Source organism: Nesoenas mayeri (genome assembly GCF_963082525.1).
Source record: "Nesoenas mayeri genome assembly, chromosome: 17".
In the NCBI taxonomy this organism is placed as follows: domain Eukaryota; kingdom Metazoa; phylum Chordata; class Aves; order Columbiformes; family Columbidae; genus Nesoenas; species Nesoenas mayeri.
In genome coordinates, this window is record NC_137565.1 from 8031258 (window position 1) to 8175436 (window position 144179).

At 41.8% G+C, this 144179-nt stretch overlaps 3 protein-coding genes and 1 long non-coding RNA gene across 5 annotated transcripts; all 4 read right to left on the bottom strand.

Moving 5' to 3' along the window:
* Window positions 1–3755: 3755 nt before the first annotated feature.
* Window positions 3756–37993, bottom strand: MAPK1 (mitogen-activated protein kinase 1; the record flags this gene model as incomplete). The annotated part of the gene is made up of 9 exons (XM_080355246.1): window positions 3756–5608; window positions 7213–7340; window positions 8061–8170; window positions 10223–10354; window positions 10840–10954; window positions 12696–12812; window positions 18641–18830; window positions 20514–20696; window positions 37851–37993. 8 exons carry the CDS (start codon window positions 37991–37993, stop codon window positions 7224–7226), a joined length of 1107 nt encoding a protein of 368 aa, XP_080211372.1. The 3' UTR covers window positions 3756–5608; window positions 7213–7223.
* A 2828-nt stretch (window positions 37994–40821) lies between these two features.
* LOC308047072 lies at window positions 40822–42346 on the bottom strand. The gene is made up of 3 exons (XR_013922973.1): window positions 42134–42346; window positions 41440–41567; window positions 40822–40933 (listed from the first exon to the last, which is right to left on the bottom strand). It is a non-coding gene; the product is annotated as an uncharacterized lncRNA (long non-coding RNA).
* A 19446-nt stretch (window positions 42347–61792) lies between these two features.
* Window positions 61793–82409, bottom strand: PPM1F (protein phosphatase, Mg2+/Mn2+ dependent 1F). The gene is made up of 7 exons (XM_080355160.1): window positions 82155–82409; window positions 71675–71805; window positions 69081–69280; window positions 68275–68463; window positions 66977–67120; window positions 66417–66510; window positions 61793–65307 (listed from the first exon to the last, which is right to left on the bottom strand). The coding sequence occupies exons 1-7, from the start codon at window positions 82328–82330 to the stop codon at window positions 64934–64936; spliced, it is 1308 nt and encodes a 435-aa protein (XP_080211286.1). The 5' UTR covers window positions 82331–82409; the 3' UTR covers window positions 61793–64933.
* A 2738-nt stretch (window positions 82410–85147) lies between these two features.
* TOP3B (DNA topoisomerase III beta) lies at window positions 85148–98267 on the bottom strand. Of its 2 annotated transcripts, none has more exons than XM_080355197.1 (17): window positions 97787–98267; window positions 96404–96535; window positions 95282–95388; window positions 94839–94913; window positions 93770–93966; window positions 93175–93331; window positions 91985–92098; window positions 91014–91104; window positions 90547–90701; window positions 90202–90307; window positions 89445–89591; window positions 88847–89020; window positions 87937–88065; window positions 87541–87690; window positions 86980–87080; window positions 86533–86734; window positions 85148–85647 (listed from the first exon to the last, which is right to left on the bottom strand). In XM_080355197.1, exons 1-17 carry the CDS (start codon window positions 97854–97856, stop codon window positions 85166–85168), a joined length of 2589 nt encoding a protein of 862 aa, XP_080211323.1. In that variant the 5' UTR covers window positions 97857–98267; the 3' UTR covers window positions 85148–85165. The 2 variants fall into 2 exon arrangements, with proteins under 2 accessions (XP_080211323.1, XP_080211324.1); XM_080355198.1 differs by lacking the exon at window positions 97787–98267 and adding an exon at window positions 97515–97561.
* Between the last annotated feature and the right edge of the window lie 45912 nt (window positions 98268–144179).

Below are 144179 nucleotides of genomic sequence, written 5' to 3' on the forward strand. Positions count from 1 at the left end.
AAAACAAAACAAAACAAAACAAACTGAAAATGAAACATACAGAACCCAGAACCTGCCATCTTCTATCTGCAGAGAAAGTCCAGGGATCAGTTCTACAAAGCTTGATGCCACCAGACCTACACTAATCTCTTGAAATAAACATGTACTCAGTAGCTCCTCACAAGCCTTCATGAGTATCTGAGTGCAACCACCTCACCGGGCTCAGCTTCCAGAGCACCCTGGGGGCTCCTGCTGAACCAGGCCAGCCCATGCTGGCCACAAGCCCACACCCAGCCCTAGTCTTTGACTCCAACAGTTTGAGTGCCTGTTATACTTGAAGTTCACAAATAGAGAGAATCAGTGTCCAATTGTGGTGAAATATGGGAACTATTAATATTTCGCACTAACTGTACTTAAACAAGGGTTACCAGAGTGTTGAGCCAATCAGTAGCTTGTCAAAACCCCCACTGAGACAAGCTGCAGTGGAGTCATACCTTGAAGTAACTTGTGGAAGCAGATGCCATTGCAAACACAGCGCTCTGCTAGAGGGAACAAAGACAGTGAGAGGCAGCTACAGTCAGCTAAGAAGAAAGAACATGCATAAACCTATTTATGGCAAAAATGAAATTCTGTATTACTCCGGAAAAAAAACCTTACATACTCTGCTGTGAAAGCCAAAAAGGGAATGGAGAGATGAATTTTGACAAGCTAATTCTCAGAATTGTTACAGAACTGTCAGTTATAGCTAAACTCTCTTCAGTTTCAGGTCACATTTTCTGTTTTCATATTGATTAGAGAAGTTTCTAGCTGCCATTATCCAACTACATCTTTTAAGAGTTCAGTTCTTTGGCACAGTCTGATTTTAGGCTACAAAAAAAATCATTAAACGCCCATTACAGTGATGTAAGCTCGCTCGCATTGCTCCCAGAAATCACACATTTAAAACCCTTGGCCTGAGAAAAAACCTTTTTGTAGTAAAATGAAAACATTTGCTCTCTAAGGATTGCTCAAGTAATTATTTTCAAGATTTCATGGGAACGAGGCAATAGCTATAGGAATATCAGTATAAAGAGTGTCAAAAAAGCCTGTGAATCATCAGATACGCTGGGATCTGTTTGCATTACTCTGTGCTCAACAGTTCAAAATACTGATGATTTCATAACTTCGTTGCACCAAAGATAAAACATTTCTGCATGTGTATGAAAAAACTTCACCTGGGTTTTTTTGGAAGGTTTCCCTAATTTAATTTCAAGCTGGTATAATCATACAGTGGAGCAAGCAAACTTGAATATTTACAAATATGAAATGTAGGCTACTCACCACTGCGGTGTTCAAGCGACAGTAACTTTTTAGATAAGCTAAAGTAATACACATCATGTAGCTATGGTTTACAGAACAGCAATTCATTGTAAAGCAAAATTCCAGTCATTCTATATATGCACAGTACTATGCTGATTTGGTAATACAGGGACACAATTTAATGATTTTCTTCGCATTTGTTTTTACAAGATTCAGATGCCAAAAACAAAACAGAACATTAAGTTACCTGATTCAAAAAAGAAAACCACATACGTTTACAACATCAAAAGAATAAGACGAAATATAAACTTTTGCTACTTACAATTGATCTATACAGATTAACCAAATCACAAATCTGTCACAATATAAACGTTTAATTGTTACAATGAATAAGAACATACAGAAAATGAATTTTTTTTTTTTTATAAAATCTTCCTTTGCTTTTTTATTTTAAACTTACCATTAACTAAAGTAGCTATGCAGGACCTTGGGGTACATGACTAAGAAGGCACCAACAGTACAAAGCAAAGACGAAGCAGTTTGAGTATTTTAAGAGTGCTCTACACTGGTACAACACAAGAAAAGGCAACAATAGTAAGTAAACCAGCTGCAACCTTTAGAAATTTGTTCTAAATTTACAAAGGTAGTCCAAGCTTTACATTTCCTCCAATGTTTGACTTAGTTTGATCACAGTACACGCTACAAAAACCATTGTAAGCTTCACTTTACTAATGTGCACTTTTCACTAATTTAGTGTCTTGATTTCAATTGTTAACTAAACCATTTTGAACCACAAATGTATTTAAAACTTAGTAAAAGGATTGTTTGGACTTTTTGTTTAAACCACTGCATTTACAAAAATATTTCCCCTAAAATCTGGGATTGCTTGAAGACATAGCTGTACAAATATAAAAGTACTATGCAAGGGACCAAATTCATGAGTACATGGTGTGTATGCATAGACCTATATTTATACCATATCACTGTGCTGTAACAACACAATAAATTTATCAATAACCAAGGACTATATAAACTACACTAACATAAGCAAATATATATTAAAGTTTAAATCTATAGTACAGTTGCTCAGCAAACAACTTCGACATGGTATAAATATATTGTAGCATATTACAGTGGGCAGCAACAACAGGTTTTTCTTTTTCTCCTTCTGTGAGGAAAACCACGCTCAGCTCCTCGGGTCTCATTCGGCCACTGCTGAGCAACGTCAGGACTGCAGCCCGACAGCTCCCGGTGCAGCGCAGCGCTCAGCCCAGCGCGGGTTGGACACTTCAGCCTGGATAGAACGTGCGATATTGATGAGGAAGAGTCTGGTGACAGTCAGGACAGCAGAGTAAGATGCTTGTTTGCCAGAGCATCCGTGAGAAATTTATGTTTGCATATTTTTCTTCAGCTGTAAGGTTGGAATGTTTTTGACAGTGAACTGTTTACATTCCTTATTCTCAAAACACCTTTACCATGAAACATGCATGTTAATTTGATTAGGAGTTGCTGTTCTCCACTCTAAAATATAAAAACTACATAAAGAAAAAAAAAAAAATCAATGTAAAAGGATGAAATAACTGACCTAACACAGTGTTGTTATAGGCACCTTCTTTTAAACTATTTTCAAAATCTGACCAAAAAAAAAAAAAAAACCAAAACAAAACATGCTTCTGCATTTGTCACATCAACAAATTCAACCCACCAATGTTTACTGGATTCGGTAAAGGATTGGTGAATGTGGTTACTGATACTGATGGATGCCAATTGGATTCAGCAAGAATAGCTAAGGAAGAAAGCCCCAAAGCACCAGATGTTGGGTAAAGCAAACCCTCGGCTTCTCATTCTGAGGGACACGATGCATGGGTGAGTCTACACCTCTCCAAAAATCCAAAATTAAAGCAAGTATTAAAAAAAACAAAAAAAAAAAAATGGAAAGAGAAAGATGAAGTAAACTGACAAAAGTTCTTTCTTAATAAATTAAGATGGAGGTGTTGCAAACGTATTTCAGTAACAGTCATCTTTCCAACCATGCCAAAAATTATTCCTGTAGTAATGATGATCATACAAGTAGCAGAGATTCTAGAAATATTTCAGCTTTTCAAAACTCAGTGAGAAAAGCATTTTGGTAAAGATGTGTAGAAATGTTGAGAAATTTCTACACTAGTATCAACAGTCAAGTGCATATTTCCATAGAAATGTTTTTAGCATAGGTTCCATACCACAATTCAATGGTCACTTGCGCAGTGTCCTGACAATGCTCCTAATATGTTCCCCGCAACAGAGATTTATGTACCACAGGAACTTCCTAATAGAAAATGCCCTTTAATGATGAACCCTTGCTTAATAAAAATTAGTTTTGGCAGACTAACACTTAAAAATATAGGAAAAAGAAAATTTTGAAATGGAATCTTGTAAGCACCCTTATCTATTGAAGTCTAAGTTAATGGCTTTCTAGATTTTGTTGAAGAGCAGACTAAATGGTATGAGGAGCCTGAAGTTATTAACCAGCAAGCGTCCTTATATACTACAGTAGCAATTGAACCTGATTTCCATTCAAACACGTTACCCAAGAGGAAACCAAAAACTAATTCTTAATGTTAATGTGAAGATATAAGATTTAAATTTATTTCCAGGAATTACAAGTGCATTTTGTTCATATTAGCAAGCAGTCTTTATACAATCCATTCTTCACTGCTGCCAAAATAAAATGAGAAAAAGACAGCAGAGATATGAAAAGCTAAAAATAGAACTATTTTTCCTAAGTTATTTGTTGAATAGCATTTCAGTTGAACACAACTCAGAGGTAACAATAGATTATTTTTTTCTCAATCATAGGCATGTGGCACTTAGACAATCATCTTTGCACAGAAAGCTTTAACAGTCATGCGAGGGCACAGTAATTATTTTAAACAAGGCAAATTTCTCACCACAGAGAGCAGTGGGGAAAGAAAAGGAGGCACTGCACTGGAACATAACACCTAGTAAACTCCACATTATACAATTTCAGTAACAAATACTTGAAAAGATCATTAAAAGGTATACAATTTTAAACATTATTTAGTGCTAGCTTTGTTTGGTTGTCCTAACTCAGCATTATCAGAAAAGTTTGATAGTACTTGACAACAGAACAGTACTTCATGTCACGAGCTCATGGAGGCTGGATTACAAATCACCATAGTGTAGGTTGCAAGAAATGAACTTGAGATGCTGACATGCTGTAGGAGCAAAAGTAAAATCAGACTTTCTCATTTAAAGATGCAGTGTTCCTCTCTGCAAGAATTCTGAATGTCAGTGATTAGATTCAAAGGTAAAAACTATCACCCTCATCTGAAGCATTTCATTGGTATGCAGTATGTAGATTGAGTTTATTAACATCGTATTTTGGTTTCTCGCTTGCCACCGCACATGGATGCCTTCCACAGAGAAAAGCATTCGCCATTAGGTCATCGTGCCATTATGTTCTTTGTTAATCTTCCACCACACGGTGAGTAAACATAAGTTGGCGAGCTGCCACTCATTCTCTTTGCACAAGTCTTATAAACACCACTACATGGTATGAACTTTGGAAGTACCATGCCTCCAACATGGTTAAACTTTAAATGATCTTTTAGAAAAGGCAGGGGAAAAAAGGTACAAATTTTGTCTCTACATGGAAAAAAAAAAATGTTTCTTAGATGAATTCAATTAAGTTGGGTTCCTATGTGGCTCTTACGCTGTATAGAATACCTGTATGTACAGCACAGGACACCCAAACAAGTGCATAAGCAAGATTAACATGAACACAACTTATGCTGTAATCCATTGCATAATGGTATAAACTCTGCCGGATGCTACCCATTTCTATTTAAAAAGGAAGTGCAAAAAAAAAATCTGGGATGTCACTGACTTAAAGTGCCCTGAATAGTAGCTTTTCTAAAAAAAATGCCAGCGACTTCAGTAAAGTCAGAAAAAACATAGTTCATGGTGTAAACTTCTTACAGGTTAATGAATTATCTTCTTGGATATTGATCCAGGAGTGAAAGGAACCACTGCATCTTTCAAACCAGAAAGCAAGCAGTTAAAATACGGCCAGCAGTAGGTGCACTTACAGTACAGTACTGCAACAGGTCAACAATGGGCATTACGCATAGGAGTGTCAATTACAATTCTTCAGCCTTAAAAGATTCATTGAAAGCATGAGAAGCCAAAACTACCAGGAACTGCCCTCCTGAATGGCTCAAAGGAGTTAGTGGATAAGCTGAGAGAGGCCACAAGACATGACCAACAATAAAGAACTGGGAAGAGGAACAGCAACGTTTGAGCATGCCCAGTCCTTTTAGTCCTTGTCCTACAAAAAAGAGCAGAGACACATTTCAGTGAAGAAGGTTTTAACATCCCCTTTTACAACAAGCATACCTTCCTACTTCTATGCTTTATCTATACTGTGTGCCAATATACGTTAAAAACAGGCGCCAGAGACTGTGAATATTAGTAAATTACATTTTAAATTGAAAATTTAAATCTTCCAAATATTAGGAAAATTAATCAGAACTAATTAATGAAGTACATTATTTGTTTATCTGAATTATCTGTTATTTTCACATTGCTTCTCACTTCCAAAACAACAGCCAAGGAGGAAGTTTGGAATCTCAAGAAATAAACACACTGAGATAGTTTTAAAAGTCCTGGGGTGTGTGTAGGGGGAGCAGAAAGGCACAGAAAGAGACCGTTACTGTCCGGTTTAGGCCACCTCCTGGGGACTGGCCTTCACTGAGATGTCAGCTATGTATGTTTAACCTGTTGTGATGTGGAATAGCTAATAATTCTAACCACAAATGACTAGGACAAAATATCAGCATATCATTATCAAGCTGAGTACAATAGTTAAATTTCAGCATCACATAAACCACATCAACTCTTCGTAGTCACATTTAAAGTAACAGTTTTAGCAAACCAGGAATTTCCATTAGCACCGGATCACTGATATCTTTATCCCCAATCCCTTTATCCCTTAATCCCTAACACAACCCAGGTAAGTATGCACTGGGTAAAGAGGCAAGCAGGAGACATCATGAACTATGACTTACCAATGTCAGGTATTTGCTCTCCCTTCATACTACAGCCTATTAGTAACAGGATTCATCTTACTCCTAAAAATTTAGGTCATTTTCTTCCAGAATGTGTACATGTACAGCTACTGCCTCTTGTACAGAATTAGCTTTAGAAAACACAGATGGGAAATAACCACCACGCATGTCGTTGTGTCCCGGGTCTAATTCTATTGGCAATGCACAGCTAACGATACGGGCCAGATGTGTTAACCTTAGATTTACCTTTTAATTATTAAAATGTTTTCAAATGTTAGCTAGTAAGCTTAAATAAACAAAATATAGTATTTTGAATGTTCAAGCTAGTGGCCACAGAAGTTACTCTATTTAAGTAAAAACTCTATTTTCAAAAGTTTCTTCAGCAACAGACAGAACTGAGGTCAAACGACTAAGCATAAACTCTCCTTTGACACCTGTGAGCATATCAACAGAAACAAGGTAAGTTCTACATTTCACAGAACCACAGAATGTCAGGGGTTGGAAGGGACCTCGAAAGCTCATCCAGCCCAATCCCCCCATGGAGCAGGAGCACCCAGATGAGGTTACACAGGAAGGTGTCCAGGCGGGTTGGAATGTCTGCAGAGAAGGAGACTCCACAACCCCCCTGGGCAGCCTGGGCCAGTGTCTGTTATCCTGACTGAGAAGTTCCTTCTCAAATTTAAGTGGAACCTCTTGTGTTCCAGTTTGAACCCATTACCCCTTGTCTTAACACCTGGCTCCATCTCCTGACACTCACCCTTTATTTATTTATAAACATTAATGAGATCACCCCTCAGTTTTTAGTGGTAACAAAGTTCCAAATTCTTCCTCCTGCCCCCATGGGTTCGTATTGCTGTGACTTTACCTATGCACAATTTAAGATCGATATCCTGGCTGGAATCTAGCAGTTTCCTCAAAAATCAGTTCTTTCAGCTTTTCCTTCGGCAAGTCATCCAACTCCATATCAAACTTGAAGGGCGCTTCAGCTACAGGCTGAATAATACAAAGAAACATTACTTTTTGTTAATATTACTGTTCTGTGGAATTTCATGTAGTCCTTGTATGGGGGGAAAAAAAATCTGAAAATGCACTTCACAAAAATATCTAGTACTGTGCAGTCGTCAAGGAAGAACTCATTTTATTTGTCCTTTGTGTGCTTTATATAGCAGCTTATCAAATTTTAAGTCAAACCATAGTAAGTAGATACTCAAATCTAAACCACAAGTTAAAATATTTGTTAAAGGCTCATAACTTCGTATCTACCTGAAGAAAAATACCTGAAACATTTGAATTTCTCAGAATAAGCATACCCATCCCTTAAGAAAAACTAGCTCATTTCCTTCACCCCTACTTCTGCTCCAAAAGTAACCTGACATCTCAGAATTTGATACTAAACTACAGCAGGTCCAGATTGAGGGGTTGTAACTGCGTAATCTGATGGCAAACTCAGTTATTCTCCACCTTTATCTCAGACATTATGAAACAAGAACATAGTGAGCCGAGAAGTTCCATTCTCAGCTGAGTACACCTTAGCATCTATTTATTGTGTTGCATCTCCAAAAGGTTGTAGACCAAGAAATAAAAAATTTTGGTAAATTGATGCAATTAATTCTTCAACTCAATTAGAGCAGCAGAAACACAGTCCTTAAACTAATGAAGAAAATAACCCATTACATCGTTTAATCAACATTGACATTTTAACAATGTCTTTACCTCATCACTTGGATCATAATACTGTTCCAGATATGGATGGGCTAAAGCTTGCTCCACTTCAATCCGCTTGTGAGGATTAAAGGTCAACATTTTATCCAACAAATCAAGTGCTAAGAGGAAAAAAAAAAGTGAGCAAGAGTTTAATACACACCCTAAAGCACAAAAGCGTTGTAAACACCAATATTACACAGAAAATACACTCTGCCCTAAGTTTTGCACTAATTTCAATTTACAGCTGGAATTCCCTAGCTGTAGTAGCAGCAACAGAAGCAGCTGATTCCTCCCGGTAACTTGGGCAGAGTCTCCTCGCTCACCCATCTCATCAGCTCCTTGGCTACAGCTGCCTCTGGCACCATCTGCTGTAACGGAGGTAAAACCCTTCTAGTGTCAGAATGGATGTCAAGTGAAGAAATGCATAAAACCCCACAGTAGAATCTGGTTTTAGCTACAGTAGAAATGGAAGAGATCAGGATTTTTCTTCACTCAAATAGATGCTTTGGATTTTTTGTGCCAAAAATCCAAACCAAGATAGAGCTTTTCCGAGATGAGTAAGTAATCACAAATATGTTCTTATTCTGAAAAGAAAACTTGGCTGTTTACTGACAAAAATATCATCCCGAAGTCATTAGGAGTTCCAGATCATCACAATGAACTGTTCCAGCAAAACTGGCTGCCCAGAAGATACTCTCCAGCTAAGATACAAATATGTTCATATTCATGAAATTCAGGCAAAATTTGTTGAAGACAAGTCATAAAGTATCCATAGAGAACTTGAAGATCCAGTAAGACAGAGAGTGAGGTCTGATGAAATTCTGTACAAATGTTACAGGTCAGAGTTACCGCAATTGTTCAACTACTTCAATTGTAACCCATTTTCCTTTCTCAAGAAAAAACCCAGACCGATTATAGCAAGAAGCCCAAAGATACCTGCAGTATATCCTGAATTCCATTCCATTTCTTTTCCTCACCACATAATTTATGACACAGAACTTAACTACAGGCTTCTTATTGCAACAAAGTAGCTGTAGCTTTGCATCAGGAGGAGATGCATACCCAGCACTGCAGAAGAGACAGGCCCTATCACTGCATCCAATGGCAGCTTGAAAAGCTGCAAACTTGCACAGCAATTAACATCAAATATTTTGATGCAGTTTTCTCAACACTGGGAACTCACATGCTCAGTCCATGCTAAAGCGTGTCCCGGACAATGCTTTCACTGAAATGATTGACAAACAGCTTTTTGAAAAACTGCTGTCAAAGCTACTCGAGATGAGAAGGCGTTGCAGAAACTGTGCAAACTGCACGTTCCCCTGGCAGCTCAGCACAGCAGCGCGGCTACAGCTGCAGCCATCAGAAGCCCACGGTAAAAATTCTCACATTTATTCTGCTTTTATAATAGTGCTTATCAATCACTGCTGTTTCTCCCAATGGTAAGGATAATCAGCTCTACGCAGTTCCATCTGCAGAAATCAGCTCTTACATGGCAGTTCAGTACCTGATCATTTTCACTAAAAGTAAATTATCATATCAGTTTAAAAAAATAAGTGACTTATGGTTGTGTCAGAGCAGGGAAAAGAGCACTGGGCTGTGAACACACCCACCCCTGAATTGCATGAAGCAGAATGTAAAAGGCAAAACAAAGTCATATTTACCCTTTACTAAAGCCTTGTTAAGAAAGGCAGCAATTATATTCCTTGTTTGTATAACTTTTGCTCCACTTATCATAACTGAATTTTTTAACCCATTAAATGTTAACCTGTCATACCACCTAAGGCCCCACACTTGGATTGAAATTATCCTGTTTGACCTGCACAGACTATACTGAGTTTGGCAATAAGCAGCTTTCTCATATCCCATTTTAGAAATGAAGTTTGAGATTTGTTTGATGCCTGTGTCAAAATCCAATGCCTGTGTCCAGTACCTGAGTAGTGGATCATGCTTTCAAAGACAGTAACAAGAGTTAGGATGTACGTTTTACATGTAAATTAAAGACCAAACACCACAACATGTAATCTTAAGAGTAACTAAAAATTGCTTTAAAAAGATAAGCTAGTATGAGGGTTTCACGCTGGTTTCTGATTTTATATTAGATTTATACAGCCGTTTTAGCAGATCATTTCCATTTCTGAAGATGTGATACAATGCGATAAAGTATAAAATACCTTTGGGGTCAGCGTTTGGAAACAGCCTGTTCCATGGTACCTTATTTTTGTGTGGTAGAGAAAGCAAGTAGTTTCTGGCCTTTAAATTTATTATACAATTCAAATCTTCTTGGGAAGGGGATCCAAGTATACCTAAAAAAAATTACAAACAGTACTGCATTCTATGAAAGGCACATTAAAACAGTTATATCACATTTGCTAAAACTCTAACTTAGAGCTGCTGGGAAGATTTTGGACAAATGCTTTAAGAGTATAGAACATCTTGGAATTTTTTTAGAAACCTTTACTAAAAAGGTTTAAGTTGGTTTTTTTCTTGTAAAGAAACAGGTGCATTTGAGTTTTCTAACGATCAGTAATCTGGTTAAAAGATAAAATTAAGTGGTCCATCTACAGATATTTTTTTTAAAATTGGCCTGGACCTAAGAGTACATTTGGTTTGGTTTTTTTAAATAAATTGGTAAATATCCTCTAGTTGGCCCCCAAATCAACAATTTGTTGTAGAAATCACTGCACCAAGACTGACAGTGAACAGATGTTACTCCTGCAGATCCCTACATTATTTGTTGACCAAGAAGAGAAAGACAGACGTGGAAACGCCCCTTTTCTACAAAGCTCACCGAGGATGTGGTTAAGTTGGTCAAGGTAGTGTTTTCCTGGAAAGATGGGTCTGTTGGAGAGCATCTCTGCCAGAATACAGCCTACTGACCAGATGTCAATAGACTTGGTGTAACCCTGCAAGGAAAACAAAACCACATTCTTGCCAAATGAATTTTTGCATCACTGCAGCAACATGTTACTTCAGTAAATTTTGAAAGTTCATGCACATCTTTTTTTTTAAATGAGTCACGCTTGTTCATGCTGTTTGATTTTTCTGTACAGAATGAAATAATTAAGAACTGTATATCAAAACCGCTACTTTGAAGAGGTAACAAGAGCTGAAGTATGCAAGTGACACTTTCTGAGAGGATTCTCTAAGTCTAGCTCAATGTATTACCAACTGCAAAGTTTTGAGACTCCCTAATTTTACAGCAAATTTACACTAACAAATGTTGGAAACAAGCTTTTATTAATTCTGTAGCTCCTAACAGCATGCTAAACACATGCGAAAAGTGCCATCCTTCTTCCTAACAGGATCTAAATACCACACCAGCAAGCAGCCTTCAGCATCCAAGGGGTCAAAGGGCAAACCAGCTTGTTTTTTAGCTGGTATGTAAAACACAACAGTAAGTAAGTAGTAAAGATGATACGAGAAGGCCAACAATAGTGCATGTGATATATGAAGAATGGAAGCAATGGCCATATTGTCATGTGTCCAGAAAACCTGTATTAGCCACAAGAAAAGTGTTACCAGTGCCTGGGTAAGGCAGGGCCGGTTCAGCTCAGGAGTCCCCGTTCTCGCCCAGCAGGGAGCTGCCAACAACTGCTCCTACAGTAATGCTGAATCCACAGCACCTCAGCACCGGCTTCTCAGGACCCCTTCACTTGACTGTTTGTTTTCAAGGCACTGTCATTCTAAAAAATTCACACTACAGGCCAGGAAAATTCTAAGTTGGCCACCTCTTAAGAAACACACACAAATATTTTCTTGTAAAAGCTGCTGATAAATGTAAATGGATATCCAGAAGTAAGGTTAAGTTGCACTGTGTTTATGGCCTCAACATGAGTTTAAAACACAAGAAGCAGGAAAAACAACCTCCATTGGTCAGATGACTATTTTCTAGAAGCACATTTGACACACTGTTGCCACAACAAATAAAACACAACCACCAGTGAAGCCATAATCCTACAGAAAGAGTCTTTGAGGAATTTAAAAACAGACACAGATGTCACATAGGCATTTTGCAAGTAAGTGTAAGGCTGTAGAAACTAATGCAAAGGCTATGAAAGATATCCATTGCTCACACCATACAGGGACCAGATACACCTTAAAACAGCCACAGAAGAACGTAAGAATAATTCCAAGTGTAAAAAAACCCAAATCAAACAAAACCAGAACAAAACCACGAAGAGATGATTTCATTAACACTATGGGAATGCAATTAAGATTGGCACATAATCATCACATGCCTTCAGAATTAGATTCATTCTCATTATACATTCTAAACCTAAATCAAGATGTCAAGATAATATTAAGGCAACATTTGAAGCCTTGATGAAGACGGTAGTAAAATGCTCTCACTGTCAGTACTTCTGTCCTGTTCTGTGGAGGAGCATGCGATGTAAAGACGTCTCGTGACTGGCAAAAAACTTGACACATGGGAACTCACACACAATTACCCAGCTGTAGCAGCCAATAATTGTATCTGGAATCTCAAAGTTATTGCGAGCCAGTAGCTACACTGCAAATCCTTTGCTGCATTTTCTCAAGGCTCTGCGTGAGTGAGCCTAAAACCATGGCGGGGTAGAAGCAAACCTGCTACTCACAGGTGAATGACCAGCAACAGAAGCACCAGAGCAACGCTGTGGTTCTCACCTTAGAATTCAGCATGATTTCAGGAGCCCTGTACCAACGCGTGGCCACGTATTCTGTCAAGAATCCTGTGTGATCATGATCTGGATCTGCAACACGAGCCAGTCCAAAGTCACAAATCTGGTTTTAAAGACATTAAAAAAAAAGGCATGTTAGACATTAGACATACAGTTTCCAATACTACAACATTACTAATTCACTGCTCCTCAACACATGATGTAACAGCTACAAATGTGGGGATGGTAACCTCTATTTATAGAAAGAAATTATTGTGCAAACCTTAAGAAACATGTTTTGGACATAAACACAAAGAATATCGGATTAGACCATGCAGGGGCCAGGAAAAATAAGCCGTTTGGGAGAAAAAGTTGTTCCTGGTGCACAACTGATGTTGCACTTAACACCTTCTCTGCCAGATAACTGGCAAAATATATTGCTCCAACCTGTTATTGGGAATTCACCAGAAAACGAAAAGAGATTAAGATTTCCAAAAAACAAAATCACTAACACATTTGTAGCGAAGTTCAATACCCTTTTTTACAAAAGCTACCATCATAAATGCATCTCTGCAGGAGATCCCATCCAATCATGAGATAATGGTAGAGTGGAAAGATTATAGGTGCTGAATAAAGCATGAGTTCAAAAAAAAACAAACCGAAAGCAAACAAACCAACAGCAACAACAAACCCAAATGCTATGCAAGAAAATATTTTTCAGCCTTGTATCAGGAAAATAGTTTTATCTAACCGTGGAAAGAAAAATAAACTCTGATCTAGACTAGTGAGTTCCTTATTCTGGGAAGGAGGTTACAGGGCTTTCAGAGCTATTTAGTGCCCTCTCTCCAGAGAGAAACTAATACTCAAAATGTGAAGAAAGTGTTCTAGAGAACAGCAGCTGTTCCTTTCTTACCTTCCAGAAGGTACATGGCAGGAGACACATTCATATGCTTTTGCTACCACTAAGCAAATACCAGTTTATGATAATGATCAACTTCCACTCAAAGTGTATTTGCATGAAAGAATATGTACTCTCAGAAAAACAAGGCATCACATGTAGGAGTAGCAAACAGGAGGTTCCGCTGATGCATACATCTTATAATAGTTTACTCTTTGATAGTTGCGTACACTGATTATATTAAAAATGCGAAGTAATAATAAAATGTAGTCAATCAGAACGGTAATGGATAATCCTGCCAAAGATGCAGAAGCCTCACAGTGCCTTGCCAGCCTACTCCTTTATTTTCCTGGAAGGACATGCCTGTGAAACAATTGATAGATCAGTTCAGAGTGATTCAGCCCACTAAAAGCTGCATCTGAAAGACAAGATTCAGCAGCTGACTGTTAAACAGAGGGACTGAAGAAAAGGCCGTTATGAAATGCATAAGCCAAGCTGCATGAGATGACTCCTCTGATTTTAGCTACATATTAACAAAAATCAAAAAAACACCAAACACAACACACCAAAACCAAAACACAAACAACAACAAAACCCCACAACCTAAATCCTTAGAAAACAAAACCAAAAAGAACCCTTTTAAGCACGTCAAGGTTCTCCCTGGCTATAGAAACAGAACAGCTGCCTTGCGTGCAATTAGCAGCTTACATAAAGAGAATCAGTGCAAATAATCAGAAGAGACTCCTGTGAAGACAGAGGCAAAGAAACTGTAGAGGAAAGCTTCATGCACTTCAGAAAATAACTATGCAGGCAGACAAAACTGTTGCAACCTCTTCTTCCTCACCTCAGAAAAAAGCTGGATAAGGCTATAGGCAAGGGACTTGTGCAGAATTATACTATTACACATAAGCAAAGTGCTACGATTTGTTATTACTAAGAAAAAATACAGACACTCACTCTCTGGTCCACAGTGAGGAGAAAGAACCGAATTAAAGAAGGTGCCTGTGAATCTTTCAATTCAAGTAGAAAAATGCACATGGAATGGAAAGGAAGATTAATGACCAAGAGAGCTCATTAAAATGACAAAAAGCCCCTGCTGACTAGAGCAGAAACAGGTTAAGCAGAAAAGAAGAAACACCATTAGTGAGAAAGACATCAAGGCTGAAGCTGCAAGAAAGAGGCTTCTGGCCGTTGGCAGCTCTCTCAGCAGCTGCAGCGCTGCCCAGGAGCACCAGCAGGACAAAGGAGGAGCTGGAGAGGTCACAGTTCTGCCTCAGGTCCTGGGTGCGAGGGACAAAGCACAGAGAGTGACCGTACCCTGCTGAGGGCAGACACTGCTTGTCCTGTGGCAACAGAGCACGTTTAACAGAACAGCCACCCTGTTCAGGGAAAACAAATAAATCCAAGTCCACTATGCCTGTTCAAAAAATAATTGATAGAAGTCAAAGCATGAGAAGAAGGTAGGCTTTCAATCAGAACTGAAACAGACAAAGAATCTGTGAAAGCAACATAATGACAGGCAACATGTTCTTGGCATTTTGACATAACAGAGAATAAAAATCTGCATAATGAAAGACCCAGGTATGTCAGTCAGTGCTTCATGCCTTGGAGAGACAGAAGAGATGCTAGTAAGAGAGAAGGAATTACTTCCCCACTATATAAGTAAATAAATAAAATGCCAGCATCTTATTTATACATTTAGCTTCCCCTTCTCAAAAACAATGTCAGCATCAGGTATGCTTTTATTTTTTTAAGCAGATATATCTTAAAAATGGATGAAGCTACCAAGCAGGTGGGAACACTTAGGAGGATCCCATACATACTACCATTTACTAAGCAAATTACTTGCCACCCAACAGTGCAACTAATACACTGAAATATTTGAAGTTGTATCATTAAGTAGTCTGTGCATGTATATATGTGTATAAAAGGAAAAGGAGAGGCTTCCATTAAGTGTAGTTGTTAATGATAAGATGCCAGTTGAAACAGCTGCATCTCTAAAGTAATTGGTAAAATCCTTAAACAAACAACTTGTAGTTTTTCCTCAAAAAAATGCCTCTCTCATCACCTTCCTTTCAAGCCTATCAAGGTATTAATATCTAACAATTCTTGCATGTTTAATACTTGGAAGTATTCACTATGTAGATAGAAAATCACAACTTATTGATACAGTGTATTAATGGTTTAGACAAATCAAAGAAACAGATTCTCAGCTAGAGTGGTACACTGAAAACATTGCAATATACTAGCTGAGAATCTGTTTAAAATAACTTTGACCTCATTTTCTGAAATATTAATGCCACTAGACTAGGAAAATTACACAGTCATGATAGTTTATGTAACTTATTCCATTTACAAAACTGCAAAATGGGCCCAATTGTATGAAAGCATGTGAAAGTATTTCTAAAAATGTTAGATACTATTTTAGAGTATATTCCAGCCTGTGGTATGTACATTAATCTCATTCACAGGCAAGATGCCAGACTGCAAAAGAGAAGACCAGGATTTTTATTACCCAGGACTCTCACAGGGCAGAGATCCCAAGGTAGTAGTTTTCATGGATTCTCAAATCTAATCTTTCACTGAAAATATATAACAAGAGACAGTAGTTAAGTCAAAATTATGTACTTTCACAAGTTTTCATTCACCATGTGGTAAATCACATTTAAGGTGTCATTTAAGTCCATAGCACAGCCTAAGGAAACTAACAGCTTTAGGTTCTGCACTTCTGCCCTGAGCCTTCAGCTGCTTCGAACAAGCTACAGGGGTCACAGACAAATTGTGTCAATAGAGACTCCTACATTTCCGTCCTGGAAATGGAGTCTGTGATCCAGGAGTCAAGATCATGTTTAAGGGAGAAGAAAGAAAGAGCTCTTGTTATAACCTGTAGGACTCTGAGCTCCAGAAAAGATGGACAGCTCTCTCATAATGCCATTAACGAAAGAAGCCAACAGCATTACCACTGAAGAAGAACATAAAATCACACTTTTGGAAGAAAGTAAGTGGTTCATTTTCACAGTATGCTGTGGTTTGAGTTTATGTACAATAACCAAATTAGTAAGCATGCACACATACATAGCTGACACACAGACTTGCAGAACGGCCCTAGAAGAAATGAGTTAGTACAAGTTCAGCATTCATCAAGCCCTAACATGTACTAGTTTTCTCTCCAATTCTGCTGTTTAAACTTTAGATGCGGTATTAATACAAAACCAGAGTTCCCTTTAGGTTATGAAAAAGCATATGCTCTGTCATACAGACTACCGCATTCTGCACCAGGCAGCACATATTGCAGCCACGTGCCATTTTTATAACCTTACAGAGAAACAGGAACAATACTCACTAAGGCCATATAGTATTATTTTGCCATACAGCAAGCTTACCATCTTTTTCATGACTGTCTTACTTGTGCTAAAGCATTGCCTTTTATTGTATTATTGCCTTTAAATGCACATAACACAGAGCTACACTCAAACTGTTCTGTTCTGCTTCCGTCACACAGTCATCGTAGATTTTACTCCACTTCTTTCATGAAGGGGTTAATGCCTTGAAGGGATTTGATGTAATAACAGCTGCTGAAATCCCATAGCAGGAGTCAGAGATGACCAGTCCAGCAGCACCATGCACTAGGAAACGCTGACAAGTGGCAGTGAGAATGTAAAGCAAACTGATCATGTAGCCAGTTTTTGGAATGGACCAGCATATGAACAGCAAGGACTTTTCTTGGAATTGTGACAAACTTGAACAGCCAGCAACTGGTTTACATTTTGAGGAGTGTATTTTTTTTAAATGAGAATACTAGAGCTACTATTAAAAACAAAGTGTAATTAAGTGCAACACAGTGTGCAACAAACACAGTTGTACCACATCGCATCAGTGTAACCTCCGTAATCTCGCTCTATCAGAGACCAACAGCAAATACATAACATAACGTGTCAAAGGGAACGTAACAGTGCTGCTCTGCCAGTCTCATCCTCCATGGATTGGCCACCATGGGACTGTAAAACCAGAGGCAGCTTTCAACAGCTTTTTCTTCTATTAATTTGGTTGGTGTTTTAAGTCACATTATCTGTAATATCTACAGCGCTCCATGGTACCAAATTCCACAGTTTAAGAATTCTGCAAGTTAACTACTATGTCCTTTCACTCTGAGCTTTTTCTTCCCCCCACCTCAGCCTTTTTGGCAGGTAAAGACATTGAACAACTGTGCTCTATTCACCCTCCCTATGCCACTAACAATTTTACCAAATTCTACTGTGTTCTTTCTTTCCCTCAAGCAGTATTTTCCAGCACAGATCCAGGCTACACAGTTCTTCCTGATACGGAGGGGAAGTACTTTGAAGCCCTGGTCTCCTCATTTTAAAAGGATATCATAGGGAGAAGTGTGATAATTACGATCACACAGAACTGAAAACTCCAAAACAACAGAAAGCTGTAGAATGGCATGTTTTCTGTTTTATTCTCTATTTCTGTTCTGATTTGTTTCACACGTGGTTTGCTTTACTGAACACTACTAAGCATTGAGCTGACATTTTCCAAGATGCATAACAGCTCTAAGATCACTCTTGTGTAGTATCAGCTTCGTACAGAGCCCAGCGCTGGAAATGTAAATTAGGAATGTGCTCACTCTCCAAGTAATTGCTACACATTTAATCAGCACTGAATTTCACGTGCCATTTTAGTTGCCCACTAATATGAAGTCCTTTTCCAACACTGAACAATTAACATTTTAAACACAGAGAAACCAAGACCTGAAATGTATAGTTCTGAGTTTCCTTTCTAGGTAAACATAACTCTGCTTCAGACAAGTACTTTCACCCAGCTTTCAAAGAGGCTGTTTCAAAGTCAGCCTCCAGATGGAAACAGTGATGCACTCATTAAAATAGCATAACAGTGAGTTCTTAGTCACTCAAATCTTAATAATTATTTTATCAAAACCAATAATGTTTTGGCAATCTTTCCAGGATAAAAATCACATTAATCTCCAGTAACAGCCATGTGTATAGCAGGCAGATTATGAAGACCCTGGAAGCAAATAAGACATTTCAACTGACCTTGAGATCACAAGTGGTGTTAAGCAGCAAATTCGAAGGTTTGAGGTCACGATGAAGCACGTTGGCTGAATGGATATATTTTAACCCTCTCAGAATCTGGTAAAGGAAATAACAAATGTGGTCGTTGCTGAGGTGTTGAGTCTTTAAGAGCTTGTAAAGATCTGTCTCCATAAGATCTTGCACAATGTATCTGTCAGGCATCAGATGTAAGGCAGCAAAACAAATGTGGTGTCATCTTAGATATCAACATACAGTACCAGATGAAACTTCTGTAACAATTTGTCTGTTTCACAACAATTATGAATCTATGTAGCTGTTTCTTCCTTTATGAGTTCTGATTCAAATCAATCTTGTTACATGATGCAGCCCTTTATAAAATTAAGAGGCATCAGCACATGCTCTTCTCCAATTAATAATCATAAACCTCTATTTCTTTACACTAGAGCCTGATTTTTATTGGAATCTTAACATGTTCAGATTCCTATCCCGCTTGCCAGGAAATAAAAGACTGCCTTTTACTTTAATGAGTAATAAACTTCTGAGATACTTGCTTTCAGTTGCATAAAAGCATGAAGGTAGAAGATCTGATCATATCTGGTCAGGCTTCTATGTCACTGCTCTACTTCAAAAATTTGGCTGTTCTTCTCCTTTACTATATATTTATTATGCTACATTGAACACAACAGTGCTTTGCTTACCAAAATTAAACCTAATATTTTCAGTCAGATTTTTTTTCCCTAAGATTGGAATGAATATAAAGAAAAGGTGGTGGGTTTTTTTCTGCTTTGGCAGGAATAAGTAAAATCTTCTTCTCTCTTAATTCAATTTGGCTGCAAAACCCTTGGGGTGTAGTTCCATGATCACTTTTCACCAAAATAAGATTTTGTGAGAACACCCTACTATTGCCATTCTAGTTGGGCGTTCCCATCCTCTCCTCTGGGCACTCAGACTGGATCACCCAACCAGGACATCGTTCCATGGGCAGCATCCACTTACGTTAGTCAAAATGGCTGCAGAAATGCAGGCTCAGAATCCCACGCAAGACTAACTGAACTCAAATAATATACTGATCATTTACGAAGTGAAAACATTTGACCCAGATTCAATTCCATTTCTACCTGCCTTATGCCTTTTGTTGGGCATAGATCCACGAAACCCATAGGAACCAATGAACATGGACTCGGGGAAATTAAGCTGGTTGACTCTAAACTAGGCTTTGTATCTCAAGTAGAGTCTCTAAGCTACGTCTTCATACATGAGACATCCACATGAAGTCACCTACACAAAGCCAGGTTTCTCATGGAAGATCAATTAGTATAACAAAAAGGCCAGATTTGTATATACTAATCCAGCATGTTTACCTGCCCATGTGCAGTTGGGACTTTTCACACGCGCAGCTCTGCACAACCAGGGGTTGTGTTTCACCTCCCCCCACCCCGCAAGATGTATCCATTCTATTCTTTAAGAACATTTTAGACAATTACAGCAGAGTCTGACCATTTTATTTTATCCTCAGAGCAATCAGATAGTTCTAACAATAGCTCTATCAAGAGCAAATATATTTTTAGGATTAATGGCTAAACAAAATCACCTCTACAATGTTGAGTTCTTTGGCTTGGAACATAGGAATTAACTTTTTTTTTTTCCCCTGAAAAAGAACCATCAAAACTAGTGTTCACCTACATATCAAATCTAGCTATACATCTATAAAGCCATCAAACACCATGAACTTCCCTTCCAGTTTTCAAAAACAGAAGCCAAATTTTATTAAAATCTAATAAGGAAGAAGATGAAAAGGGAGAAACAATCAAAACACAGAAGGCGGTAACCATCACTAACATTGCAGAATAACTTCAGAATTTTGAAAGGATACACATCTTTCATTTGTTCAATAGTTGGAGCTCGGATAATGTCATTTATTCCAATAATATTCTCATGTCTGAAGCGCAGTAGGATCTTAATCTCTCTCAGAGTTCTCTGGCAGTATGTCTGATGCTCAAAAGGACTGATTTTCTTTATAGCAACTCGAACTTTGTTGACGTTATCATAGGCAGAACTAGAAGAGAATCAATAACGTTAGTTATAAGGAATATTAAGTTAATTCAATTCAGAAAGCTAGAATGTGAATTCAACTGAATATGGGGGTAGTGCATTTGTTTTACATTTATTTTTATGAAATTAAGAGAGGTGACAGTGGCACATATCTTTTAATTTGATGAACACACAAGACTGTTTTTGTATCACCAGCATAATCGTGTATCTACAAGACATCATCTTTCCCAACTGACTTAGAGTCTGCTGATTCTCGGATATCTGAACAAAGAAAAGAAGAATTCATCTTCTTTTTCAGCCTTTGGAACAAACAAGTTTGAGTCGTCTTCTATGTGCTATAATCAATAAGTTGTTTGAGACAAGGAGTTCATCTTGTGTTAACCCATTCACTTGAGGGCGCAGAAAAACCTTCGGAAACCACCCTTCAAGCAGCAGAATCCCACATTCTATGTCTAACTCGTGCCAGTAATCCAGTTGCCACAACCTTTTGCCACTCCACTGAGCTACACTGTTGCATCTCCACAAAGAACTGATATTGAAGAACAAAAGGGATGGAGAAGTTGTGAAAACACCTTTCCGAGTACAACTCCAAAGGTAACGGTAACAGAGAAAGGCTGTATCAGACCACACATGTGAAGCGGAAAAAGCAGCAGGACGAGCAGGCAACCCGGGAGTGTGACCCACATTAACAAACACGCTGGCTGCTGCATTTCCAGTGCTGTGAGCTCAGCAGCTCAGAACGCATTCCTGGCTATACCAATAAAGCAGTATTTCTGTTTGAAATGCCTACACATTCATGAAGAACACCACAGCCTAAGCCATGTAAAAAGGCTCAGTAAAACATATATAATTTTCTAAAATTTGGACTCAGGTCATTATTTAGTAAAAATGTTATGAATCCTTACAAATTTGGGGGTGTTTTCTATGGTCTTGCTTATACGAATGACAAAGCATCTCATTATAATAACTTCTCTTTATACTGAAAGTATATGGTAATTAAATAAATAGAATTTAAATGTGCGTATATGATTCTTGTTCCTTTCAAATTTATTTTTATTCACTACTGTATTGTTTGGAAATTAACAAATAAGCTTACATTTAAACACTTCTGTTAGTGTCAACTATTTCATATAAAAATATAAACATACTAGCCAAGCAGGCCTTACGTTCCACCAACTTTCTATAATGGAGTCCCAGAACATTCTTTGAAAACTTCTTAACTGGCCTCACTCTGCTGAGATATCCAGGTATCTGGTGACTGTGTAAATCAGAAAGAAGTATGAAAATCCAATAAGAAAAGGAGACCTAAAAGAAATTCAGATACCTGGCCACGTCGAGGTTCTTCTACCACTAAGCAGATTTATGGTGCAGTGAGGTGGTTTTGAAACAGCGCTGTTACCACTGTATGCAAGTGCTTAACATTTCTCACTTTCATTATTAAAAATGAGAGAGAATTTGTGCCACCAGTAAGATCTCCATACAGCCTGTGCATATGTAGCGACATCTTTTTTGCATGATTTTCCTGCGGAATCACTCTGTAACTCCGGCCCATAACCACAGATGGACTGCACAATTTATTTGCCTCTAGAAGCAATGAACTCAAATGCTTCACAAAGTGCTTTGAAATTCCACATGCTAAGAGCAAGTGTTCATTACAACTGTTGCTATTACATATGCATAGATAACATAATAGCAGTTCTTAAGTCCCAAAATAGATAATAATAAAGTGCCATAAGTGGAACTTGGCATAGCCTTCAAGAGCACTTCGTCTTCAGTAATTTTCTTAGTTAATCACCTGTGGTGTTTACAATATACCAGTAAGGTAAGTCACAAGCAGAAAACAGGATCAGAAATCATTCTGATGCATGAACCACCTGTATTTGAGAAAGAAAATAGAGTCCTAGTGACCATTTTAGCCTTATAAACAAACCTCCTACCTCCTTCGTATTGACTTCAGCATATTTTTTTCTCTCACAATGCAGAATCTTACCTCCTTTCAAAGTACTGGACACAAGCAGCTATGCAGAGCAGAAAAAGGCAAAACGCCAACATTTACTAATGGATGCTGCTTAAATAAAAGTTCCTAATCTCTTACAATATTTGGTAAATCCCTAAGTTATTGCTTCTCAAGCAAAGGTTGGTTATTGATGAAAAATATGCATCTTTCTTTGCACAGATTCAATGAACTTGGATCCATCAATTAAATATACCAAGATTTGCTCTCTGGTAGCACATATGCTTCTTGAAGCGTTTTCTTAGCAAAAGGTTTATGCAGTTATTTAAAAAAAGGATGGGTAACTTTGCTTTCAGATGGTTCGACTACAAAACACATGATTTGGTGTGGGAAAAAAGCTGACTATTTGCAGTAAAGATGCAATCAGTTTCCTCTCCACTGTACATTCTGCATACAGTCATTTCTCTGTGGGTATCAGAAGATCTCACCACACCAGTGTAGCTAAGCATGCGTTGCTGTTACCACTGCAAAGACTCAGCTAAGGAGAGCAAAACCAAAATATCACCTACTTGTAACATTAAAAGGAACACCGGATTTCTTTCTGTTGTCAGACTTTCTGAAATATGAGCCTTTCTGTAACTTGATTAAACGTATGAAATATTATCTCAATTCCTATGAACAAGAAGCTAATAATATATGTAGTTAGTACACTTGCTTATGCGTATTTTAAATATCATGCATAATACAGGGACACAGAGAATCTGTATTAAAGTTTACACCATTTCACATTCTCAGTCACAGCCCTCCAAGCAAATATGGCTTTGAGTAAACCCTTTAGAAAGAATGTGCTTTTTCAATTTGACGCATGCTACAGAAAACTGTAAAAGCTACACACATATCACAACAAACTTCAGTAGAACTGAAGAGTAGTGTTTTCTCATGCACATAGGCTACAGACACATATTTGGCCTATCAAACCAGATAGCAATATCTGTTTCACTACCTAGGAAACACCATAAACTAACAGAATCGGGTCAGACCAAACCATTTCCCAAGGCATTTCCTGTCTCCATCCAACCAGCATCTACCATCAACACCAGATTTACCCACCACCCTCCAGAACTCTGCTGCAGAAACATGCTGCTCACACACAATGTCATGTGGAGTGTTCACAAATAAAACAACTACTAAAAGTGCAAATCCAAACCCTCGATGCATTAATTCACTGCAGTTAATATAACAGCTTATCACTTAACGCAGGATTCATCTTGCTTAGCCTTAGCTAGAATTAGAGATCTAATTTTACAACTAATAATCACCCATGCTCCCCCTACAGACCAAAAAGGAATAGCTCTGCATATAAACCCCATTCACCACCCTGCACATCCTAAATTTAGATTATTTGCATCCTGGAAGTGCTGTCCCGGTGTGCACAGTCTAACCTCGTTGTCTAGACTTTCGGCTTCTACTAAATCTCACAACAACTGTTGGTATTTTCACTGAAGCAGTTAACTGGGACTCCTCCTAAAGGAAAGAACCTTCTATTATCTAGATGTATTTTCTAGAGAAGAAAAAAATCTGTGAAGTGGGAATAACAGTTCACATACTAACAACTTTTAGAGTACTAATTTACAGATTTTAGTTTCTAATCATTAACCACATGTACCAATCATTGCACACAGAACTTTCCTTCAACAGTCTGCCTGTTATTCACATTATGATTAATCCAGTTACTGACACTTTAAATATTCAGAAAGAAGGATTTATTTCCACCCCAATGATGTGCAGCTTCACAAGCTGATGCAACCATTCAGCTGTGAGTGCTATTTATCTGTAATGTGATAAATTTAAACATAGATTTTGCAAGTGCCCAGTTCTAGTATACACAACATTATTATTATTTCAAGCTGTGGTTACCATCCTGAGACAACCTGCAACAGCACCGTTATTTACATACTTTTAAAACATCGCATGAAAATCAATACAAGGCCTAGCAGTACAGTTTATAATTCCTAATATAAAGTTTTTTGTAAGTACATAAGGAAGATTTGACATGTAAAACATCTTTCACAGATGTACAGAATAAACAAACGAGCCCTTATAACCAAGAAGTTGCACCTCACAACTTCTCAAGCCAGCGTTTTAGCCTCCTATTGCTGCGGTACCATCTTCCTTCTGAATAAAAAAAGGGGCTGCTTCCAAATGCAATGACCAGAAAGCGCAAGGCGGTCTCCGAGCAGCCTGCAGAAAACTGCACACTGATTGCTCAGAGGAACCTCTGACATGTAGCCCCTCTCCCATTCATTCCTCCCGGAGGCAGGAAAGCTTTTCACCAGACAGATCGGGACAAGCGCCAAAGCTCAGCTCCTTCTACCCACAATGGCTGCTGCATGTTCTTCCATCCATTTCGATTCTTCACATGTTTCACTTTGGAGCAGAACTGGAACAAGTGAGAGCACGCTGCAGCTGCGGGAGGAAGGGAGCCAGCTCCTGGCAAGAGTTACACCCCACACAGGGCTGTTTCTTCATATAACCATTGAAAAACAACCGCCTGCTCTGTGGGCACCCCCGTCCTCAGCACACTCCTGTGCCACGCGGCTGGAAGGCTCACCCCACCATGGGATGTTCTTCCAGCACTTCAGGATTATTCACCTTACGGCTGTTCTACAGGCTGCTCTCAGCACATGCATATATACGCATTAAAATACACGATCCTACCAGCAAACATCCTAATTACAACTCTAAATAAAAGACTGATTTGAAGTTTAAAAGGGATGTTTCATCAGTAGCTTTGTGTTGCTGTGGAAACAAGATTCCAAGGGCATATCCAGGGATAAGAGTCTTTCTGAAATATTGAATAATTCTGCTTGCAACCAGGAGAGGAGAGGCAAAAATAATTCCCAGCAAACAAGCTGATCTATGAAGATCTTTAATCTCTCCATTCAGTCTACATTTAGCTCAATCATGGACATTTCTATAACATGCTGACGTTTATCAAGTTACAATGCAAATAGCTTAAACTTATTTTTAAGACTGCTGTAAAAAACCCCGCAGTATTATGATGTAGTAATAACCAGCAGTACCATAACAGACTGCTCACTATGATTTTGGGGGTTGGGGGAAAGTAGGAAGGTAGTGCTATGGGTGCTGATTTGTGGAGGGGACTGTGTGGTTTTAGTTTGGTTTGGTTTTTTTTTTCATTCAGATATTAACCCTTTCAGATTCTTCAGAATAATTAGTTTCTGATTTTAGATGATTAAATACAGAGAGTAGCTACAGTGTGTTATTCTTTTACCAAAAAAACCCTGGAAAAAGGATAAAAGTAGTCAAAGACAGTTTCATATTTGACGACATTCAGTAATGTGCCATTTTTATACCACTGAATATACTTTTTGTCCCCAACTGTAAACACATATGGTTACTAAAGTATGTGTACTTTGTCCATTTATTCATAATATTTTTGAAGATAAATAAGTATATTATTCATTAGGGCTTTTTTATTAGCACTAACTTACTGAATCAGCACCTGGTTTTAAAAGGCATATGTACCTATTCATATTAAAACATACTTGCCTTGTTTTACTAGACCTCAGTTTATGAAAAGACAACCCATCTCTAGCTCAGAGTTTTTGTTTTGATTTACTAGCTTTCTCTAGAATAGGTTCTCAGTGACGGAACATCTCCCAGGCTTCCCAGCTGTGAATTCAGGAAAACAAGCTAATCAAACAAGGACATCTTAATCAACTTTTACTTTGCTCCATTAAAGTTTTAGTTTTACAGACTAATTCCTACTATGTAGGACAGTTAGTAGATCCATGAAAATGGAGAGCTACCTAAATATTAGATTATAAAAACCAAACAAACAAAAACAAAAAACCCCACCCAAAACAAAAAACCAACACCACACACACAAAAAACCAAAGCAAGCCCAACAAACCTCAGCCTTAAGGGTCTAGTTGCTTTTCAAGCTACAAAAAGATTATAATAACTTTAAGAACGTGAGCACCATGTCCTTTTTTATCTTACTCGGACAAAAGTCAAGTAAGTTGTAATTCCGCTCTCTTATCTATTGCTATGCTACAGAGACTCCGCATTGATCATTAAAAAAATATCTGTATGTATTATGCATGTTTCCTGAAGACTGAGAAGATAAGCACTACTAGCCTATAATCATAGAATTGCTAAGGTTGGAAAAGACCTTTAAGACCATCAAGTCCAACCATAAACCCAGCACTGTCAAGCCCACCACCAAACCATGTCCCTAAGCACCACATCTATCGGACTTTTAAACTCTTCCAGGGATGGTGACTCCACCACTTCCCTGGGGAGCCTGTTCCAACGCCTGACACCCCTTTCCGAGAAGAAATCTTTCCCAATATCCAATCTAAATCTCCTCTAGTGCAACTTGAGGTCATTTCTTCCCATCTTACCACTTGTTACTTGAGAGAGGAGACCAATACCCTCCATGCTACAACCTCCTTTCAGGTAGTAGTAGACAGTGAGGTCTACAGAGATTCTACAGGTTAAATAACCCCAGGTCCCTCAGCTGCTCCCATCACACTGTGCTCCAGCCCCTTCCCCAGCTCTGTTCCCTTTTCTGAACTTACTCCAGCACCTCAGGGGTTTTCTTGTCATGAGGGGCCCAAAACTGACCCCAGGATTCAAGGTTTGGCCTCCGCAGTGCCCAGCACAGGGGGACAGTCACTGCCCCGGTCCTGCTGGCCACACCACTCCCAATACAAGCCAGGATGCTGTTGGCTATTTTGGCCACCTTGTCACTCTGCTGCCTGATGTTCAGATGGCTGTCAGTCAACACCCCCAGATCCCTCTCTGCCAGGCACTTTCCAGCCACTCTTCCCCGAGCCTGTAGCGCTGCCTGGGGTTGTTGTTACCCAAGTGCAGGACCCGGCACTTGACCTTGTTAAACCTCATAGAAATGGCCTCAGCCCAACAATCCAGCTGGTCCAGATCTCTCTGTATAGCCATCCCACCCTCCAGCAGATCAACACTCACACCCAATTTGGTGTCATCTGCAAACTTACTGAGGGCACACTCAATCTCGTCAAGATCATTGATAAAGAGATTAAACAGAAGTGGCCCCACAACCAGACACCAAAACTCACCTGGCAATTTTTTTAATTTTTGTTTTTATCTTCCAACCAGGGTCCCTTCCAATCCCTGACATTCTGGGATTCTGTGTGATTCAGGGGGGAAATAATCTAATTTCTAAACCGGTGTCCTTTATCACAAGTCCACAGCAAGGTGCCCAAGTAATCAATGCAGACTGCTCCATCATGCTTTTAGTTAACTTCTGAAGCTTACTGCGTGAAAATGTAGCTGCACTGCCTTCACCTTCACCACCTACTTTTTCAGTCCTCTCTCTCTCATAACATTCACTATCAATCCTAGTATTAAAGATTGCTGGCATAATTATGGCAACTCTTTCCGCCCATGACAAATGTGAATAATTACTCATAAATGTTATTAACTCTTTGGCAGTTTCTGATCTGCTACAGGTTATTGCCCTTCACACCACAAATTTTTAAGGCACTTTTGTAACCTCCTATAGGAAATTTGTTTTCATATATCTACTCAAATGATTCTAGTAGGTTACAAAAGCATTATTTTATTTTTCAGTATTTGAAAAGGAAAATCTGATGGAACGTTCCAAAGCATTACAATTTTAAACTATTTACTATGCACATAATAAAGATTTAATAATTTAATTCCTTAGATCATTCCTAGTATTTTGAAAATAAATAGTTAGTCATGCAAAATGGAGCCTGTTAAATAAATCACTTTTGCCAGAAACTCAGTCAATTCATAATCCAGGGTGTGGCAGACCAGATGATTTGTGCTTTGTTAGCACCTACTAAGCAGAACTATGGAAAACAGCAATTCCAGAAACGCACCTTAATATCTAGTATTAGAAAAATATTAGCCATTTCACCCAAGGTTCCGTATTGTTTGGCTAAAGATGTCATTTCACTTTATGGTGTTTTGATCAATCTTACTTGCTTGAAAAAAACAATCACTTCTTTCAGTCTCTTCTAATATGTATTGTTCTTTCTATACCTTTAGCTGTGAAGCCCTGTGACCTCCAATCGCCATATATTCCTGCTTTATTTTATAGTACTTCAGTTCAAGTTAGTCTTCAGAAAACAGACAACTTTTACATAGTCTATTTTTTCCACGTCTTGCCTTCCCACTTAGCTTCCCCATTTTAGAGGTTTACAGGTTCTCCACTGCCAATATTTCCTTCGATAGCATCTATGCCAAATTTAACATTTAGGCAAACTTCACTGTTATATTTCAAGGTCCTCTTCCTATCTGCAAAAAAAACCTCCACTCCAAAAGCACCCATCGCTTTTGATAAGATATTATGATATTAAGTATCACTAGCTTTCTTCTCTCTCTATAAACTTAAAGACAAGTCCTGTGGGAATCAATTTCAGGCTAAAATTGTGAGAGCTCGACAACATCTGAGCCAACCTAAGGGCTCCATGAATTGAAAGGAGTGGTTGCGGCTTGCTCCCCTTTTTGTGCCTGACAACCTTGCTCCTTTCTCACTTTTTTGCTTGGAGCGGTTGCTTTCTTTGTGCCAGTTCAGAGAACTAAAGCAGCTCAAAGTCAAAGCAGCTTATGAACAGGAACAGTAAAGAAGTCTTTACCTGCATATTCCCATTCCCCTCCTGCGTCAGCACTCGACGGGTTTTGTGTCAGTCACATCAACTTACCACTTTCATATTTTACTTTTTATGAAGTAACTTCACCTAAGCCAGGTTCCCACCACAGCTAACTCTACAGCTCTGTAAGCACCAGCACAAGAGCGGAGGAAGGAATGACCCGACACGAGGCACAGAAGGAAAGGTTGCTCCTTTAGAAGCACCACAGCCCGAGATCAGCACAAATCAGTCATGGAAACCACAGCGTAAGCGTTGAGGTCCCACTGTCATGAAAGCTCAACCTCCACACGAGCTGATGAAGCACCAGCTTCCTCCTCCTGTGCTTATGGCTTCTCAAGAGGCAACAAAAAGCCACCAAGACAGCAATGGTGGGTCAGTTCCACAAGCAGTGTCACTCCAGAGTCAAGGAAACAACTGCTGCCAGCAGAGCAGCACTATGAATGTGTGCAGGATGCATCGTCCTTTCCTAGAGAGAGGGGAGAGAGCTGGGAGTGAAACCGCATTAACAAACCCCGCAGTGTGGTTTACTCTTCTGTCTAATAATGTTCTAATTTGACTTCAATCCCTAATCAGCTTTAGAAAGAGGAAAAAATCCAGACAATTATGATATTTTTTCAGGAATTAGCTTATTTGATTCCACGCTACATAAATCTTCAAAAGAGACAGTTCACAGTATTCCACTCCAATGGAAAATAAATAAATAAAACACTGAACAAGACCATCCATGTATACTTAGCAGAGGTTTTCCTAAACCTGTAGAAAAATCAGTGCAAAATCAAAACTATCATAAAGCACCAGAGAAATCAAGCTCTACTGTCCACCCTACCATGGCCAGTTCAGTACTTCACTTGCAAAACAAGACAAACAAAAACCCAAACCACCAGCACTGACAGTGCATCTCACCACTATCAGAAGTTACCTCCCTTCAGTATCCGCTTACAAGGCATTTTTTGCATGTTTTTTCTATCTTTTTAAAATGACATGCCAACAGTAAACTCTAGCCCCTCAACATACTAACAGTTGTGTTTTGTTCAGGCAGGGTATAGGCGTTAAGACCTGTCAGCTCCCATAACTAAAAGGAAGATATTTCACAATTATGAAACACTCAGAAAAATCCAATATAAAAGTCAGCCTGAATGTCATTTGGCGTACTTTGCACCATCCAAATCCCAATAAAATTGGGCAAATTCTGGACTGAAGCGGTTTGGGGAGTATTGATTTGCAGTGCTCAAATGACTTCAAGTTTTACACAGGACACATCAGCAATATCTGGTGGAGCAAACCGCCTTCTCTCCAAACAACTGAGAAGGCACCGCAGTAACAGCTGCTAATTTTAAGGAAAACTGCAAAGTGAAGTAATTGCATATTATAAACTGTAAGTCTAATTGCAAGTTGCTGGTACTTAAAACGTACCCACACCACAGGCAAATTACTTTCTACCATGTTAACAAAAACTCTCATTTGCATTCCAATCACCACAGAGTATTTCAGTATTTTATGAAAATTCTCTTAAAATACAAAAGAAGAACCTTCAAGAGACGAGATCTTCTGTTAACAGAACTTAGGCTGTTGTGATTTTAGGTACTGCTAAGCAAGATAAATAGTAAAAACACTTGCACAACTCCACTAAAAACTGGACTGTCATGGAAGATTCTGTCCAAATCTAATAGAACAATATTCTATTCAAGCCTTTCTACAAGCCATCTGTCTATATATACAGACACACAAACTGTTTCATCCACTGTTAACCTAACACTGCCAAGTCCACCATCGATGGAAAGAAAATATCAATTATAAGAAAATAATCTCATCAAATAACTCCCATTTGAATGACATTTATTACTACCTGAATCTTATTAATCTACCTGGTAGAAGCTGATTAAGCAATGCATATTTGGCTTTCAATGTACCTTGCAAAAAGATGAGTTTGATAATAGCTTCTTTATATGCCCAAAAGTTTTAATAACGTAAAGGAAAATAAGTTCCCTTCTGAAAAGGAGATTCATTCCAAAGCAAACAACTCTCTTTAATAACTGACTTAACAATTAATAGAATCTAGGTTTTACACAAATAAACCATCTGAAACAAACTACGCTTTGCTGCATTTCACATATCCTATTAATTTAATTTACCTCACAAAACAGTATAGTTGTACTCTATAATATGTTTATGGCTCCATATGCTTCATTTGAGTGATTTGGAAATCAAAATCAAATACAATTGAAATAGCTTAATAAAATGTTATGGGGCTTGTTTGTTTGTTTTCAGACATTATGTGAAACGTTCCTACAATACCTCACTTTAAGTGCATGTAAAAGTACTGTCTAGATTAGCAGAACAACATCCAGCTTCATCCATGAGCGGCACCTGCCCACAGCCAAGAAAACTAACCATGGACTGGGCTGGGTTATTACGCACGTAGCCAGCAGGTCAAGGAAAGGGATTACTGTTGTGAGGCCACATCTGGAATTCTGTGTCTGGTTTTCCTTTCTCCCAGTACTGGAGCAAGTCCAGCAGAAAACCCTTAGGATGCACAGTGGGTTGAAGGACCTGACATACAATAAAAAAATAGAGAAAACTGGATTTCTATAGGCTAGGAGAGGCAAAAAAAGAGGTGGGTGGGAAGAAAGCATCTAATTACTGGTTTAAACTACATAAAGGGTGATACAGAGAAAAATGACCCAGACACTTCTCAGAGGTATAGTATGGAGGACAAGAGGTGACCATCAAGTTGCATCAAGGGAAACTCTCATGTTTTTAAGGGCAAAAAATTCACTGGGGAATTGGTTTAACACTAGAACCAGAAGTTGCCCAGAGGTGTTGTGGAATCTCCACCCAGGAGACTTTGGAAATATTGAGTGGACGAGTTGAGCAACTTGATCTAATTTTGACATCAGCCCTGCTTTGAGTAGGAGGTTGGACTACATGACCTCAGGAAGTCCCTTTCAACCCACATTATGCTGTGAAAGATTCCACAGCAAGATGTCATAAAATATTTTTATTAAATATCCAACTGATCAGTTAATTTCATCACTAGATCAGAGTTGAAAGCTATGCAAAGCATCAACATAAAAAGCATTAAAAAAATTACTATGTTGGCAAAGAACTAGTTTTTAAATCAAGTTAAGCCGTACATCTACTCCATTGGTAAGTATTAATTCCTCTGTGGGCTGTAGATCCCCACACCTAAACAGGGAGCTCACTGAACAGAGCCTAGTGTCCTACAAATACACATTTCTCATCTCCAGAGTACTAATAAATCCATCCGTGAAAATGGGACATCTGTCACATCTCTTTGGGCAAGTCAGACTTCTCATACGTGACCTCCTGATACAGCCTCTTCTTCAGCTGAGCAGCATACAGGATTTCTTCACTGTAGCAAAATACCTATTTTTAAGAAACCTGTAGAAACTTTCCATCTCTAAGACCTCTACCATCTGTCAAATTTGGTAGAAGGAAGGCAACAGGTTCAAGAATCATATGTAGGAGTACAGGAGACAGACTGATGCAACCACATACAGATACTATAAACACATAAGCCTTATTTCCTTAATACATCAGGCTTAAAAAAATAACACAAGTTATCCCTATCTGTTTCTGTGGGCTGGACCAGGCTATGTTAAGAAAATGTGTATTTATTTATAAAATGCAAGTGCCCCTCAGCTGCACCCCTCAACTCTTAAGCTAATATCCCATTACTTTGGGTGGACGGGAGAAGTTGCTACCTCTCATCATCCATAAATCTCACAGACAGTTCTGATACAACCAGAGCGAGCAAGTAGCTGCTGTCCCGTCCCTGCCACCTGCTGCACAGCTTGTGGACCTCCTGTCGCATCCCAGGGGAGAGAGAGAAAAGCAGCTCTAATTGCTCCTTTCGTGTTTCCACCCCAGATTAAACAAGTTTGGGTGACGGAAGGGAAATACTGACCTGGACCTCCTCCCCAGAGGGCAGAAGATGATAAGTAGCCACCAATTATACTCCCTGATAAGAAGGATCTGTGGGGGTTGGCTAACTTGTATCAGCTCCCCATTTTCCTCATGACAAAGACTAGAATATGTTAATTACTGGGTATGGACAACCATACCCAACCTGTGTTCCCTAAAAGCACATATAAATAGGAACATCAATCTCTATACTTGCTCTGTGATTACAGTGTACTTTGTCCATATCAATGCAATGGTTAACAGAAAAAAAACTTCCAGGCTGTTTCTGATCCTTGCCACAGAGCAGCCCGCCCACCTGACCCTCACAGGGATGCAAATGCTACCTTTTTGTGTAACGTTGGGCAGTCTCAAAAGAAAATATTACACAATCAGCAAGCTCATCAAGTTTTCTATTTTCATCTTTTAATATCTACACCTTGCAGATCATTCTATCCCTGATTTTTTTTTCTGTTTCAAGCCTCTTCATGAATACACTTCTCAGATTTCATTTTCAATTATTCATCTTCTACAAGTAGGGTTCTTCTGTGAGACAGTAGAAAGGAGCAGAACTTTGAAAAAACTACTGCCAAATGCTTCAATATTTTGTTCAGTATTACTTCAAAGTCCCTCTATTGACTACCTGAACTTCTATTATCGCTCTTCTATATCACATCAGTAACAAAAAGATGTCTTTATAACAACACGGTCAAATTCAGGCCAAGAAATGCAAGATTTGAGCTTCAAGTTTGTTTTCTTCCAACTGTGTTCATGTTTATTATTTATATGCAGTTATTCACAGCAGTAACAATACTTCACATTCACATAAGCCTGATTATAAAAAGGACTTCCAAAACCCAGAATATAAACCAACATCCCTATCACAATCCCATTCATCACTTCTTTCCCAAAAGCTGACTTGTTTTAAGCTGTCAAATGATCATCCTTACCAAATTTCCACTGACCAACTTGATGAAGAGCAATTCACACCAGAAATTTAAAGCTCAACACAATCCTACTATTTTGCTGTGTCAGTGTGTTTAAAGTATGGCCTGTTAACAGTTTTTTGTTCATTTGTTTTTTAAGAAGAAAAAAAAAAAAGCCCACCCACATTTGGGAAGGAGGAGACAATCTCACAAACCTTTCACACTTATTGTGTCTGAAAGGCAGCTCTGAAATTTTCAGACTTAGTGTGAAAGTCAGTCCCAGTTGACTCTGAGGTTGATAATTCCCTATATCACTGAAAGAAAGGGCAAGTTACGTGAAGAGTTTCCCACCAAAGCCCTTCAAAACAACTCTTAAGCAAAAGAGAAAGGGAAGAGAAAAAAATAAACACAACATTTGCATATATTTGGATACACTAATTCAGAATAACAAACATGACAGTATGACTAAGTTGCTCAAAGACAGTCCTACAGTCCTGGAAAGTGCTGAAGATTGCGGCTAAAACTTGGTTTGCTCTGTGGTCATCCCCTAGTTTCACATGCAGAAATACTGAAAACAACAGGTTAGAAAGGAACACTGGCATGGCTATCCACTTATTAACTTCTTCACCTCCAGCAACAAAATTGCCAAGTAAGATGCAACCCTGTATCAAAAAGGATGAACGATTTTGGCAGAGTTTAACTGGAGGACATTAAGATGGGGGTTTGCCTGATGCCTTTTCTGCTTGCAAAGCTGAGAAAGTGCAACCACAACACAGCAGTAAATACACTGCTAAGTTTATTTTTACTCTAAACCTGATTAGGTTAAAAAAGAATGCACTGGAGAAAATAGATCAATGCCTTTAAGGGTTTTCAAATCCAGATGAGAGAATATTCGCGCACAGTCTATTCAGTCAACATCTTCCTCTATTTCCTGTGCTGTTATTTTATGTTGCGATCAATATTTCTCAAACATTATTCTCTCTGCTGCAAAATCAAAATGGAAGACTGACTGTAACAGCACTATCCTAAGAATACTTAATTTGCCCTTTTATTAATATAATTAAAAGAATTTTATTGTTTTCAGCTCCCTAATCCAATAACCTAGATATACAAGACTTAGGAAAAATGAGGAAAAGAGTGAAGGATTTTAAGAGTAAAGTCACTTGTTTTCTGTATAACAAGCCTTCTGGCACAATGCACTTGCAAATAACCAGCATCTCCCAAGTTGTACGCATTAGCTGCAGGTCTAAAACAAAATCATCAAAGCTTGCTTTGCTTTCCCTCATTAAAGTGCAGAAATGTAAATGGATTTTGCAGTTGCAGGAAACATCTCCATCTGCACGCAGCCTGCCCTCTACCCCGCCCCCAAGGGAGAGGCTTCTGCAGATCCTCGCTGCATTAGCAATCAAAGCTAGATAAGAAACATGTAGTATTAAATTGCATAACCTATACCTCCCTTGATTTATAAGTAATCTTATTTAATCATAAGAGCTTGTATGTTAGGCACTACAAAACCTTACAGTTGCTATGGCATTTAACTACAACAAGTGCATCCAACACTTGCCTTATCAAGTATAACAATATAAACTGAGACTTTGTTCCCTGTCATTTCACACCCAAGGCAGAAGAGCAATAATGAAGTGCACAACATACCCAATTTAGTATTTCGCATTAATAATTTTAGAGTAAAAAATACAAGAGCCAAGTGCGTATTTCAACTGAACTGGAGATTTGGAATTTTTGTTAGTAATTCTGTACAGCATTCATAGCAGAGACAATATATTGGAGCAAGTTTTTAAATAAAAGATAACCTTATATAGTTTTGGAGGGGAAACAGTTTCAGTATATAACTGAAACTTGTAGCATTTGGAGGGGCAGAAAGTGGCCCCATCTCCCCTGTATCTGCTCACTAGCACAGTGATGCCAAAAAAGGGCATCAACTGCCATCCTACTGCTCTTTGTAATCTCTGATCTGTGGCGAAATATTTCAGCTTTAACACGTTGTCTGTTAAACACACTTTTAACACCTCGTTTCACAGGAACCACACTATACAGAGTGTACATCTTGGAAACACGGCTGCCAAGTACTTTCCTAAATCAGACTGCAAGTGTAAACCAGTGCAGTTAGTACTGAGATTATCTGCACTGGTTTAGTTGCCCTAGCCCACATGATAAAGTACACAGTGATAAAGTACAGCTTGTACCATAAACTACATTAACAGGTTTTGGACTCGATACATTGTTGTGATTTCTAGCACTAAAACAATAACAAGGATATTTTTACACTGTAAACAGGATTGCTGATTTACATTCTGAAGGTTCTTCCCACAGCAAAAAAAGCAAAGGCCACAACTCAAAACTTGGCAAGCAGCTCACCTCCCAGCTCAGATCAGGCCTAGGCGAAAGCTTCCACCCTGAAATACGGGATGACTTCATCTTAACAGGCCAGCACAATTCAATGACTATATGCAAAAACTTAAAGCTATAAAATCTGTAACATGCAGCAGAAGGCTGTGAGGAGCCTTTGCTGAGAAATGCACTGGTTTACAAAAGATGAAGCATCAGAGAAATAAATTAATGCTGATAAAGCTTCCATGAAGTCATAGCCCGTAAATCTCATTTAGTACCTCTGCTCAAAAGCACGCTGAAGAAACAGATGCAGCACTGGAAGAAAGTTGACAAAACAATAACAAAAGAAGTTTTTCGTCTGCATCCCATAAATTATTTCAGAAATAAGGCGGTTTTTAACCTCTTTTACTAATAGAAGACAGAATAAGAAATCCTAAGTGAGGCCACTGAGCACGTCAGATTTATAACCCAGACACTACACGTAGCATCACGGAGCATCATCCCAACTCGTTTAGATTGAAAAGAAAAAAAAACCAACAACCCATCTCACGCTCTCCATCCGCTCAGTTTACCTTTTCAGTCTTTAGTATCTAATTCACCCAAGTCTTTAAGAGTGATATCAACCAAAGCAAACACACGCGATCGCTTTTTAGCGAGACTTGGTACAAAAAAAATAACCAAAAGCTAGAACGGCTGAAGAGAACTTTCACCTGCATACATGTTAATTTAGACTCTAATCTGGCAGGCTTTGCGGCACAGACAGCACGTCCTAAGAAAAGCCTGGTAAGGGCAGCAACTCTTATGCACAAATTCACTTTTTCCCTCAGCCGTGACCGCAGGGCCAGGCAGGTGAGCCGTGGCGGGGGCACAAAGAGCCGCGGAGCTGCTAGCAGGATTTTACCTTCTTCCCCTTTTTGACCGCCTGCAATAGCACTACAGAGAGGGAGAAAATAAAAGAGAGCGACCAACTCTAGAGACGGGGACGAAAAATATCCAAGGAAATAAACGCACGGCTGAAAGGAAACGAGACGCTGAGCTGCACCCATGGATGGAGGAATTTGGGAAGCGGGGGGAGGCGGCAGCGAGGGAGGGGAAAGGGGATGCCGGAGGGACAAGCACGGGGGGAAAAGCAGAGTTGAGGAGAGCGAGGCAGAGATGCTGGAGCCCCGGCCTCCCCTCCCCCGACACACGGGCGGGCCGGAGCCCGGGGCCGGGCCCCGCGGAGGCTGCGGCCGGGCAGGGCGGCGGGGAGGGAAGGAGGGAGGGAGGGAGTTGTTGAGGGCAAGGGCGCTGCCCCAGCCGGGCTGGCTGCCGGCACTCACCACACCATGCCGTAGGCCCCCTCGCCGATGTAGGAGAGGTTGGTGTAGCGCGGTCCCACGTCGAACACTTGGCCCCGCACCATCTCCGGGCCCCCGGCGTTGGCAGAGCCGCCCGCAGCCCCGGCCCCCGACACCGCCGCCATGTTGTCCGTGCCGGGAACCGCGGTGACTGCGTGGGGGGGGGGCGGAGGCGGGGGGAGGAGGAAGGAGGGGGACGAGGAGAAGGATGCGGGAGGGATGGGAAGAGGCGCCGCCCGCTCCGCAGCACAGGCCGCTGCCGCCGGCTCCGAGGCCCCGTCAGCGCCGTCCCCGCCGCGGCCGCTCTGAGGAGACGCCGCCGGCCGCGCGCGCGCACCGAGCCAGGCCGGGGGGAGGGGAGGAGGGGCGGGGGCTCGCGCGGAGGGAGCGGCGGGGAGGGGCAGGGGGCGGGGCCGGGGGCGGGGCCGGGGACTGCGGTAACCGCAGCCGCTGGGGAGGGGGCGCGACGGGTGGGTCACGTGGTGGGCGTGCCGGCTCTACGGGCGCGCGGCCGCCCGGCGCCATTAGAGGTGTCAGGTGACGGAGCCGGAGGCAGGAAATGGAGCCGGGCCGGGGTCCCGCTCCCGCCGCCCCCCGCTGGAGAGCCGGCCCGGGCCCTCCCGGCAGCGGGCGGGGCTGCGCAGGGCTCCAGTCCCCGGGCGCCCGCCCGGAGGAAGCCCCGGGGGTCCCGCACGGCGCTGTGACACCGTTCCCCGCGGGCTGGGCGGCCGTGAGGCGCTGCAGGAGAAGCGCTGCCCCGTGCCGAGCCCCGGCCCAGCCCTGCGCGGCTCTTGGCTGCGCTGCAGCCCGCTGATGGCACGCAGCGCAAGGTTATTAGATGTGAAAACTGAATTGCTGTAATAAGGGCAAGTTTGTTTCTGACATGTCCTAACTTCAGTGCTTAGTTTTGCAACCCCTAGTTAGCAGGCTGTTTTTATACAGAATTACATTTTCCTCCTAGTTGTTTCCCATATAAATGTAAATAAACTTAGGGCTTGGACAGGAGGTTAAGATGCAGTTGGTGGTTTGCGCTGTGCCATCGGCTCTGCCCAGCAGTGTCTGTCCTGCTTTCCTGCAATAGCTGTTGCTCGATCTGGACGTTTGCAGAAACTATGCACAAGGATCTTAACCACTTCTGATTTATTTTTTCCCCTACAATTTAACCTTCTTGACAAAAAGTATTAACCCTGATCTGAAATGCTGCTGCTGCCTGCTTTAACTACTATTGCCAGCACTGCTTGAGATGTGCTGTATCTTCTGTTTCTTTGAAAATGTGTTCAAATACATATCTTTATACATCTTTGCATGCTTGTGTCTCCACATGCCAGCCTGTCAGAAGACCCCCGTGTGGAATCATCTGATTACCCCTTGACTATCAGGCTTTTCTCTTAGAAGCAGTTATTAATTTTGCATTCCAGTTTACAGTGCTCAGACAGAAGTTGTTACCTGACAATCCAGTTGCTCACAGGTTCTTACTGGTTGTACTTTGCCCTCTTGTTACTCTTGACTCTTTCTGCTGCCATTTCTACCATTGACATCTCTGCTGACGATCCTGCTTCTTCATGTCTGTCCTTGCCTTGAAGGTGCCCCTGCCTCTGTGCTCTGTGTTTTCCTTCTCCCAGCTGCCAGCGGCTCATTTCTGGCGTTCCACCACCTTCTGGCCCTGCGTGCTGCGCGCCAGCTTCCTTCGCCATCCACCCAACAATTGCAGTTTTCCGTAGCTGCTTCCAAATGCCGTACAACCTCCTGATTACAACTGACTAACATCCCCCGAAGCCTCAGGATGGCTGTTTGACCAGAAGTCGAGAGGGAAGAGTTTCTGGTTCCAGTTGTGCAGCTGGTTACCCAAACTGCAGCTCGAGAACTCTCCCTCCAGCCCAGCGGGGTCTGGGTTTCAGACACAGCCCCAGCCTAGTTTGGTGGAGTGGAAGCTGGCATAGGTGACCAACATCATCTAATAAACTCCCTCAATGATACAGCTTGGGTTTTTAAGTATTTGAGTGGGATAATGCTTCCGATGTATTTATTTTCACTTTCCTTTCTGTGATGTGTTCTCCTGCACTTCAGAAACACAGCATTATTTTCTCAGTAATTTTAGAGAGCAGTAAACGTGAATAAATGTTTAAATTTTCTGAAACCAAGTAAATGTTATTTAAAAGGTTCTCTTAGCTCTAAAAATGAAGTTGTGCTTACAGTTCTGATTACATACATAAATAAATCTGTCATCAGCAAATGCAAAACAAATGATTATAGAGAATCTAGCTTAAACACAACCTGTCATAGCAAATTTAATTAAAAACTGGTGTGTATCTAGATTATTTTCTACCTTCACTGGGATGTGTGCGATCAAAAAGGAAACCAACCAGGCAGACCAGAAAATTGCGGAAAGACGGTCAGCTCCTTGAGTGCTGTGTTTAAATAGGTGTCTAATCCAATTAAACCCAAATAAGTGGTCAGATTGCTACGGCATGCTTTCCCAACCATCTCCTGTGGCAGAACTGAGTGTATGTATTTCAGCAAAGCACTCCCGTTAACGAGATAGACCACGCAGAAGTGTTATCAATTGCTTTTTAACCTGTTTAAATACACTGTCATTACCTGCACTTAATGTTGGGTCTTTTACCTCAAAAAGGTGACATTAAAACCTCACTTCTGGAAAGAACATTAATGTGCTTTCACAAAATTATTAGTTCCAAGATCAAAATAAAGGGTTACACTGGGGGAAAAGAGGTGATACTTAGTAAAAAATGATAGCAGATGATGAAAACCCTTTTATTTCAAAAAGAAATCAAATCACCGCTGAGAAGAGTTTGTCCAAGCAGAAACACAGTATCTTCAGGTTGAAAGCGATATCAGGAAACAGCCAAGCCATACAACCGGGCAGTTTAAAAGTGCCATGGTTTCGACGATCTCCATATCAAGTTCGGGACTCACATGGCTGAGTTCATCCTACAATCAGGGTCTAGAAATTCTCTGTCCTGTTACATGTCTGCTTGAACTGTTAACTTCTGTAAATAGGTCCCTCAAAAAAGGTAAATCTCATGCTATGAAAGGTCCTACGAGTCCTGGAAACAGTATTAGGTTTAGTAACAGGTTTAGGCAAAGGACAAACACTGTGTAGCTGCCATACTGTGCCACTCTATTCAATTTTTTGTGCCAATTTAAAACTAAAGGTACATTTCCCAAAATCATTATCATATTATTTGTATTATTTGCGTGGGGTCACAGAAGATGCAGGTTTCTTGGTAGCTGCTGTAGGAGTGTGGCATTTGCTTTCCGAGTACCTCAGCATGGCCGGAACCTCCCCATGATCCCAACAAAATGTATTTAAAAACATTTTCCCAGCATTATTTAAAAGGACCTCAAGCCTCTGTGCGGGGGTGACAAGAGAGTGAAAAAAGACATGTAAGATGTTTTATAAAGATATCTTTTAACTTCTAAGGCACTCAGGAACCATGGTGATGAATGTGACACAAACTTAAATTGCTTAGATATGAGCTCTGATCCACAGGGAACTATCCTAAGATTCATTAAGAGCATCAGATGCTAATAACTTTTAGTCAGTACCTACCTGGGCTTGATTTAACTGGTGACATGCGGCTGAAATCCCTTGAGACTTATTCTCATTTCAGTGTTGGCCGCAGCATTGACAGTGCGAAGTGACCTCAACAAAAATGCGGATCTCGGTGCAATCTTACGCTGTTGGGAAGTTAAAAACAGCTTCTCACTCAATTGTTGGGTAACTGATGCAAAACAAAGTTACTTTCCCCCTCCCAGTATTTCCTTTTTTGCCCATTCAGCATTCTGACTTTGCAAGTAGCTTATGGTGGCTTATACAGCGCACTTAACACTAGTAAACAGATTGCTGTGTTTGTTTTGTGCACACCAAGGGGAGCACGAAAGATGATTAATTGCAGAACTATACTGTCAGTAGCAATCTTGACCTTGCACTGGCTGTCGTTGTCACTGTCAGAATCTGTCGCTGTTGTAGGAGATATCTTGTATTATCTATCATGTTCTTGTTAGATTTGCTGTTCACAAATATAGCTTGAAAATGCAGTTGCATTTTCAAAGTCATTTTTTGCATAAGTAGTTCACTAATATATTGTAAATATTTTTAAAGGGATCCATCTTACAGTAACCTTAAAAGCTTATTATATAATTCCAACAATTTTAATTACTATAGTGACATTTTGCTGCTGTCTATATAAAATTAAGTTGCTTTTATTTTTCAGCTGCAGTAGCAGCAGTAGCCAGGCACTGACCTGCACTCCAGTAATGGAAATTTCCCAGCCTCAAAGCACACTCTGTCTCAGTCAGCTGCAATAAAACTCTGAGTGATTTCAATATTGTTGTGTGCTTTACTTGTCCTCAGTTATCTGGAGCTGGTATCTTGAAAACCAAGCTACTCCTCATGAGCTTGCTTCATCTTGCCCAAGACTTAGGATTCATTAAACAAGCTGTGGATTATAGGAGAATTGAACCACCAGATTAAAAGTTATTTTACAAGACTGACAAAAAAACCCATACGTATGGTCAATATTTATACAGAATATTACAGTGACTTTTGAGGATGCCACTAAAGCCCTGGTATATGACCACTCTTGTGCCGAAGCTTTATGCACTGGAAGTTTGTACAAAAAGATTGAACTAGTGTATAATATCAATCTCTTGGTCACTGTGTTTCTGGTATCATTGATTGCTAGGCAAATACAAGAAAATATAAAAAACAGAGATAAGATTATTACAAAACCTCACAAGTCTGATGATTTACAAATACTAAAATATGCAGTCTGTTTCCCACACTTGTTCTCAGTTCAGCTGCAGACAGGACAAGTGATGCCTCCAACAGAGGCAGAAGTCAAAGAACGTAGAAACAGGATTATTAGGAGTTTTGTTCTCCAGATATTGCAATAACTTCATTTTTAATACTTCTCATAGCTAAAGACTTTGGGGGTGTTTATGATGAACAGGTTGGCTGATGTGAGGGCAGATGAGAAAGAATGGTGAAGAATAAAACAGAATATGGCAGCGGGGAGAATGTAAAAGTAAAGTAAGATGAACAGGTAGTGGGAATGAGCCATGGGAACAGGGTGGGAGCTGCAGGGGTGATGTCCTGACCCCAGTGCATCTGGCTTTGTGCAAGAGAAGCACTTGGCAGACAGACAAGTCCCTTTGTGGGGAACCGGTTTGGGGAATGGTGCCAGACCTTCTAAAAAGAGCTTACCAGGACTTGCTTTCACATGGCCTTGTCAGCTGGGGTGATGTTCATCACAAATACACATGCGGCTAATGATTTTGTGACAGCACAGGTATACTTCCTAACTGCCTGTGTCATTGTACTCAGTCTAAATGATGGGCAGTGGCTGAGAAACAGTTGACAGGGAACAGTACACTAGTGAGATTTTCACATGAAAGTCACCAGGGTTCAAAATTCAGCCAACATTGACACAACATCAAGCTGGAACACAAGAGGTTCCACTTAAATTTGAGAAAAAACAACTTCTCAGAAAGGATGACAGACACTGGCTCAGGCTGCCCAGGGAGGTTGTGGAGTCTCCTTCTCTGGAGACATTCCAACCCGCCTGGACATGTTCCTGTGCGACCTCACCTGGGCGTTCCTGCTCCAGCAGGGGGATTGGACCAGATGATCTTTTAGGTCCCTTCCAATCCCAAACATACTGTGATACTGTGAACATCGCATGTTCACAGTGTGTGGTGGCCTTTATGAGCAAATTGAAGGCCATAGCACAGTTATTCTGAATATAAGGTTCCACATACGAAGTGTCACACTTCACTCCCCTGTTGCTGGTCGTGGCAGACAAGAAGACCTGGCTGGAAGCAGAATGGCCTTTCCTCCTTTGCTGGCCACGTCCTGGCCTTGCTGATGCTGAACGATAGAACTGCAGAAGAGGCACCACTGGATTTACAGCTAAGACACTCCAAGAACCTGCAGGGAAACCTCCATCTCTGCTCTCCAAGCTGCCCCTGTGCTGGGGGAGGGAAGGGAGGTTATCAGTTTCTTCTCCTTGCATGTTGTTCAATCCGCTGACCTGAGATCCCAAAGAGACCATACCGCATTTTTTTTTTAATAGGTATTGTATACATTACACACATCCGTTTCTGCACTCTGAAATTGATGAATCATCATTCCTTTTTTAAAACAACCATTTCTTTTGCAGTTTTGCATATCTATAGTAGATAAGAGCTGTGCAGATGAGAGAGTTTGCTTGAAGGACACAGTGTTACAGTATTTTGAAAATAAGAGCCAAGCCGTTAGAATCTGTGTTGCATTACAGGGGTAATGCAATACCTCTGAGCGCTTCCTGTTTATCAGGAGAGATGCAGTTTTCACCACATCATAAAACTTTCAAGCCTTTGTTAATAAACACTGCTAGAGAAAAAATAATATCCAAATAGACAACCCCCTGTGGCATCTGTCATTATAAACAAAAGAAGGTTTTCATTATATATATCAGGGGACTGTTTGTGTGAGAGAAGCAGATTTTGAGGGCCCCATCCACCTCCTGCTGAAGTCCATGTTGCATCTCTCATTACATCATCGGACTCCAGCACATGATTTTTCTAGTGTGTAAATATCAAGACGTTTGAATGAGCAAATGTAATTTTTACTATCAGCAGTTGTCATTTTTGTAAACAATGTGGGTATACAGAGGACAAACATCTGCAGAATTACTGCACAGAGCTTTATACGAAAATGGCAAAAGTAAGATTTGCTTCTAACAACAATAATCTGCAAGTGCTGAGGTGCCTAATCAAATATACAAATTGTGCAGATGTTCAGCGCAGTGCTGTCTCACAGCGTGGCCTTTCTCACTTGACAGCTTTGTTGTCTCAATTAATTCTTCCAGAAAAATTAACCTAGCCTGAAAACATAGAGCTGAGGTGCAGAAGCATGCAGACTTTTCAACACCAGCAACCTTGATGGTGCAGTTTGCACCCCCAGCAGATACGAACTTTGGCAAGGGAACGCAAATTGTTGCAGCTGATTCAGGAGGTGGTTGTGATCATGGCTGGAGCTTAGTCTGCAGCTGACAGGCTCACGAGGGTGGGAGTTGGGGAGGAAATTCAAGGTTTCTGCCAATTCTATAGGGAATAAACATGTTGATAGGTAACTACACAACTAAGCAGAGAAGCCTTGTGTCTCACAGAGCTTCACCAGTGGAGGAGGCTTGTTAAGTTCAGAGCAAACTAAAAGGTTTATCTGTTTGTTTGGTGTTTCTGGGAGAAATGGACGATGACTGTATACAATTCTTATTCCTTTAAATGGCAATAACATTTAAAACTCTGCCACATAGACTGTTATCAGATCAGAGGAAAGACTGAACTTCAGAAAGATGTTCCCTCCAGCCACCAGCGCTAGGTCTTGTTAAAATGAATTAGTGATTAAGACATTTGTAGCTTTTTTGATTTTGAAAGTTTTAACAATGGGAAAATTATCTGGCTCATATTATTGTTGTCCAGCCTGACATATGGTGGTTATTACTCCAGATATGCAGAGCCTAATGATAAGAGATGCCTTTTATAGCTGCAATACATCCATTGTAATCAGGCACTACATCTATCTTACTGCATTACTGAGTCTCTGGGTTTTGTAAAAGTGACACAAAATTGTTGTGAGGATCTATCAGCAACCTGCATATCAACTAACTATTCAATATGATGTCTCATTTCCCACTGATGTTAAGAGCCAAACTGAATCCCTGGCCTGGAAATCCTGAGAGAAAGGCCAACAGCAATGAAAAGTATTTTTGACTGTTATGATAAAGGCTGCTTTAAAAAAAAATAAAAGGCAAGAGAACACTGCTCTTTTTGAATGACATGGCAAAATACCTGCAGGATGATGCTCTGAGTCTAATTTTACAGGTACCATTAATGGTGGCAGGATAGATTAAGTGATTATGCTCTGCCAAACAGTAAGTGTGGGAGAGCAGACAGCAGATGTCCAGCCACTTAGGCCTATGCCTTGTGCACCAGACCATGGTATGGAAATGTGTGTGGATATTTAATTGTTATTCAACTACAAGTTACCTGGATTTATGAGTCTGGGAAGCGCATATGCTGCAGTGAGAAATGAGTGTTTATTAGCACAGTAGCTGTGCTGAGCTTTTCTGCAGAGAGGCAAAGTACCCTGTCTATAGAAAATGGATTAAAAGGGGGCAGTGTACCACTCTCGTGTGCCGTTTACCTTTGTGAAGTGCAGCTGGATAAATGCCAATATACAGATACATTTCCATCTTGAACTCTGAACAGCTTTTACTGCTGCTGGGTGCGGATAATAAAAATGCAGCAGCTGTCGTCTTATCAAATCCCAATCTGGAGAAATGTATACCTAAATAAGGGACATAAACAGGACTTCTCCTTCAGGGACAGCTACATGTATACACAAGAATAAACCCTTTAAGAGCTAGATTAAGAAGATGGGACCATTGCCCTTTATTCAATCATTTTTCCAGTGCTTGTTGCAACAACCTTCTGTGGTCACTCTGAACATTCCTCTTCCCTCCTTGGTTCCTCTTCCACCACTCTTACCCATGTCAACATCCTCCCGGGCTCCCGCAGTCCCGCTCGTTCCCTTCTCTGCTGTGTAGATCACGTCCGTTCACCCACGCAGGCAGCCTCCCTGATCAGGCCGCGTTCATCTCGTGCCCTTTTGAGGGGAGCACCACCTGGGAGGTGAAGTGGGAGGTGAGGCGCAGAACAGCAGCGAGGCATCCCCAGCACACCCCACATCTGCAGCAAAAATCTGATGTCTGTACTTCTCCCACTCACTGCCGTTCCAGTCTCCATTCTTACAGTGCCCAACTCTCCTTTCCTGGGCTGGTATGGGGTTTTTGTTGTTGTTGAATTCATTTTCTTACAATTTATTGAGCTGCATGAGCTCATCAAAGGGCCTGACAAGCACCAGACTCGTACAAAGAAAGCAGCAAGGCTGGGAGCAGAACTGTCATTTTTGATACCAGCAGTCCATTAGATTCAACTCAGCTGCCATGTGCTATCAGTCCCTAAATCTGGTTTCATCTGTGAAACAGGGAGGTTTGACTGCACTGCTGAGAAACCTTCAGGCACTTTTCTTTTGCCTTTGCCATCTTTTGCTGCACTTTTCTCTATTCTGGAAAAATGCAGGAAAAAATAATAACGAGGGCAGTTTTATAGTGACTTCCTTACCACCTTCTTTCTGCTTGTCCTCTTCCTCTCCTGCTTCTGCCATTTAGCCCTCCCCAAATCTTCCTGCTGTAATTCTCCATGCTCCCGGTGACCTTGTCCTGTTATCTCATGGGCAGCTGCTGACCTCTAGAAACACACTCCTGCTCCAGGATCTTTTTCCTTGCAAACACATCGCACAAGCGGGACAGACAAACGCAGGCCTCCCTTCTCAGGACAAGCCTTCAAAAAAAGAAGTATTACACAATCCACGAGACATGCGCATTACTCACCAAAACAATCATGGGTATCCTATTTCTGCAGCCCTGCCTCTCAGTGCTTGTTTCTTTCCAGTATCGTACCAATATCCTGAAGCTGGAACCCAATGGCAACTGCGTACGTATAAACCTAAAGCCTGCAATGGAGGGGAGATTTTGTACAGCTGTAGTAACAACCAGAGGCATTCCTACTGTGAGGGACAGAAGTATCTTGCTGTGTTTGTTTTGTGATGTGGTCTGATCATTTATATTGTTGAATTAATAAAAATAACAAGGTAGAAGCTTTCCAAATGGGATCCATTGCTAACTGTACTTCATTGCACTATTCTTATTGCACATACATTAGGAAGTGCGCATTATCTGATAAAACAAGACATAAGAAACAAATAAATGCCTTTGTATTGTAAGAAAAAAACCCTTTCTAGAAATACTGTAGAAACATTCACATCCTCTATTTCTGTCTTTTATAAAAGGCAGGCTGTGTCTTATTATCATCAAGGAAAAGTAAACAAACGTAATTTAATCAGTTCTGTCGTTCCCTGATTTGCATCAGCAAGAATAAAAGACAAAGGCAGAATAGAAAACAGCAGCTTTGTGCTAAAAGTTTGAATGCACAAAATACTTCTTTCTCCAGCTGTCAACCATTAAAAAACGCTACGCATACCAGTAATAATAAAAGTGTCAAACAATTGACCACAATGGGAATCACAATGCTTCATTAAAAGCTCTAAAGCAGAGCAGAAAAGCTTCTAGCCATTTGTTAAACAGAACTAAATGCTAAGATACTTTCAAAAAGCGTCAGAAGATGCTTTTATCTAGTCTAGTCCATGAGATAAACATCTCCTTCCTTATTTCTCCCCCGTCTCTGAGCTCCCACCCTTTCAGCAGTAACAGCCCTATCTGCCATTTGCTTTCCTGAGACCGGGACATCTCTCAGTAACACAGAGAAGTTTTAATGTCCTTTCCAGCGATCAGGCCTTCATTCCATTTGCTGCAGGGATATCATCAGTTACTTTGTATTTACATACGTAATTATGTATTATTTGGAGAACCTACCCTATTTGTTCAGCTGACAGGCGATGTTGTGATAAGGAATTTCAGCAGGCGGGATATTTATAGACCTTTTATCTCTACGTACAATCAGAACTAAAATGTCAAACAATATCCCGAATGAAGGGTTGTTTCAGTTCAACTTTGCTCCATTGTTGCTTTTCCCTACTTTTTTTTCCCCTCCCTCTGTCTGGTTACTGCCTAAAACTTGGCAGTGAGAGAAAAAAGGGAATGTGACTCACGCTGACAACTTCATTTGCTGTAAGAGACCTCAGTAATTGCTCTAACCCACTTACAGGAAAGCTACCCCTCCTCTTTCCCTTTTCCTCCACCCCTAGATAGACAGAGGCCATATTTGTAACAGGAGCAGCCTGGCTGATCTCAGAGGTCATGCTATCACTTGCGAAGTAACCAGGACTCTTTCTTTTCACTTTGCTTCTCCTGGACTCCAGTTAACCCTCACAAGAACTTAAAGCACCTTCAGTTTAAGGGGCAGGTTCCTGCCACGGATTTCTCATTAACTGAATAACCAGGGGTTCAAAGGACCCAAACGCGGCAGCGTTCAAACAGCTGCTCCCACAACCTGCACCAGCTCGGCAGCCAGCACCGCCACGCCAGGATGAAGCTGCCCAGGAGTCAAACAATTGTCGCCTTTCCCTTTCCTTGTGGGATGGGGGCAGGGGGTAAATAGGAACAGGAGAAGAATCAGCACAGATGCCTATGCAGCACTCTACCAAAATATATTTTTGTTTTTAATTACATAATCAACATAATCAGAGTGGCATTCGTAGTGAGGGGGCGGAACAGATGGCAAAGACTTAGTTTTCAGCAAGACATTAATTGACAACAACTCTGGTTTCTGCTAGAAAAGGGGGTTTGTTCTGCTCTAGCAGGGTTAAGACAAGTGCTTACTACACAGGACAAAATGCCGTTTCCAAACACAGAATTGTCTTTTTTTTTTTCCCCCTACATCCCTGTTGAAATTTCCAGGATACTCACTAAAACACAGCAACATCCTATATACAAAGCCGTATTGAAAACACAAGTATGTGTCCTGGCAGTAGCTTGGTATCCTCCTTGCAAACACTTGAATGCTCTGTGGACACATAAAGAGGAAAGGAAATAAGACTTAACATGGTTAAGTGAGAGAGTTTTGTGCAACTTACGCTGCAAGTGAGGCTTGTGTAATACGGAGCAGTTTCACAGAGTTATGGCTAAAGCTTTCTTAGATGCTCTACATGAAGTTCTCCCTCCTCTTTCCTCTTTTCCACACATTCAGACTTAACATCTTCAGCACACTGATGCAGCTGAGTTGGAAAGAGCTATCCCAAAGGGAACTGAAGCAGAAAGAAGCTATGAGAGATATTTATTAAAACCACAGGCAGAGAATACATCACCCAGACACAATGAATAGGGAAATGGCACATGCAGCCTGAAAGTCTAGCCTCTATTTTCTGTCTGATAAGCTGGCTGGCCAGCCAGGCACACTGAACAGCCCACAACCCCCCAGCTCTTCCCTCCCTGTGCTGCCAGGTGACGTGAGATTCGCTTTTTCCTGCTTTGCATTCCCCATCAGAGGCTCTCCAGAGTCACACGCCCAAGTCCTGCAGAAGCCTGGGGGCCACATTCCTCCAGGGATTACATCCATCCCAGCAGGAGAGAGGGAAGAGGGATGCAGGCCAAAAAGGATGGGCAAGTGTGGAGAGGGAGGAGCTGGGGGAGCAGGAAAGGAGCTGCCTGCAGAGAACCTCGAGATGAACATCGGCAGGAGCCGGAGGACAGTACTGCAGCAAAGGGAGAGGGGAAGCAGCCATTTACTGTAGCTATATTACGTAAAACAGGGCAACAAGGCATCTAGATTAATCTGCTCTGGAGCTTGGAAATGAACCCATTATTCTCACGTTTCAACACTCATCCCTGTGCTGCCAGCAAATATCTAACAGCTGACAAGAAATGTCTCTGCCTGTTCTAGGGACAGGCACATCTAGCAGGGATGCTTTTCCACCGTTCCATGCAGGCAGTAGATGTTTGTGGGTCTGTGCTGTACCAGGGGGAGTGAATAATACGATTGCAGATTATTTTTTATTTTTTTCAATGTATGTGTGTGTTAAAAACAGGATGAGTTTAAAATTACATTATAAGAATATTGCAGTTGTGAAGTCCAACACTAAAGAAATGAGTATATACCTGAAGTAACAATGCCTGTTCCACCTTTCAGCTGCTACTTAAATTCAAAATACCAGGTCAGGCTCCCATGCCATATTGCTCCCAGCTATAAAAAAAGTGAATCCTGACATTGTTATACTGAGCATAACTAACCTGCAGGATCGTACATGACTTGGGCCTCCATCGGTTTGTGTTGTGTTAAACCAAAATGGGCCGCAGAGAGGAACTCAGTATCTTGCATACATCAGATGGCAGAGATTCTTTGCAGGATGATTTTCGGGCGAAGTGCCAGATATCACCAAAACTGTGCTTAGGAGGTGCAAAGTAAAGGAAAGAAAATAACACACAAAAAATGATATTCTGCTTAGCCTGTCCTCCTTTTGCAGGGGTTAAGAGAGAGATACAAAAATCAACAGAACTGCATTGATACTTACAGCTACTTCTTTGGGAGGAAAGACGGGCGACTAAAAGCCCCTTGATGATATTACCTTTAAAAATAAAATGAACATAACAAGAAGTTAACTCTTCAAGGGAAAAAAAACAAAACCAAAAAGAAAAGCGACCAACAGATGCACAGACAAGCACTGACTACAGTGGAGCTGCAAGGCTGAATTTGGCTTGAATTCTGTGAAGCACTTTCAGAGCAGGAGCATACTGCATACAAATGAGCGTTAAATAATTCGCATCATTAAGAGAGCGCTGAGCAGCTCATCTGGACTTTGAAAAAAGCTAAAGCAAATGTATATTGTTTGAATACCATTAGGGATGGTCATTAACTAGCATTAAGACATCTACAGTATCGACGCTTAGTGCTGTAATAAGAGACCCATCCTCCCTTCTAGGTTATTTTCTTTATTGATTTGTAGAATTTCTTATACACAAGCTTTGGAGTGCCACAGAGCTCAGCAATTCATGTAGGAATACCCATTAAAGAACTATACAATTACTTTTTCTTTATATCGCATCTTTTAATTTTGGTTTTATGGAAACATAGTCCTGTGTGTTTGGTGTAGATACCATAGAAAATTTAAAACCCGATGTATATCAAAGCAACAAAGACACAAATAGGTAAATGGATTTATCCAGGGTGACAAAGAAGGACACAGTGTGACAGAAAGAGACTAAAGGCTCTGGATGCCCAGTTTAACCATCTTACTCCATCAGCTCTAAGCAGGGCTGCTGCAGGAGTAGGATAAACTACAGCCTCACACCGTATCTCAAACATGTTTCAGAAGCAGCATGGACAGTACAGGTCAGGTGAAGAATGCAAGTTGTGCAAAGAACCAAAGGTACAATATAGTTTAATGTGGTTGAAGGTATCAAAGTGCCAGAGCTGCAGGAGTTGACGAGTGATGGAATACTGTGAGCTAAATATGTGCAGCAAAGTGCATAGGGGGAGGCAGGGGCAGGCTACAGCCCACAGGCAGTTGAAGGGGAGCTGGAAGGAATCTTTAATGAAGGCAGAAATCATTCTGGGTGACTCAGAATATCGGTATTCACAAAGAGAATTGAGAACAGGCAAAAATAAATAAAGCTGAAAGCAAAACCCAAAGGCCAAATGCCTCTCAATAGCCAGAACACTGATATAATCTGAGCAACGAAACAACAGGTCCTTGTGAAAACCTCTCCCTGGCTGCTTCCTGCACAGCGGCCGCTCTCTGCGGCTGGCGAAGGCTGCGAGCAGCTCCCGCTGCCCCGGCCGGAGCGCTTTGCAGCGGCTGCTGGACCGACACCATTTTCCTTGCAAAACACAGCCCCGGTGGTCTCGCCTCCACACCCCAGCCCTCGGCTTCCCCATGACATCTCAACTAGCGCATTGTGTAACTTCACCGGCTTCCCTTGAGCCCCGAGCAGCTCAGCTCGGCTTTCACGAGCTGCCAGCTTCTGTACATGTCACAGACACACACATTGGTCACTGACAGATTCTGAGATGCACTGGTTTTATTTATGAGCGGATTTATGCCAGCCAGCTTCCAGATCCTGCTGCCATCAGCCTAAAACATATGCAGGCAGCATTTAACTAAAACCCCACGTTCTACAAGTTTTACAGTGAAGATTGAAAAACCAGATTTGTTTCAATTTTTTATGCAAAACCTTTTGCCTTTCTTTTTAAATTTTTCATTAAAGAGTAGTCAAAGAAGTTACAGTTATATATATTGGAACTGAGATCAGTAAGACTGACAAACAGGAAAGACTTCCTAACACTCAGATCTATTAGTAAGTGGACCAGTCTCCCAAAGGAGGCAGTGGGAGCACAAGAAGTGCTTTAGCAGAGCCGGCGTTAAGTGCTCCCAGTGATGCAGCCAGCGCTCAAGGATTGCCATGGGACGCCTGCTATTAGCCCGCTAATGCACATCCTGCCTTGGCCTATTGCTACTTGGGAATAGCCTGTTGACTTAAAATTTCATTAACAAGAAAATATTGGAAGGCAATTTTCTGAGGAAAGGGGCGGGCCTTTGCAGCATCTCTTCCCGTTACAAAAGGTGATTATTAGTCAGGGGGAGAAACAAATAATTTTCGTTAGTATTTGTATTAAGGTTTTGTTCATTAACCTTTCACTAAACTACTTGAAAGTAAAAAAATACTAAATTTCTTGGTTCCCCTGTCTCTTTTACCCTGCAGAAACCAACTACTTTCTAATCTCTTGCTAGCATTGCCCAATAAATACATAAACAGTAACAGAGTGACAGCCACCAGTTACCAAGAGGTTTAAGACTGAGAATACAGATCCACAATTTATTTAACTTAGAAAACAGACAAAACCAAGACACTAATTGAGATACGACAATTAAAATGCTACAATTAAAAAAAAAGTCTCAGACATTTTGAGGAGGAAGAACATAATGGGGAAAGAAAAATTAAACTATTTTTCAAGGGTTTTTCAAGGGTTTTAATGTCAGGCCAAAACCAAGCACTTGCTTCATAATCCTCTAGTTAGTGCATGGTGCACTGTGGAGCTGGAAGGTTTTTCAATGGTTCAAGCAGTCACTTGCAAACACCCTGTATTCAGACTCTAAATGGAACCTTAATACTGCATGTCTAGGGTTTGACGTTTACTTCAGTGTCCTCATCCATCGGCAATATAGCTAATGAATCAGCTTCTGATCTGCAGTAAAGGGGAAGGTCTGTCCCTGTACGATTTGATATTTCTAACATTTTGAAGAGAAGAAAATCCATGGAAGAGTGGGAGGGGATTACTTCTTGTTTTCAAAAGCAGACTCACCAATGCAACAACAAAACCTGCCTACACCGTTGAACTTGACATTTTCTTCAATGATTCTTTTCAGAAAAATATGAGACTTCAGGTGACTGATACGATAGAAAGGGGGAATTGGCAAAGCCATTTCGGCATCTAATTCATTCTCCCATCTCGAGTCCCTCGCTAGCAGGGGTTGCAACAGCAGCAGTGCTAAAGCAGCTGTTCTCCTGTTGAGAGCCAACACTAAGGACACGGTACCTTTAAAGACCACAGACATTTGGCTAGTTAAGTCTGTCAGGGAAAGCTCTTGACATACATCCACGCTTCATCCCATGCCGGTCATTCCAGCTGCTGGAACAGTTGTGTGGAATTAGCTGCATCAACAGAAAGCAATTGGGTGAAATATCTGATGTCAGTGGCCCAACTTGCATTACCTGCGCCCGTCTGTAACCCAACAATTAGATCCATCGTTAGCAGTTTGACTTAATTATAACTTAGAACTTTTCCAAGCACAGACTTTGCACAAGATTTTAAATAACTATAATTAATTATATGGAAAGCCTGAAGTGTCTTCAGTTCCATTGTTCTTTTTTTTCTTCTTTCCACACACTGACACCAGAACTTGGTTTCGTAAAGGAACTGGGCTCTAGACTAAGAGAGGTATCTCTTATAGCCTGATAAACACACCATTACCTTTTACATCTTATATAAAGAGAAACAAGGCTTTGGATTTTTTAAAATCTTGTCTAAGAGGTGCAAAAAGGAACATTCTTCTAAGCTATACTGGTTATGTCCCCCTCTTTATGTGAACGACTTCTTCCCTGCCTCCCATATAAAAGGTTTTTTGCACTCTCCCCAAATTACTGCTGTTGGGATTACCAGAGATCTGGTATCAGACAGCTGCACCCCAGCCTGAACCACTCGCCTGCATTTTAACCAGTAAAAATCAAAACAGCATTAGTGCCAGAGACACAGCAACTTCTTGAAAGATATGGCAAAGGAAGGAAGGTATTATCATAGAATCATAGAATAATTTTAGTTGGAAGAGACAGAAATTTTCCCCACTCAGCCTTCCAGTTCCTACCAGCAAGACGAAAATATTACAGGAATGGCACAATACGCAGGGGGCTCTTTGGAACAATTTGTGGCAACAGGCAACATCACTTTTCCCACCGCTTTTTGTTTGGCTTTGGCCAGAGGCAAGAGGGAGCCCTCTAGGGGCAGAAACACAAAGCCCTGGAGGAGCGTTCAGGCACCTGCAGAACAATTTGCCTTTGCCTGTACCCAGCCCCTCCTGCCTCGCCTGAGCCAGGACCAGTGTCAAGGGCTCGGGAGCTGTAGGTCTATGCAGAAAAACCAGGCTGGGTACAAGGAGGTCACAGGCTCCTCGCTGGAAGTGTTTACTCTACAGCCTAGAATATGATGTGGGGAATAAGTCTCTTTTCTACCGTTTGTGCCACCTTTTTCCAGGCAAAAAGAACACCACCAAGCTGCAGGCTGAAATAGTGTAGCTTGTCCGGCCCACCGCAACATAGCTAGAATTTTTTCTTCTAGGCTATGCAAAAGAGTTGTTTTTGCCTTACTGTATGCCTCGAGCATACAATGAACTCTTGTATAAAATGAGCAGGCTTATGTTTGTCAAGGCATGTTCAAAATATTTCTTTCCAAGAGCTACTTGTATTTGAAGGCTAGATAACAGCTGCACCATTTAAACATTTCAATATTTTCTCATTCTAATGAGAACTTCAGATTATTTCCAAATGGCTCAATACAACAACATGAGAACAGGGCAAACCCAAACTTCAAAACACTTTAACTCCAGTAAAAAACAACAAGAGCAAAGAATACACACCACAACCAACATGCAAGTAACAAAAAGCATCTAACAAGATATTTAGAATTAGTTTTAGTACAACAGGTAACAGATCGTTAGATATCCAAACCAGAAAAGTTCAAAAACAGCTTAACACTTTTAAAAAGTTGTTTTGTTTTGGTTTTGTATAAGGGATGTTGACTGTAAGACATCTGCACAGTTACATATCCAAAACTGCACTATCAGTTTGGTGAAACAGGTAAATACCCATTACAGTCTCTACACATAATACACAAGCAACTTTCTGCATGACATGCTCAAGATTACGCTTGATTTCTTAAAAAAAAAAAAAAAAAAAAAAAAAAAGACAGTAACGTGAAAGCCTGTAATCTACATTAGTGCTACTTGAATAGCAAACTTGATCTAGATGCAGAAAAAGTTTTGTCTGGCCCTTGCCAAAGAGCAGAGACGTGTGAAGTTTGCATTACTGGGGGAAAGCCAGTGTTTCTTACAGTTCTCCTGGTCTCTGGAGAAGCTCTTCTGCTCACTCCATTCCCCAGGTGGAGAGAACAGGCATTCCCAGACTGATTTGTAGAGCTGAAGAACTAATTTCTGCATCGCAACCCCCAGTGAAGTTTCCTAGAGAACCTGGGTAAGAACAGCAAATACTAGTCAAGGTAAACTCAGCAGCTCCGTAAGAATTAAATAGCCCTCATTTGTGCTGTAACAGTCACTAATTCAGGATGAAACAGAAACATCTGCCTCTCCACCACTGTTATTTCACTACTTTATACAGTCTAGGAAACAAGTGGCTACTGATTTTACAGTGCATTGTTTGAAAAAAAACATACATCAAACAGGAGTGGTTAAGCAGGACATGAAGATTTGTCATTGCTTGCTCAAACAATTGAGGTGGATGCTGCTTCTGTAAAATGAAACCCATCAATGGCATCCAAGTTTAGGTTCATGTACCTTTAAATCCAAGTTTTACATTCATATCCATGGGCTTACTGATTGCTTCTTGCTCAAGCCCACCAGCAACAGAGACTGCAGATGACTAATATCACCAAGCAGAAGGTTGGCTACGAGCCCCCGTTGAACACACGGTCTACTGAAGACCTGCTAGATGAAAAAGAAAACAGCACAGCCAACAAGAATCAGCAATGTCCTGATTCCACCTTCTACTGATTGAAAGGTGACAGTAAAGCTAGTGTTGGGGACCACCAAGGAGAATCCATAGTGATGTCCACTCCTGTTCTCAAATGCAGCTGGAATGGGCTCAGATCTACAGGAAGACAACACCTTTGTGAGGAGGTGCCCAAGATGCTACAAGACTGATTTGGTTCAGCTCTGTGCTGTTATCAGCAAAGAGCAGCTGTATTTGCCTTCGGATTCTGGAAGTACCTGGACAATGGATTCCCATAGTTGCTTTCCACAGTCATGAAAAAGCAGCAGCAGTTAGCTGGTCATTGCGCTTCCCGGTGAGCTAAGTACTGTACTTTCTCAGAAAGGCCCTATGGAGGAAAGTAATATTTGGTGACAGGGTAACCACTCAAAGATGTGCAATATGACCACTGTGGATCCAGCTACTTGTAGTATTAGAATGAAAAAAGACATTTAAGAAAAGAAACAAACAATGCTTCAACTCACTATACTTTATTAATACTTCAGAAACATCAGATCCTACAGTGGAGAGTTTTCATCCCCACCTGTTTCCAGTCACTGCTTTGAAACAACTTCTTGCAATATGCAAATAGATACATGAGGCACTGTGTGAATACAAAAGTGACAATACAAAAAAATCCCAACAATTAAACCTCATGCAATACATACATACATATATATAAAAATATGGTAATGTAGCATAATACACACAAGCACTATTAGAACAATCCGTGTAAATGAATGTACAATATGCACAGCATTTAATGATCAATGACAACAGGTTTCTGACCTGTGCACAAAACCAGTCAGCTTAAATAAGAGTTTTAAGATACTAGATAACTGGTTAAGCCACAGCTTATAAAACCTGCTGTACTGCAGCTTTTCTGCTCAGGGTCACAAGTGCAGATTAGCATACAAAATAAATAAGGACTACGATTCTACAACACTTGGCTAACAATTCCTATTTCAAAGTCACTGGCCCTCTCACTTTCATTCAAGGTTCATTAGCCAACACAGTGGCAAGAAATGTGCCTAAAGCAACAATTCTGCTCTTGTACTATTTTAATACTGATAAGAATACATACTTTTAAGTCAGCAGGAGTAGTTACGGAGATCTAACTTAGCACTAAATAAGCACAGGATTGAAGTTATCGTGCAGAGCAGACACTGCAGAATGACAGACTGAGGGTGAGGAGCCCCATGGTGAGCTGCGCTACCAATGTGTCTGTTCAGCCTACCAGGGCAAGAGAGAGAGAGAGAACTGAAGAGGGGAAGGAAGTCAGAACGCTTTTTTCCCCACTCTAAACAGTGTAAATGTTTGAAAACACAAACAATCTGCAAGAACAAGGAAATACAGAGACAAGAATATTTCTCAAGTCCCGCATTCAGGATGAGAGCTACTATTACCTGAAATAAGCGTAAGTATTCCTATGGAATAACATGCAACTAACAGGATTTTCTTCTTAGACATCCAATATTGGTCAATGCCAAAGACACAACAGGAAATCAAACACCAGCAACATTAATCATCCAGTATTAAGCAGAATGCCTTTTAATGAAGTTAGAAAGGGCAACGTGAAAAAGAGGAAGTCATAGTATTTAATTGCCCTGAGAAGGTCCCCATAGGATCTCTCTAGTTTCCTAGTGATTATCTCTATCCTTAGACACCCAAAAGGAACCATCATTCCTTAGATAAAAGGATAAATACTTCCTGCGGGGACTGGTGGTCACACCTTCCAGCTCCATTTGCCAAAGCGACAAACCTTCCACATGCCTAATGTATTGCCACACAAATGCTAATAAACTTCAAGAAGTGATCCGCTAGATCAGGAAAGACCGTGGAAGTTCTTGTCCATGGAAATCCAGAAGCATTTAATCATTAATAAGTTCAGTACTTGCTATATTAATATCTTCTGGGAATCAGTAAGCAAGCTTAACAGTTGAGAGACAATTCGATAATCATAATCTAACTAGTCACAAAGCCCAGATACATTCAGTTCCTTAACACGTTAAATGTATCTTCTATCTTCAGACTAAAAAGCACGTATCAACAAGACACAAAATCCTGACTGAGAGGAATTTGTTAACAAAATAAAGCAGACATTACGAAGCAGCCAAATTAATTTGCTTAAAACAGTGGTTTTAAGCTGACAGTGCACTGCCAATTCTTCTAGGTTGCCTTTTTTTTTATTATTATTCCATTGTTTGCATTCCAAAAAGCTTGAAAACATTTCTTTTCCTATTGATTTTGTCCTCTTCTGTTTGACAAAAGCTGCATCTTGCTAAATTTTCTGTGCTGCCAACACAGCTGCCTTTTGTTTATTTTTGTCCACACCAGCAGCAGCGTGCGCAGCCTGGAAAACACATCAAACCAGCAACAGCAAATGGCTTGTGGGAAAGGATTCTGAGCGCTCAGGTTCTGATGGGTCACACCACAATAAAGGTTTAAGTGATTCTTTGTAAGATTTTGCTTTCCTGCTCTATTCAGAGATAAGGTTATCACAAGAGCCTATCAGCCCATTTTACGGTAGTATTTTAAGAACTGTCTATGACAGATCAGATCCTGCTCAGATCCACTCACTCCCTCATGTCTCCATTTGATTACTTTTCAGCTGACATGACTGAAATCAATAGACATAACTTTAGATAAAGTAAAATCCAATAAATATATTTAAACCAACCAAAACATATGCAGAAAGCGGCTGGCTTAGCCCTTAGAGCTGTCAGCACTGCAGAACACTCACCAGGGCTCCTGTGTTAGTGGCCAGTCCAGGAGGGCAGGCAGGACCAGCCTCTCGGGTTTGGTGCCGTCAGTTTTACAGGTCATGACTGGCTTGGCAGAAAACCCACTGTGTTCCAGCACAACTATTCAAATGCAATCGAACCTGCTATAAACATGAGTTTAGACAGAATACATAACTTAGCATAGATTAGGAAGTTTTGCACTCGTTTGAAAGCTCATTTTTCTCCCTCTCCACTCCTGTCTGAATGACATTTTGTCCATCATGAGTTGTTTGCTCCTCAAAAAAAGGGAACAGACCATTATTTCCTAGTAGGATTTTGCTTGATGGCACAGGCTCAATTGTAAAAGGGACAGTAATAGAATTAAGCAGGGAAATTTAATTCAGGCCTAACTAGAGCTCAATCACACGTGAATCATCTGCAATCTGCTCTGTTGTGGCTAACATTTCCCTACCTGCTCCCTGCATTTGCTTGATACTTCACTGTAAGAACAGAACTAGCCTGTGGCTGGTGCTGTGCAGTAAGTACCTGCATTCACAGGAATCCGCTAACCGGAGTATCACTTACACAAAGAGTGAAGCTGCAATCTTAATTTAGACTTTAAGGTGCTCAACTGTCTGTGCCCTTTACACATTGAGGGTCCTTGCAATTTCTTAAAGCTATGGCCTTTTGTGGAATGCCATTTAGAAACAGCTGCCTTCCTCGGCCACTTGTTTTGGAAGCCCCTTTTTGTTGGTTTTTAAAGGACTGCCTGGGAGGGAAGTTTCAACCTCAAACAGTGGTTTTAAACTATTAACTGAAAATGGGTTTTCCAGTGCAGACAGCCAACTCCTCTTGCTTTCTGAATTCTGGAGATAAGCACTTTTCCCAACATCCAACCAAAAAAATGGAAATTTTAGTGCCTTTTCATGACAGAAAGCTAATAACACTGGAAATGCTTTTTAAAAAGAGCAGTATCTCATCTGACTTTGAATTCAGATAAGTGTCTATTAAATGCTATTAAAGTCATCACTGTGATTAACACTATTCAACTGCCAACTCTGCTGTAACCACTCGGTGCCCAATTACTCATCTTCTGAGAGCTCACCAGCCGGATCGATTCATTAACGCGCTTCACGGCATTTGCTCATGGCAGCAGTTGCACAGTGACCAGTAACTGTGTATTCCGAATGCTCCCCCGCTTAGCACTACCTTATACAAAAGGACATTTAGAAAAATCCATTTAGTAGCATTAGCTTCCAAGAGAGTGTTGAGGGGTCACATTAAGTCACCTCAGATGCTTTTACTGTGATTCCTTCCTTGGCTGCTGGAAGACAGAGTTACCTTATCTGAGTTTTGCCTTTTTAATGGGTGTGTTTCTAATTCTTTCAAGCACTGGTATTTCACTCTAAAGAACTGACATTTGTAGCGCTATTTTCCAGCCCACTTGCCTTTTAAAATAGGCGTTAATAATACTTAAATGCATTCCTGTCTCTCTCTTTCACTCCTCCATCACTCAAGAGGGTGGATTTTACTTGATCTCCCTCTGTTCTAAAAATTTTCCTACATTTCTATCCTCTGTATTCTCAAAAAACCCCAAACCCCAAAAAATGTGATTTGTAAAATTGTAATCTTGTCTCTGTCAGACCCAGAAGACTTCACTGTCTTAGGTATGTTTCATTGTAGGAGAGGGTGGGTAGAGAAAGAAAGGTAGAAGTATGAATTACCCTTAAGTAAAAGAGATGTTGGATACCCACTAAGCAGCATGACTGAAGCTAGTTTTCAGTGACGCACAATGTAAGGATTTAAGCGTGCTCTGTTTTAAAAATGCAGGCTCCTTTAAAGAACAATTTTGCTGACACTGGGTGATAAAATGCAGTAGCAGATATTCATTTGGAGTTTAGTAAAATATGAAAATACTTTCATTTGTCCTGGATCCTCCAGCTAACTTCTACAGCTTCGAAGATTTTGGCTGGACTACAGAATTGGTTTTGCTGCAGGCCCCTGAGAAAGGCAACAATTAAACAGGCAAATTAGTCATTTTGACATAGATAGACCAGCATTAATACATGGCACTGAGAAGGCCCAGAGAGGCAAGATGATTCTCTCACCAAAATTACATATTATTTTTAACCAAAGGAGGGAAGGAAAACAGAACAACCAACACAAGAAAGCCAGGAAGTTTTAAAGAGGAAAGATAAGAAAAGCTAATGCAGCACATTAGTATTGCAAATTCAAAACATAGCACCACTCCATATTTTGGACTATTTAGTTGAACTTCACAACATTCTGCTGGAGCCCCTTCCCTCCCTCCCCACCACCCGCACTGGTGACACTTGTAACAGTGTTATGCATTGTAGCTCGCGGCTTCTAATAGTAATATCCAGGTCACAAGTGAAACAGAATTTGGAGGCTGCCTTGCCATCCCCAGGGTAAGACCATCCTGATGACCATTTTCAACTGAACGCTCAAAGTGCACTTAACATCTATTCTTGCATCCTGTGTCATGACTGATTTAACTTCAAAGTCGAAACGTTGGGGTTTCAGTTTAAAAAAAAAAGGAAATTTTGAGGATAAGACATCTCCAAAACAATTTTTTCCCCAAAATCGTATGTGAAATTTTACTGTAGATGACACATTAAGATTTATTTATTCCACTGAGAGGATACAAACTGCTGGTTTTGACCTAGTTACAACTCTTATAGACCTGACTAAATTTTTTAAAGCTAGTAAGAGGGTCTTGGAAAATTGGAGAAATATTTTGTATCTCCCCTGAAATCTGTACAAGTTCCCAAAGACTATTCCTCTCCACTTCCACCTCTAAGAAATGAGCCACTAGGTCATTCAGAATGAAAACATCTATGCAGAATTTCTTCCCTACAGTATACCTATCAAATTCGAAACAAATAAAGATATTCTCACACAGCTGTAAATATTCATTGAAAGGCTTAAGACTTTTTTCCTCCATAATACAAATCTGCCACAGAAAGGCTGAAGTAAAAGGATCATTACCAGGAATTTGGCTCATTCAGTTCCCTCCATGTTTCAGGAAGTTTGGCAAATTTCAGAAACTAAACCATACTATGAATTTACCAACATTTCAAACTTCAGGAATACAATAGCTTCCCCCTCTCCTGATAAACCTCAGATAGCAGAAATCAAACAATTTTGTATGATTCTTACTATATTAATAATGAGAACTCTTTCCAAGACACAAAGAGGCACTAGTGGTTATAAGAATTTAGCATGACACTGAATATCTGGGTTAGAAATCAAAGAGATGGGTGATGGTAAATCGAAAGGGATTACTTGGCAAGTCTGAAGGCTTCCTTAGCTGAAGTAGCTTCACTACAAAAATTAACCAGGTTGCCATCACTTAAAGATCTCCACAAATACTTTTGGACAGCAAAATAAAGGATAGAAAAGTGCTTGCAACCTTCTCAGAGGAAAAGCTCCCATTGTTGCACAGCAAAACAAGGAAGTCACTGTCCGAGCTGCTGTGTAATGAGATGGCAGCTCACTGAGGAGTTTCTGTGTCAAACCGCACAATCAACCATAGTAATCCAGAAAAAAGAAATACAAAAATCAAGTTGCTTGGGTAAGTGCATTGCTGCACACCAGCTAGCGGTTCAGAGACACTATGGACAGAAACAGTCCTGCTCTGTTCTTCCTTCTAGCCATCTCGTCTCTTTTACCTAAATCTTCTCCCTAAGCAACATTAGCATTCAACACATTTTAATCAACAGGACTGACATATTGCAATGCCATGTGCTTCTAAATCAGGCATGCAATCTTGCTGCCACATGTAAAGCACTTTTTGTTTAGGTACAAAAATTACTAACCATTTACCACTGAGCCTTCAGATCTTGCTGAGTCCTGTGGGACAGGTCAGCAGAGCAAGACAAAACACCACCAGAGGCTCCGGCATGTAATGGACATAACAGTCACACAACAACACACATGTTCATTAAGATTCTTTCATCCTCACCTTAGTTTCACATCTCCTTAGATAGTTATTCACAAAGTATGGCCCAATTAACCATCTATTAATCAAAAACTGTTACTAAACTGTTTCTAGTTTGTGTTATTAAGTTTTCTTGTGAAGGTCAGATGTGTATTTGTTTTTAAATGAAAGTCATGATGACTCATTGTTACTTCACGATTAAATAACTCGCGCTTTATGCATGGGGCAGGGGGTAAGTCACAGTAAGTGTTGTGAAGCTTTTACTACAAGCCACAAGATTTGGCAACAATGAACAAGATGTTTTCTTGAAACCTAGTTCCCACTAAAATAATGCACAAAAATGAAACATTTAAGTGCATTAAACATTAGTATCAATGAAATTAAAAAGTCACATTCTAAAAACGCTATAAACTGGCTCACCAGAATACAACAGGAAGCCAGCAATCCTTGGGTGAAATATTTAAGGCACTTGAGGGTAGTCAGTTTTAAAAATCAGATAATAAAGACACAACTACTTCAAAATTCTAATTTAAATAAAAACCACAACAAAATAAAGTAACACTGCAAAAAATTACTCCAACTGTAAATTCAGTAAATAAACAGATAAACCCTTAGAATAAAAAATAACATTCTCCTTTTGTTATAGTACACAAAAAAGTGGCAGAAACAGAGCATATTTAACTGCTGGAGCATATATACAGTAAGCATCTCTGTCAAATACAACACTAAGGGTCCTTTCTTTTCAGGTTGCCAAATAGCCAATAAAGAGTGTTTGTTAGGGAGAAATAATCCAGTGCAGTTAAATATTGGATTCCAGTTTATAAACCAGAACATTCCCCCAAAGCAGCTGATTTTGTATCAGTTTTGCCTGGGATATTTCTAGTTAGCTCTCTTGCTCTTTTTCTGGAACATTCAGCTTCATTTTCTCCACTCCATACACACAAAACTAAATGCCTCTGAATAAAGAGACCACACCATCCTTGTAATATTATCTTTGGTACAAAACTGAAGCAAGTTACACAGCATAATGGCATCAGCCAGTCTCTCACACACCAAGCCTGTTCCTACAGACCACACACAGCAAGAAGCTTTTCTGCAATGGCGACAGCTTCTCTCCTCTCAGTCTCCAAAGTAACATCACTATTAAATACAACATACAGCATTCTTTCTAAGCACTAATTTAAATTTTCACGCAGAATTCACAAATGGGTATTCTCGCCCGTTAGCTTATACATCTTACGGTTTCTTACCACCTCCAGGGCAGAGGGATATGACCAGCAGCCCCAGGACACACTTCAGAAGTCTGCTCCCAGAGACGAAATTGCTGTACAAATCCCAACATCTGCCCAGTGTTTTTTGAAGGGAGGGGGATGGAAGGAAAAGACAAATAGGAACTCAGTAAAAGGAGTCTTGCCTTTCTGTTAACAGTATGTCCATTTGTCATTTTTTTCCTAATATGTTTTGCCTGTTGCATTAGAGGCTTCTTCAGTGGAAAGCAGTTCCTTACGTGAACTTACTTGAACGTTTGGGACTAGGCAGATTTTGTCACTGTGTGGCCGCTGCCTCACAGCTGAGGAAATTAAAGGGTGAGCTCCGAGCATCCTCACCGGCCCCATGGTTCTTAGGGTCTCTGAGACAGTCTGCCAAGATGTCCTGAGGATCCCTCAAGAACACCATTAGAACGGTGATGTTATCACTGGATCCGTTTTCCTTCGCAGCAGCCACCAGTCTTTCTGCTGCTTTGAGACCCACTCCTTTGGTTTGCATTAAATGATCTAGGACCAAGTCTACAACCTCATATGGCTTGATCACGTCAAAGAATCCATCGCAGGCTAGGAGCAAGTAATCTTCAGAACCAGTCAGCTCAAATGACTCTCCATCTGCATCACCAGAGATGTAGGGTTTCTGACATATGTCACCTAAGACAAACAATCGAAACAAAGGCTTTATTACTTCAAATGTAAACAGTTACTTCACCCATCACTTGCTCTTAGCATCCTCGAGGACAGCCAGACCATATTCCAGAGGCATCTGATGCAGGACAAGAGGAGTGAAAAGCTACGGAATAAACATGGAAGGCCTTTGTTTCTTTAAGAATGCTTGAAACCTACCTAAATCCAGTGAGTTCCTAAGAAGTCACTCTAATTCATGCTTTCCTAATTTTGCAGGGAAACTAAGAAAATTCTTTTGAAGGTTTTTTTCCTCTCTGAAATCCATTTGTGCGAGGAGATAGTCAGGCCTTCATTTTGCAAGCGTGCCTCTTGTACAGCCTTCAGAATGCTATGAAAATGTACAATAATACAATGCCAGAAAAATCTGCTCATTGTGTTTAGTTAATCAGCTTCATATGGACATACTTAGTAAACATGGGTTGCTATTGATCCAAATAGTATTTACACATTTACACTAATTTGCTTCTGTGCACACATTACAGCTATCTACTGTACTTGACCAGGACCTTTTATTTTTTTGCCCTAATGGGCCAGAAGTAAAGTAAGCTCATTTAATAACATTCTGGAATACTGTAATTAAAATGCCCTAATTTGCTGGATATGTGTGACTCGAAAGAGGATGCAGCAATTTGACTTAAGAACTGCAGTCAGGAGAAAGATATATTAATATTAAAGTGGACAAAAAAACCATAATATAACCACATAAAGGCTAGATGAAAATTTATTACTTCCTCCACTTATTACAAATTAAATACTCTACATTTGTTACTGTAGGACACCACAGTACCAAAGACATTTATAAGAAGTAAAAGACTTAGAAGAATAATTAGGACTGTTATGGCTAGTATATAAAATAAACAATATTCTGTGCTTATGGTAAAACCAGTGAGATTATGTAGCTGCAAGCTATGTGAGTTATCTAGCTGTAAACTAGACTTATGGCAAAGACAGTAAGAGTGGTTTAATATTTGATTGATGCTGAGCAAAATGTCATTTATAGTAAACCTACAATTCCAGGTGGTGTGTTTTAAATCAAATTTAATCTGAACAATACTTATTCTGATGGTTTGTCTTACCAATTGCTCTGGAAACACCCAAGGTACCATTAACCCGCCAGCAGTCCATATAGGTTACGCAACCACCCAGAGTCTCAATACGTGCTCTCTCATCCTGCAAAACAGTAGAATACAAACAAAATAATAAAATACCTGACTATTTAAAATATATAGAAAATGCTGTACCCTTTAAGCCAGTTAGGATACTAGATCACCATTAGCTTTTGAATGACAGTAATCTCAAATTAATAAATTAATTTATAGCAGGCAGTTTTAAATTCACACACACAAAAAGTGCTGTGAAAGCCTTTAATTACTACAAATTTTGAAAAGCCAGTCTGGGCAGGGACTGAAGTCAGGACTGCCAGTACCACCAGTATTTTCAAAGGGGCACAGTTGGAGGGAGAATCTTTTCAAGAAACAGGAGCAGATGGAAAAAAATAAACTGTTAATTCTCCGAACCCTACCATCCAATAGATGTAATTGTGTAAAGCACCAAACACTTAAGAAGGCTTGATTCCAAAACGTTTCAAGTGAGATTCTTACAGCACGCACAAGATGAAAAAACAAGTCAGACTTACTTCTCTTTCTGGTTTGTGAGGCTCCATTAATGTCACAGCTTTTCCTTGCTGCACAAGCATTATCTGTGAGTCCCCCAGCCATGCTATATGTAGCTTGTTCCCTACAATCAACGCAGTTACACCTGTAGTACCACTCCGCAGCTTCTATAGAACAAAGCAGGTATGTTAGGTGAACATTCAACAAGCCCTACTAGGTTACACAGCAATATTGTGAACCTAGGTTTAATCACACTTAAATGCAGCAGAGTAGACCTGCCAATCATAATTCAAGTACCTGAAAAAAGGTACAAGATTAGAGAGACTTGAAATAAAGTATTTACACATTCTAACACATGCAGGGCTAGTACTGCCTCTCTTATATCCTTCCTTCTCTGCTATTAATTCCACAATTGATCTCGGAGTCTAAGATGTGTCTCTGTGTTTTGGAAAGAGGATCTGAATTTCAGTAGTATGAACATTTCACAAACAAACACAGGTCTCCCCAAACCTTTTGCATTCTCCACTCTACCACTAGCAACTACAGACACTTTGCACTGCGTACATCCCCTTATCGTCGGTTATTTAAAAGAGGATGTCAAAGGCAGGAACCTGACTGATTTCCTGTAAAGATTAGTGAGAGTCAGACCTCGTGAAGATGCTGGTCTCTCTTTTGTACCTCATTGACAGAAATGAAGATGTTAACAATGACTACTTCTATATTCTGTTACTGCTACAATAAGAGTTATCATTAAACTGTATAATAAACCATCCTCCCATCATGTAACACTTGAAGAAAGAATGCTCATCATACCAACTTGATTCAAAGCTGATCAATAAGCTTAAGCTTAATGAACTGAGGAGTCTGATTTAAATAGGTTAGATAGAATACATTTTTCATCTTACAACCACCTGTGACACGAATGGTGGAACAAGAAAGAGGAACATCATGACCGTATTATCAGGAAGAGAGAAACATCTTTTCTAGGTAAGAGGTAGGACAACAGAACATCTAGAGGCTGCCTAATTTAGGCAAAGAGGCAACAGAGCGTTCTCTCAAATAATTGTTATGTCAGGATCATTTAAATCACTTAACGCTGCTTCTCAATCACTCATCTTGAACTTGCAAGTACTGTCATCTTGTTTTTCCTCACAAAAAAAGAAATAATTTGATCAAAGAACACCTTTACATGTAGCATCATTTCATAAATAAGCCAGTGATTCAAAGAAACTGTACTGCTAGAATTTTCTGGATAATATAATGTTGTCCAACAGTTCTCAGTGTTATTTAAATAGCATGGAATTAATCTGTACCCACTCACCTCTCTTTTGGCTTTGAAAAGAAACATTTCATCTGTCTTCTGGAAAGAGCATTTCAAGGCCTCAGCTGGATTCTTAACAATGTCTTCATGCAGCCCAACATTTACATGTAAGTGGGTTGCTGAATAATTGGCAGCATCCACTCCACCATGGCCATCAAATACCGCAAAGTAAGCGCGATCAATGTCATCCTTTTGTGGGAAGGGAGAGAGAGAAAGACATATCCATGTTCAGAACCAAAATAACCCAGAGACTGGTACCAGCAAGCAAAGATTGCTTATTCTGGGCTTTCTTCTACATGTTGCATAGGTAAGGGTAATTTAAGTCAATTAACCTGTGTGCAAAATGGATGAAAGAGATGCTTTGCAAAGGAATTACTTTTCTTTGTTTGCTGTTAGTCATTTAATATCCTTGAAAATAAACTGGAATTGAAACAACACACAGCAAGTTACATAGTCCCACTGCAGCTTCATTAATTGGCACTTGCCCTTGTTCAATTGCTGTTATCCTCCCTTATTTTCTTAATATATCAGTTACCTCAGTCACAAGAACATTATAACTCCAGCAACATCCGTCTCCCCATATAACATACGACATGAAACTCGAGGTCACAAGATCTTTCTTTATCAGAGCAGTAGTTAGCCCTGAGCAATCTGAGCCAGTACGTCCTTGCTCCAGCACAGAAATTATAGATAACTTGTGGCAACAAATTCTTACCATTTCACTGATCACCCATCACTAGGTCACTGTGTTCATGGGAATGCTGAAATGTTAACAAATTGGCCTCCCCGAGTTTGTCCAGACTTACGGATAATCCAAACAGCTGATTGAACTCTGGGAGCAGAACGTGCCTGTCCTCCATTTTCCGCCGAGTGTTACGGATGGCGTGGATGGAAATGAGCAGGAATCGCTTCACTGGTCGCAGCGGTGGCAACTGCTTCTGCCACTCAAAGCAGACATCCCGAAGCTTGTTAAAGAAGCAGCGCTGCAATGACTCTCCATCTAGCACTGACAGCACAAAAACAAAACAATAAGCTTTGTTTTAGCCCATCTTTTGGCTTATGCTTCCTTCAAGTTTCTTTCCTCAGAGCTACATACACACATTCAGCATTCTGCCTTTACAGGTTCTGCAAGAATTAAAATAAGCTCCTGAGAATAACGTGGAGAGAAAGCTGCAACATAAAACAGTACGACATTAAGGATAAGGGCAGCTTCTTTACTTACTAGTTCCCTTTCAAACCAGAGGCTTATCAAGTGGGTGATTACATTACAAACAATCATAACAAAACCCTCCAAAATCTATCTGGAATATAAGACAGAAATGTTCTGTAAAATACAGAAGATGCAGTGGTAGGAGCACATCCCTACTAAAGAAGGTTAAATAAATAAATAGATAAGAGACTGCCGCTGTATTGGACACAAGGGCTGGAAAAGCAGTGGCCTCACTTTGGGTCAGGTTATGTCCCACTGAACCACTTACACTGAAATAACAAGGAAGTCTGAGAATGTTTGGCTGAGGTCAATAGCTCAACTCAGAGCTGAGCTGAACAGATTAGAATTTTAAGCTGTAGTCTTTATCTTTTTAAATACACATGGTTGTAGGAGCTGGAGGGACAGAAGAACATTTCCATCACTTTCCTGCTTTCTCATTACAGAGCAGAATTGTAAACACCCATTGAGCATAGTGTGAAAAGCTCTGGCCAGACACTCAAATCCTTTTTTTGGATAGGTCCCAAAGATCAATTAATCCAAAAGTATTGTTCATCAGACTGAACGGTTTGGTTTGACATCGCGTCTAACTTTGCAATGCAGTCTCTCTCAGAATAGGTAATAATTGAAAGTTTTGTTACTTGAGTAAGAATCCTGTCTCCATGCTAAATAAACTAACTTCAAAAAGCATTGAAAAGATCATCTATACAACAAAAATAATTTGCTGGCCACTGACATGTTTCCTATAAAACTGCAATGCATGAACTCTTTCCTACTTTATCCTGACTCCTGCTGACACTGTTAGCATTAAAGCTTCCTCAGAATTCCTTTTTATAACTCCTGGTTCTCAAGCACCAGGGGCCACTGCTCATGCTGCCCTGAACAGCCAACACAGAACCATTTCTCCTGCGACAGAGGAGGAGAGCCAGGGCGTGTTGTTCAGACCCTGGCCAAGCTGACATGAAGCCAACTCTACCCATGCAAAACGCTGGAAACTTGCTACATCTCTTGGGACATATGAGGGCTACAAACATGAAGGCAAGAGTTGAAAGATTCAGGGGGCAACAAGACTTAATTGTGTTGACCCTCCTCCAATTTCAGACTTGTAGATGAATACTGAAATAGTCTTCAGGAAAAGTGTCACATCTTGGCCATTCCCAGAGCTCTGCTTGGAGATGAATCCTCTAGGGCACGCTGAATGGCCTTCCAAGTCATCCCAGTGAAATGGAACGGTGAGCATTTCCCCTCACAGGACAGACTAGTTTGCCTAAGACACCTCTACTCCACTTTTATCTTCAACTGCCTGCATCCCGCTCCATTTAAATTCTTGGCACTGGGATTGAAGGTTTGGTGAAGTCTCATGTGAAACACTTCAGCGTGTAAATGCAACAGGACCACCCGCTACACGAGGCTCAAACCCATTACTCAGTCACCAGGGCCTGCTCTCTCAGATTCGCTTAGATAAGGGAACATGCAGGCTTCAAGCAGAACGCACATGCATCGGGTTTTTCATCCTCCAGCATCCCACCTTTATGGGGGAGGATGGGAAGAGAAGAAATAGTCAATAAAGACAGAGATGACTGAGAAACTTGCCAAGAGAAAGATCTTGAGTTTCAAGATATTGAGGTTGCAGAAGGCCCACAGGTCCAAAAATCTCTTCCTCAAGAACAAACACAAGCAAGATGGATTATATGGATGAATTTAAGGTGTCAGCGTGGTTGCACGACAGCAATTGTGACGATGTCAATGTCAAAACATAGTAATTAGCTAAGGTCAGTCTACCAAAGAGAAAAGGGCACTTTGGAAATATAAAAGGTTATCAACTTAAGATAGGAAGAGAACCAGTTCAATTTAAGTGAAATTATCAAATAAGGAAGAGTCCTCAAGGAGTTCAATTCAGGAAGCACAGTGGACACAGTCATTAAGAATTTTTGGGAAGAGAAACTCTCTTCCCTTTCCAGAAAGCCAACCCACGCGCTCAGTCCAGGGCTCCAGACACCACGTTTCCATCTTGCCTGCAAAACCAGCACAGCTACCTGTCATCCCACAGATACCCAGCAGGAGCAAATAAAGTTCTGAGCGCTGCTGACTGCCAGACAGCCTAACCAAATATTCTGGGAAACATTTCAAAGCACTGAATATTCCAACAGACAGCCGCTGGGAAAACCACAGAAAGAAAAGAAATATACTTACAGGTGAACCTTTCTTCATCTCCTTCTCCCTCTGTTTCCACATTTTGCTGCTCAAATTCAGTCAAGTCTGTTTGGAGAACTTCATCAACTGCAGCATGGATTAACGATGCTGCAAGAAGTGGTGAAACACCTCTGCTGGTAAGAAAAGGAAGGGAAAGCAAAATAGACTGCATTAGTTTAAATTGAGCTACAACCTCACTGTTTATGGTTGGTGACCTCAGAATTAGAAAGCAATAAACACAATAATTTCAGCTTCATTAGTAAATCAGTAGAAGAAACCATATGTTCAATATTTATCCATACAAATCTTTAGTAAGATCTTCAGTTAGACAACTGCTTTCTCAAAAATGCAAAGAGGAAGACACGTATGAATCATGTTTTCAAACTGCTGCCTCACACTCTAGTCACAGATGGTACCTCCTTCTCTTGAGCTATCTGATGGGAACTGCTACCTTCAAATCTACCTTCTGAATGCAAACATTTTGTTTCTACTCACTACACAACATTTCCTGCTTGTAGTCAACTGTCTCACCACCACAGACAGTATCAGGATCTCTGCAGTGTGGTACACACAAATCTCAAAAGAGGTTACTGAAGACTCCAGTGTCCCTGCACACACAAAAAGCTCATGTTCAGTACTAACCTGCAGCCCTTTAACACCCAGTTTCTCCCGACTGAAGTTCCCCAAAGAAATCGCCCAGGAAGAAGGTGTAAAGAGTTGGCATGGGGAAGCAGGCTAAGAAAAGACTCCAAGACTTGTGATTCAACTGAAGTTTTTAGGTAAGCATCTAGAAGACAATAATGCTACACAATCTACACACCCTCTCCTTTTTACTCAACACTTTATGCAAGTTCCATGTTTATAGGAAGCACATGCTTGCTATACTGCTTTTGAATCTGTAAACAAATAAGCCTCATCCAAATTTAAAATGGGGCTACTAGAAAATAACTCTTTTATAGTCATTATATTTCCACAGCAGGTACTAACAATTACTGTAAATAACACACATTCCAGACATTTTCTGTGAGCACAATGAAAAATAAGCGTGGATGTCTGTAAAAAGAATTTTATCCATTGTTCATTGAGTGTTTGATACCCACAAAGTATCAAATTATGCAACCAAAGCAAATAACACATTAAGGCACCTGCAGCAAGTCAAGGACAAGATTTGTTTTGCCAGGAAACATTTAGAAAGCCTTGCATAAAACTGGCTGGCTACAGAGAAATGGTGGAAGCAACTGGTCTCTGCAGAGATTCAACAGAGACGACTGGTTTTGTGGGTACAGAAGACTGGGGAGTGGAGGATAGTGAGGTTTTAGGTCCCAGTGACAGCAAGCCAAAACACATTTGCCATTGTGTTTCTGACAGAGAGGCCCTGTCGTGCTCTCCCAGCCATGTCCGAGTAGCTCCTGCAGCAGCAAACAGCGAGCATTGTGTTAGTCAGCAGGCTGCGAACAGAAGTATGTTTTATGCTACGCATTCTGTGGCGGTGGTGGGCTCCTTTAATGAGTCGCTTTGGTACTTCAAACAGACGGCAGTGTGCCTGCAGCCCTTTCAGTGCTAGCTGCAGTCCTACCGCATCAAGGGGAGCCAGAAATTGGCTTTTTATTTCTTTTTGAGGCTAATACGTTTAGGGGAGTTGGTTCCTTTCCTATCCAAGTGAAAAGGAACAATGCCTGCTTATAATCATTCTGACACTAACAGACCACCTTTTAAAAGGTCAGGCAAGAAAGAAATCCGAAACGGATATGGCAGCTCCCCCCAGTCCTGCTTCCTGTTTGTGTTTGTATAGGTCGAAGAGAAAGGAGTAAGAAAATACAAGCCACATAAACAATGTCAGATGTGTAGCTGATGCTGCTGAAAGTCAGAAGCTTTAGTTAAAGTAGGTTTCAACCCCACAAACAGAGACAAAAAGTAGTAAGTGAAACCACTATGCATTTAAACACACAGCAAGAGCCACAGCTTCAGTCATCTTCAGAATTTCTCTGCTGTGCTGGATGAAAAATTCAAATCTAGCCTGGGTTTCCAGCTCGCCATCAGAAGAGGGCTTAATCCTTTCATTAGGAACTTGGCAGACTTCTGCTTTCTAGAGCTCTGACTTGCTGAAATGGGTCTGTAAAAAGAAACTCAAACCAAAGGCAATAAACTAAGTGCTATAACTCACAAGTCCTATATAAACCTCTGCTTACAGGATGCCTGTAACAAAGAAAAGGTTTACGAGTTATTATGTCACATCCTTCAACTTTTTCCAGTTGCCACCCAGTTCCTAAAAAGGAAATTCAGAGATTCCTCAGTACTGATCTGCTTCATTGAGCTTTGCTTCCTGTGCATTTCCTTCCTCTCCACATTTTTCAAATCTATACAAAGAAAACGGTTGCTTATTGGGATTTTATTTGTTATGCAGCCAGCAACAACAACAATGAGTAGTTGATTCTGTCACACTGACAAAAGATAAAATAAAAGCCATTTTTTAAATGACCCTACCTATTCAGTTCAACCTCAGTTCCAAACACAACATTCTGTCGATTACTTTACAAACTCTTAATACTAGTACTACCATATCAGTAAACCTGGTTTTTTTACTCAAGCTCAGGTAAATGGACGTCCAAGGCAATGGCATCTTCCATCCAGTTTGGATGTCTACTGGTTCTAATTTCATCCTCTAGGACAGAGGCTTCAAGAGTTAACAAAATACATGGTTAAAGAGTAAGAACTGCTTCTTTAGTTGAGAGTTACAAGGCCTCACTTGGCTAGAAAGTATCTGGAAGCAGGCACAGTACCTATGGCAACCAGTGTAAAAGTAGAAGCCCACTGCAGTTACTGTAACAAATTTCAAACCTTTTCTGTAAGCAAAGAATGTCACTTATTGTTAAAATCTTCCTTCCAAAGAAGCCCAAGACACCCTGCTGACAGGCTGAACCAAATATAATTTAATCTTCATGCATCAGAAGAAATACTGTAGTTGTTTCCTAAGCAGGAAAACAGCCGTGTTAGGAAGAAGGAGGAAGCTGGTGGGGTGTGTTTCCTGAAAAGGATGTTACATTCTCTTAAGAGAGCCTTAGAAGAACTGTGTCAGCCCCATTTCCATGACACATGCAACACTAATTACCTAGTGCCAACATACACAGATGAGTAGCAAACAGACTTAACATTTATTTGCTACAGACTATTTCTTTGATAACAAAAAGGTTGTGTTTTGATCACAATAAAAATATTTAAAAGGAATGAATGTGTGTTGTTACAGTGCAGATGAGGCACTGCAGCTTCACCACCAGCTGAAGTCAGATCACCAGTGGCTGGAGCACGGAGTTCATATCCTCCAGACACTTCGTGGTAAAATACAAGCCTCATTTTAAAAACTTGAGTATAGATAAAAGTGGTAACTTCAAGAGCAAAGCAATACTTGTGCTAATAAAGAACACATTTAAATGTATTTTCCACCCTTCTCCTTGAAAAATTTGGGACCACTGGACACATACAATATTGTTAAAAGGAGCTATGCAAAGCTTCTGTGCATATACATACATGTGGGCCAAAATAAAGCTACTCACAAATGCAGAAAGCAATTATGATATTTTGCATATTTCAGATTTAACATAGGTTACAGAGCAGAAATTACTTCTCTTCTTGTTCACCTTGTTTCTCTTCTGCAATACAATTCAGTTCTCTATTTTATCTCACTTTAAAAGCCCAGCTGGCATGCCATCACAGCCACAGTGTATCCATATGTCAGATCAATCACAACACTGTTACTGACACCTTAAGTATCAGCTTTCAGAAAGAAAAGAGAATATATACAAGTTTCTTCAGGGAGCAGAAACACTAGTAAGATCACTTAGTATTTGGTTTTATTTGGGGCATTAAATCCCCAGTACACTTGCATTGAGTGTTGCAAACAATGCCACCAGTTCAAAGATGCCCCCATCTCTTCTTTCCTTCAAATTTACGAGGGTATATTCAGAATTAAACAGCTTTGGGGGCAAGGAGGAAGCATCCGGATCAGAGGTCGAGCCACCACATCTTGTCCAGAGCCTCAACTATGACTACACTTCTTCCCAAAGGCTTGAAAACAGATTACACACTTTCTGTTGTGCTCTATGTCCACAGCAGCTCCGAGAAAGCAGAGCAGTGCAGGAGATGGCAGACTCAGAACACCCGCTCTTGAGCAGAGAGAAGCAAGTGCAGTGTAAGCTGTGGAGAGTGGCACAAAGCCCCACCGGGACATATCAAATACCCGGTGTTGATGCAAAGCCTTCTGAATTCTTAAATTTTTATTTACCTTTTTTTTTTAAGGAAAATAATTCCCATCCCCCCACCCCAAATACACACATTCTCCCATAGTACTGTCAGGAAATCTGTTTGTATCAAGAGAAGAGTGTTTACTAACTATATTGGCCAAATTGTTGATCACTTGTCACCTTTCAAATTAAAAAGGTTACATGATATTATTTCTAAATATTATTACTAAAGTCACAGCAATAAGGCAGCAGTTGCAGGTCAGAGGACCACTGTACAATCCTCTTTTCCTTTCAGAGTGCACATATAGATATAGATATCTAGATATGTACACACACATATATGTTGGGAAACAAAGAGGTGCTATAAGTACTAGCAAAAGCTTCTAGCTAAGTCAGCTGCAGCTCACTTATATCAAGAGGGAAGACATATTTCTGCACTTATTTGCTACCCAGGCTCTGTAACTCCAGATCGCACCCAGCACAGCTTTGCCAGTAAAGCAAAGTTGGTGGACTCAGAGTGTGTTTCTAGCACGTTACAGCTATATCAGCAAAGTGGGTTTAGTGCAGATCTGCAAACGCCAGCAGTTCTCCAGCAAGTGAAAAATCCTCTCGTACTGCCAAAACGATAGCAGGTCACAAGTTTCCTCATAAACAAAAGCTGCTTGTATTCAGTATTTTCTCCCCAGCCTGTTACTTTTCGTTCCCACCCCCCTTTTTATTCTTGTAATCAACTACAGAATGTTTCCACTCAAGTGGCTCTGAGCATTAACATTTATTACAGCAGCACCCAGAGTTCCCAGGGTGACAGCGACCGAAAAGTACAAATTGTATACCTGTTGAGAACATCTGACATCCTACAATGCACAGAAGTTGTTTCTTTGGTTAATGACATCAGATCCTTACAAGTAGATAAACAACATGGAATCAAAACCAATATATAAACAATGCCACACACGGAATTCCACACTTTTATCTTTCCATCTTTGCATGAAGTAGCTTTTTCCAGATTTTCTTCTGAAACTATCAGAAGCAGCAGCTTCAGACCCAGAATCCATCTGTTCAGGCCCTTCAGCCACCATCAAACAATTTGTACAGAAAATGTGCAATGCAGAGTCACCTGCTACTTCCATTTCATTCTCAGCAGGAAGAAAAACCACACAGCAGAGAGGCTTAATTCCACAAAAAGCCACTTTTCAATTGAGCCCTAAACTTGTTGTTTCAAAACTGAGTATTTCTTATCTTGATGCCAAATTCAAACAGCAATAGAAAGAGTGTTTCACACAGATTATGAGAGAAAAATATGCAATTCTGGGGAAAGAGAATTTTAGTTTTCCAAGCAGAACCAAAGAAACTGATACAAACACCAGCAAGCCAGCTCTAAAAGTTTCCTCATCACTTTGATATTTGATATCGATTTCATTTTTTTTTCAGTGTTTCATCAAGTTTTTTCTCTCTTGTATTGCAGGTGTCCCTATTCATACACTTCCTTTTCAAAAGCAAAGTGATTCTTTCCCAAAATTACTACTGAGAGTATCTTTTAACAGGGGAAACTCCCTGGGAGTTTCAAACTAGAAATATCTTCTGAAAAGCAATTTACTGGTCACAAAATCAGCAGTTTGTCCAGCCTCTAAATACTGTTGGAGGCAGGTCAGAACTACCAAAACCTTTATTATCCAGACACGCGTACAGTGTGAGCTGCACATCGTTTCCCTCAAGCTGCATATTGTCCTCCATCATCTCCAGAAGCAGCAGTGGACAAACCACACACAACAGGCAACAGACCAGTTTTGGCCACCACCAAAAATTACCAGAGTCAGTTTGTTAACCATTTGCTAAATTAACTAGTAAACAGCAGAAGAGCCACATTCCTCTTGTGCGCTAACTTAATCAATGCTTCTAATTCCACGAGTATTAATCATAAACCAGTGGGAACACTGGTGTTCCTGAAGGAGTGAACCTTTACTGCTAATCCCACACTTGCTTTGCTACCAAGCACAACAGGGCCCATGAAAGCTGGAAAGTTTGTTTCCAAATTCACCCATGGATCACTGATGCTATAAGCATGTTCCTAGCAATGAGAAGTACTAGTGCATTACAATAACACACACTAAATGGTACAAATTAGCAATAAGGGAGTAAATTCTATGGAATTTATTAAAATGAGAGGTCATGGTAGTCTGGGTATTAGTAGCTTTCACACATGAAGGAAACTAAAGGGAATTTTAAGAAGAGACTGGGTAAACCAAAGGCAAGATAAGATTTTTTTTCCCCCCTCTTCATACTTACATCACATAAATACATCAAAATATCAGAACTGCTGAATTAACTATTCTAAAAGCAGGGAAATGCTGAAAATAAAGCTGCCAGGGCCACACCTCGGCTGCAAGCATTACAGTGTAAAACAGACACAAAACAGGATGCTGAGGCAACTGAACCACAGGGAATGGGAGGGGGCACAACAGGAAGCCCAAGTCTCACTACTGTTATTGTCGTAAAGCCTCTTCAAACAGGAAGGCTGCTGGAATTACACATTGTTCTACGGCTGTGTCACAGGATGGTCACACAAGTTTTAGCTCCTAGGAAAGGAGAAATTTCCGCATTTGGGGGCTGATCGCATCTCATGTTCTGTTACAGTACAAATTAGTAAAATCTCAGGGTAATTTCTAAAGCTTTGGAAGTAACTAATGGACTCTTTGTTCACATTGACCCATCTACACAGATTGTTGTAACACATAAGCTCTAACCCAAAAGTGTATCTTTATTAAAATTCTGCAAAGCAAGATTACTTAAGCCTGCCCCAATTCTTCACAACTTCATGTAAGTATTTAGCTTTATACAAGTCAGGCAGTTCCACTGATTTAAATTAATTGTTCGAAGTAGAAACATCTGCAAAACTTCCCCGGATTAGGAATTTAAGTGCAAGTCCTGCCAGGAAGCGAGAGTGGCTGGCCGCCGCAGCTAGTGTTTGCCTATGCTAGCTGTATTTGCGGGTTGTCAAAATAGTTCATTTTAGACATTCAAGGGCAGTAGCCTGAGGTATCCAACTGCTTCCATGTAAGAGAAGTGTGGAGCCTTAGAGAAGCAATAGCATTCAGAAACTCATTGTTGGACCTAACAACTGTTATTCCTTACCCCATTCTCTTCTCAACAGCAAAGCTGATTGGTGGTGGAGGAAGAATGTTTCTCTTTGCAAAGACACAAAGGTTTATGCCTGTGAGCAAATCGAAGGACAAGCTAAACATCACCATATGTCGTCTCATGAGCCAAGAATATTGCTGGACCTTTGCTGGCTTGCGCTCCTCAAGGCATTGACACACACATCTGTGTGGGTGTGGATTAAGTATCTCATAATGCAGAAATGAGAAGCAGAACTGTGTGCTACTCGATTCCCAATAACACTTTGATCTGTAGAGAAATCCTTCATCATTACTAATCATTGTATAAAATAGGTTCTGTGATGCCAGAGTGTCAGAGAAGTCTCAAACTAAGGAAATGCAGAACAAGCATCAATGCCAGAAGTCAGTAAGGTACATCCAAATAACTTCATAGTGTTAAACCTAGTTATACTGACACTGTCGTATTTGAATCTGCACATTTTCCACTGAGCTGCCACCTGTGTGTTGGGGATGTTACCGTGACAGTTTAACCTTCAAAACTGCACTTTGAGTCGATTCGCAGTAGTGAATGCAGGAAAGAAAGCATAACTGGCGATTTCTCACACCAAGACTCTAGTTCTGGTCCTTAGTTACATGGACTATGAGAAGAGAGCCTGCCCTTTCAAAATACTACATCCCTGTCTTGGCTTTAGGCTCTGCCACTCTTCTCCTCCACATGCACAAACTCAGCCTATCCAACAGGAAATTGCAGCCTGTTTGCAGCTGCAAAATGAGGTTTCTGTTCACCACAGGTGTCCAAGACTGAGCTGTAAGTCTGCTGGGATCCCTAACACTGGACACTTCAGGTGTGCTGCACTATGCCCGAGCACACAACCTCACGCATAGGGTTGCTTCACTGGTTTGCCTGCGAGCAGCCACAAGAATTAATAAAAACGCTTTCCTTATGTATTTCTGTTTTCCAAGTACATTTTGTGAAAATAAGCATAAATAAGTTGATTACTGCACTTTTATTCTGCTTTGCTTTCTTCAGCTATCTTTCCCTTCCTTTGTATTTATTTTTGCCAGCTCAGGCCTCAGGAAGCTCCGCAAAGCAGGCTGTCTAATCAGAACTGGCTGCGGGGCAGGTATGTGAAAAATGCAGCTTCTGACAGGGGAGGCTCCTTTCTGTGTAAACACCAGAAGTGACAGGTGAGATGAAAGCATTGCAGAACCAGCACTCCTGCTTCCACTTGTTCATCCGCCCACTAGAGAACAACAGAATGTTAGCAGATTTGTTACCCAGAAAAACACTGTTTTTAAAATCACTACAGTTTGAAGAACCTCTCCCAAATCCCTACAGCTTCATACTTGCATCTCCAAAACAACTGTAGAAAACATCATTCTGGCCCATGTGTCAGATGGGTTGCCATATGATAGGTTTTTGTTCAAGGCTGGCATTACTCTGTTGTTTAAAGCGCTCATGCAGAACCACTCTTGCTCCAAAGAGCTCAGAGATTCAGTGCACATTTACAATGCTTTAGGAATGCAGCAGCTGTGTTTTGTTCAAGAGCAATTTAGTCAAAGCACAACTAAGTAATGCAATGATCATCTGCATTTTTTTCAACTACAGCCTGAAAAACTAGGGGGTTTTGGTACGCATTCCTCAGCTTTAGTTTTAGGCACACCATTTAAGTGAATGATGTTATGTCCAAGAGCATCTACGTAATATAAAGCACAGAAGTAACTTGATCTTTAAGGCAATTTAAGTACATAAAAATCACCCATACACTTTTGACAACAACAAAATCTAGTAAGTGTTCATAAACTCACCAGACAGTAACTAGAGAGAGACAAGTAATTCAAACAGCTTTCTGTGTCTTTATGAAATTCCTCTAGAAACCAGGTAACATTCAACACAGACCTAAACAGAACCAGTCCCTTTAACTTGCTTTCTTCACTAGTTACCCCCAGTACCAGATCACAAAGTCAGAGCTCTCTGCCTAGATTTTTTCTTTTTAGACCATCCAGAATCCTTGTTCATGACTTATGGTAACAAACACCTTAACCAGGCAGACCATGGTGGGAACTCTGTAACACCCAGAACCCGCAGGCCCTAACGCTGAAGTGCGTCAGGAAGCAGACATGGAGAGAGAAGAGCATCGAGACACCAGAGGTTAGACCAAGGCAACTTGCTCCTGGTGAAGCACTAACTTGCCAAAACAAGTCACATCCAAATTCTTAGCAGCGTTAATGAGGAAATTTAAACTGATAAGGATGCAGGTTGTAAGATGTCTCTCCTGAACTCAGGGGATGACAGAAACATCACTGAAAGAGGAGCTGTTTTCCAATGGTGTTGTGACTACACTCTCAAAGTTTTGAGAGAAACATCAACTTGAGAAACCCACGCAAGCACATGCTGCTCACCAGGACAACTCCAGAGGGCTGGGAACAGTGGCAAGGGAGCTGAATTCTTTCCTAGGTGGCTTGCTGCTTACACCCGAGAGCCCTCAAAGGCAGGCTGCAAACTCACCGGCTCCCTCCCTCTCTCCTCAGACTTCCAAGTGGATCCGCACAGGTGCCCTTAGGGACTTGAATTCAAACTATTGGCACTTTACCACAAGAATCGCCCTATCAGGCTAATTACAGGATTGTAATTTAATCTCTCATGCACCGAGAGCGGGAGAGAAATGTTTTTGAGAGCACACAAACATTACTATAAGGGCACAGAGCTCGGCAGGAGGCCTGTGACAGGAGCGCTGTGTTGAAAGCCCTACTCCCGCGACAGTACTCACAAAAACGGTTATGAAAGGGGAAAAAATAATTTAGAAAGCTGAAATCGCCCGGGAGAGGTTGAGTGGATCTCGCTGGTGCAGCCCTGGCCGGGCAGCGGCCGGCACGTCCAGGCCCCGCGGGCCCTGCCCAGGCCGGGCGGTCTCCTCAGGAGGCAGCGCCGCCCGCACCTGCTCCGGCCCGCGCGGCGGGCAGGGAGCACCCCGCTCCCCTCAGCCCCGCTCCCCGCAGCCCCGCTCCCCGCAGCCCCGCTCCCCGCAGCCCCGCTCCCCGAGCCGCCCGGTGTCAGCGCGGGGCCGCCCCTTACGGCGGGGCGCCGAGAGCCCCCTGCCCGCCCGCCCGCCCCCGGGCTCTCACCTGCCGTCCAGGAGGCTCCTCGCCCGCTCGGCCAGCGCGCCCGGCACCTCGGCCTTGCTCAGGGCGCCGCTCCCCGCCGAGCTCCACGGCAGCGGCTCCCCGGGGCCCAGCGGAGACGGGAAGTCCTTCAGGAAAGAGTTCAGGGGAGCCGCGGACGCCTCCACTTCCAGCGCCATGGCGACGCCGCGCTGCCCGGCGGCCGCCTCGCCGGGAGCGGGCCAGGCGCCGGCGGGGACGGGCGCGGAAGGGCCGGCCGGGGAGGGGAGAGCGGGGGGAAGGATGCGGGGTGACGGCTCCTTTAAGCGAAGCGCAGGGGCGGGGGCAGGCGGGGGTGTGGCCTGCGGGGAGGGGGCGGAGCCAGAAACAATGTCTGGAATGCGGGGGCGGGGCCGATGGCCACGTGGCCGGATGGGCGGGGCCACCTCCCCGGCAGCGGGGACAGAGCCCCGGGGGGAGCCGGGGGGCAAATTCTGCCGCCTTTCCCCACCCTCTGCACCCAGAAACGGAGCGATCGGGACAGAAACGTGTTCACGAGGGACATCTTTACACCGAGCTCTCCCGGTGCTCAACGCTCCCCCAGCACAACTTTTGCATCCTAAAATAAACACTGACCCGTTCTACTCCACCTTACAAAGAACTACACGCCCTGACCGGTCACACACGGGGGTACTTGCAGCTGGCAGGTGCACAGGCACCCAAACTCATTCTCTGAGACAATCCCCCCCTTCGTTACTCATAATGCCTTTACATTTTCATTCCCTCTGAAATGCCCGTTATAAAAAAAGCTTCTCAACTCCCCATTCTCTAGCCATGCTAGTTTGGTGGGTTTGTTTTGTTTTTTTACTACGCATATTTTACTGCAAAACACCTGTGCTATCTTACAAAACCTTATCACAGACAAAAAACCAAGATAATCTCACTTCAATAGGCTGTTGGCTCATGTTCCATCCCTACGCTACTGAAATACTAGCAAACACGATATACTTCCCACTTTTTTAAGATTACAAGACATCTCTGAAAAGAAAGGGGAAACACGGTGAATGCTTTCTAAACTTGCTTATTTTTTTATACTGAGATAACTTATTTTATGGGATCCTCTGTGAGGTATCTATGACAAAGAGAGGGCCACTATTACACTGTTTCAAGCAGGCTTTTAATTCAGTGGTTGGATGCTCAGTTACCTGAAGAATCTGAGTGTTCCCAACTCCTGCTGAACCCCGTACAAGTTTAGGATTCATGACAGACTGACACAACAAGCACAAAATTAACTGTGTTCAGCAACAGACACTGCTGAGGTTTCTAGAGATTTCTAATGCAGTTAAGGAGATTCTTATCCCAGCTCTGCCCTTTACATCCCCATGCTCAACTACAGCAGCCTGTATCCTGCAACTTCCCTGCTGTGATCACTCCCTACCAGCAGTTCCAGTAACAAAAAGTTTTAAAACAGTTGAATGATTTAGGAGAACAAGTGAGATCACCCCTTCAGTACTATCCATCCATCCATCCTAGTGTACCACTGCAGGCTACAGAGGTAAGAGAGGATTAGAAAGACTGAATCAATGCAAGCACCCTAAAAGCTGTTACAGTTGACGCTAAGATCTGTGGCTCTGAGACACTGCAGCAAGACCACCTTTAAAACATGAAAAGCTACTCACTCCAGGCTATATGAAATGCAAAGATGGTTTGTTTTTACCAGAAAAAAACATTTAATATTTAGAAGAAAACAACCAAACAAGAATTACAGAAAGAAACTTCGACCTATGGCTGTGTCTTTTAAGCAACACTACTAAAACATAGTTCATGTTTGAGCTGTAACTGCATAAACATTTGATCAGAGGAACAGCCTTGGGGCTGTGGTGTTTTGACTGTGTTCTCTTGTTCAGTAAATGCACACACTGTGCCAAATAAAACAGCAGAGCTGTACGTTACCTTTTGTAGGGACTTGTCTTTCCTTCATGTTGCCAAGTTGCTCTCTGTATATTCTGTTCACTGCGGCAGCCTTTGTACCACATACAACTGCAATGGCACCTTCCCATCCAACCGCAGGTGCTGAAACTGTTCTGAGGGTTTAGATGACACAAACTGTACTGGATCAGATGGCCAGACATGATCAGCTATGTGCACATGGAAGGAAAGGAGAGAGTATTATATATTTGTACAATTAGATTTTGTAATGTGGCACCCAGCGGTTAGATACAGCTCCATATAAAAACAAGAGGAAACCCTCCTTTTGACAACTTAGCAACACTGAAATGACAATTTGTGGTACAGACAGCACAAACTACACTTGATCGGGTATGATCCGCTAAGTGACTACAGAGGAAAAGAAGAGCACAGGTACTGTCTGACCTCCAACTGCAGAAGGTCACATGTAACCAGGGCCAATGGACCAAAAGACACTAACTTGGCTGCAAAGACCATAATTTGGAAATCACTGCTCAAGGCGGATATTCCCCTTCACATTTATAATTTCAATTTTGTATGTCTCTAGGCATTATTCTCTTACACAGCAGAGTGACAGATTTGAGTTAGTGTTCTTGCTATTGCAGATGTAATTTTAAACATCTGACAGCTACTAATCATTTATTATTTTTGAAGATTCAAAGTCAAATGAAACAAGTCCCATTCCACACCTAAAGACTACAGCAGCATAACAGTGATCTTAATCAGCTCTTATATTCCTGGTACTTGTATTGCTAACAAAGGCCCCAGAAATGGCAGAAAAGGGAAACTTCATTTCTATCAGTCACAGCTAACAGCCTAGGTAGACTTCTTGAGTCTCCCCACTGTTTGTGAGCTCTACTTGCACCAATGAATTACAATTCAAAGCTTAAAGGCTTGCTCAGTTATTTTTCCAAAATAAACTGTTTTGTGATTAAATCCAGGCATACAACAATCTAAGGTGTTAAACTTTTCTAATAGGAAAGCAATGCAGATCAAAAAATACTTTAAAATGAACTTGAAGGGAAATGATTTTTTTATAAGAAGTTTATTTTTCCGTGGTACGACCGTTATACAAAGTAAGCAGCCAGAGCTGCCATTTTGTCCTTGGGTTTCTTTGGATTGAGCCTTCCTCCAGGCCTCCGGCCTTTCCCTCTTCCTCGGCCTTGCCTTTTCCCTTGTCCCCCGCGGTGCATGGGGTGCCTCATGGCTGCGTGTTTCAGCTCCACCAGATCCTGAAACACAGGATCACAGAACACGCAGCCTGAATGCTGGGTCTCGTCGCCAGGCAGAGGAGATTTGGCTTTGTTAAAATCTACGTCCACGAGGGCCGCGTCACACAAGTCGCAGGTCTCAGGTGACACGCGGACTTTGTGGGCGTTCTCGAAGAAGTGCACAATCACGTTGCATTTGTTGCAGGCCATCTTCCACTTGGGACCCGACGTGGAGTCCAGCACCAGCACCCCGTTCTCACACTCAACGCACTGCCCGATTCCAAGCATGCTCAGGGAATGCTGGCACGTGGGGTGGGTGCACTCGTTACAGCCCATTCCTGGTGGAGGAAAAGTGAAACCGTAGCACGAGGAAGCCTTTGGATTGCCACCCGCACGACCCGGTTTGGAGGAGGTGAGACACAGAACGCAAAGACAGCTTAGTATATTACAGGTTTTCTAAATCACTAAAGAATGGAACCGCTCCCCAAATGGCACCTTGCATTTTCACAGACTCAGAATAATCCCTTGCTCAAAACTTCTTCTGTAATGGCTTTCAGAATTGCCAGATACTGTCACTGTACATTACAGGCAGTTTGGACACACTAGTGATGAAATCCAGTCATGTTTTCAATTAAATGTATGGCTCTCCTAACTTACTGCTATTCTATACTTGCACTATACACTGTTAGTACAAAACATTTTAAATAAAAAAATCCTAATAAAAATAAGCCAAAAAGCTCCTGATACTCAAAGCTTCAAAGCGCTACTTTAAGTTTGGGTCCTACAGCTAACAAACTAAATGCAACTTTTATCCCTTCTTATATCCTTCAACAGCTTTTGACACACCATCTCAGTAACAAAACACTCCCAAGACCTGGTCTTAATCTATAGTCCTATCCATACCAAGTACACTCCAGTTTGCAACATGTCAGAATCTCAAGTGTCTTTCACTGCACACTGTTAGGAAGGTCACCTACTGTGCATGCACATAATTAATTTCTTGCATGCATATAAGTAATTTCTTACTTATTTTATAAAACAAACAAACAAAAAAGTATTCAGAAATGAGGTAACTAATAAATCTTGGTCAGCGAGTTTGATGTTAATTTTAGGTATCTGTAATCTAATTTGAACAGCACTGTATACTAAGAAACACGGCTGTATAGACTGCACCTAATTTATTTCAAGTGAGGCTGATCCCTGCATGTTTACAGAATTCCTACCTTTTTTCATGTCCCGGAAGGGAGGATGGTTGTAACAGTATGGACAGAGCGGGTAGCTCTTTCCTCTGGATCCAGATGACCACAGCACCAGCTCAAAGTCATCTAGGGGGCAACGCAATTCTTTGTAGAGTTTAATGGTACCATTCTGTGGGAGACTGTAGGTGTCATCACAGTGAGAGCAGTGCAGACGACTTGGTTTGGCCTAGAAATAGAATACAAATCTCCAGAAAATAATGTAGTGTCAATAGGGTTCAAAACCTACAGGAAATCTAACTGTGACTGCTCTCTGGTTTGTTCCCCATGGAAAAATTCCATCAGGCTTTTTTTTTTCAGAAGTGCACTCTTGACAACCACATATGATATCCAAATTCAATGACAGAAAAGGGGTTTCTACTCAATGCCCTCCCAGAAATTGAGATTTCAATTATAAGCATTAGGTGAACTTACCTGAATATACTTCATGAAACGATGGCATTTGCCACAGCGGGAAAGAGGTTTACCTGTGGCAGCTAAGGGTGAAAACGACACTTCCATCAGCTCATCCATACCTGCAGAAGAGACAACCACATTGATGTTAGAATTCTACTTCTTAAGGGGAAACCTTCCACAAAATCATACGCAGGACCTGTGAAGAAGTGGGAATGAAAATATTTTATTCACAACATGCTTCCTTGTTTACAAAGAGTTTTTAAACACACAGCATTTTGCAGTCAGCACGCACAAGCACACGAGGGTAAGTACTTCAGCTAGTCTGAAGTTTTCAAGAACTCATCACTATACGTTCACAAAGTAAATCTGAAGTAGAGTTTTGGAGCTACGAATTAGTCCGTCTCCTTTTGGAAAGCGACGTAATTTGACTGGAAACTTCCAGTCCTGACACAACTTGTCAGTAAGCCTAAACCTCTGAAAGGCACCTAATATACAAGTATTTTCTACTGGCATCTTTGCAACAATTAAATAATTGTAGGGAACTCCACGTGTAAAAAAAAAAAAATTAAAAAAAAATACCTGCAATAGAATCAACGAAATAGTGAAATTTCCTCTTGAAAATGTCAAGGGTGTGCTCCAGGACCTGATGGTAATTCGCTTTACCCAGAGCTATCAAGTTGAGTTGCTTCTCTACAGCACTGCGAATCGTGGGAAGAACCAATTCTGCATCTAACCAGAGACAACAGCAACAGAGAAGCAGCAATGAAAGATCAAAAAATGGGGGTAGGAAACTCTCCATACACAAGTTGACATCAAAATAAACAAACAAGATTTAATTATTACAGTATTTGGAATTAGTAATATTTTCCTAGATGCATTATTTCAGACAGAAATGCTACTTATGCAGTGATAACAGCCCTTGACATATTGAAGGGTAAAGGTAAGAGCACGGAAAGGGAAGAACATTGAACCAACCTATTTTGTAATAACCATGAACCAGAACAATGCCAAGGTTTGTAGGCTTTAGTCTCCGACCACTCTCCACTGTGACATAGTTTCGCTGGCAAATGTTGTTAATGTGGACTGGAATACTTGCATCAGTTCCTGCCACACAAAGGAAAACAATACATCCATCCTCAACAAAAAGTTTTCATCAGATTACTCATTTCTGACTTCTCTGGTTTTATGTCAGATTATAGTGCTCCTGAGACTGCTTAAGATTCAGATACCTTTTTACTGTTAACCAACTTCCAGCAGATAACTTATCTCTCTAGTAACTCTTGTGTCCTTTGCAGTTCTGAGAAAAGTCTGAAACAATTTAATTTAACAATTATTTCAATTCTTGCAATGAATTACTATTGGGAAGACACCTATTCTCACAATCACTTATTCTGGAGAGACACGGTGCTGCAAGAGACTGCGTTTGTTTTGACTGGACAAATTTATGAAAATGCACCAAAGGAAACAAGTCAGATTAAAAAAGAAAAGTTGCATTGTGGTGAATTCCATAATAAGATATATAAGGACTACTGGAGGTAGCAAAGCTGAAGCAAGCTGCAAAGGAAATCATTCCTAAGAATGGGGAGGCGCATTCTTCCACACATCATCTCTTTGTGACAGAGGATGTGTTACGGAAGGATACTGCTTTGGCCAGAAACTAGGTACAAGGTTAAAAAAGGCAAATAAATGTGAAGGAAGAAACAATCCACCACCTAAGAGGTGCTACAGGCTCTGTGGTTTGAACAGAAAAAAAAGAGATTGTTACTGTACCTATTCAAATGAATTCTGAAAGGTTGTCAGCAGAGATAGTGCAGAGGAACAATTCAGACTCTTTGCACTCTTGCTGAATGTATTACAGGATAATGTAAATTAAGCAAGTTCCTACCAATGCCATGTTTTTCCATCAGAGTGATAAGTTCTGCTTCTGTCAGGTAATCAGGAGGACTGGTTTGCTTTTCCAACAGTTTTATTTCACCGATTGGAAAAAGATCTCCTTTCTCACAGTGAGGCAGGCTCTCTTCTAAGGCGATGCTGTGCCAGGGCATAATTTCTGTGAATCCTGGAGGTAAAGAAACAAACAAACAAAAATAATGAGAGCTTATCTTCACAGCTTTCAACAGGCCATGGTTTACCTTTCTAATTTTAACACGGGCCGCATTATACAGATCAAAGTTAAGGAGCTGTCTGCCATACCATGCAGAAAATATCTGAGACTAGGAGTACTGAGGCAATCTCGTATCACAAGATGGTATCTCCCACTACACTGCATCAGATCTATTTTGTGCGCAACTTGAGTCAGGCTCATCTATGAAAAAGAGTAAATACTCTCCTTGAATGAAAGCACAGTGTCAGAATGGATAGGAAGAGGTTCTTAAAATAGAAATACAAATAGCAAGTGATATTATTCACTTTTGTACCATTCAATGTATTAATGGGGAAAAAAATAATCTGTAGGTATCAAGTTACCTCCTGGTTAGTCTTACCTGGTGAAGTTACCACTTTTCCAACACAAGTGAAACGTTCAGGGCCAATACTGAACGCAATGGTGGTCTGTAGGTACTTGCAGTCAGCGCTGACAGTGGCAATGAAATGCCTGGTTATATACTCATACAGTCGCCATCCATCTCCACCTGAGGACAAACAACATCTTACACACAAAACTCAAGTCCTGCACTAAAAGGTACCAGGTTTCCAGAGGCATCACAGGAAAAACTGGTACCTAAAAGAAAGCAACATTCGAAAGCCCTTTAAAATTTCCCGTCTGTAGAATCATCATGTCATACAGGCATGAACCGCATGCAGATGCTTTTGGAGAAGGACTGTCAGTTTAGCCAGCCTGTCTCCCAGTTTCGCAATGTGTTTGAATGAGAGAATAAAGTAGAGAAGACACTTCTTTTTTTCCTTAAAAAAAAAAGGCAGATGAACACAAAATGTTATACTGCTTAGTGCCGCTGGAGACCACACTCTAATCTAAACCCTCAAACTGGACACAAACCATAGAGACTAAATTAAAACGCAGCTGAAGTTTGACTTTCAAGTACAGAAATATAGTAAAATGTCAATACTTGGAAGCTCCTATTCTGGGGCAAATCTCTCCCAGAGAAAGTAGGCATTAACTTGTTAAGTTGGCTATTCCTTTTTCTTAGGAGTACCATGGTCCCTAGGACCAAATACTGAACAGCAGACCAGCTCTGGACTTCACTGTCACCAGAAGTTTAAGTTGGGATAGTTTGCCTCTACCTAGTTCTGTTTCCGTCGCAGCTCTCATTGGCGTGATGGGAGGATGGTCTCCTGCATCGTGGCCTTTCCTCGGACGATTAATGCCTTCTGATAGCAAAGCTTTTACCTGGGTGAAGGAAGAGAAAGAAAATAGGCTGGCTGAAGTGGATAACATGTCTCTCTTCATAGGTTAAGAAGCTTTTCAGATCAAACTCATAACAATAAAACATTCGTAAATAAAAGAAAGTGCATTTATTTATTTTTAATAAAGACCGATAGATCATAATACACCAAGTAAGATATGTTCTAAAACACAAACTAGAGGGTGGTCTGTTAACCAGTACAGGTATTGCTTTGTGTACTCACAGTTTCTGCCCAATAAGGATTATTGGCTTGTTGTCTCAAACATCCTTTCAAGTCAAAATTTTCTGGATAATGAGTAGTTTCTGTTCGAGGGTAGCTAATATAACCTTGAGTATAAAGACGCTCTGCTATTTGCATGGCATGTTGTGGACCCATTCCTAAGATGGGATAGGAGAAAACAAAAATCAACTACATATCACTGTGACTGATTTGTTTGCTGCATCTGAAAGTATATCATATCAAAGCATTTAAATAAATCATAGCTTGTCCCTTCCATAAGACTTTCATCACCTTGACCTTATCCAACATGTCACTTTTTACAAGCTTTCTACATTTGATCCTTCCCTCAAATGATGTATTATAGGGAGAGGAAGGTATCAAACCATATTTGACACATCCTCGATTATTTCACCTGAGAAGCCAAAATACTTTGCTTTAAAACAGTGTGAAAATCTGAACTTTACACATACCTAAAGCAGCACTGGCCACTCGTAGCATTTCTACCGTGTTCAGAGCCAGTGGTCTCTGCTTCACCTTCTCTTTTTTACTCACAGATTCTACCTAAAAAACAGCATTTTCCCAGTAAGTTTTGAAGTTGGGTAACTGGTAAACACATAATTTCCGTTATGCCTATGAACACGTGACATACCTAACATTATCCATTCTTCTCATGGCTGTTTTGTTTTCTTAAAACAGTAACCACCACTATATTTTTACTTTAGGAAATGTGACTGGAGATTATTTTACTGAATTCTAAAGTTATAGTGCTAAGGTCCCTTTGTGCTAAGGACCAGATTGGGCCTCCAGCTGGGAACGCAGCAAGATAACTTACTGCGACCTTCACTTCCCATCTACCTCACGTAGTTTCAGTGCTACAAGGATTTAGCGCTTATTCCAAGTAACGGTCTTAACTATAAGGATCCAGATTTTTTAAAGCTTCATGCAGCCTTTGAATCTTGATGGCTATAAGCACTTAAACCCAAATATACCGTCAAACAAGTATTGAACACAGCAGAAATAGAAGTTAATTTGCTATAAAGACTGTACCATACACAAGATTAAAAATTTAACTACAGCAATATTGTCACATAAGTAACTAAATTCTGATTTATGCAACGTCTAATGGGAAATAAGAAGTCTGTTTGGAGAGACCTAAACAGTATGTCTTAGTAATGAAGACTTTCTATCACAAGTCACGATCATTTCCAACGTGAACATTAAGAAGTGGCTTCTGCTGAGATGACCACACTGGCATAACATGAACTACAATTAAAAATTCTCTTGTCCTTTATTCTCATTTACACGAAGCTGAATGGAGTAAAAAACAAGAAATAGATATTCTACACCCTTCTTTAATAAACAAAGTGCAGTAAATGAAATATTAAATGGTATTTCCTTTATATGAAATATGCCTCTACTGACACTTCGTGAACATTCCTACCTTTGCTTCTTTTGCCGTCTTTGTTATATTCAGGAACATCTGAGCAATCTCACGATCGAACACCCTCACTCTGTCCCAATCCAAAGTGAGAGAACTTTCCTTCTCAGGGTTCACCTAATGGACAAAAATAAATAAGTCCTGCCAACTCACTTAATAGAAGCACGAGAATGCACATTTCCAACCATAATCCAGCAAGCAGATCCTAACAACACCTGTAGTAGGACACAAATGCCTCAAACATGCAGTTTTACTCTTTTTCACAGGGGCTTTTGAGAAAGATGGAGTACTTTGAGTTCTGGGGTCAGGGGAGTGACTGGAATTATTCCTGCAGTTAACTGAAATACTTTTCTTATTTTAGTACTGAGAACAATAAAGGCTGAAATGGGCAGAACTTCAAAGTTTAGCATTTTGATTTAGCAAAATCAATAATTTGTATTAAACTGTAATTAGGTTGTGTTTTAAGACCCATGTACAAAAATAAATATGAAGCAAGCAATACAAGAGTGCACAAAACTCTGAAAACAGGCACCAATTATTTCCTAGTATGGCACACAAGATGCATCAGAAAACAGACGACAGTAGACACCAGATTTCATATTTTTCTCATTTTAGAATCTAAAAATGGCAACTTTTTACCATCTATCCCATATTTGTTTAAAAAACTCCTTGTGATCACAAGCAGCAAAACCACGTTGGTTTCCTCTCAGCGTGGACAGCAGCAAAGCTGCAAAACTGCCATAAGCCGCCAAAGGATTCAGAGGATTCAACTGCCAATTAACACAATGAGCATTTTATTTGCTTTAGAATTCCAATACTCAGCAATGTCAATGTTTGTTGGCAGCCTAATTAATTCCTGGATTCAAATTAACAACACAGTCAGTCCAAGAACCCCAGGGAACAAAAGAATACCATGTTAAGTAGTCTTTTTGGCTGAGTCTAAGCTTAGATGGTTAGCACTGAAGAATTCTCCTAAGCAGCAGACAATAACCACTTTAACACAAAACTGACATCCTGGAATCTGTTCTTGAGAGCAGTGACATCCATGGGAACTGAATGGGAACACATGGGTAAATTGTAGCCTTTGTCAATTCTTGTCAGCAGCTACAAATTTATGAATGAACAAAATGTAAATGCATTTCTTTGGTAAAAATATATGTTCCTCATATACAAACAAGCACTGTAAAACTTACTTTAGCTTGCAGCACCCAGTAAGTCTCAGGCTTAAATGACTGGATTTTGTCATGTCTTTCAACACAGAATCCAAGTGTTGGGGTCTGACACGGCCCAAAGGAGATGAGGGAGCTGTCTAAATTCCCATATTTCCCCTGGAAATATTTAGTCTGAAACCTTAGAGAGGGAAAAACCAAACCAACAAACAGGAACAGTACATTAATATCCTAATTCCCATGAAAAGCAAGTTTTTCATTAACTTATACACACAGATATGAGTAATCTATTAAATCATTCAAGCATTAGGGAAAAAAAGCATTCTGAGAAGTCTCTCTTAAAGCTAATTAAGCCACAGTTACTTTGCCTCACTGAATGCTGTTTATTCCCAAAGAAATGTGGGAGAACATCATAAACAAAATCATACCATAGTTGCTGATAGTACTTTGGCTAGCTCAAAGCCATAACACAATTTTTTAGTTCTTATTCTTTGTCTGTGCATCAAATTGTTCAGTTTGGTGCTGAGCAGAATTAGCTACTAGAGTTCTGAGGCGTATTTTGCAGACACAGCAGTATTCCTGAACCTTTCACAAAATGGTCTGTAATCTATGCTGTTACCTTGTAAACGCGCAGCCAATTCTTAGATCCAGCTCCTGGCGGGCATCCACTGAAAGAGCTTCGTTGCGATTGGGTTCTCCCAAGTGATTCATGGCATTGCAGATGTCTGTGTCAGTAATAGAACTGAATTTAGCTCTATAAATCGTCCTTTCGGTGCTACGAGGTTTGTTCATAACAGGAAGAACAGCATCAAGAACCTGGTGAAGACGAGAAGCATATTTTAAGAGTATTTGAAAGGGCTGAAGTCAGTTTTTCTAAAGAAAATAACCTTACTCGTCACAAAATATTTGCTGATAGGTTACTACTTCCTTAATTCAGTAAGATGTCATGTCAATATACTAACTGATAAGCAAGAGAAGTATTTGTCTATCCACTCAGAAGCATGTTAAGAATTAGCAAACCTGAAGGATTTATTTGTTAAACAGCAACTGCTGGAAGTGAAGTGCTATTCACCAGCACAGCAGCAGAAGCTTTTGGTGAATATGTATCAGTTTCTGGGGCCCAGTTATGATACAGGGGAGTTTTAAAGAACTTAAAACCATTACTCGATTAAAAGTGCTTCTTTAAACAAACAAACAATAAAATACTCTTTATGTAGACTTCTGGAAATAGGATGTTAAAAAAAATCACATCTTTGCACACCAGATGTTTAGTTCTATACCTTTTATGTGCAGAGTCCAAATTTCTGCAGTAAATCTGCACTTAGAAGCAGCCTCTATGCTAAAAAATGTCTAATTGCTTAATATACAAAAGATAATAGAGATCAAGTTTGATAAGGTCAGTAAAATAATTGCTCCAGCTGTGAAATACTCAAAGCACTGGAACGTCTGAACATTTAAGAGACCTCATTGTTCATCTGGGATGAACAACAGCTGCAAAACTGATTTATACTCAAATTGACCTGTTAGGAGTTCAAAAGCACAAGTTTTTCCACCAAGGCCCTCCATGCCTTTAAAACTTCATTCAACTTTGTTTGAGTTTTACTGTTTATCCACAAAACAATACGTTGACAGTATTGTATGTCACAAATACATTGTGGTATTATAAGTCTTAAAAATGGAAACCTTACTTCAAAACAGATGTTTTCTCCTTCCTTATCACAATCCAACCACAAGACAATGCAATCGCAGCCTTTTCCTTCCACCTGTGAGAAAAAATACCACAGTTCTTCAGCAACTCAAAAAACCCCCACCTATCTCCTCACTAACTGTATACTTTTTGTTTCTAACTTAAAGTACTAATTTATTTGGCGCAAAAAGGATTGGAAGAGTACAGCAGAAGTGATGGGATGGCTGCAGGTACTTAAACAATGGTTGAAAAGAGAAGGAAGCAGAATAATTTCGCTTATTTTTCTTGATGGGATAAAAGCATGTCTCCTTGCTTCCTCCAACAGAGGAAGAATAGGAACAATGAATCTGTGAAGACGGAATATGCTCCAGATGAAATAAAGAAAAAGAATGCCAATGAGAAAAGAAAATATACGCCTCAAAGAAATTTGAGAAGACAGAATACCTGTAAAAACTTCACCATGGTTAGTTTGGGATTAGCTTCTTTCTTCTCTGTGGGAGCTTTGCTAAAAAGTTCTGCTGGATCCACTTTGTCCCAGCTGTTATATTTCCCTGAAAAACAGAAGTATATTAACTAGAGCTCTACATATACATTAAAAACAACATCAACAACATCCAAACAACAGAAAACAATATTACTCTGGAAAACGTTTGGCTTTTAAGATATGCCTTGAAAAGCTTTCTATCACAACACAACTTATTTACTGTATCTCAAGGGACCCCTTAGCATTACGTGAATTATGGTAACACTTCAAAATGTATGAAGGAAAAAAAAATACGACATGCCTTTCAAAAATTTTAACATGGGCTATTAAAACATCTTCTGTTTGTGCAATTGATTGAACAGGTAGAGGCAAGGGAGCTATTTTTCCTTGTTTTCACAGTGCACATGTAATGTGCACACTGCAGTCTGCTTTACTGTTCATACTTAGAGCCAGTTATGCCATGGAGCACCCTCTGTCACCTTCTCATGCCAACGTATTTGTTCGTTTCCATTTTTGTGAAGTAACTGTGAGTAATATTGCTTAGCAACTACACAAAAAAATGTTCCTCCTCAAAGCACTGTCTAAATAACTCAAAATTCAGTCCTCACAAAACTTGTGAGGTTGTTATTGTTAGAAGTACAGCACTCACACACCCAATTCCACATTTCAAAGCCAGTCAGTGGCAGGGTTCCTTACACATGATCCTTACCATGGCTCTGTTTTGCAGTAATACGCTACAGTGCTTCAGAGAATATCCCTTCAGACTGCGCGCTCCTTAAACACTCTCCAATCAAAGCACCGCACTCTTACAGGCTAGCAAACTGAGTCTCTTCTCCTCTCATTTTCCAGGGACATAATTCAGGCACAAAAAACATAAATCACATATGCCCAAAGTTATGCAAGAGATCAGCCAGAGAACTAGCAACAGAAATCAAGAACTGCTGACCACAAATGATCTTTTCACCCTCCTTTCCTCTGTAGTTCTAACACTCTTCCTGAATTATTTCCACGAGTATTTTTCTATTGGAAGTCCTTCACAATTTTACAACCTGCATCAGTTAAAATGTTTTGTGAACAAATACCTATGAAATCCAAAGTCATGACGTGACCACACACAGATGTCATCTTGAAATGGGCACTCTGACCTATAAATGATCCCGTGTACTCATGCACAGAGCAGGCGCCATTCAGTCCCTTGCGAGAGGACATGTTTCCTGTGAAAATAAGATCGTAGATATCAACAGGATAAAAAAAAGAACTGAAATAAAATATTTGGTATGAAACGACATGCTATCTTCTTAGAGCTTAGACACGGGAGCTTCCTGATCACAAAATTCTCCTTACTGATCAAGTTTTTACTTCAGCTAATTATCACTTTAGACCTTTCTTAAAGCACAGTTCATTTTCAATTAAAACTACCCATCATCTCTTCCACCCTTTCCCTCCCACCAAGAAATCCTTCTGAAAATACAGCTAGTTTTCTAGACCAGTACAGTTATAATTAACTCACTCTGTTTTCCACATGATTTAAGAAATATATACTATCGCTTCAAAAAATCTTCAAAATGACAACTTGCTACCTGATTGGCACTTTCTAGAAACCACGTGCACTCCAGCTACATAAAATATCAAAACCAGATTCCTTTATTCCTGAATTGAATAGGCATCAGTACATTAAAAATAACAAAAAAAAAGCACCATCCAGTTATTTTACAAACTAAGACACCATTCCCGGGTGGCAGCTGCTCCAGGACAACCAAGTAACTGACCAGGGTGTTTCTCAACCTCACTTCACCCGCAGTAAAGTCTGGCAACCTCCACATCCCACACCTGCCCCTGTGTGACCAACAGTGTCTCCCCAGACGGGCTGTGCACTCCAGAGCACTTCACAGAATCCCAGAATGTCAGGGTTGGAAGGGATCTCAAAAGCTCATCCAGTGCAATCCCCCCATGGAGCAGGAACACCCAGATGAGGTTACACAGGAAGGTGTCCAGGCGGGTTGGAATGTCTGCAGAGTAGGAGACTCCACAATCCCCCTGGGCAGCCTGTTCCAGTGTCTGTCACCCTCACTGAGAAGAAGTTTCTTCTCAAATTTAAGTAGAACCTTTTGTGTTCCAGTTTGAACCCATTACCCCTTGTCCTACCACTGGTTGTCACCAAGAAGAGCCTGGCTCCATCCTCCTGACACTCACCCTTTAGATATCTGTAAACATTAATGAGGTCACCCCTCAGTCTCCTCTTCTCCGAGCCCCAGCTCCCTCAGCCTTTCCTCACACGGGAGATGCTCCACTGCCTTCAGCACCTTTGTTGCCCTGCGCTGGACTCTCTCCAGCAGTTCCCTGTCCTGCTGGAACTGTGGGGCCCACAACTGGACACAATATTCCAGATGTGGTCTCACCAGGGCAGATGTGCCCCTGGCAGAACAACGAGCACAAGCACCAAACCAACACAATTCTTTTCCTACCCCTGGACAGGATCTTGGCGATGGACTGCGCCAGAGAAGGCTTCTCCGCCACCATCAGAACAGTCTTCATCTTCAGCTGGTGGGACCCGGGGCACAGGGACAGCGGTGCCGTTCGGGTGCGCGGGAGCCCCGGCGCGGAGCTGCTGAGCCGCTGAGCCGAAGCCGGTCTGGAGAGAGAGCACAGAACAGCTCTACCGCAAAACCGCGTCCAGCAGCAGTAACTACGAAAACCAGACGGGCGGCGACCGACTCCGCAGCTCCCGCCGCCCGGGAGCGCAGCGGGGCCGAGAGGCGGCCCGGGAACCGCTGCGACCGGAGGGGGAAACAACAGCCGGGGCCCGCCGGCAGAGACAGGCCGAGCGGAGCCCCCGCCTCGGCGCTCCCTGAGGGGCGAGAGAGCCGCCCGGTGCGCTGAGGGAGAGCGGGAAGCACCGCCCGGCCCCGCTCCGCACCTCAGCAGGCGGCCATGGCGCCGCCGCACTGCCGGGTCACCCGGCCGGAAACCGCGGGCAGGGGGCGGGCGGCGCCGCCACCTCGAACCGGCGGCCGCCTGCGGCAGCGCTCCCTGGCGGCGCGGAGGAACGGCGGGGAGCAGGCGGAGGCGCGGGCGCGTCCCCGCGGGTTTTATTCCAAGGGCTTTAACAAAGCCGGAGTTCAGGGTAGGAATTTGTATTAGATACGTCACCGAACACAGGAACATCAGCAACAGCTACCGGCACAGCTCCCTGACGAAAGCCCATGCACAAAGTTCCACCGCTGGAAGCACTGGACACGTTTTGCGCTCACTGCCCCACATCAGGCCAGCTGTGCACATGCCTCCCCTCACTTTAGGTTTGGTTATTGTCAAAGGTGCACACAAAACAGATACAATCAAACTTCTCTAAGAAAATCCATGCATGCAAATTGTATCTACTTCATTCAAGTAACTGAAAGCAGAACACCTGTGCACAGTCCCTAATTCAGTTTCTAGTTTCCATAGGCTTGAAACACTGTGACCAGTCCCTGCCACTCACAGCATCTCCTTCAATGCAAATGAATTTGTCCTGGGAGCGTCAGGAGCACATCGGGGCAGTTCCCAACCTCTCCTGCAGCCTTCAACTCTTCCACATGCCCTGAAATGTTTCTGTCAAGGAAAGTGCTGAAGAGGGAAGCCCCAGCTGATGAGTTTTATAAGCCCTTTGTGGCAGAGCTCAGCTCTCTCTTTTTCTCTCTTTTTACCCCATAGCGTGCATTGATCTTTGCCAACGCTTACAGCACTTCTTTTCCAAATGCTACTCAGCACCATGCAAACCCAATGAGAAAAGATTGGGAAGCAGCCAGGATCAGGATGTATATCAACCTCACACTGTCTGGGGAAAACAACAAACAAACAAATTCACCTTCGGTTAGATTAGTAGAAAATTATAGATATTAGAGTTACCAGTGAAAGAAAAATCAAAACAAACCCAGGGCTTTTAATTCTTTGGCAATACTGAAGTTAGAACTTGTTAAAACAAATGTGTTCTGCTGTTTCAATGCCTGGTTCCCTTTGACATCTGGGGAACATCTGGAACAATCAGGATGCAAGTTAAAACCAAGTCTTCAGATATGTCAGATACATATTTTTCAATTTCCTCTAGTAAAAGCCCTCAACAAATTCCAACCTTTCTATTTTTTTGAATGTGAAATGTAACATGCAAATTCAGGCTCATACTCACCTGTGAAAGCACAGTCAGGTTTCTGCAATATGCAGCTGGGCACCTGTAGTCCCCATGTGCACTGTGCTGGTACCGACGCCTTTGGGGCCGGTTCATCGGGTCACACAACGATTTCCCAGCCCGAAGAAGCCCCTGCTCACTGGACAGTCCATGGACACCAGCCCTCCTCGGCCCGGTCCACGGAGCGCCTTGGGACAACAGGTCGCTGCAGCCCCTCCGAGCGCTCACAGCCAGGAGAGGGCACTTTTGGAAAGCCCTTGGCGGCTGGGAAAGCCTCGCCCCGTTCCTAATCGTCTGGCGTGGAGCGGCAGCAGCCCCACGGCTGCCGAAGGGACCAGATCACCCAGGCGAGTGGGGACAACACCCACGGGTGCCCACAGCCTGTGCCACCCCGCGGCGTCCCTGGGCAGGAGGCAGGAGCACTTTGCAGCGTCCCTCACTTTCTCCAGCGCAGCCCTAGGCTGTGGCTCGGGACCTTCTAAATTCACTTTGTTCCAATTTGCACCATATTTTCCTCCAGGAACCAGCTCTCACCCGCTGCGACAGCCCGAATTGGCCCCAGAGAGCCAGGTCCTACCGCAACCTGCTCACAAGGCTTTTCTCCTCTGTGTGTTACTGCTGTTTCAGGTTTGGCCACCCTTTCTTTAGGAGCACTTGCCACTGCACTGAGGAGGCTCTGAAAATTAGCTTGCTTGACCCCACCACCCCTGCAGCAAGTACCAAGGTCTGGGAGGCTCTTCATTCTCACTGGGACAAACTCTAGGGAAAAAAGACCATGTTTGCCAGGACATCAGTTACCCGCAGGGCTGGAGCAGGCTTCATCCAGGTTATTCCGGTAGATGGTTATTTAAGCAGCCAAAGCTCTCACCCTGACTGAGATGTCCATATATTTATTCCCTCTCCAGCAGAAGAGCTTGTGCAGTGGTTAGAGCATTGGACCTCCTTGTTCTACTACTGACTCTCTGAATCACGTTGGCAACTAACACCTTGGTGCCTCCTCTCACCTCCAGGACTTGAGTAGCAACTTCCCTCTTCAGGGATGTTTTAGAGATCGGTGTGTGTAAAGCCCAATTTAAGAGCAAGATAGAAAAAACTACAGAAATATGAACTATTGCAGGGAGCATGGTCGTTCCTATTTTGCTTCCCTGGGCTCATTCTTGACCTTAGAGTAACTTTTTCCTGTTTGTTTCCAAACATGCTTGAGAAGATCGCCATGAAATTAATAAGTATTGACAGGAGGGTCAGGCAGGCAGAAACACATCTGGAAGGACATTAGAAATTATGAAAATGCAGGTCAAACCATTAAAAACTAAATAAGAACTATGAGGCCACAAAAATGTGCCTGAAATCTTGACTACAAATCTGGGCTCCAGACACTTCAGTGCTCAGAAAAACGAGACAGAGCTCACCACATACAGAGCGACAATAGCACTTGGGGTCTTTGGAGCTGGAGTGAAAGTTATGCCTGTGCCCCTTGTAAGAAATTTTTAAAATAATCTTTGAATCATACAAGGGAGAGAAGAGGGTGAATGCTAATGAAACAGGTTACTATTAGTTGCTGAGACACAGGCATGCACATGACTCATGACATATCATTAAATCTTGACTCTGTCTTCAAGCAGTAGCATTCTCTTCAAAGGAAAATGCAAAAGTTCACAGATAACCAACACTTTGTGTTAGAAAACATCCAGGCTTCAGTCCCATACATATCTAATGTACATCTGCCAATTAGTACAGTACTGCTTAGAAACAAAAGATCACCCACTAAACGAGAGGAGTAAATATCAAAATAAAGACTGTGGAGTTAAAGCGCTCCTTTAGCACATGCAGCATTTCTTCTCACTTTAAGGTCACCTCAAATTGAAGAAGAGATGTGGAAGGGTTCAATGTGAATGGGAGTGGATCCGTAGGGATGGAACAAGAGAAACCTAACACATGCATTTTGCTCAGTTTTGGTCTTGCACAAGCCGCTGTATAATCCAGCCCAGCTTTGGCACTGACTATAGTCCACGATCCAGGTAGGATAACACAGTCCATGTCCAAATGCAGTCTGCTATAACAACAACAAAAAAAAAGACACAAAGAAACCTGAAGGCAACTTGATGGCAACCATTTGAAACCCTTGTCCCCATGTGTATGTAATTGTACTGCAGACATATGAGTATGGCTGGGGGATGAACAGACCTCAGCTGCTTTCATGGGGTTAGCTGCAAATTAACAGCAATTTAGCAATTTAGCTGTGACCACACAAAGTCCCAACCTCCAAGCAAGTATCTGAGACTTGGTTAGTGCAGCCCACGTGGGAGCCTGAGTAGAAAGATCTGCATAAGTTGCAATCTCACCACTTGGGCATCCATGTGCCCTGAGATCACCTACCATCAACAGCCTCAGCACACTTGTCCTCCCAGCGCTCCTGGGGGAGGTGACACTGCCTTCATGTCACACATCAATGAAGCCTCTGGCACAGGGACGCTGATGTGCAAGCTTCCCAGGAGCTGAGCTAGCTCCCCAACTTCTGTGCAGGGTGTCCCAGCTGTGGTTGAGCTTCACTCGAGGAAACTGGCTTTGTTCCACCTGCTCTGTGTCCAGCTTCTGATTTCCCACCCCAAGGACCTGCTACTGCTGCCCACCCCGCCTCACAGGGGCTCAGGCAGGGCTGGCACCGAGACCAGGCTAATAACTGCCCAGCTGAACTAGATCATGCACAGAGTTGCTCATGTCTGCTCCATGTCCCCCCACCTATCCGTACACTGTAGTCCCAACTATAATATTGCAACACGGAGACACTCAGGTTGACCTGTCAGAAAACCAGCACTGGTCTGGCAAAACAGACTCACATGCACTCTGGCTGTGCCCTGTCTGTTCTTAGTATTGACTGTATTTGCAGTTTTGAAGTCCTCATTCAAATGATACAAATCTAGATAACAAAATAGCATACCATAAGCATCCCCATTGCCAAAAATAATACCTGAATGGGAGGAAATACGTAATTTATAATTCATAACCATACAGGAAGGTTTAGACAGCCTTGTCATGTTTATGGTATACCTAATTTTTCATGTTTCTGCTTTCTAAGTGTTTGAGTTGTGTAAATTAGGGGTGAGGTAAATTCTTGGCTGTCACTATGCAGAAATCTCAGCTGGTTTTTGAACCAGAGTTTTTACTGGGTGTGGAACTTGGAATTTCTGCTTTGCATTGTGTTGAAGCCTCAGTGCTGAGAGTGATCCCCCTGGTGAATGCAGGTGGATCCAGCCAAAAACTCATCTTCACCCGAATTTCACATCTCACTTGACCCAGGAAGGGGCAGAATTAAGGACTTGAAAATTTGATCATATTTTTATATGTTGTATCCTCCTTGTTGCAACCACATTTTCTGATGGCTTTTTGCTACCCCACATCTCTAAAGTCAAAATGATCCAAACAATCATAGCTCTGCTGCTCTTTCTTTGGGAAATACTAGCCTGTCTCCCCTCAAGTCTAGGACCTTACCGAGGTTGAAGCCTCTCAGAATAGAGTTCACAGGCACAGTGTGTTTAAAATTATACCTACATGAGAGCCTCATATAGCTTCTTCCTTCTCTTGGCGGTCTTCGCCACCTAACCTAATCCTAAACATTTGTCTGTGAGTTGTGGGGTTGCTGTTTCGCTGGTTGTGGCCCTGGCCTTTGAGCTGTGAGTCAATTTTGTGTTGTATATTTTGAGCTAACACCCACGCTGGTGCTGAAGTCCAAATTTGCCTTGCATCTCTGCTGTTTGGAAGTTGCTTTGGGGCTGGACCCATGTCATAGGTCCCGGCACACACGGTCCAGGGAAAAGAGCCTCACTTCTCAACCAACTGCTTGTCAGCAAACCTTTTACCTCTCCTACAGGAGACCAGCACTTCCCTTGCTCTTTACAATTAGAAGTAAAACCAAAACCACTCGAGTAGAAATGCAGTATAGAGGAAGGAGTGTGACATTTAGTGTTAGCTACTGACTCTCCTGCTTTGCAGCTCTAAGCAGGACCTTGTAGCCTACATGGGTAGGAACTGGCTTCAAAGTCCTACCAGATGCAGCCTAGAGAGCTCTGCATCCTTCTCCTGGAGCATTAACCGTGATATACACTGAGAAAAAGTCCCCAAATATTTGCTCCTTCTATAAAACTCATGTTAGTGCCTGCTCAGCTTCCCCAGCTGCTCTGGGCTCTCTGCACACTTCTACCTGGTCCCAAGGCAGCTCCAGCCATTCCCATGTCTTTGTCCCCACTTCACAACACTTCTGAACAACTGCAGCGCAGTAAAGCACCCAAATGGGAAAAGCTCTGTAGTGTGAAATGATTAACAAAACTGCTGCACTATGGCTCTTATATGCAGCAGCGTTGGCACCTTTGTGAAACATGTCCCATCAAGACTATTTTACTACAACAATGAAAACTGCTTTACTTGTGTTTTCTCTACAGCTGTGACTACCTAACTCCACCTGGCTAGTAAAGGCTGTACAACCTTCATTCAGACTACCTTCAATGAGTTTATTAGCCCAGAAATAACATCAATCAGCAATTGTTTTTGAGGTAGGGAAGTAACTTGACAGATTCTTTCAAAGGAGAATTAGGTTCCTAATTATCTGTGACCTTGCGTGTTTCAGAATCATTACAGCCATTAAAGGACATCACTTGTCTTTACTTTGACTGTTCCTGCTTCCTTTGCATTCTCCGACATTTTTCCTATTGATTTTCAAAGAAACTGATGGGGTCATGCTGTGGCCCCCAGCAGAAATGAATCCTCAGAACCTCCAGCAGCTCATAATCAGAGCACAGAATGAAAAGCCATATATTGCAGGACCGGTTAAACCCTGAGCCCTGCGTTGCTGCCTGGGAGATCGAGGCAGAAACAACATCCATACTGCATTGGGGTGGACTTGCCAGTTAGGGCAACTGCCTGAAAAACAGGCTACAACCCCCAAGAGCTGCTGGGCTAATTCAGCCTTCCTGGGACCCTCCAGACTGTGCTGCACTTAAACCGATGCCCCGCAAAAGCAACAGTCGGGCACACAGCCCATATTTTCATGGATTTCCCAGTTGCTCGCTACAGGCACTTGGCAGGAGCTGCAGCTCTTGCAACAAAACCTTAGCAAAGTGGAGAGCTCTGCGCGGTGACAAGATGGTGTGACTGGTCCTGTCTGAGCATTTTGAAACCGCAGTTGTGTTTGCAGTTTGAGAGCTCTGGAGATATCTTAGCGCACAGCCTGCTGCATCACTGCATCACCTGGAGCTGAGGGCAGAGAGGCTGGATGAATCAGTAGCAACGTGGTGTTACACACAGATATTAGCTATGAGGCTCAAGCTGAAATCAAAGAACAACCAGCCACCAAGAATATTTCCATGGGAAGTGCCTGAGGTCATTTTTCCATAGTTTTCAGAATTACTCAACATCTCTGCAGAATTCTCTGGAAAATAGTGTCCCAGACACTCTCCATTTTTGAGCGTCCATGGAGTGATGGAAGGGTTAACTGGGCGAGAGAAGCATGAATTCTGGAGACATTTTCAGATACCTGGGGTACCTTTGGCTCCACAATGTTGACCTCTGACTCCCGGAGTTTATCAGCACGTTCACTAATCAGGGGTGTTTAATGGAACAGCCACACGGATTCCTGGCATTCTTGAGACGTTATGACCCTGTCAGTTGTATGAAGACTAAAAGTCTCTTGCTTTTGAACTCACTAGAGTTTGCACTGTCTTAGAAGCCTTTGATAACTACTTGCTGGATTTCTTACCTAGCTGCTTTAAATTTGCCCAAGGTCATCATTCCAGAAAAAAAAGGTTTTATTTTGTGAGCATTCATCACTTAAATGGATCAAATCAATGTTTTCTCAAATTGTGAAGTGGGAAAAAAGCATTGTGTGCCATGGTTATGAAAGCCAGCAGATAAAAGATTTATTTTCATGCTACATGTGGTGTTTTTTGTGTTTGCTGTCAGTCTCTGAAGACCAGTAAGAAGCAAATGTTAAATATGTTTTCCACAAAAAAAAAACACACCACCTAACATTACTTAAATATATCTCACACAAGTACACAAAGGTTTTATCAACAGAGTCCACATGGGTGTTCTTCCTTCGCAGTTCACACTAAAGAGTTTGAGCACAAAGGTCTGGATTCAGTTACAACCACAGGTCCAAGCCCATCCAGAGGAACATGTCAGCCAAACCTTGTCCAGAATTTAAATGGACACAAATACAAATGGGTTGAACTCCCCATGAGTGAGGTAACCAAATCACTCTCAAAAATTACACTAAAATTTAACAGTTGCTTCAAACACTTTCTAAAATTTACCTCACGTCCAGGATATGAATGTGGGGCATCGGTGCCCAAGTAAAATAGCTTAGCTTTTGAGCAAGAAATACTTTTGTTGAATTTCTTGTGAATAAGCTTCACACAGAGCAAGCCTCGCTGGCATGGATAAGACCGGAAAACTCATCAGTGTAAGAAGACCTTGTAATCAAGGTACTGGCAAAAGGCAAAGAAAAGAGCCTGGAAATATCAAGAGTTAACAGGTGACTTTATATGGATGGCTATCTCTGCTACAAGGCTTTTAAAAGCAAACAGTTCACATAATTTATGAATGGTTTCATAGGAAAGCTCACATTTACCCCAAGAGGCCATGCCTCGGCATAGCAGACCTCCCAGGAGACTTTTCAGGTGACTCTTCCTTTACCAACCTCACTTTATTACTCCTATTTCTACTCTTCTGCTGTTTCTCATGATACCTCTTGATATTTTTAAACCATTCGCCTGCTGGCAGATTGTCATTAGATTACGTTGCTCAGCTGAGCTACACCCACTTATTTCAAGACGGATGATAGCAAGAGCCTGACCCTTCACAGGGCAGGAGAAAAGCACGGAAAAAGAACTGAGGAGGTCAGATCTGCACACAGCAGGAGCTGAGCTGCTGCTGCAAAGCCAGGTATTGAGTAAAAGCATCTCACTTGCAGGCTAACATAATGCTAGCCCGTTGCTCTACATGCACCATCCTCCGTCCCACGGCTTCTACCTAATGTGGTGAAGAGTTGAGGAATTGGGACACACCGTGAACAAGATTATTTCTGCTGCACTCAGCTTCACCAGCACCCACGTGGTGCAGAGACCTTGTGTTTCATGCTGAGCCTCCTTATGTGGGCTCCAAACCTGGGAGGAATTTGGTAGCAATCCTTGGGACACCTCACTCTCCTTGTCACCTCTCCTGACCTCGCAAGTGAGGGGCAGGGTGGGAGTGATCTTTGTATCTAGGTCAGATCTTAATCTTTTTTTCCTTTATTGCAGAATCACTCCCTCCTATTTCCTCTCAGCTCTTTGTCAGGTTTGCCTCCCAACTGCTGGTTGAACACTTGTCTGTCATTCTCTCCTTCTGCCCTCTTCAGCCCAGGGCAGAATCATTTGTACTACACAGGATGGGACCTTTCTTCATTTTCTGTCTCTCGCTTTTCTCTTTCACCCCATCTATCATATCCCCAGATTGGGCCAATGTAGTACAATGAGATATTTAAAACAACAGAAACTGTGCAAACCAGAATTTTTTTCCCCCTCACCTAACAGCAGAGCAGAAACCAGCTGGGGAGACATTGACATAAAACTCATTTTACCAGCGAGACTCACTTATCTGTCTCCAGCCTCACGTTCCTCTGGTCAATGAGGCCACGGAGCAGGTGCAACCATTCTGTCTGCACCCCAGAAACTTCTTCACCCACTCTACAAGGCCACAGTGGGGACTGGGCATGTCACCTAAGAGTGCCTGGGCTCAGGGGCCAAGGGACCTGTTGTCTTCTGCTCCCTACAGTTCTGCTGTTGGGCATATCTCTGCTGCCTGACCCCTCATCCTACTCTGCATTGCATTACCGTGAACACAACACTCAGTTACCCTTTCAAGGTGACTTGGTCCTGTGGTGGCCCACAGCCACACTTGGACTTGTTCCATACCCCACATGCAAAGCCTTGTGCAAACCTTCCCCTCGCAGCCCCAATTTTCCCCTGGGTAATGGGCAGTACAACACAGAGGCTATTGCTGATAAATCCCTGGCATGCACCACACAAAGCTTTGAGTGGAGCAAAATATAATCAATCATTTAATGAGTATCAAAATAAAACTCAAAAAAGCTACGACAATACAGGAAATTGCAGAGCAACGGCAAACGCAGGAGGAAAGCAGATTACCATTAAGACCTTGAAAGGCTGCAGTGGTCAGGCAGGGACACAGCTCTTCCTGACCTCTCTGTCCTCACAGGAGGAGGAAAATGTGCCTCCTCTGCTCAGCTGAGGGCCCAGCCTGCAGACAGTCACCCATTCTGGATGACAACACACACATTGATTCAGCCAACTAGCTAGAAGTAAAGCTTTCAAAAGAACGATCAAATAAATCATAGAAGCCCCATGTATAAGAGCAGGCAGCACAATGTGAAACCGTGGCACAGGCCGGCTATGACCTGCGTTAACCCGTCCAGGCTCTGGCACTTGAGAAACGCCAGCGAGGAAAGTTTTAGAGATGACTGCTAACTCATACGAGAACTGCTGTTACGAGTGTCCTCTTCTATCTACCTCTCTCAGGGAAGAAGGGGCTGGAAGGGCAATCTCAACTGCTTTTCTTCTCCTTCTCTTCTTCCATTGTGCTCGTGGACTCTGATCCACAATAGGCAGCAGAGCCAGGCTGTGTGTGCACAAACTCTTCCAGCTGCCGGTGTTTCAGCTGAGAGGTAGCTCTCCTGATTTGCCCTCATTTCTCATCTCCACAGCCTCCTCCTGCCTTTTAGAGATCATTGCTATTTGAGAGCTCAGTATCTTGTGTGGCATTCAAGAGAAGATGAGTTAGTTTAAAGCAGCAGAGCTTTGCTGAGCTGACCTGGCTCTTCTAATTTAGACTACACCATGAAGAGAGCAATCAACTCCAGCAAAATGAAGGGCAGCAAATAGATCAGAGCTGGGCAATGCCAGAAGAGGAATTAGAGGGGGATGATTCTACAGACACAATAGCTAACAGAGCCCTGGCTGCCGGACTCAGACTCTTCAATCAGACACAAGTAAGTCCCGTATTTTGACCACCTAATTCCTAGCTATTGCAGTTTTTGGAGAGTGCGTACAGGGGTGTGCCAGTGCTGAGCAGCAGGCAGCTAGATGGTCAGCTTGGACCTCAGCTCATCACCCAAAAAATGCATGGCAGAGCAGGAAACCTGCAGACAGACAAGTCCTGGCTGGCATCAACTATCCCATCCCATCCCTCTCTCAGCTTGCCCTCTAAGAGTGAGTTCTGCTCTCCTGATAGAGGCTGTACACTGCATGCACAATAATGCTAGGAAAGTACTGAGCTTTATTCCTTCACATTTGTTCTTTGCTCCTCTGTTGTTCTTATAGGCAAGAGGCAGGAAAGCAAACTCCAGAAAGCGTTTGAAACCTGCCAGTCCCTTGGAGGCTGAAACATTTTCCACTCACACAAGTGTTACTGGTTTAAGACTATAGGGCAAATTGCTCATTTATGGCAAAACTAGTGAAATGTTAATGGATCTGTACCCCTGCTAAGGCTGCAGGATCCTTTGGCTGATGGTGAAAGTTTAATCATCCAAGCTTAAGTGAACAATTTAGCTGAACAGTTGGTCTCATGCTTCACTTACTGAAACGCTCTGACCTGCGAGATTCTCTGCTGCAGTTTGCTGTGGCTCGTCCTCCACGTGTGCCACTTGTGTCTGCTGCTCTGATTCTTGTGTGCACTGTTAAATTGGAATGGCGAGAGACTTTAAGGCAGACAAGGTGATAGCTGGGAACTTGAGTGGCTGCCCCACCAGCTGGTGCTCATGGAAAGCACCGCGATCCCTGTGGGTGCCCAGCACAGAGGATGCTCTGCCAGAGGACGGCTGGCTGGGGCCAGCTGTGCACTTGCAGGCAGAGGCTGCTTGCCACAGCTTCTCCGCTCCCGCATCTGCAGAGCTCTCCCTCTTTTGCCCCTTGAATGTGAAGTTATTTTTGGCTGTGTTTTGCTATATTAAATATTAGCTCTAGGCTTTCCCCTACGTACTGTGTAATCCTGTTCTGTGTGGGTTTTATGTATTGTTCTTTTGACATTGTCACTATTGCATATTAATAAATTAAACCTTCAATTCATGTTACTCTCTTGGGCCAATGTATATTGCTACGGGGTGAAAAGAAGGGATTAAACTGGCTTAAGGTGTTCTGCTCTTGTGCCACATTACAGCAGATGCATAAGAAGGATCAGGGAGTTTTCTTGGCTCTGAATTTTTATATTAATAGCAGAATTGGGGAGTAATAATTTTTATTACACTCTTTTAATAAGCTATTGATGCAGACACATTTTACACCTATAGGGAAATATAATTATGCTGGAACTGTAACACTGGATGTTCTCAGCAGAATATCACAAGGTGTTAGGAGAAGAATAAGTCTTCATGTGACGTTGAATGAAGTTTTAGCAAAGAGGGAGGCAAAGGTTCAAGATAGAGGAGTAAAAACAATTTGAATGTCTCTAGGTTTGAGTTACTAATTAGCATGGACTGAACTCCTCAATAGGAGCATATATATGCAGGTGCATGATGTGATGCTGCATATAGTCAACAAGCTCAAATAATAATAATGCACTGGAGAAAATCTTTCTGGTGGGTACACCTTATGCTGGAGCTTCAAGACGTGCTGCATCTCTGTCTTACCAAATGCAGTGTAGAGCTGTGGAAAGGTGAAGCAGAAAATGAACTAATGTCATCTGGAAGCACCCATCAGCCAGCTCCAAACCAGGGAGGAGCTAAAGCTGACTGAAAAATTGCCTTTGAGATGGGGCTTGATGAGGTAAATGAGAGCCAAGCAGGTAGTCATCAGTAGCCACAAATTGCTGACATATGAGGACCTACTCAGTTCTGAAAACAAATGAAGCTATGTTACTGGAAACATTACTGGAAAGTCATACTAAAGGATCAATCTAGGATGTTTCCACTTCCATTTTGTCAAAATGTCCAGTTAGATATTTTCAACACTCAAAGAATTACCTGCAAATCATTGTAATCCACTAAGTAAAGGAACTGTACTTGGTAAACGTAGTTTTAGCAAAGTATTTGATCTTTGCCTAAGTGTGTGGCATCCTTCTAAACTTTAGTGCCAAAAGCCAGACCTTTCTCTTCAACTGGGAATACTAATCACTCAGCTATTTAAGCATTATTCAAATTAAATAAATTTTATACATTTGTGTTTAGGCTGGAGAACAAAAGGAAAACTTTATTGTACAAATATGACTTCTATTTACTATGACTATTGTTATTTTATATCCTATAGCGCTACAAATGTGACAGGCTTGTTACAAATATTAAAGGAAGTCAGTTCCTTGCTCTGAAAAATCTCACCAAGAAAACTATTGCTTCAACTCTCTTTATTTGGGGGGTGTATGTGTGTGTGATTTAGCACTTGTCACCACACACCAGCTGAGACACAGGCTATTTCTACAAATAGCTTTGCATTTGCATCCCAAACAGTGACTACCGTGTTATGATGCCTGCTTGAAGTCCTGTCAAATGTATCTTAATTTGTTAACAGTTTTGCTCCATTAGGCTGACTCTGCTAAAAGGCTATAAAAAGTAATAGTCCATTTGTGAGTTTACTGCTATTAGCTACAAGTGTTAATTCATGCACAAAAAAACCTATACAGCTATATACATTCAGCCAGTAATGAAGTAGAGGAGATTACATAGTGGGTAAGGAAATTATTCCTGTTGTAGATTTGGTGTGTATTCATGTGTAAACAGTCACCCCTCCTGCCTCAAGAAAAAAGTGATAACTTCTTGGTTTTAATCACACTCTGTCAGTTCTAATGGCTTCACAAACAACAGCACGGGGCAGGTAATTGGGCCCTTCAGCTGCTCAGTCATAACAGCGCAACTACTCAGGAGAGGAAAACAAATCCTCACCCATTCCAAAAGCTAAAATAAAGCAATTGATGGAGCCTTCTAATTTCTGTGCAAGTCCTGACCTACCTGTGCAAGGTAACACTTGCATGTTAATGTTTAATTAACCAAATAAGAACACGTATCTCCCCAATGAGCTACTTGATAGGGGACGCATAGACAAAACTATTGCATTAGGAAAAGCGCAGACCTGAGCCTGCCACTCACTTTCACAGCACGCAGAGGAAGACGAGCTCCTTGCCGCCTTCCACTGTCCTGTTTGTCAGTGCTTTTCCTTTCTCCAGGACACACAGAGAGGAGAATGAAGCCGGGCAGGTGCTGGGCAGTACATTTTTCTGCAGAGGTGCCCGTTGCCTCCCCAAGCACCAGCAGAGCAGCCAACACTGCTGCCCGGGCACCGCTGGCCAGCACGGGGCAGAGCCTGACGGGGCCACCGAGCTGCTTTGCAGCAGATCTGCAGCACCAACAGGTCTTTCAGCGATAACCCCAGGCAGGCTGGCATCCCCAAGCACCGCTTCTCTCAACTAAGCCCTTAATTGAGCCCTAAGTATCAGAGGCATCTTTTTTACTTGCAAGAACAAATTTCTGCATCAAGGATACCAATTGAACACAGTGTTCACTAGACTTGTAGAGTGAAGAACTGTAGTTTTCTACAATGGTTCCTAATCATATGGCTTTTTAGGAGTCCACAGAATGAGGAAAGCCTGGCAGCTCAGCATCCCATTGCTGCAGCAAAACAGCTGTTCCAAAGAATTGCAAAACTGCATCAAGGAAAAGCCCTGATCCAACCAAGTCCTGCTGTGTGTGCACAGAACTCCGCTTGTACGTATCAGCCGTGCTTCTTGAGAAGCATTTTCTGGGTACCGTTCCATGAACACTGTAACGCTAAGAAATTTTTGCCTGGCTTTGAATAGGATAAATAAATGTGGCTGTGAAGATAATATGAATAGGAAAACAAGAGAACTTATCATAGTTAAAGCAAGAGTCAAGTGAGACCACATGGAATGAGACAACGGGGAAGCCGAGCAAAGAAAAATATTAGAAAAATGCAAGTCATATTTGGTGGAACAAGGTCTTGAAAATCTGAGGACGTTTGCAAAACAGTGCTCGTTCCTGTGGGATATCAAGTACTTAAAACCTGCCAAAATTTGTCATCCGGGGTTAACTAAAAACAAACAAACAAAAAGTAACAATATTTCTAATTACTTTATTTTTTAAAAGTGGCGGCTCCTTGTACAAAAGTTTCCAGAAGAAGAAAAAAAACAGGCTGCATCTATGAGTGTCAATAAAACAAAAATAAAGCAATATGCATGCAAGACTCTCGTGCTGTATTACATAGAGCAGAGAAAGCCCAAGGGAGCTTAAGAGTACTTTGACTGTCCAATATACAGGAGCAAGAGACACTAAATCCCATTTTAGCATAAATCTGGATAAAAGTTTATTAGCCCTGGGGAAATTATTCTCACCACAGCCTAGGAGAATGGTGAAAACAGAAATAGTTTTGTGACACAGTTATCTGCAGTGACACCAGTTTTCTATGCACTAGAGCCTAGGTCATGTACACATCGACATTATTATACCTTCTCCCATGTCAAATCTGCCCCAACTGAAACTGTTCTGAGAATACTTTGTTCAACAGTTAATCCCTGAAAACCAGCATTTGCTTGGTCTAAACTTCTTGTTCATTCTTATTTGAATTAATTTTAAGAGGGTAACTTTTAATGATGTTTTCATTGAGTTTCACCTTGTTTGCATTGCGTCACACAAAAATGCACGGCAGGAAGGTTCTTCATAATGCCATTATGCTATTAGTGTTAGTGGGAGAAATTGTGATGTTTAAGTATCAACAGAAATAGCTTCGTTGCTTTTCAGAAGAGATGGGAAAGGAGAGAGAAAAGGGGACAATCAGCTGATATGTCAAACATCCACATACAAATGATGATTCAGAGCGGGGTTATAATGGTACCAAGACTAATGAGACACTACAGATAATATAAGAGACACAAAATTGAGTTCACTTTACAATCTGAGTGTATTATAGAGCTAATCAAGAGGAAGGAGGAAAACAAATCACTGCTTATAGAAGCGGAGATGGGGAAAAAAAAAGCCAGCAGATGACTCAGTGCTCCTGGGTCATTCCAGTTTCAACCACCCATCAACCCACCAGGAAAAGTTTGAAGAGTACTTTAAAAAATGTTTTAAGTGTGCGCTATATTTTCTTGACTGAAAAGGCAAAACCAGGGCAAGGAAGTGGGATATATTTCTAGAACTGCTATTTGCAGCTGGGGAAGAAGCAGAGCAGAAGAGGGAGTCTTGACAGTAGCTGATTAGAGAAATAGTCGTGCCTGCTGAGGGAAGCGTGTGTTCACATCGGCTAATACTGCTCTGCTGATCAAACTTTTTTAATAAAAAATGTTTTGCATGCACTAGTCTTTCAATAACACAAGGTATTTGGGTTTAAGTTTTAAGTTCACATCTCTTTCTTCATTGTTTTCCCTGGATGGGAATAACATTTGATGTTATTACCCTCTCTAAAGCACTGCCCTGCCACTGGCAAACATCCAGCAGTCTGTCAGTCAGCAGATTTGAGAAACACCCACCCAGGATTCACATCTGAACACTGGGAATGAAAATAAGCCAGACTCGAAGTACATCAAACTCCCTGGAAACAGAATTCAGCACAGTGAAAACCTGGTGTTTCTTATTGCCTACCTGCGTCCTGTGCTTTCCTGAAAACATGTTCTTAAGTGCCAGAAGTTAGAAACTCTTTTCATGCTTTGCTTTCCAGATTTCACAGATGTAAAGAGACCAATTTGTAACTTCCGTAACAAAGTAACTGATGCTGTCTGATTACATTGGGTACCAGCACTGGGAGACTTCGGGTATGAGGTTCTTCAGAGAAAACTGTTCTAAAGCTTCTGTAACAGGAACTGATTTATTCTCTATCAAGTGAAAGAGAAATTCCCTCATTTATTGCAGCCTTTTGTAGACAATGCATTATATTAGCCTGTGTGTCTTGTCATAATGTATTCCAAGTGATATGTGATGACGGCAGATCTGTTATCCATTAAAAAGGTGCTGAAGACCAGCTCGTCAGAAGACACTTTTTTCCCCCCGGTTTTACTCCTCATTAGTTTTTGAAGCCTGGAAGTTGCAGAACAAGGTTCACGTTAAAGGCTACCACTAATACTATCACGCTGCTTTAGTGCTGAAGTAATCAAATATCTGAAAACTATATTCCCAATTCCTAGCACCACATTTTTATTCTAAACATTAGAAAAGCACACATATCCTGGGGAGAAAAATGTTTGCAGCTGACTGATATTTATCTGAGAAATGTGATTTCCTCAAAAGCAGCTTGATGCAGCTCCCTGCAGCGTGTCCCGCACCGCCGGGGCTGCGATTCAATACGTGCGTGCTCCGCAAGTGGACACTGCTACAGAACTCCATATTCATGTGATGCTGTAAAGTGAGGTCAGAATAAGACTCCAGGCTTCATTTAGCAATAGGATTCCCTTTTTGTGAGCTTGGAAGGTATTTTTTGTTTTGTGTTTGGCTTAGGTTTTTTGCTTGTTTTTTTAATAAAAGTACAGGTAGATAGAATTACTTAATTAGTTTTATTCTCTAAAAAATATTTCATGGATGTTTCTTTTTTTAAGAGGAGGAATTGATTTATATTTGCACATCAGTCATTTTCCTCTGGCTGAACTAAACTGGGTGCTTCCCACCTCAACCTCCATGCACAAGAGTGTTGGAACTAAGTTTAAGAGCTTTCTCCTTACCTCAGCTAACAAGACATCTTGGACATACCCACTTAGTCCTTTCTCAAGGAGTTCAAGATTCATAACAATAAAATTCTGTAAATCTATCACTTGGAAAAGAAAAAAAACCTAATGCCAAAGTTTTCCAGTCATCTTCACATGATGCTTCTACACGTTCATACATCCAAAGAAAAGTCTGTTGCAGACTTCTGTAGGATCTATTTGGAGAGACAATTCAACGCTATATATCAGAATTTGTGATGATTTAGAGCTAGTTTATAAATCAAATGAAGACTGACAAAAAAGTATATCTTGGTATGGTCTTGTTCTGAACGATGCCACTGAGAAACACGGAGTAACACAGAAATGGAAACTCGTGGAACTCAAGAGTTCCCTGGCAAAGCCACAGTCCCCAGCTGCATAAAGGGCAGAACAGAGATACTGAATGGCTGATAGGAAACAGGATGAAGTTCATCTGGTAGGACTCTGAGTGGTCTCTTCCAAGTTCTTGGACAGTAAGTTTCTTAAGGTACACATGTACTCATACAGTTTAGGGGCTTTGCATGCTGCAGATAACATTTCCCTTAAAAAATAAATCCAGAAAGTATTCTATTAAGCATTCATAGTCAGCGTTATTCAGACTTCTCACCCCCAGAAATACTCACCTACCCCATAAAGGACTGAAGCCTGCCCATGTGACTGTGTACAGCTATAAGAGGAGTGAGGTCTATCATGGTGACAGAGGAGTTGTTCTAAGAGCTTTATCTGCTTCTGTGAAGAAGACCAAGCCTTGGAAGGGACCCTCAGAGAGCTTTCCTGGTCAGACACAGCTATTCTTCGCTCCTGAAAGGCAGCTATTCAAAGACATCTCTCTGTAAGGACAGCCCTGTGAGAGCACACAGCCCCTTTCCAGTAGTAACATTCATTTACTAAAGGTAAAAGAATTTCATCAAGTAGTTGGGCTTTTCTGATCCCTTAAATGATCACTTGCAAATCCCTCCAGCTATTTGTAAAGGTTTTTAAAGAGAAGTCTTTAAAAAAAGTGAAGCACAATGGTAGAAGGCCTCTCCATGGCAGGACTCCCAGATTTTATACTTCTGTTCCCCAGTAGTCACCCTCAGCCTTGCCCTTACCTAGAAAGTGTTGGAGACCTTGGCTCACATCTCTGAGCACAAGGAAGTTCCAGCACCGTTTTAGAGGCTGGGAGCTGACAGCAGGCACCACCTACAGATAGGACTGTTTATGCTGATGCGGGATAAATGGATGGAGATCTCCATTAATTGTAACTGCTGGAGTAAACCTGGAAGTGTTTTCTTGTACAGAGAGATAGCAGTGCAGGCAAGGAGGCAATGGGAGCCACGCTGTAGCTGCAATTTGTTCTTTGCAAGGAAGGCTCCTGCTATTAATATCACTGCTATCGTACCAGATAATTCAGTAAAAGGCAGCAGCTTGCAGAAAGGCTTAGGCTAGAGTAAACTGAGGAATACTCTTTTGATTACAGTGTGAGGTAAAGTCCACGGGGTGTTCTCATATCTCTGCAAGCTAAACATTCAGTGTACACCAGGACAGTCCTGCTATTTGTATTGCAGTAACACCTCACAGCCTGACCAGGAGTGGGGCTGACTTTGCTAGACACAGCATAAAACAGCAAGAGTCAGGCCTACACCTGCCTCAAAGAACAGGAACAAGATAACAGCTAGGAAATTGGAAAAAAATCTGCTGTCCACCACAGAATTCCAGGACAGACCCTAATCCCTCCAGGGAAGGCAAGTGGCCTGCAATCTACCACAAAAGGCAGATGATCATCCCCTGAGAAGACAGCGATGCTGCTTGTGGCCAGCCCCCCAGCCTCTGGCAGGGCCCACATATCAGAGAGATGTTGCTTATCTCCACAAAGCTTTGAACCCCTGGCAGAAGTGCAGCTCTTCATGCACCAAAGTCTTTCCTGATGTACCTCCTGTTCCTGCAAAGCAGCCCTGTGCAGCATGCAGGTCAGGGATGGAGAATTTCTCCCCTTGCTTGAGCTTTTTGGAAATGGCTAATTTACTATAATCTAGAGAGAGAAAGAAACAAGGATACTGAACAGCAGCCCAGGCTGGGCCTCAGAGCCATCTCAGGTTCAGGAGGGAAGGAAAGCACAAAGAACGGAGACCTCCCCAGTTTGGCTTTCCTGTAGGACTTCAACATATCAAATTGAAAAGGGCCTCTCCTTGCCCCTGGCTGTTCCTATAGTTTAAATGCTTTAACCTTTAAAGGTAGCATTCAGGATCCATGGTACTTCAATGTTAAAGTGAACTTGGAGTATAGTTTTGCAAAGGGGAAGGAGTTTACAGGGCTTATACCTCCCAGACTTGCATTTCATTTTGGCATGGGTCATGTGCAGTGCTGGCTCTGTGTGTAACCTGCCCATGGTCCCTCGTCTCACCAATTTCCTCAGTCTTGTCCTGAGAGGATCAACAGATTAGGAGCAAAGAGGATATAAGGCTTCTTTCACAGTGGTGCTGAGTGCCTGCTGCTCCTAGCAGTTTTGATAGGAAGGGCACTCAGTGCTTCTGCAGGAGGCAGCAATTCATCTCCATCAATACTGCTCTTTGCCCTGGTCTTTAAAGATTATTTGAGACACTGGACAAGAAATGAAGACAAGCCTTTACCTATCAAAAAACATCCAAACTCTCCTCAATTTTGTTGATACCAATATCTCTAACTCCAGCCCCTGTTCACCCATTAGAGTCTCTTAGCTAAGATAACCTCAAATAGCATTGAGAAGATACATTTTGTTGTAAGGATACCTCTACATCAAGATGGAATCAGTTCTCTTCTTGCTCTGAATGCCAATAAAATAGTTAGGTTTGGGGTTTCCAAGTAATTACCTGCATTCCTTATACAACATTCATAGAGCAAAGTTGCAGCAGCAATGTCCCTAGGACAGAGCAGTCACCAGACAATAGGCGGCTGCCTCTCAGCTTGCATTGCATTTGAGAGCAGAGCAGAAGGGTGAACATCTATATGACATTACAAAACCAGGCTTCCAGTACAGCAGAGCAGCCAACAGCTTTTCAGTGTTTCCATGACTGTGTAAGTGTGTTAATGAGCACGCATAGTATGCAACCAATCCCACCCTCCAGATACCTGACTTCAGCAAAGCCTCCAAGAGCAAGTGTATTTCAGGTTTCTTGCTAATTCTTCTCTAAAATTGGAAAATAACATGTGATGCCTCCACTTAACTAGGCATAACAATTCAAACCTACTGCCACCAATGCTTTAGCAAAGTCCTCCTGCTCCTGTCATACCCCCATGATTTTATTTATCACTTCTCTGGGCAGAGGAAGCCAAAGCAAGAGGTTAACTTCATTAGAAGCCAAAACAAGAATTATCTGGGGGCTTTAATGGCACACGGACATAGTTTGCATGGCCCCAAAAACTACAAGACATTCCCTCCATTAATATGGTGGTAGAGTAGAGCCTACAGGTCTACCTCTTTCTCCAACCAGGAAACACAGCCATTAGACTCACAAGCGAAATACAGCAGGTAAGACATAGGCAAATGGCTTTTGAAATAAAAACAAAGATGTACAAAATATCCTTCTGGAAGAGCAGCCTGAGCCCCAGCTGAGTTCCAGGTTAACCAACCCCCAGGGCTCGCCAGGTACCTCAAAACAGCCTGGAAGCAGCGGGGCTCTCAGAAAAGAGCAGGGGCTGGATGGACTCAGCACTGCTGATGCTGAGTGACTCCAGCGCCTGAGACAAGAGCAGGTCCCGCAGCCTTGGGATCCCAAGAACACGCAGCAGTTGGCCGGAAATCAGAGCAACCTTAAAAACACATTTATTGCCTGTAGATCTGCACTAGAACACTACTAACAAGATAAATAGGTTTTCAAATCAAAGGTGGTTGATTGCATTCGCCCATGGTTTTCCTTTCCCTCTGTTTTTTCCCCCCACCCCTTTAAGTAGCTTTTCACAAAATAATCTTCATCTTTCCTAAATTATTGTTTCCCCTCTTTCTCTCTTGTTGGTGAAATCTGGGCTGAGGTTTGAATGCTGTAGGACAGGGGTATGTTAGGAAATTTGATGCAAAGGACAAGAAAACAAAAATCAGAGGTATTTGATCTGAAAAGAGGCTTTGTCCAAGGCATAATTCTTGTGTGTTTAAGGACAGAGTAATAGATTTGGAAGGCTAAGTCATATATCTTAGGATTTTCCTCCCTGCCCCCTTTGATTGATTAATTCCAGTCTCTTCAGATCTTTGCCTGTTCCCACAAACCTGGAATCTCAGGATTGTTTGATTAAGTCATGGTTACCATGACAATAAAAGTGCCTCTGGCCAGTTTGACCTTTGACTGGATTCAATTCACTGAGAGAAATGGACAGAGACTATAGAAAAAGCTTCAGCTTCATGTCCACTACTGCATAAAACAGGCTCTCCCGCACTTTGAGAGAGCGAGTTGGTCGTCCTTTTTAAAATATAAATTGGGCTGGAATGCTCTGGAAAGCACTTCTAAGGTTTTGGTAACCAATTTCTGGATGAATATCGCTTCAGATAGAAAATGCACACAATCAGATGGCTGGAGGATTATTTTAAAAAGTGGTGTTTAGCACAAGAAAAACAAAAGCTGAAATTGGGCTTCACATGCCTGATGTATACACATACAATTTAAAATCATGTCGTATCCATAAAATATTTTATAGGTATTTACAAATATCTAGCTCTTTGTAGATACGTAGACATGTATAAAAGCAGATTTCAGATTTAAGACTCATTTCTTCAGATGGCGCCCCACCCCCACGCTGCAGGCATTGTGTTGCTGTTGCTCATATAGATAATTATTCCTTTTCAAATACTTTCATTGTAAATCCATTTCAGCAAAAATAAGGGAGGGGAGAGAGAGAGAGAGAGAGAGAGAGAGATTTCAAAATTAAACCTGTTATGCGATTTGTAAATGGGCCTGACAGAATGACAGCCCAGTGGCCGTTGCAAGGCAACTCATGCATGCAAGATTGCAGATCCCTGGTGGGAGAGAACGCGGCGCCCGCGCGTGGGGGGGCTCCACTTGGGCTCTTCCCCTGGCTGCTCTGCGCTGCGCCGCCCCCTTTATTTTATTGCTTTTTCTTTGCAAAGGAGGGAAATCTTTTCTTGAGTCCAGCTCAGAACAATAATTAAAGACAGTCAAAACGGGGGCTTGCTTCTGAAGGCGTTGGCTCCCCAAAATGCAGCAGGTTGAGATGGTGGCAGACGGGATCAATGGCATGAGCCATTTGGGAAGAGTGGGCTTCGCTGGGCGCACCGCAGATGGAGCAGCCAGCAGCCCTTCCTCAGTGTATCCAGCCAAGGTGCACACCAGCCAACTAAGTGGCACGGAGCCAAATAAAGGGAAGAAAAATAAACCCAGGCACTATAAAAACAGAGCGAAAAAGGGTGTCTGGGCTGAGGTGATAGCTGCCTTGACCTTACTTGGGTAATAGACAACGCTAGTTCCAGGCAAGCTGGAACTTACAGTCTGATTTTCCTAGTTTAAGTCCACTTTTTTTGTTTGTTTGTTGCTCGTTTCCTGTCAGAAAGTTCTTCCTTCTTCTCACCTAGTTACCTTGAATTCTGAAGTCATGGGAAATAACTGACAGGGATTATCTGAGCCCTCTCACATAGGCTCTTGGATGCAGGAGCCTCCTGCTCTCCGTGCTGGCTGTCAGGGCCGTATTCTGTCAAGTGACACAATTTCAAAAAAAGTTCAGTAGAGAGCTGCCATTGTTATAGGATTTTGGTTCCTAGAGTAAAAATTGGAAGAGGTATTTGTTTGGGAGGGAATAGGGAATGGAGGATTTTTTTTGTGTGCCTTTCCCCCGCACCACCTTTTTTGGTGAATGATAGTGGGGAGAACATCAAGAAGTGTATACAGGGCTACAACCAACCTGAAGAACATCTCTCCCTACTGGAAAAGCATCTCGCCTTCAAGAGAAGTCAAAGAACGTTTTCAAAAGCACGTACCTGACTTTCAAGGAAAACAACCTTCTAGAGATCCTGTGGCTTTGGGAAAACATATCTGGATCCTTCTACTTCCATAGTTCATAAGTGAAACGCTTTGATTTGGATGATGATGATTTCACTTCTGAAGAAATAGCAGGCACCCACCCCACTGGCTCCTTCACCATCCCTTGCTGCAAGATGGGAGAACGTTATTAATGCAGAGTTTGCCTGTTCCATCTAGGCCTTTCCCTCCCCTCAGCCTGTGATGCTGAGTGCTTCCAGTTGTGCCAGTCTGTAAACTCTTGACGGTATTTTGTATTTTCCTTCAGTCTTTCTCCCTCTCTGTAAGATTTCGCCAGCCTATTAGTGTTAGAATGTGAGTGTTTATTAAATCCAGATATCTATTTATCTATTGGTCTATCTTTATGCAATTCATATACACGCATGTCTGCTGAAGCACGGTCCTGGGTATAATGTTCCATTAGAGTGAAATGTTTACCTAAAGGAAACTGAGGAGTTCAGCTATTATAAACCTGGACACTGTCAGTTTACTTAGAAGAATGTCATATACAGTCCATGGCCAGCCTTAAACTGAGACCCTATCACATCTCTCATATCTGTCCCTTTTTGTGTTCACTTGTGGCCCATCGCAGACATAGCATGAATTAATTCAGATGCAACAAGAATCTTAATATTAGCGAGTGGCATGGTTACTGGTGAGACACTGTGTCCATGCAGGGTGAATATTAGACCATTTCTTTCTGCCCAAGGGGATATCTATCCCTATAACCTCAGAAAACCTTCACACAGACTTTTACATCTATCTTTCCCTCAGAAATAAATCTACACACAGCTACTAGTACCTTTTTTCCCCTATTGAATGAAAAACTACATGACAAGCCCCCAGTCCCCATCCATCCAAGGTGAGTAGTTATTTGAGGAGAGTGGCTGGATGAAGCAAAGATTCCTACCGTCAGGAAAGCAATTTGGAAATACCTGTATTTTCGCACAGGCTAGATTCTCTGCTCTGGGAAAACACCATTTATTTTTAGATCCAGTAAACAGCAGGATGTTAGGTGATCACCCAAGACAGGGACTGCTGTGTTTAAAACCCTGCCAGCTAGCTGTACTCATCTCCAGAGTAACCCTTAACACGATCACAAACAACTGGCGTGATTTTAAACATAAGTGTCTGGCCGTGGCTAGCAATTACATTAGCAGAGAGTAAAAACCAGCCTCTTTCCCCTCTAGTCCCTGTTGCCAGAGCTGCTGATCGCACGGTGGCTCTCGCTGCCGGCAGCACGATGCTGCTGCCCTCCCATTCTGCAGCCCAGCTCCCTCCTGCCGCACCCCCCGAAAGGCAGCAGAGGTCTAATGACCTCCCATGCACTTACATCTAGCAGATACGTTTTTGAAAACAGAATTGGACCTCACACATCTATGGCCACTTTAGAAGGATTCTCACTGCACCTTCTGCTCTCTGTTCTCTACACTCAAGTGGAAGAGCTGCACAAATCATCCCCCTCCCCACCCTTTTCACCCAGCTCTTCTTGACAGCAAGAAAAAATTAAAGGAGCCAAAGGAAAGCTAAAGAAACAACTCTGGGTTGTATCTGCTCAGAGAACAATTTCGGTATCTGTTTTTGCTGCTGCTAGAGGACTGAGCGCAGCTTTACTATCACTTCTTTCCCCCTGTGCCCTCTGTTTTCCATGGCTCCATATGGAGAAGGATTTTGTTTGCTGAGTCAAATCACTCAGTGAGAGAATCTTTCCATCACTGCATCCCAAAGACTGTACCTCTTTCCCTCTGATGCTCACCCACTCATGAAAAAGCGAAACAAAAAAAATAATACCAGTCAGTCTTGGTTCACCTCTTCTTCCTTTCTTTATTGCTCTGTTACTCCCACCCACCAGATTTATGGACTATCTTTTATTGACTGGTGTGGGTTGAGTCATATGAGGACCGATTTACAGTGATGCATTAGTCTGCATGTGTCACAAACGGTGTATGATCAGAGGCTGGAGACAAACACACACATCGCTGACACGCTGCTGGGGCTTGTTCACAATTACATTGGTTAGTGTGGATACTCAAAATTGTGCAAGAGCATAACAGGCTTTTTCTCCATGCTAAAATAAGTAAATAAAAACACTGTGGTATTGAGTCACAATCTCACACCTTAACTGGTACACCCTCATACCATCTCTGTGGCAGAGAACTGAAATGATGTACCTCTGAACACGTAAATTGATAGCAGAACCCAAAGGCTAATCTTTCCTTAGATAAGACAGTAATCTAGTGGAAACTACTTAGGAGGTTTTTAGCATTGATTCAGACAAGCCACAACCAGATAAAAATCATTGCTTTGATATAAACTCAGCTTAAGAATTCTTAATGCATAACAGTTTGACAGGGCAGCCCTCATATTGAGAAGTTTTACACCACATCTGTCTGCACCATTTTCCTGCTTCTGTGCCAGGTGTCACACAGCAAAGCCAGCAAAGACCTCACCAAGTGCTCTGGGTAATTCCACAGGACCATGCCCAGTTTGGATAAAACCCAGGTTACCAGGAGGTCTGGCAGTGCACAGTGACACCTGAATTACCTTCCTTTACTTACTCTACTTGTGACTTCTTTAAATAAATAGTTGCAGTAAATTATTTTGCAAAAGTAGACCCAAAAAAGACAGCTACAAACCATTTACATTCACCTAGGAGAGCACAATACAGGAACAGCTTCCTCCATGAGCCCCTCTGCTTTGTTACAGACACCTCCTTTCCAACAGCCACCTCCCGCACTTTCTTTGTTCAGCATCACTTGAACCCAAATGGGTTATTGGGAAATGTTTGACCTTCCCCAAATGAAAAGCTGAGGTTCCAGTTGCTCCTTACAGTACTTGTCTCTCCCGCTAATCATTCCTCTCCACTTTCACATTACATCACCTGCCCTTCGCTACTGTTCAGTCATTTCTTCCCTTATGCCTCTTTGGCGACTAGAAGAAAACAGCAGCAGAGGAGATGATTCATACAAACTAAACCAACGTTTGAACTTCCTTCAGTTCTGCATTTTTTTCTGAAATAGAGTGGAGAAAGTGCCAGTCCAAAGCAGAGCCTCCTCAACCAGTGCATTCCCTCACTGCCACCTCAAGGTTACCCCCATTTTTTGGAAGCAAGGAGATGCACTGTTGACAAACACCTGAAGTGATGATTTTTCTGTCATTCTGAGGCCAAGGAAAGCCTCTAGCTTGGCAGAATCCAAGGTGGCAGATTTAATTCTCTTAACTGCTTCTTCTCTAAATCTACGCTGCCTGCTAATCTCCTGCATCCCTGTAGAAAAGTCACGACTGAAGACTCAAGTTGTCAAAACATCACTTGTCTTTTCCACCACCGCTGATGGAAGCATGGCTGTGCTCAGCCAGAGCAGACTTGAGCTGCCTTTTAGAAGGTCCCTGTTTCCAATTTAGCACAGCTCCCAGGAGGTATTACATTTCCTGGTGCAGAGCAGAAAACGCTTTGAGATCCTCAAGCACAAAGCCTTGTTGTTTTATTCATTTGTACTGCCGAGCAAATTCTCTTTTCAAGGCTTCCAGTGGGGAAATCTCCTTCAGTTTCTTCATAGCAGAGTCCAGATTAAAGCTACCTTTACCCTTTTAATGTCTAGAAAACACGGTTCCTTCAAAAACTGGCTTTATTTCCTGTATTCCTAGAAGATCATTTTAATTGCAAGAAGTACTCTGTTCTAATTACAAAAGCATTTGAGCTCATCCTCTACCCTGTTGGGCTGTTGGCAAAGCCCCTGGAAGAGCTCTCCAACCTGAAACTTCCAAGGAATCTATTAGGAAACCCATCGCAGCTTCCAGATAACACGCTGCCAGCTTTATTAAAAGAGCAATGCACGAGCAGGCTCGTACTCGCATTGCAGTCATTCTTGGCGCTCCCGCCGTCTCCTCCATCCAAGTATTCTGCGCCGCTCATTCCACCGGCTGCCTCTTCCTGCCATCCCCACAACTAACGTATGCAGGCATCTTCCAGGGTCACCTGGAGCACATGTATCTCATAGCACTTCATTAATTACACCTTATGAAGACTCTCCGATGTCACCCCTGCTTTTCCCAAGAGAGAAACCGAGGCAGAGCCGACCAGAGCAGGGCAGTCTGCGGGTCTGTCCCAGCGGGCCAGGGCAGCCGCTGTCTGTCAGCCCAGAACTGCATCTCATGTCTAACACAACTCTGTCCCCCAGCACCGTGTTGCCCTTAACTGACCAGATCCCACTATTTTTCTCAATTTTTCCCTAGATTACAGCCAGGGCAAGTTTGCTGCTGCTTCAGAACAATGTTTCTCTGATTACAACCTAGGCTGACAATTACAGTGATTTAAAACCAAAATAATTGTGAAGTACTTTGATCATGCTTAAAGCAACTTGTGGTTTGTAGGCTGCAAACAGTTGAAAGGAACCCTTGGGTTCACAATTTCCTTGAATATAAATTTTATTTTGATACATAAGTTACGATTTTAATATTAAAATTAACCTTGTGTTTGTTTTTCCACTCATCCCATTTCTTCTTTGAATATTATTGCGGGTATAATTTTCTCTCCTTAAGCTTAATATTTACCATACAATTTGTTTTCGCTTAAATTTAACTTTCCTTAACAATTTGCTTTTATTTAGAAGAATTTTCTGAAGTATTTTTTTTATTTTGGTCTCAGTCATGAAAGTTTTTGTTTACGTTTCTGGTGGGTTTTGTTCAAAGAACATGTGCTGGCAATGCAAAGCGCTTTCTTGCGGGGCAGAGAAGGCGGCCGAGCAGCAGCTCCAGGCCCAGGTTGCTGTGAGCATCTCTGCTGATGTTACAAAAGTCCTACCAGCAATTAATTCAAGCCATGCACCATTTTTGTTAACACAGTATGAGCAATAAATCCTTCAATTTCTCTTTCTTTGCATTGCTAAGAGTATCGGACATTTGCTTTTGCAACAGCGACAAGCTGCATTGTTGGTTGCAGCCAAAGCTCCTCTAACTGACCCTTGCCAAGTGCTGTACATGGATCTGCAGCTTAGATCACATTGTTTGCAGCGTTCCTTGAGTAAAACTATTGAGGTAGCGCAGACATGGGCCCACTTCAGTGAAATTTTACGTTTCCCTCCATTACATTCTGCTGCTTCTGCCCATTCCTGGAACCAGCCTCCATCCTGGGCTGCCCTGGACTTTTCCTGTCCCCAGCCCAGCGCTTTCAGTGCGATTTCAGGTACGAGTGGCCGGTTCAAAGGGAGGTGCACATGTTGGCCCCATCCCCGAACTGGCGCCTCTCTGCCTGGGAAACCTGAGAGTTTCTGTCCTTGCTTATGAACCGTGACATCTGCGCATTCCTCGGGCGCTGACCCCCGGGGGCCAGAGGTCACCCCAAGGTCAAGCAGTTTCCTCTTTCACCACCAATAGAGACCTTGACTAGAGGTAAATTATGTTGCAGTTTAAGGAAATAATTTGAAACACTCTTGTAATTATAATAAATTTTGCTGTTTACATTTTAATCTTCAACCCTTTCACCCTCTGGTTCTCTTGTTTAAGAGAAAAAGTGGGGAATTATATATTTAACAGAAAAACTCCTGCCATGGTGGACAGTTGAATAAATAGCTGGCGTTCCACTGACACAACAGCTCCGCGCTCTTTGTCTGCCTTCAGCATGAGCGGGCACTTTTGTGCGTGCAAGATCTACTTAATCTTCAGGTAAGTACGTTCATGCAGTACGAATGGAAGCACAATATTGCGTTAGGAATGTCACGTGATTCCTAATTCTCCATGTTGAGTAACTGCAAAGTTACTCGAAGAAAAATCTCAAGCACCTTACCCAGGCAAAATTCCAGTCGACTCCAATGAAATTCTTCAGTAAACCAGACTTTGACTCACGGCTATAGAAAGAGCAGCTGTTTCACTGAGCAGACGTTGCCATCCGATCATTTTCTCCTGCTGCTCACAGTGCTGATGTGCCTGGAAAAATCTTTCATTCAAACAAAAATGCTCAAATAATCAAAACTAAGTTCTGTCAATTTGCAGCTGGGTATCGTTGCTCCATTTGACATTTTCAAACAAGGCTCTGCACACATATAACCATTCCTCATTTACCCGATAGACATTATCACCCGAAAACTAAATTTGGAGCAACACATGGAGAAGTAGAGCAATTACAGCACTAAGGTCCACAGTGATGTTAAGAGTCACAAGAATGAATACTTGAGAAAAACAGAAAACTACTTGGCACAAAGCGTGAGTTCTCAGGACTAAAGCACAGGGCTTTCCTTGCAAGGGTACCTGAACTTCATGCATGTCACCACTGTGAATGAGAATGAACTAGAGCTGCTATCTGTTTGTATCAGGGATTTTGCAACCCTACCTCACTCCAAGGACCCTGTTTCTGTGCTACATAGCATAAGCACAACCCAATAAGGCCAAGGGAGCAAACAGATCAAGTGCAATTGAGATCAGTGAACTCTAATCTTTGTTCTGTGACAGACAAGATGCGTCCTAGAGCAGGCAACTTAACTTTGCTTTAGCAATGACACTCACAAAGCAGATGCAACAATCACCTTCATAAAGTACCTTGAGATTTACAATTGCAAGCTGGTGCTCTTCGCAATATCATGTCTGTGTTAGGTATTATTACAGAGTGCCATGTGTTTTGAGAGCCTTGGATAACAACAGCTTATGAAGAGATAAACACTGTCTTCAAAAACAAAAGTAGGAAATACAGAGAAATAACATATGCTAAAGGTACTCACTCACCAGTAGAGAGGAACCTGCAGCAAGGAACAGTCACCCTCAGAATAAGAGTAAAATGGCCTCAACCTGCCAAACTTAAAACCTCACCCCAGTGCAGCTGGGCTTGCTGGGGAGGGAGTTCCTATAACAGGACACTCGGTGCAGCTGGGTAAGTGCTGAGGGGGTTTGCCTGCTGTAATTAACAGCTCACTAACACCAGGTGATCCTAAAGTGTGGGCAAGACAGGCACATCACTGCTTACAGGAAAGAGAAAAGCCAATATGTGGAATCACTGACCAGTCCATTTTTGTGGATCTTTATGTACTTGCTCCTGGCCTGGCTTGTATGAACAGTCTCTGTCCCAGCAAACTCCTGCCTGCTCGTTGATGTGGATTTCTAGGGGCAGCTTCAATTCCTCCCTTCCCTGAGCACAGCCCTGTTTGGAGCAGCGATACAGCCCCGGCCACCCCACTGCTGACCCCAGCCTGCATGCATTCTGAGAGCTGTGCTTCTGATGGGCGCACAGGCAGCTGCTTTGCTGTCCTCAACTAAAATAATCCTGTTCTGATCTGAAGGGATAACAGTGGCAGGGAGCAGGAGGGGACCTCTTCCTCCGTGGGAGGAGCGGCAGGAAGGTGTCTCTTTGCTTGATAGTGCAGAGAACAGCAAGACTCTGCTCTAAAACGTGGCAAGAGTTGGGAGCTGGCGAGTGCCGTCTTCCTGCTGGCAGGGCATGATCTAAGCCTCTTTATCCTTTTTTTCCTTCCTGCGGAGCCCTTCCCCAGCCAGCTGGAATAGGGTACCAATATCTCGCTCTCCTGTGTCGGCACAAAAAAGAACCCTCTTGTAGCAAGCGCTGCGGACAGTGTCCTGTGCCTTTGAACAGATACTCTCCCTTGAGACACACACGCAGCCTCCAGCTGAGCCAGTGAAAGCTGTACACTTGTGTCCAGAAGCGGATTTTCAATCCTCACACTGATCCACATCAATGATTTCAACAGAAGATACTGTTGGCTGGATAGGAACTGGAAGCTCTCCAGACGTCAGTTCTGGGCTTTAGCGGAAAGTCTATTTCTTTAGCACTCTGGTGCACTTGTCGTACTGCACCAACACAGCCTAATAGTGTAATTTTACCTGCATTCAAATCCAGCAGCAAAAGTCCCACTGCTCTCAGAGGGAAACTGTTCCAAGCTCTTAATCTTAATTAAGTGTCCGAATTAGAAATTAATCAGCCTTGCATGTTCAAAGAGGTGAAAACAGTGATACTCTATGTCTTCCTGAAACATGATGAATGAACCATTTCTGAATACAGTGTATAAACAAGACTGTACAAAAAAGCATTGAGCTGGTACACAGATAGTGACATAGAAACTCCTCTACGCTGGATGTCACTGCTAAATCGGGTCAGTTCCCAGACCTGACCTGACAGTCCATACGGAGTATGGGAAAAGAAACTTGGCTTCTGCAGCACTTGCTTTTCATTCATAATGCCCATCTGTTGCTGAAAGATTTCCTAAAAGCAACCTCCACCTCTCAGTGCAGAGGACCTCCCAGCAATAGCTGGAGTTTGACTACAGGGACTAAGAGATGTTTCTCCGTCCCTAGTTTCTATGAGTACATTAAATCAGATTGATATCTTGTTTTGGAGAAACCTAGGTAGATTACTCTTCTGATGTACTGTGGCTGTGTCTATGTTTCTCAGATGACATGTTATCACAGAAATCATGTAGGAGTTTCTGTGGATCCTCCCAAGGAGTAGCAAATATCTGTCATTCCTATCAGCAGTACACAGAGACTCAGCAGCTGTACGGATCCAGAGTCCCACTGCGCAGATGTACCTCAGTGGAGACACTGTCAGACTCTACATCGCGATGAAATGTTTTACTGTTTGACTTCTGTGAGGTTTAGGAAACAACATAAAGCAAGGGAAGGCAAGCGGAAACCTGTCAGTAAGTAGGCTGGACCACATTTTTGTCCAGCCCTCGGCTAAACCCAGAATCCCTCAGTTACCTTCCCCAGAGGAGATAGTGTCTCAGTCAAATTTTAGAGACAGGTTTGTCTGGGAATTGAGCCACAGGAGTCCTGCCCTGCATTAGCTTCAAACACGACACAAAAGGAAATCCAAGAAGCTGGGACTAAGGACACGCCAGATTAAGAAAGCATCAAGGTGCTGTGATCATCAGCAATCTCAGTGCCATGTGCTAAGAATGTGTATTTAAGCAGATCCATGTTCTGAGAATCCTCTAATTTATTTTCCTGTTGACAGTTCACAGGATTCATGCTCAAAACTTCAGCTCCCTCTCCCATTTCCTCTCCAGAGTGGAGATCTATGTATACCACACACAGCTAACCAGGTGGCATGGCTGTGGGGAATAGAGATCAAGAAGTTTGCTTTGCCCAGCAATACGTGAGTACAGGACCGATCAGGGTAAGACTTGTCTGTGATTTCATCCTCTAGGAAGCAGGCAAATATCCCAGTGACAAACTCAGAGGAATCCAGTATTACTCAGATCATTTTCTCTTCTTGCATCCAAACATGGATGATCGTGCGTGACTAAATTGTGGTTGGCTCGCCAGAGGGATGTTCTACTACAGGGAGATGGATGGAGGGATAGGAGAGATGGAGAAACAAGTTCTGGCCCCTTCTTAGGAAAACAGTTTTAGAAACCTTCTCTTTCCTTCTGTGGAGACATTTAAAGTCTTTATTCTCCATGTAATTGTGTGAAAGGTTTTAGGCTGGTCTGGAATAAATGATTCCATCCCTCCTTTCTGATAATTTGTTTTCTTCTCTTCCCATCCTAGTTTTGATTCTTTTACAATTGATTGCCATCTCTCTGACTTTCATTTTAACTTAGTGATTAGAAACCTAACAGAGATTTTTATACCACAGGGTTAAAGACTTAATCCAGTTTATTCTAGCTACTTTCTCTTTATTGAAATGGCAAAGTTAGCTATTAAAATATTTGGGTAGATATTCAAGCAAACCCAAAACTCAGATGGTGACTAGATAATCCCATAGACCACAAGGAAGAACTGTGGGGATGAGAATGGAAAGCATAGCTGGTCCATCTTTCCAACCTGCACATTTCTGTAAGTGTCTGGTACTCAGACAAAAAGCAAAACACGCTGCCTGCTGTCAATGTGCTGTCCTGGTCACCTGTGAGCCAAAAACTGGTTATGTCAGGATAAACTCTTTGCTTGAGCTTTAAAGCAGTCCCAGGAGTGGGAAAGGTCAGTCCCAGCCAACAACCGAAGGAAAAGCAGAGTGCGGGGTGTGCACCCTGGCACAGAGGAGCAGAGCAGACAAACCTCATCCTCCCTCTCACTCCAAATGGGCACTTCACTGTTTGGACGAGGCTGCTTGCAACAATTAAAGGGGTCTAAGCCCTGTGGTGCTTGGACAGTGTAAACTTCGGCCACTGTCTCCTTTATCGAAACAGCTGTTCTTCTCCTGAATCGGTGCAAGCTACTTGGGCTCTGATATTTCTCTCACTTACCCTTCCTGCAAGCCACACACTTCAGGAACCCACTTCTGCTTCTGTTCAGGCAGCACAGATTATTCATGTCTCTGTTTCCTGACTTCACCCTTTTTAGCTCCTGTATCCCCATCAAATGTAAAACTGACAGTGCTGTTAAGAACCAACATGTCCTGATGCACTTGACACCTAAAGGAGGAGTGAACAGCAAATGTTCATAGGAACTGAAAAAACACAGCAAAGAAAGGAAGGATTTCAATCTCATCTCACCAGGACATACATGTATGCGAGTGACCTGTTCAGCCAGTGAAACCATTTTGAGCAACAAGACAGCTTTTTTCAGTCTGAAGAAATCGGTACATTCACCCTAGCCACTATTTATTTTGTAAGTGTCCTGCATATAATGAAAGGAACAATCTTTCTTACCATCTGCCTTACTGAAAGGCACATTTTGTGTCTCGAACAGTTTCAGAGAGCTAATGGCAAAGTGCACATTACCAGCCCAGCAGTGAAAGCATTTGTAAACATCATCATCATCAAAGAGGCCTAGAGCTGCAAAGGCTGTTTTTTGCCTTGTGAGTTTATGTCTGTAAATGACTAATTGGTAAAGTTTTATCTGCAGAAGGTGGTTGTTGGTGGAAGATATTTACAAGAAAGAAAAGCAGGAAATAATTCATCTTGAGAAGCTGAATCTGATCTGAGATGTCCGCGAATTAAAATGGGCTTTAAAAATGAGTCTCTTTTCTTTTAAAAAATATATATATAAATAAGATTTTTAGTTTTAATTAAATGAGAAATCGAAATGCACATCCAGAGGGTGTAAATACACTAGAAAACATGTGAGAGTGAGACCGCATAGATGTGGGAGTTACACCACGCAGGAGCGGTTGGGGATGGAGGAGCTGAGCACTTGCACCCACTTGCTGCACTTGCCGTTAATTTATTAAAAACAAACAAGATACCAGATTTTGAACGAAACAAGAGCTCAACTGTGGGAAACAACTACTTGCATTTTATTGCTTTATTTAGTATAACCCTCCAAAAATAACTCTTCTTTGAACCAAACCCGAAAAGCTAAAAAAAAAGGACAAAACACACAACAAAACTGGTCTTGCAGGCTGGGGAGCAGTTTTTTCCTTTAGGCCATGAAGTTGTTAAAATAATTTCAAATGAGTTTGGTGTTCAGTGTTCACTGCAGGAAACACTGCTCTACCTGTCTGAAATGGCTCTTATCAGGAACATAACGCTCACTACCTCACTGAGAAATCACGGGGTGACTCTTTAAAACAGTTATATGACCTTTAAAAAGTACACAAAAGAAAGGAACAACAAGGATGTTGGAATCCCCATTAGTTAAATGGCCTCCTAGGCTTTCATTTGGTTATGGATGTATTTAACTAATAGAAAACATCGCCCAGTCTGATTCCTGTCTTAGAAGCAAAATAGGGATAATTTAGTATCAGGAGTGATTAATGTCATTTACTTACCCGTTTTGTTATAGCTGTTACTGAATTTAAAATGCTACTCACAAATTAAATATTTTACAACCATTTTGCTCCTAATTGGTTGCAGATCACAGATTTCCTTTAAACATAATGGCTGTTTAGGTGGTGGGGTTTGCAATGCACATTGTTTTTTTTACAATCGCTTTTGACATTTTGAGAATTTGTTTAATTTTGATTAATTTCACTGAAATGAGATGAGAGCGTATGATCTCTTTGGAATGGTCTGTTTTAAGTGCACAACATCCTTTACCATATTAATTCACACACTTTGCCATATACAGGTTGGCCTTTAAGCATCTGAACTAACGTAGCTTAAAGAGATGTTATCGTGATGATTATTTGGATCAGGATAGTTTGATAGACACCTATTAAAAACAAATACTCTGTCACATAATGAGCCTAAAGTTTTTAGGGATTTTTTTTTTAACTTTTAATGAACAGTTTAATTCCAATGGAAACAGTGGAGAGTGCACATCCTCTCTATGAGCAGCAGAGACAAGCTGGTTAGTTTTTCCCAACAGGCTAACGAACAGTCGTTTCTGGGATGCCAGTGACTTCTGCAAGTTGTACTGAACCCCAGACAGGGCTGCCAAGAGCCAGGTGTGAGCAGCCAAAAGATGTTACGCTGGATTTGAGTCTGCCCCTGTTAGACAAAGCTTATGTGCATGCTTGGAAGAAACCTTAAGAGTTTGTTTTAAATATTATCAAGGTGTTCTTACTATGTGGGTTTGTTCGTTTGGTTTTTTTTTAAATCACAGTTGATCTACACATTCCTTGTCTTAAATTTTTACATGGGAAAGAGAAAAACTGTCTGACCTGAAGCATAATGATACCTGTAGTTTCCTTTGCCAGGTCTTAACAGAGCAATTTTTCTCCTAAATTCTTGATTTTTTAAACGATTTTGGTGCTGTTCATAGCACCAAAGTAGCTTCCTTCTAAGCTTAGGTCCAAAAAAGTGCTATCTCTGGTTTCTGCTACAGGTCTTCCTCTTAGTTGGAAGAATTCAATTGTAATTGTTGCATTTGGTGAACTGATTCAGCCCTGCGGTCACTTGCCCTTTTCTCTAGTTCCCTGTTAACATTGTCCACACAAACCCCAGCCCTTCCCAGATGACACTGTTAATTCCTCCCAGTTTTTCTCTGCCCAGTGGAATTGCCTAGTCCTGAAATCCTTCAGCCACCCCCTCACCATTTGAACAGCAGTCCTTGCCTTGCCTTCCAGCGTTTGCCCACCTTCACACGTGTGTGATGTGCCACAGCAACCACGCATGGACAACATCTGCCCCTTCCTTTCCAAATTCAAACATTTGCTCCCTGATCATCCAAATATTGATTTAAACAGTCTTTGATGTCGTTTGGGGAAACACATTTGAATGTTTTAAATGTGGACTCAGTCCACTACAAGGAATACTCAGGGGATTGAGACAAACAGGGACCCTTTGCACTCTGTTAGCTAATGTCATATTCCCTGCGGCATTTACTAAAATCAATTAGTCACAAAGATAACATTGTGGATAAGGCATATTTTTAAATGTTTTGAAAAGCCACCGTTATCTGTTTGATCTTAACAGATGACTTCTACAATCTAAATTCCAGCTTCACCAATAGCAAAAGCTCCTATTCTGTAAGAGAGTGTTTATAGTGAACTGTATCTGAATTTGTCCTGGGTTTGGTCACAGGCTCCTAACAGGTTTGAGCTCTCATTGAAAAATTAGTTCTTCTCATGGGTTGTTATTTTCCAGGTACAGATTTCAATTAGCATGAAGAAGCTCTCGTTCCCACATAAACGTTCCCAGCTACATATTGGTGCATTTAAGCAGGACTTCCCAGCTTCTGGGTGTATAAACACCCAAATTTCATTGCTATTTTTCCCCCCTTGACATGAAAGGCACACATAAACATGCTCAAGAGCCAGCAGTGTTGACTGAAATATTTCTAAAGGGTCTTTTACACCTTAAGCACCCGCCACTTTCCTGTGGTTAAATGCACAATGTGTGTGAGATATTAACCAAAGAAATTCTGTAATTGCAAAGGTTATTTTTCAGGGCTTGTTAATTCATTTATTTTCATTTCCCTCTTGTGCCAACAAAGTCTTGCTTAACTAGCTCAGTATCTTTTATTATAAGTGATGAGGAATGCTAGATTATAATTAAAGGTAGGTGCTCTGCTCGGTTAACCAGAGGTGCCTGGAAACTAGATGTGAACTAACAAGTGGTATTTTAAATATAATTGAACCACTAATCCTTGATGGACTTGAATAATTGGCATATAGCTCGAGATTAAATAATTTAAGAAAATGCCAATATTAATTGTGTTGGATTTGTGAGAAGAGCAAATCACACAAGTTTTAAGGGGAAATTAATCTTGAAACAAAGTTTTTAATAAATATTGTTTAAAATTAAGCATCATTGGTGCTAGTGAGCAATACAGAGATTAAATTTAACTTTGGAAGCATTCACTAAGGACGCAAGCTTAAAACAAGGTTATATTGGTTAACAGCTAAAAGCAATGGAAATGAGTTTTCAATTCATTTCTAGCATGCAATTCAGTAGCCATGCCAAGCAAAACTGTGAACACTTCTTTCTGCAGCTTTATATTTCGTTCTGAAAATACAGTTTATGAGATAGCCAAAGTAAGAGCACAGCCACACGTTCACCCTTCCAAAAACCCCACGTTTAAGCTGAAGACTCACAAGCCTTTTGAACTGAACCATTTGTTTGGTAATCAAACCATAATTGTACGATTCCATTTGTGTTGATCAGGTTCTTTAGAATATACCAACTGCATCTGCACAAGTGTTTACTGGTGGGGTTTCAGAGTTAAAAAAGGAAAAGCTGTTTCCAACATTTAGCAGAGAAACAAATAGCTCTGCTCACCCTGCCCAGAGGCTGCGCTCACACCTCAACGAACACAAAACCATCTTCATGTTTAGCACAGATTTTACAGACACCAGAAGAAAGAGCAAAGCTTTATAATGATTTGTCTTCATATTAAATTCTAAACTCAGAAGTGAGATGTGACCCTCAGATAGATCTCCCAGAATACCCTGCTGATTCCTCCCGTTTGCTCAGGGCTCACAGAATCATAGGAATTGGCATCTCTGCTGTGGGGGTAAAGAGGTGGGGTTTTTCTTCAGTTACTTTTCTTGAATGTCAAACAGATTAGTGTTCTAAAATGTCTTGGAGATAAATATGCTGCAGATTTCAAACAAATGAAATTCTAAACTTGTTTGTTAAGGTGAATTCAGTGAATGAAGGAAATAACTCCTTTTTTCATGCTCTCTGAACTGTAGGTCATACATTTTATTTTGGTTTAGGCTGGAGGTTTTTTAGCTATATGGAAAAAAAAAAACTAAGAAACAAATTAGGAAAGAAAGACCTGAATCCCAGGTTTTGCTTCTGATGAAGTTTTGTGAATCACCGTTATTTCAAAAATCATTTTTAAAAAGGACAAAAACAAACAAACAAACAAACAAACAAACGCTAAATGTTCTTCTTGACAGTAAAACAAAGAGGGAGACCCTGAGGTACTTGCAGGGGCAGGTTTTGTCGGTGCTGTGCACTCCTAAACACCACGCTCCAAATCCTTCACAGCACAACTGGCTCCTCTCCCTGCCTCTCTGGGAGCACATTTGGGTTGTGTGGCACAGCAAAACGGCCCTTTTACTTTTGTTCCAAAAAAGAGATTAAGGTGCAAAACCACAGAATTTTGGAGATGAGCACATTCTAGGTAGGCATTTTATTTTGCGAATATTTTGTTTTAAAATGTACATGCGAAAGCTTGTATAATGGTGAAAGAATGAACTTCCTGAAATTAGCTAAGCCTGAAAACAATTCTTTCTATTTAAAATTTTGTTTGTAACTAAGAAAACTAGGGTTGTCTAAAAAGAAAATGTCCTGGAAACCTTCCTGTTGTGTATTCTGGACAAGATAGAATTAAGTGTTGCATATGAGTGAGAGTTAATACAAAAAGTTTGGGCAGCTTGCTCTAAATCAAAAATCATTCAATAAGAGTAGGAAGCATTTGAACTATGATTTAAATAAAATTTAGCACTAAACTATCTATCAAGACATGGTCTTTAATTTTAATAGTGTTAGTATTAGATAGAAAAAATAATATCTTTGTATTTTTTCCACGTAGAGCTCCACTTAAATGATCTCATTCAAAGTAGTGCACTTTTGAACCAGTAAACTCATTCTTAATTTAGTGTTAGACTGATAAAGTAATTTCAAACAAATGTAACTCAGTGCCAACACACAATTTCAACAAGAAGCAGAATTACAACAACAAATATCAAACAAACTATTTGACTGTTTGAGCCTGTGTGAAATCTGAGAAAGGCAGAATTCTCCAACAATTATTATAGGAACTTTGGGTTGTTTGTTCGTTTGGAGCCTTTTTCTGTTCAATTCAGTGACATTATATTTTACTGATGGAACACTTTGAAGTTAGATTTTGTTTTTAAATTTTAGATTGAAATGAAGCTCCAAGGCACAGCTATGAATTTTCTTTTAAATGATGACTAAGAATGACTTGCTTTCTAAGGAGAGAACACAGTTATTTGCTTTTATACCCATGCCAAACCTCTGCAGTATTTCTTTGAGCTAACCTTTATCCCCTTTCTGGACTTGTATTGGTCTCTGCTAGAAAGCAAGTCAGCTGTAATTACTTACAGGTGAGTTATTCCATACTAATGAAATAGCTCTATGAAAACGATGTTATTGAATTGAAATGTAGATGGCAGAAACACATTGATTTATTTTGCATGGATTTTTAAGCGCTTAACAATCGCGCTCTCTCCCCTCAGTGCTAAAGAAATTAAGATCCAGCAGAGAGAGAAGTGAACATGAAGTTCACTTGTAAGTTAGACTGGTATCGTTGTCGCACGGTTTGGGGGCAGAATGAAAAATCAACTTGGTTTAATAGTTTCCTAGGAAAATGCCTCATTTTTTAATTTCCCAAAGCCCCGTGCTGGGCGCAGCGAGGCACAGCACCCTCACCTTCCTCCTGACACTAACTGAAAGATGAAGTTGTTTACTCTGTTGTACTTTTTTTAAAAGTGTGAGTAACTCCACCCATAACTCTGCAACTTCCCACTCACCCACTTCTTTTTAACCTTTTAAGCACTGCTCCTGACCCTCCGTCCTCCCTGCCACTGGAGCAGACATTTTCAAGCCACATCCATTTTTATTGACCAGAACCAGGCTGAAACCTCCAGCTCCCAACAGCAGTCCCCTCCAAAGTGCCCCCAGCAGCTGTGAAAATAGGGGCTCTTTCCACACCAGCCCCAAACTACCTGAGCCCCGGGTTGGCAAAGGGGAGCCAACTGCCCCTTGCATTTGTCTGCAAGGAGGGGGTTCCTCTTTTGGGGCTCTTTTTTCCCCTCTCTTTCCCTATACATATATAGATTATTATTTTCTGGTGAGGGAGGGACAGGATTTTGTTTTGTTTTTACAGCAGCCATCCAGAGCCCTGGGTATTGATTTTCGGGCACATGAAAGGGATTTTTTACAGGCCTTCCCTGTGGAAGGGAGCAGCAGTAAAAGGTGATACCACCCACTCCGAAGGAATGCTGTGCATGCAATTAGGAGCAAGCTCCCAGCCAGGGGGTTAGAATTCAAAGCAAGGCAAAAGCTCCCCACCTCCCACAAACAACAAATCCATTAAAACTACCAAAGCCATCAATACTAATCAATGCATCCAGGGGCCATTAACTATTTCAGTGCTCGGGGTCTTTTTTCCCCTGGCTGCCTCACACTCCTCCTTCCATCCCTCGCGTGAAATCCCCCCGCTTTTGGGTCGGTAGCGTTTTGTTCTCCCACTTCTCCCCGCTCCCGGAGCCGGCCGGGCAGTCCCGACGCTCCAACCGGCCTCATTAAATAACATTAAGTGCAACGGACTTCAAAGGGCTGGCCGGGAGCTGCGGGAGCGCCGGGCGCTCAGAAGCCTCTCCGGGACGGCCCCGGCCGTGTCCCCCCGCCGGCCCCGGGACGGCCCCGGGACAACCCCGGGACGGCCCCGGCCGTGTCTCCCCGTCGGCCCCCGGACAGCCCCGGCCGTGTCCCCCCCGCCGGCCCCGGAACAGCCCCGGCCGTGTCCCCCCCGCCGCTGCGGGCCGGGTCGGTGCGGGGCTGGACTGGGGAGGCAGAGCGGAGGGGTAGGAGCGAAGTGGTTAATCAATACCAGGGCTGCAGGCGAGGGAGGGGCGGGGTGGAAGGGGGATAAAAAAATGCAGAAAGGAAGGAAATGGAGGGAGTGAGAATTAGACTCACTATAAAACCTCCTCATTCTGATTTACAAAAGAGGGAGGGGGGAGAGGTGGGGGACGAGTAAAGAGAGAGAGAGGGGGAGAAGAAAATGTGAGGCACCGAGCACAATGCCCCTCTTTCCTAGAGCGAGGATGGTTAGTGGGGTCTGGGCTAGAGATGTGTTCGACTGCGAGTCCGCGGTGGGATCCGAGAGAAAAATCACATCGATGTAAAACCTACGGAATTAAACTGATTTTTGCATTAGCTGTGTCTCTCCTTTTTTTTTTTTCTCTTTCTTCCCTCCTCCCATCCAATCCCTCATTCATAACTTGTATTTAGTGACTGTTTTTCTCATTCATGCTCCCCTCCCTCTCGGACACTGTCAAACCGAGCACAAGAGCCTGCTTTGTAGAGGGCTGAGCAACAGAGATTGGAGCTCTTTGGGCTGGCCGCATTTTGGTTACATTCAATCACTTTTGAAGCTATCGATTCGATATGTTTATGGAAACACGGAAGGGCTTTTTGGCCATCTGATAGCTAGGAAATGATTCAGTTTCTTTTTTTTTAGCGAAAGAAACGAGGAGGTTTTTGTGCCTTTCTTATTTTCAATGCTGCAGATAGGAAAATGTCCATAAGAAAATATGGCACTTTTATCACTTTAAAACGATTGTTTCGTCTAAATAAAGACGTGGTTGGGAAGGTGAGTTTGGGGGCATTTAAAACTTTTAGAAATCGTTTCTGACAGTTTTTAAATTAATAAAACATTTCAGATTATGGCTTTTTGTTGTGATTAGTGCTTTTGTTTATATTTTTCATTTAAAAAATCCTTTAACAAGCTGCATTTGTTAAAAACCTATAAGAATCTAGGGGAAAAAAAAGAAGAACAATTTGAATTTCAGCTGATATGTAGACATGTATGTGGCTAGAGATACACATACATAGAGTAATTTTAAACTGTTTTATTCTTCTGTGGCTGAATCGAAGCCCATTCAAATAAAACTTTTTTCTAAAATACTTGAGTAAAAATATGGGGATGGTGAAATCTCACGTATTTTAGGGCAAGTTTCAGAATCATTCCAATCAGTGTTTAAACAAAGAGTCTACTTTTTTTTCCCCCCAAGTTTGTGTGTTAAAAATGAAAACTGAAGGTAGTTGTGCTAAATGAGAAGAGAGTTACAATTTTAGATGAGCCCAGAGGTGACTTTGATTTCCAGCCTCTCTGGAGGAGTGGTAGAGATTTTCTTTTCTTTTTCTGAAGTTCAAACCAAAAATCCAATCTGTTCAAGTTTCAACATTACCAGTCAATGCTGCCCTGTGAACATTTTATGAATCTATTTGTTCCAGTCTCCCCTGGAGGTTTTATCAATTCATTTTGAATCCAGCCTTATAGTTTTGTCCACAGGAGCAAATGTTTGCAGCTAAGGAGTGGAAATAAAAGACAACACACAACAATCAAATCTACCCTTCCTGAACGTAGCAGCCTTCCACAGAGATGGATTTTAAAGTTAATTTTTAACAGCCTCGGTAAATATATTTGGAAACTTCTGTGAAATTTTTCTTGCCCTCTTCTCTTTATTTCTGTCTGTCACCCACATTCACAAAGCACACGTATGTTTGAGACCTAATTAAGAAGGTTTAGATGAGTTTGTACATGTGTTTTCACACAGACAATAATGGTGAAGTGTGTTACTGGGCTGTTCATGCGGGACTATGTTAACCTTACAGATGGGATGAGTGTTATTAAAGAAATCATAATTAATAGTATGAAGAAGCTGATTAAAATAAAGAACGCGTTACTGCAGTAGGGGTCTCATTAAGGAATAGTCATGCCTGTCTGCCACAGATTTAAGAACTTTCAGCCACAAGGCCTTGAACTGAGACAGCTCCAGTTTAAGCAAACGCGGCAGACTCCACCCCCAGTGACATCAGATTGAGTTACACTGCAAAAACACCCCAAGATCTGGAGGAAAAAAAAAAATCTGCTTTTCTCCCTCCCCTCCTTGATGTTTAAAAATGATAAAAACGCCATTCTTCTCCAGCATTGGACGTTCGCAAGAAGCCCTTCCTTAAAGCAAACTAACAGCAGAGCAAATGTCTTTTCTCAGCCTTTCTCTCCAGAAGAAGTGGAGAGCACAACTGCGCATTTGCAGCAAAACAACACACATACAAAATCCAAATAATTCCCCAATGTCTCCCAGCCCTGAAACACAAAAATTCAATCAATCCAGCATTACAGCAGAACAATCCTCCTCTCACAGAGCAGGAAGGAGCCCCGTGGAAAGCACTGGGGACCAAGGGCTGCCCATGGGGAACTTTCATTCACTTTATTTGCAGTTTGGCTAAAATTAAACTGGCAAACCCATTTGGAGTTTGCTGTAAAGTTACATATTTCTCGCATAAATATCCAAGGCAGTTGCCTTTCTCTAGGATATGTCATTTCCTGTGTGGTTATAATAATATATTAAGTAAAGGGATAGCAATGAATTTACATATTTATGCATGTATAGACGCTATGCATAGGAAAGACAGCAGGATGTTGTGTATATACAAGAGCAGAAATCGGCAGAAAGCATTTTGTTACAAAGTTTGGGAAACGACCACACTGAAATAAGGAACATGCTTCAAATATTCTTGGCATTCAAGACAAGGCTGGCAAGGAAGGGTTTACAGACAAGACAGTGTGGGACAGGAAAGCTTCTATGTTTGAAGATTCGGGGAGGTGGATGTCACACTCGGGACACAGGTCACAACTACAAAACCAACTCAGATCTTACCTGCTCCCCGCGGGCTTTATTTTACTCTGAATCGTGCAATGCTAAACATTTAGCAAGGCAGTCATAAGGAGACTCTCTGGCGACTGATAGCAAGCTGAAGGAATTAACTGCAGGGATACAGGGGCTCACCTTTGCTCCAGGAAGGACATCTTTCTTTTTGCTGTGAGATATCTACTTTTTTTCCAGCAGTAAAGTGTCAAACACACAAAGGAAGCGATATAATTAGTGCTAGTACCTACTACAAACTCGGATCTCTGAAGAGAGACCAGAGCAGCTTTTCAAATGTCTACCATTTTGAAATCAGAAAAACATTTTCTAACAGACAGAAGAATCCCTCTTGAATCCCCCCTGGCCCTTTTGAATTCACGCCCTGCCTTACATCAAACGCTTTTTTGCTGATTAACTGCACAATCAGGTCCCTGCAGATCAGGGGAAGAATGGAGAAGAGAAAAGCAACCTCTTTTCCAGAGAACAATACCATTATTTCAGCTCCATTGGACAGGAATGTGTGATTTCACAGCCCACTGCCCTTCTCTCCCATCTCCAAAAACACTGCCAGGGATCCACTGCCCAAAGTCTCCACCCATTAGTACCCAGATCCAGCCTTTACAACTGGAGTTCAATATTTGTGCGTGGGGGCTACACATACACATGCATACATATATGGAGAAAATAGCCAAATCAGAATCAACTCCCAAGCTCAAGAATAGATACAGAGGAAGTTTAGTTTATTTTTTTAAATAGTTAATATCCTTTTTTCTTGTATAATGTAAAATTATAGTTCACACACTAGTTATATTTTGAGGTTGGATTTGGTATGAAGGTAGGTAGCAAATGAAGTGAAAAAAAGATTTAAAAACTGAAATCGTTCAACAGTTTAGAGAGAAATATACTTTTTCAAAGACAGATTGCTTAATAAAATGCCAGCAAATACAGGGGTTTTTTTAAAAGCTTATTTACCTACAAACGTGTATTGCTTTTTCACAGCTTTCACCCGATTCCTTTGCTGTTAAGTTTGTCTCACTGCAGTATGAAAACATTTTCATTTTACAAACATCTGTTGAAATCAATTGTTGAAGAGCTGATTCCTTTGAATTTCAAAGGTGGAAGCAACTGCACAGTTGTGGGCTTGTAAGTTAACAATATGGCAGAAATCTTTTTTAAAAAAAGAAATTCACCAAGACACTTCTCTGTGAGAGAGACTGTCAATGACTCTCAGTCTTTGTTATTCATTTTTTAACGATTCCAGTGTTTTACAATTTGCAGGGCAAGAGAAACACTAGAGAGCTTCCCTCCCCAGTCCTTAAAGTTTGTTATCGCCTGATTTCAGCTCAACCGCGTGTACAAAAGGAAAAGCTCCTGTCATGAAAGTGCACTGAAGTGACCTGGTGTGTTTTAGTCGGTCACAATTAAATCCCCTGCTTGGCTCAGCCCGCGCAGAGCGCGGCTGCGGGAGGAGCGAGAGGGAGCGCGGCCGTGCCCGCTCCGCGGGGAGAGCACCCCGGGGTGCGCACCCACCGACCCCCCCGACAAACGCTCCCCGACCACACCAATAATTACTATTCTGAATCGGGTAAAAGTAGCGATTTGGTTTGCCCGGGCAGAGCTTGCTTTTCTACTTGCGGGAAAGAGGGTCGAGCTTTGCAACCGAAAGAGAGACAAAATAGCTGCAACCTCTCGGGCAGAGCAGCCCCCCGCCCCCGACCACACCTCTCCGATCCGGGACCGCTGGGGACCAGTTTTGTTCCCCCAACACCAGCACTGCCGAACAAAAGAGAAAAAGAGAGAAAGAGAGAGAAAAAAATATTTGCTCAGGTCCCCCCTCTGTTCGCTTTTGATTTATCTGTTTACAACCGGGACCCCCTCAGCTGAAACAAAAAATCAATGAAAATGTAGTTGGAGAAAAGGCGGGCAAACTACTGAAAAAAAAAAAAAATTTGTGAATGGAAGAATGTGTTTGTGCATTCATTGTTAAAATAAAGAGCGTGGCGTGACGTAGCACTCGGGCGCCAATGGGCGAGGGGGTAATATTTTTAAATATCCTCCCCGGGAGCCAATGGGGGAGGCGGTGGCAAAGACTAGCGCAGGGGCGAGCCAATGGCGGGGGAGGTATGCTAATGAGGAGTTGGTCAGGCAGGAGCTGAATGTCAACTAGTCAAAGATGGAGGCTGGAGCGGGGAGGCCATGAGGTTGGTACTGGAGGATTTGCCCACATTCTGATCGATCAGGGAGCCACGCCGAGGCGCGCCCGGGGCGGCGGCGGCCGGCGGCGCGGGGCGGCGGGGGGGACGAGGGGTGGGGGGTAG

Coding starts and splice junctions, on each gene's coding strand:
- PPM1F (XM_080355160.1), bottom strand. CDS start 82,330: ATGGCGCTGGAAGTGGAGGCGTCCGCGGCTCCCCTGAACTCTTTCCTG. Junction 69,281..71,674: donor AGATGAAGAAAGGTTCACCT/GTAAGTATATTT, acceptor TTGTGCTGTCAG/TGCTAGATGGAGAGTCATTG. Junction 65,308..66,416: donor GGGTGTTTCCAGAGCAATTG/GTAAGACAAACC, acceptor TGTTTGTCTTAG/GTGACATATGTCAGAAACCC.
- TOP3B (XM_080355197.1), bottom strand. CDS start 97,856: ATGAAGACTGTTCTGATGGTGGCGGAGAAGCCTTCTCTGGCGCAGTCC. Junction 93,332..93,769: donor ATTGGCTGCGCGTTTACAAG/GTAACAGCATAG, acceptor TCCCTCTCTAAG/GTTTCAGACTAAATATTTCC. Junction 90,702..91,013: donor AGTGGCCAGTGCTGCTTTAG/GTATGTGTAAAG, acceptor ATCCCATCTTAG/GAATGGGTCCACAACATGCC.